This window comes from Lampetra fluviatilis, chromosome 5, assembly GCF_964198595.1.
Source record: "Lampetra fluviatilis chromosome 5, kcLamFluv1.1, whole genome shotgun sequence".
Taxonomy (NCBI): Eukaryota; Metazoa; Chordata; class Hyperoartia; order Petromyzontiformes; family Petromyzontidae; genus Lampetra; species Lampetra fluviatilis.
This window is the reverse complement of record NC_136279.1, coordinates 18,120,436-18,243,370: the sequence shown is the minus strand read 5'-3', so window position 1 is coordinate 18,243,370 and position 122,935 is coordinate 18,120,436. Positions and strand designations below refer to the sequence as shown.

At 51.8% G+C, this 122,935-nt stretch overlaps 4 protein-coding genes across 10 annotated transcripts; 1 reads left to right on the top strand and 3 right to left on the bottom strand.

The window, feature by feature from the left end:
• Window positions 1–17,608: 17,608 nt before the first annotated feature.
• PVALEF (parvalbumin like EF-hand containing) lies at window positions 17,609–50,403 on the top strand. Of its 2 annotated transcripts, none has more exons than XM_078857050.1 (5): window positions 17,609–17,763; window positions 39,657–39,778; window positions 43,242–43,374; window positions 47,297–47,409; window positions 48,281–50,403. In XM_078857050.1, exons 2-5 carry the CDS (start codon window positions 39,658–39,660, stop codon window positions 48,322–48,324), a joined length of 411 nt encoding a protein of 136 aa, XP_078713176.1. In that variant the 5' UTR covers window positions 17,609–17,763; window position 39,657; the 3' UTR covers window positions 48,325–50,403. The 2 variants fall into 2 exon arrangements, with proteins under 2 accessions (XP_078713176.1, XP_078713175.1); XM_078857049.1 differs by lacking the exon at window positions 17,609–17,763 and adding an exon at window positions 33,746–34,063 and having other exon boundaries at window positions 48,281–50,400.
• An 8,211-nt stretch (window positions 50,404–58,614) lies between these two features.
• On the bottom strand, window positions 58,615–85,083 carry CDIP1 (cell death inducing p53 target 1). 6 transcript variants are annotated; one of them, XM_078857044.1, is made up of 5 exons: window positions 84,708–85,083; window positions 76,386–76,555; window positions 71,694–71,819; window positions 67,953–68,214; window positions 58,615–59,744 (listed from the first exon to the last, which is right to left on the bottom strand). In XM_078857044.1, the coding sequence occupies exons 2-5, from the start codon at window positions 76,537–76,539 to the stop codon at window positions 59,636–59,638; spliced, it is 651 nt and encodes a 216-aa protein (XP_078713170.1). In that variant the 5' UTR covers window positions 76,540–76,555; window positions 84,708–85,083; the 3' UTR covers window positions 58,615–59,635. The 6 variants fall into 6 exon arrangements, with proteins under 6 accessions (XP_078713170.1, XP_078713173.1, XP_078713171.1 ...); XM_078857047.1 differs by having other exon boundaries at window positions 85,002–85,063; XM_078857045.1 differs by lacking the exon at window positions 84,708–85,083 and adding an exon at window positions 84,380–84,696.
• A 1,253-nt stretch (window positions 85,084–86,336) lies between these two features.
• Window positions 86,337–102,482, bottom strand: CFAP184 (cilia and flagella associated protein 184). Its single transcript, XM_078857040.1, is given in 11 exon segments — window positions 86,337–88,647; window positions 90,550–90,687; window positions 92,615–92,827; window positions 94,487–94,680; window positions 95,557–95,710; window positions 96,068–96,168; window positions 97,758–97,914; window positions 99,442–99,488; window positions 100,443–100,943; window positions 102,342–102,455; window positions 102,458–102,482. Coding segments are annotated over 11 exon segments (1,959 nt in total). The 3' UTR covers window positions 86,337–88,332.
• A 2,187-nt stretch (window positions 102,483–104,669) lies between these two features.
• Window positions 104,670–119,402, bottom strand: ADSL (adenylosuccinate lyase). Its single transcript, XM_078857041.1, has 13 exons — window positions 119,157–119,402; window positions 115,231–115,434; window positions 113,670–113,714; window positions 113,212–113,291; window positions 112,747–112,918; window positions 111,975–112,021; window positions 111,414–111,504; window positions 110,782–110,851; window positions 109,752–109,899; window positions 109,128–109,218; window positions 107,714–107,803; window positions 105,702–105,878; window positions 104,670–105,146 (listed from the first exon to the last, which is right to left on the bottom strand). Exons 1-13 carry the CDS (start codon window positions 119,292–119,294, stop codon window positions 105,060–105,062), a joined length of 1,440 nt encoding a protein of 479 aa, XP_078713167.1. The 5' UTR covers window positions 119,295–119,402; the 3' UTR covers window positions 104,670–105,059.
• Window positions 119,403–122,935: the final 3,533 nt, after the last annotated feature.

Genomic DNA, 122,935 nt, shown 5'->3' with positions numbered 1-122,935 from the left:
TCTCTCGTTCTGACATTCACTCGTGGGTTTCATTTTTGTAAATCACAGCATGGCAAATGCTCGACCGTTCTCTGTCGCTCGCACTCATTCACTCTCATTCGATAACTTCCTCACTCATCCTCACTTCTCGTCTCATTCATTCCCTTATTCGTTCCTCTCTCGTTCACTATCTCATTCTCTCTCCCGGTTTCGTTTGTTTACTGTTATTTTCTCATTCCCTCGCTCATGCTTTCATTCATTCATTTATTTTCATAGCATCGCCAATACTGTCTCGTATAATTGCCAATCTGTCTACGTATAATATTGTGATCTCATTCACATTATCCATCATTCCTTCTTCCTCTTTATTGTGTGATTCATTCATTCTTTCTCCATTCTCATTCATGCCATTACTCTCTCTCTCTCTTCATTCTGTGTGCATCATTTGTTCTTCCAGTCACTCTCATTCCTTCTCTTGCTCTGTACGCATGTTGAACTTCTTTCACACCTCACGTAACCAGCCGTGCTTTCATTCTGCCATTCTCTCATCATTGTCTTCCTCTCTTCGTTCTGCCTCATTCATTCTCTCTCCCAATCTCTCGTTCGTTCCCTCTCTGCCGGTCGTCCTCGCGCTCTCGTTCCCTCTCTGCCCCGAGGCACAAGATGGCGACCCGTAATGTGGCACAAAAAATTCACGGCTCAGCCTCTGGAGGGAGCGGGGAGACGAGGCCGGGTGCGGGGGGGAGGGGGAAATGAGGGGGGCAGTGGGGGGGGGCAGTAGGGGCGGGGAGGGTTACATAACCGTACTGGGTAGTCCTTCCACGCACCAGCATCAGCGGCTCACTCCCCCCACTCTCTCTTATCATCGTACATCTGTCCACCACTCTCTCCACCGCTCTCTCTCCAACGCTCTCTCTCCAACGCTCTCTCTCCACTGCTCTGTCCTCTCTCTGTCCACCACTCTCTCCACCGCTCTCTCTCCAACGCTCTCTCTCCAACGCTCTCTCTCCACCGCTCTGTCCTCTCTCTGTCCACCGCTCTCTCCAACGCTCTCTCCACCACTCTCTCTCCACCGCTCTGTCTCTGCTGCTCTCTCTCCACCGCTCTCTCCACCACTTTCTCCTCTCTCTCTCTCCACCGCTCTCTCTCCACCGCTCTCTCTCCACCGCTCTCTCTCCACCGCTCTCTCCACCACTTTCTCCTCTCTCTCTCTCCACCGCTCTCTCTCCACCGCTCTCTCTCCACCACTCTCTCTCCACCGCTCTCTCTCTACTGCTCTCTCTCCACCGCTCTCTCCACCACTTTCTCCTCTCTCTCTCTCCACCGCTCTCTCTCCACCGCTCTCTCTCCACCGCTCTCTCCTCTCTCTTTCATGCTCAGTGTCGCTTTTTGTTTGTTTGTTCTGCCGTCCCTTCATCCCTCTTTGCCTCTTTGCTGCCCCCGCCCCTCTCTCGCTCCCTCCCTCTCCATATATCTTTCATGTCTTCTCATTCACTCCCTCCCTCTCTCTCCTACTCCCTCCCTCTCTCTCCCACTCTCTCCCTCTCTCTCCCACTCTCTCCCTCTCTCTCCCACTCCCTCCCTCTCTCTCCCACTCTCTCCCTCTCTCTCCCACTCTCTCCCTCTCTCTCCCACTCTCTCCCTCTCTCTCCCACTCTCTCCGTGTCTCATTCGCTTCTTGTCCTCGCTCTGCCTCTGGGTTTCTCTCTCTCTCTCACGTTCTTTCACTTTCCCCATTTATCCTGCCCTCTCTATCTCTCTCTCGCTCTGCCTGCCTCTTGTTCACGGAACTTCACTCGACTACGTGTGTGCTGAAATACAGCTAGAGTCGGGTGGAATGGGGTGGAGAGTCTAGAAAACCTAGACTCGAATCTAGATTTGAAGTTGTCGTGACTGCAGGGATCCATACTCTTTGGTTCTTTCGGTAAAGTCACGTAGGTAGAAAATAAAATAAATGTATTTTATTTTAATACATTTATTTTATGTTAATACATTTATTTAATTTATACCTACGTGACTTTACCGAAAAAACCAAAGAGTTTGGTACCTAGACTGGAGTGGTTTGAGAGTTTTGTGCACGGTTGAACTGAGACCTAATTTCATTGTCTATTTCATCACCCTTTGCTCTCCACATCAGCACCACGGACAGCGCCCTCCACCCTTTGCTCTCCACATCAGCACCACGGACAGCGCCCTCCACCCTTTGCTCTCCACATCAGCACCACGGACAGCGCCCTCCACCCTTTGCTCTCCACATCAGCACCACGGACAGCACCCTCCACCCTTTGCTCTCCACATCAGCACCACGCAGAGCGCCCTCCACCCTTTGCTCTCCACATCAGCACCACGGACAGCGCCCTCCACCCTTTGCTCTCCACATCAGCACCACGGACAGCGCCCTCCACCCTTTGCTCTCCACATCAGCACCACGGACAGCGCCCTCCACCCTTTGCTCTCCACATCAGCACCACGGACAGCACCCTCCACCCTTTGCTCTCCACATCAGCACCACGGACAGCGCCCTCCACCCTTTGCTCTCCACATCAGCACCACGGACAGCGCCCCACACCCTTTGCTCTCCACATCAGCACCACGGACAGCACCCTCCACCCTTTGCTCTCCACATCAGCACCACGGACAGCGCCCCACACCCTTTGCTCTCCACATCAGCACCACGGACAGCGCCCTCCACCCTTTGCTCTCCACATCAGCACCACACAGAGCGCCCTCCACCCTTTGCTCTCCACATCAGCACCACGGACAGCGCCCTCCACCCTTTGCTCTCCACATCAGCACCACGGACAGCACCCTCCACCCTTTGCTCTCCACATCAGCACCACACAGAGCGCCCTGCCCTCCCCCACTCTCCCTCTAAACTGCACAGACGTCTGCACCGTCCATGCGGATAATCCGATATGACTGCCCCTATGGGGTCCAAGACAAGAATAAACGACCAGCAGCCGGAGATGTAATTGTCCACGTTTTTTTGGCGACGACCGATAATGATAATCATGAAGATGACGATGCTAGTTATGATGATACTAGTGATAATGAAGGTAATGACGATGGTGGTGATGATGACGATGGTGGTGGTGGTGGTGGTGATGAAGATGACGGTGCGCTCGGTGGCTTTGGAGCTCTGGAATTCTCTACAGCAGCTGTGTCCCGACAGTGGCACAAATCCACCGGTCCACTGAACCTAATGAAGTATAGTTTTTGGTTGTGATAAGGCAGAATTGGTCGCGATGGCTAGGGTTAGGGTCTAAAGTCAGGGTCAGAATAAAGGTCTAGGGTTAGGGTTTAGTGTCAGGGTTAGAGCTAGGAAAGCATCAGGATGAGTGTGAGCAATATCTGCTGCTGCTGTTGCTGCTGCTAGGAGGTGACACGCGGGCTGTGTGAGGTCACGGATCCGTCACCCCGCTCAATCCGGGAGGAGGGTTTGTAACCCTCCGCCCCCACCGCACGCGGATCAGTCTCTGAGTACCTCCCGAATAAATCGTGTGCCGACGCCACTGCTGATGATGCAATGCTGCTGCGTTGGCAGTGGCGTAGAGGCACTGACAACAGCAAATCTCAACACGTTCTTCAATCACACTGTGTATGGATGTTGCTGAACTTCTTTCGCACCGTACGTAGTCAGCCGCGCTAATCGGAGGTGCGGGGAAGACAACAATCTAAACGCAAGAAGAAGATCTACAGAAATGAGTTTACAATCTAGATTTAAAACTGCATAGCTGTAAGAGCGTTCCAGACGGTCGCAGAAGCGCATCACTGTGTGTGGGGGGCCTTAAAATGAAATAAATAATAGGCGACGTTTCGAATAATGGTCCTTTTTCATGGCGCATGCAATGGGGAATGACCCCTTTCTTGCTTTAGGATCTCGAATATAGATGTGCTTCCTTTGTTTGACGAAATTTCACTCCGGCCACGCGCCGCGAGGATCATCAAACGAGAAGCGGCACGGGAGGCTGCGTCAGCCAACCGCGACAGCGTCACGGTGTCCCAGCTCCAGGGCAATACAGTCAACGCCTCCACGTCACCCGTCCAGCCATTCCGAACGTGCAGAAGATGTTTATATTCTTAGGGTTTTTTTTCGGTAAAGTCACGTAGGTAAAAATTTTTATAAAAAGTAAAATAAAATAATAAATCACGACGTTTCGGAGGCAACACAAGCTTCCGTCTTCAGGTGGAACCGTCACAGCACGCTCGCTGTATCAAGTAAAGAGACATTCCAAGAGACCCGTCCTTGTATATATACTGGTTGAGGGTGGGAGGAGCCAAGGCAGGCAATATTTTGCTGTCTTTTCTTGGATTTTCTGTTTACACTTAGTCACATATTCACTTTAAGATGTTTTTTGTTCATGTTTTTTTTGTTTGTTGCGGTTGCACCCGATTCAAGAGCCGAATGACTCACAGGGCTATACCTAATAAATGAACTTGAACAAGGGTTTATTAAAGGTTAACAATAACACACACACAAGGGTACACAACTCCCAGGGGCTAGGGGTCCTACTCTGAGTCCTGGTCCCTGCCGGCTAGCTCCGGTCTCTCTCTCTCGTGTCGGATCGGGGACTCTGCCGACTCCACCGAGCGGAGAGAGAAGCACCTCTACGGCTACTACCACCGGCTTCTCCCCAGACTCACCACTCGATCCTCTCTCTCTACCCCCTGGTTCCCTCTTCACCCTTCCTACTCTACCCGTTCACACAGTGACCCCGCTTACGTCACGGGGTCTCCCTTAAGCACCCGAGGAGACGTGACGTCATCGCACTGAACGGCACACCTGACGTCACGTCCACATTTTACTCCTCTACATAGGTAAGGTAAGAAGGGGGAGGGGAAAGGGGGGAAAGAGAGGGGGGGGGGGGATGGGGGGGGCTACGTGAGCGCTATGGGGAGAGAGGAGTTGAGGCTGAGGGCGGGGGGGGGGGGGGGGCTGGAAGTGGGAGGTCTGGGAATGCGAGGGGGGAGGGGAAATTAACACGGAAAAATTGAGTAGTAGTACCCGGCAGATATGATAGACAACAACCGTGAAGCAGTTACGGTTTTACCTGGTTAATAACATCCTTCCAATGATTGCTTGTGTTGCAATCGAAACGTCGTGATTTGCTTTATTTTCATGTATTTCTACCTACGTGACTTTACCGAAAGAACCACAGAGTATGGCCTTAACCGACTGCAGGGGCAAGTGCTGTTAGCCGAGCACCAACAAAAAGCTCGGCACGACACACGCCAGGGTGGGTGGGTGGCCAGCACCTCGCTTGGCCGCTTTTGTCTCCCGAGTGCCGATGTTTACACACCGCCAACAGGCCCTCGTCTGAGGCTGTTTCGATCTGGGGGAGGCCCAGGACCGCTTCAGATGATCGTGACTGAGGTGAGTGGCCGTGAGCGGGAATCGAACTCGGGCCTGCGAGTTCGTAGCGCAGCACGCTGACCGCTGCACCACCGCTCCCCACACCTCTATACACTTGAGCTGCACCTCCGATGAGCATGGTTGGCTACATATGGTGCGAAAGAAGTTTAACGTGCATACACATACCTACCGACCTGACAGACACGCGCACACCTGTACACACCTGCATACGTGTGACACACACGTGCATACACATACCTACCGACCTGACAGACACGCGCACACCTGTACACACCTGCATACGTGTGACACACACGTGCATACACCTGCATACACCCCGACACACGCGGGCGCACGTGCAATGTCCAGGTGGAGCTGTTCGGGGCTCTGCTTCCGGAAACTATTCCGTGAGAAAGTGAAGCGCTGGCTGCAGCGAGCCACCGTCGCCGCATCAGGCGCATTTGGACACTCCCGATAGATACACTTGCCAGGCCTGTCGTGTCTATGCAGATGTGCCAAGTCTATCCAGGTGTGGCAGGTCTATCCAGGTGTGGCAGGTCTATCCAGGTGTGTGACCATCATCACCACCATCATGGCCGTCATCACCACCATCACCATCATAACCACCATAATCATAACCACCATCATAACCACTATCATCACTAACATCACCACCATCACCACCATCATCGTCATCACCACCACCACCATCATCATTACCATCACAACCACTATCATCATCATTACCACCATCATCATCACCCCCATCATGGCCATCATCACCACCATCACCATCATATCCACCATCATAACCACTATCATCACTAACATCACCACCATCATCGTCATCACCACCACCATCATCATTACCATCATAACCACTATCATCATCATCATCACCATCATGGCCATCATCACCATCATCACCAACATCACCAACATCACCACCATCATCATCGCCATCATCATAACCACTAGCATCACCAACATCACCACTACCACCATCATCATTGCCATCACCACCATCATCATTGCCATCACCACCACGTGGTTGAGGTCAGAGATGCGAGGAAACCAGGGTAGCAGAACGGGAGTGGAGGGAGGGGCGAGAGGTGGGGTGGGTGAGAGGGGAGAGGGATGAGAGGGGAGGGGTGAAGCACTTGGGGCGGGGGGGGGTGTTGACCTTTTAACGCTTCGTAGAAAATCACACACATCCACACACATACACACACATACACACACACACATCCACACACATACACACACATACACACACACATACACACTCAAAAAGACAAAGACCACCCGCATAGCCTTAACAGACTGTAGGGGCAAGTGCTGTTAGCGAGCACCTATAAAGGCCGGCACGGCACGCGATGGGGTGGCCAACACCACGCCCGGCCGCCTTTGTCTCCTCGGTGGCGATGTTTACACATCGCACCAGGTACTCATTTGAGGCTGAGTCGACCTAGGGGAGGAGGCCCAGGACCGCTAACCGCTACACCACCGCTCCCCACACACACACATTAACACACACATACACACCAACTCACACACACATGAACTCACACACATACACACTAACTCACACACACATGAACTCACACACATACATACACACTAACTCACACACAGACTAACTCACATACAAACGAGAGCACACTCACACATACACACTAGCTCACACACACTCACACAACAACCGCCGTTCACTACAAAGTGCCAGTGACGTCACCACGGCGCTTGTGCCAGGCTAGGTGCACTTTGAGGTCACGTGAAGCGTCGAAGGCTCCCTGTTGGCAGAAGGTCAAGGGACAGACCCAGGTGCCAGGGGTTGACCGACTGAGATGCCTGGCAGACTCAGCTATATATGTAAGGCCCACTAAGCTCCAAGTTATACATCTAATGGGCCTTACCTGGTATACAGATCTGGCCACATATGATAGCTCGACGAAGTGGCGTATCACGTGCAAATGGATATCAGCCCAATACTCTAAAACGCGTGACGTTGATTCTGAATAAGGAGGGAAAAGCCGGAGGCGTCGGAGACAAATCCACACGACCACAGAAATAAATAGCGTGCAAACTTCAAATATACAGCAGCAGGCGTCAGGGTCCGGGTCGAGCCCCCGACCTCGTGTACACCAGGCGAGGTAGTTAACATCTCGCCACTGCGGCACCGTGTCTGGTGGACCCAGTAGACTGAATGCCCCTCCCCCAACCACACCCCCCCACGCCCCCCACTCTGAGAGCCTGCGGAGAGAGAGGAAGCAGTCACCACGGCTGGCCACGTGCAAGGCATGAATGCTCACTGGGGAAGAGAGGCTGCAATTCATCGGTCGGGAGCTGGATCGGTACCGCCGGGGACTGTTGTGGAATACGGGAGATCTGCTAGACTGTTTAATGGAGCTTGTCACCGTGAGGGGGTGTGTGGGGGGTGGATTAGTCCTCTACTTGCGGAAGGGTTGTAAGATAGATCAGCCGACAAGGAGTGGCTCTTTGTCTTTAAAAAAAAAAACGACAATGAAGGGAGTAGCATGTGAGCGTGGCGGGGTGAGGTTTGGTTGGAGCCGGCGAATCGCAGGACGTCACCGACTCGCCCCTCCTGAGCCTCCTCCTCTTCCTCCTCCTCCTCCTCTTCCTCCTCCTCCTCCTCAGGCGCGTCTTGGGTAAAGTGCTAGCGTCGTAAATATCCCACGGAGGTCACGAGCAATGCCCGAGCAGTCGGTGCACGAGTGATGGGAAGGCGTGGGCCGGAGCAGCTCGATATTGGCGCGCGCGACTCCGATTAGCGCGCTTGGCTACGTATTGTGCGAAAGAAGTCTCAACGTAGAGCACGTACGTCATGGTGGGCGGGAGGGGGGAGGGCTGCTCTCTCGTCGCCGGGTGGCATCGACAAACGTCTTGGGTACGTGCCTGCTTTTAAACTAAGGCTGGGCTACAGTGAAGCAAAAGAGCGAACGTGAGCCCATCTCGCCCCACCCCACACGCAGACACACACGCGGGTCTGTCCGCTGACCGTCCGCTGCTCGTCTGTAAGGCGCGCCTGTTATCGCGTTCGGACGGAAAATGTCCTGGTCTCAGCCGAGGGAGGGAAATGGGTTACGTTTCAGCACTGTGCAGTGCCGGATGATGCTAGTAGCAAAAGTAGCTACAGATGTAGTGGCTACGGGCCCCGCACTTTCAAGGGCCCCGCGCTAAATGCTTTCAAGCTATGAATTCTGCTTCAGTGATTCTGCACTTGCTCTATTATTATAGTACTACACTGCCTTCAATTTTTATGAAGGACTGGGTGTTTAAGGTTAGCGCTTTGTCGTATTATCTGGCTGTATTGCAAAAAAAAAATACAATTACTTTACTATGCAAGTTAAAAAAATTTGTGTTTTAATATATTTTAGGGCCCCTTTATAACAACATATGCTACAGCCCCCCCCCCTCCCCGCACCAGCTGAATCCGGCACTGGGGCTGTGGCTCATGCAGCTGCTGTTGCTGCACTGAGCAGCAAGTCCAGACTTGAGAAAGAAAGAAAACAAAACCCCTTGGCTGACTCAGGAGGAGATGTCTCTCAGACAGAAGGCGTCAGGTCCATTCTCAACGCTCACAATATCTAGCAGCGGAGTTATTTTTTTTTTGCTGAGAGGATCGGGGAGCTGTTTGGTGCTGCGAGGATCAGAATCAGAATCGCTATTTATCGTGGATAAAATCCGATGAGCTGTGAAGCGCTTCTTCACACACGGGGGTCAGAACGTCACAACAACAATACAAAAAACAAACAATAGCAGTCCAGAGTATAGGAAAGGAAAGTCAATAAATGAAAACAGAAAATAAAGTCAAAACGTTCACGTCTCACGAGGACATTCATTGCATTGCTTGGGCCAGGCAGAAAAAAACAACAGCAAAAATAGCCCCACGTCACACCAAGCCAACAGACAGGAACCCGCAATAAAGTTGCCCGCTAAAATTTTACATAATGTTTATATTTTTATTATTTTAGAATTTCCCTTCTACGTGACTTTACCGAAAGAACCAGGAAAATGAATCCCTGCAGTCACGAAAGCTTTAAATCGAAATTTAAATAATATTTTATAATGTATCATTTTTATTATTTTATTGTTTTCCTTCTACGTGACTTTACCGAAAGAACCAAGAAGATGAATCCCTGCAGTCACGAAAGCTTTAAATCGAAATTTAAATACTATTTTATTATGTATCATTTTTATTATTTTATTATTTCCCTTCTACGTGACATTACCGAAAGAACCAGGAAAATGAATCCCTGCAGTCACGAAAGCTTTAAATCGAAATTTAAATAATATTTTATTATGTATCATTTTTATTATTTTATTATTTCCCTTCTACGTGACTTTACCGAAAGAACCAAGAAAATGAATCCCTGCAGTCACGAAAGCTTTAAATCGAAAATCAAAATTTAACTAACGGAATCGGTAATAGGATGAGTTTGCTGCGGAAACGCGACTGCTTTCGACACTTGCCGAACGAACGCGGACACCTGCGGAAAAAAAAGAGCTTGATAGCTCATCGGATTCCTCCAAGACGAATACATATTCTGATGACCATTGCGACGTCTTTGTCTCACGACTGCTGGTGTTAACACACTGCAACACGTGCTCATTTAAGGCTGACTCCACCTAAGCGAGGCTCGGGACCGGTTGAGTTATATTTGCTACTGATGTTTCGCCGTGACCAGGAATTGAACTCAGGCCCCGGGCTCACAGGCACAGATTTACACGCGCAAACATTCATACATACAAACACTTACGCGTTCCCATCTACACATACATACACAGCCAATACATACTTGCATACAAAGACAAGGGTCCTCCGTATACTTGAAGGCCAGCACGGCACACGAGGGGGTGGGTGGTCAACACCAACACCGGCCGCCTTTGTATCCCTAGTGCCAATGTTTACACATCGCGACCAGGTATTCATTTGAGGCTGAGTCGACTTAGGGGAGGCCCAGGACCGGTGCAGATAATCGTCACTGGTGTTGGCCGGGTTCATAGCGCAGCTCGCTAACCACTGCGCCACCGCTCCTCTCACACGCACCTCACCCCTCCTGTCCTCCCCCAACAAAGATGCCCCGTATAGCCTTAACAGACTGTAGGGGCAAGTGCTGTTAGCGAGCCCCCCCCCCCCCACACTCCCTGCACGCCACAGCCACAACGCCTCAAACCAATGCTCTGTCACACTCTTCTCTCAGACAAAGATCCCCCGTATAGCCTTGACAGACTGTCGGGGCAAGTGCTGTTCGCGATCAGCACCTATGAAGGCCGGCACGATACGCGAGGGAGTAGGTGGCCTGCACCACGCCCGACCGCCTTTGTCTCTCTGAGTGGCGATGTTTACACACCGCACCGTGTACTCATTTGAGGCTGAGTCGACCTAGGGGGAGGCCCAGGAGCGGTTCAATTAATCGCCACTGGTGTTGTTGGCAGTGAGTGGAAATCGAACTCGGGTCGCCAGGTTCGTCGCGCTAACGGCTCCAACAAAGATCCCCGTGTAGCCTTAACAGACTGTGGGGGCAAGTGCTGTTAGCGAGCACCTATGAAGGCTGGAACGGTACACGAGGGGGTGGGTGGGCCAGCACCATGCCCGACCGCCTTTGTCTCCCTAGCGGCGATGTTTACACACCGCACCAGGTACTCATTTCAGGCTGAGTCGACCTAGGGGAGGCCCAGGACCGGATCAGATAATCGTCACTGGGTGTTGGCCGTGAGCGGGAATCGAACCCGGGTCGCCGGGTTCATAGCGCAGCGCGCTAACCGCTACACCACCGCTCCCCACTCTCTCCAACACACACACACACGCACCCTGCCTCCTACACGCACAGAACACACACACATTCAGTTGCCCCCTTACACGTACACACACATTCAACAACGCACCTCTCACACAATGATCTCTGTCTCACACAAAGGCAAAGCTCCCCCGTGTAGCCTTAACGGGCTGTTGGGGCAAGTGCTGTTAGCCGTCGCCTATGAAGGCCGGCAAGGCACACGAGGGGGTGGGTGGCCAGCACCACGCCCGACCGCCCTTGTCTCTCTGAGTCGACCTCGGGGAGGCCCAGCACCGGTTCAGATAGTCGTCACCGGTGTTGGCCGTGATTGTGGATCGAACTCGGGTCGCCGGGTTCGTAGCGCAGCGCGCTAATCGCTACACCATCACTCCCACACACATCATACGCCACACACGTCTCTCTCTTTTTCAAACACACACACACAGACACCACAGAAACACACCTCTCTCTCAAACACATGTATGTCTCTCTTACACACGTCTCAATCTCACACACATCTCTCTCACGCACACACACACATCTCTCTTTCGCTCACACACACACTCCGTACACACACACACCCCACACACACACGCACACCCCCCCCCACACACACGCACACACACCCCACACACACACACCCACCCCCCACACGCGCACACCCCACGCACACACACCCCACACACCCCCACACACCCCACACACACACACCCCACGCACCCCCCCACACACACACCACACACCCCACACACACCACACCCCACACACACGCACACCCCCCACACACACACACCCCACGCACACAACACACACCCCACGCACACACCCCACACACACCCGACACACACCACACACACAAGCACACACCAGACACATCCCACGTACACACACCCCACGCACACACACCACACACACACCCCAGGCACACACACCCCCCACACACACACACCACACACACGCACACCGCACACATACCACACACACACCACACACTCACACACACGCACACCACACGCACACCACACACACGTACACTGCACACACACCACACACACATGCACACCATACACACGCACACCACATACACGCACTCCGCACACACACGCACACCACACACACACACCACACACCCACACACACGCACACCGCACACACCACACACACGCACACCGCACACACACCACACACACCACACACACCCACACCGCACACACCACACTCCCCACACACACACCCCACACACCCCACACACCCACACCCCACGCACACACACCACACACGCACACCCCGCACACACACACACCCCACACACACCCCCACACACGCACACCACACACGCACACCACACACACACACACACCACACACACCCCCCAAACACACCCCACGCACACCACACACACACACCCCCACACACCACATACACCCCCCACACACACACCGCACACACCACGCACACACACCCCCCACACACACACCCCACACACACTCCACACACCCCACACACACACCCCACACGCACACCACACACCCCACACACACCCCCCACACACACACACCGCACACACACGCACACCACACACACACACCACACACACACACCCCCCACACACACACACACCACACACACACACACACCACACACGCACACACGCGCACACCACACACACACCACACACACACCACACACACACCCCCCAAACACACCCCCCACACACACACCACACACACACACACCCCCACACACCACACACACCCCCCACACACACACCACACACACCACGCACACACCCCACACACACACCCCACACACACTCCACACACCCCACACACACACCCCACACGCACACCACACACCCCACACACACCCCACACACACCGCACACACGCACACCACACACACTCCACACACCCCACACACACCACACACACACACACCCCACACACACACACACACCACACACGCACACCACACACACACACACACCCCACACACCACACACACACCCCACACACACCACACACACCCCACACACACGCACACCACACACACACCCCACACACCACACACACACCACACACACACCCCACACACACCCCCCACACACGCACACCACACACACACCACACACACCCCACGCACACACACCCCACACGCACACGCACACCACACACACACCCCACACACACCCCACACGCACACCACACACGCACACCACACACGCACACCACACACGCACACCACACACACACCACACCCCACACACACAGCACACACACACCCCCCACACACACACCCCCCCACACACACCACACACACACACACCCCACACGCACACGCACACCCCACACGCACACCACACACACACCACACCCCACACACACAGCACACACACACCCCCCACACACACACCCCCCCACACACACCCCCCCACACGCACACGCACCCCACACGCACACCACACACACCACACACCCCACGCACACCACACACACACCACACACACACACCCCCCACACACACACACACACCCCACACACACCCCACACACCCACACACACCACACCACACCCACACGACGTCTCACCGGGGTTCAGGAACGGCAGCGGCGCCGCTGAGGCGAGGGCCGGGCCCGCCAGAGTCGCGACGAGGAGACGCAGCCGCATCTCGGTACCGAGCAGCAGCAGCAGCAGCAGCAGCTCCACCATCATCTCGCCCAGCACCACCACCACCACCACTAACCACCACCCACCGCTAACCACCGAACGACGCGAAATGAATAATCAGCCGGCAATTGCCCCGCTGATCCGCTCCGCGCCAGCGACTTGCGGGGAGCTGTCTGTGGTACCGCGACGACAACAATCGGCTACGAGGGCGGATGCGCTGTCCCAGAATTCATCGCAGACTCTGCCACCTCTGCTGCTGCTGCTGCTGCACCGTCTACGTAATCGTCTTCTTCATCATCATCATCATCTTCTGCCGCTGCTGCTTTATCATCAGTTAGCAGCGGCTGCTGATGTAGCCGCTGCAGCAGCAGCAGCAGCGACGGCGGTGGTGGTGGTGGTGGTGGTGGTTGTATCTTGCCAAGATGATTTCAAGCGGAGGACCGACTGCAGTTGTGCTGTGTGGCATCGTAAGGATGGAGGATTTTGTTGTCGTCGTCGATCGTGAGATTTGATTTATCTTCGGGTACACAATTATAATGAACAATGATGTCAGCAGCAGCAGTAGCCGTGTTAGCAATACATGGCAGAGACGGCAACGCTACAATGTTCAAATAATCACCAATAAATAAAGAAATCATCGAACGAAAATGAGATCACCGGTGAAATAATAACGTGACATTGATGACAATTTCATTCCAATATTTAACGATCTGACGTAACAAAAACAAAACGTGGAATTTGAGAATATTTATATATTTAGATTTTTCTCATATCACACCGAAACAATTCGTCGGCATTTTTCAGTGGAATACATTTTTAAAAACGCAAATCTATCGAGAGAAGCCGCCGCCGCCGCTACTGCTGCTGCTGCTCCTGTACGCGTTCCGTCTACGCTGCTCGGCTTGGATGAGGAGGACGAGACGCGGGGAGATGCGCTGAGGGAGATGCCGATCCCGACGCCATCTTAGCGGTGCATTAAGGGAGATGATGCTCTCCCTGTAGCTCTCTCTCTCTCGCTCTCTCTCTCGCTCTCTCCCTGTCGCTCTCTCCCTGTCGCTCTCTCTCTCGCTCTCTCTCTCGCTCTCTCTCTCGCTCTCCCCGCGTCATCCCTCCCCCCCCCCCACCGCTCTCTCCTCTCTCCCTCTCTGCTCTCTCGCCTCGCGAGCGTCTCACCCCCCTCCCCCTCTCTGTCGCTATTTCTCTGTTCCTTCCGTCTCTCTCTCTCCCCCCTCTCTCTCTTTCTCTCTCTCTGTGTGTTCCCTTCGTGTCTTCTGCTCCTCTCGCTTCGCTCTCCCTATCGCTTCGCGTCTCTCTGTCCCCCCCCCCCCATCTCTCTCTCCGCTGCCTATCTCTCATCCACTCTCTCTCCCTTAAATATCTTCCGTTTCTCTCTCTCTCTCTCTTACATATCTCATTTCCGCTCTATTGATCTCTGTCGTCTCTCCTGCTTATCTCTTGCTGATCTCCCTTGCCTTATCTCTCTCTTTTTTTACGATCAGTGGAAACAAGAAGATGCTCGGTGTAGTCGGCACTTTGCTTCGTTCATCATTTCGTTTTTTTTATTTTATTTTTTAAATAATTACTTTGCTTTATGTAAACCCCCACCTCTCGCTCACTCTCTCGCTCACTCTCTCGCTCACTCTCTCGCTCACTCTCGTTCTGCACGCAGCCCTTCTCGCAGTCCGACGGCCTCCGACGGGTAGCTCATGTCAGCATGCAGAGCTCCCCGTCATCTGCCACCGAGCACACGGCCTCCTCCATCGCCCACTGCTCCTTGAAGGCCGGCACTGCGTGGGTCAGCCGCGCCGCATGGCGGAACTCCAGCCCACACACCCTGGGGGCTCCGACCAGAGCGCGGAAGATGCCCAGGCTGCTGGCCGGACGTTTCCCCTTCCAGGGCCACCTTCCTCGCCCTGTGCATGGCGAGCTTGGCGTAGCCGACGAGCACGTTGACCAGCCCCTGAAGATGTTGGGGTCCTTCGCCCTTTTGGTATCCAAAGATGAGGACCGTCGGGGAGAAGTGGAGGATGAACCTTAGGAGGATGTTTTTGAGGACCTTGAACAACAAGTCCAGGCTCTTGCACTCCACGTATTGGTGCGCCACCGTCTCCAATTTACCGCAGAACCGGCACTCCGGGGACGTGTCGGTGAAGTGCGCCAGGGAGGCGTTGGTGGTGACGGTGCCGTGGGCGATGCTCCAGCTGAGGTCGCCGATGCGGTTGTACGTCGGGCTGGAGTAGAGTTGCCTCCAGCGAGGCCTCTCCGGAGAGATGCAGGGTAGCAGGGCTTTCCTCCAGGCATGGTCCTTGTACGCTCCTCAGGGTGTCCTGTTGGTGAAACCGCACCATGTAGGAGTAGAGCACCTTCCTCTTTACATTTGCGAAGGCCACCTCCGGTAGGTTTTCCAGCCGGCACAGGTTGTGATCCGCCTTCGCTTGTCGGCATTGGCGATGCAGTGGTACGACGGAGAGCTCCGGTGGAGGGGGACCGAGAGGGGCCTCGTCATCCCCAACGCCGATGGGGGGGGGGGGGGGTGGCGTTCTCCCCGCTGCCGCTGAGAAGGCCCCCTTGGCTTCGGCAGCCACCCGGAGCGACTGCAGCTCCCTGTCTTTGCGGCCATCACAGCTGGTCCGAGCCACCGGCCCCGTGTTCCAGGCACCACCAGATCTCCCGTCCTGGTGAGCCGCGCATTGGTGAGGCGCCTCTCCGTGCCGGGGGGTGGCGGTGGTGGACGGCAGCTTTGTCTGCGGGTTCCTGAGGATCGGTTCGAAGAGCAGATCTTCGGCCAATCGCGGCTGGTTCATCCTCCTGACGGCGAGGGAGCTCCATGTCTGCAGGACGCTCCTGTAGAAAGGTGGCAGCAGCTGTCCCAGTGGGAGGCCCTGCAGGTCCAAGTAGAATAGTTTGTTTGGAGCACTGCAGACCCCCCCCCCCCCCCAGCTGTTTGAGTAGGAAGGAGGCCGTGACGCTCCAGGCCGGTGCAGGGGTGGTGGCGTGCAGGAACTTGCGCGGCCTGCAGTCGGAAGGTGGCCAGCTGACTCCGCACGCACACCGGCCCGTGACCGCCCTAGTCCAGTTGGCAGGGACAGGATCCCAGCCGCGACCCGGTGTCCTCGAGCCCAACCAGAAGAAGTCGAGGACTCGCTTCTGAAGCGCGTTGACGAGGCTCATGGGGGGGGGGGGTGGGGGGGGGCGGTGCAGGGAGAAGAGTCGGTGCCACAGCATGGACGTCACCAGCTGGTTCACCACCACCTCTCTCCTCGTCTGTCTGCCACTCTTCCCTCTCCCAGTCGCTCCACATCTCCGTCTCTCTCTCTCTCGCTTCCTCTTCGTACAATGCGTCCATGTGCATCCACTGCTGGATAAGGACCTCCCCACGCCTTGCAGGGGCGTGGTTCATGGTGGTGGTGGCGGCTATTTGACCATACGCATTGATGGAGGTGGCGAGGACACACGTGAGGAGCATAGCAAGTACTGTACAACAAAACCATCGATTTGTGCTTCACTGCCCTGTGTTGCTCGTCACGTTGCGTAAACCTCCTCATCCCCCCCCGCCCCTCCCCCCCCTCCTCCGGAAGAGCCTATAGCAACCTGGCATGCACGCCAGTGGTGGTGTCCAGTCCATGCAAGCACCATCCAGGCTCACACCCGCTGAGCTTGCGAGACCTCGCGAGACCTGTGGATGCCTTCCCTGTCATTGCCCGCAGGCGCTTGAGCCCCCAGCCCCCACTCCCCCCCCCGTGTTCATTGGGGTTGTGAACGGGGACGTACGTGGAAGCGTGGTTGGGGTGGGAGTGGGGAGATATTATTAAAATGCGACGGCTGAAATAAAACAAGTAAAGGATGTGAACCTCGCGACGTGAGAAAAAATAAATGATTTCGCTCCCAGCACGAGCGCGACGTCGATGATATCGCAGCCGCCCTGAAAGGAAGCGCCGAGCGGAGAAGGGAAACCACATCGCAGGTTTGTGATCGGAATAAGTAGTCACCACCCCCCCCCCCTTCTCTCTGTTGACTCTCCCCCTTCATCTCTCCCTCCTCTGTCTCGTCCATCTCTCCTCCATCTCCTTCCCTCTCTCGCTCCCCACCCTCCTCTCTCTACCCCCCTCTCCCCCACCGATCCCTATCGCCCTCTCCCCCTCCCCTCTTTCCCACCATACCCCTCCCCTCAACCCCCTTCACGCTATCCCCCTATCTCCCTCCCCCCTTACCCACCTCTCCCCCCATACCCCTCCCCTCAACCCTCTCCCCCCCCCTCCCCCCTACCCCCCTCTCCCCCCATACCCCTCCCCTCAACCCCCCTCCCCCTATCCCCCCTCTCCCCCTCCCCCCCTCTCCCCCCATACCCCTCCCCTCAACCCCCCTTCACGCTATCCCCCTCTCCCTCCTCCCCCCTCCCCCCTCTCCCCCCATACCCCTCCCCTCAACCCCCCTCCCCCTATCCCCCCTCTCCCCCTCCCCCCCTCTCCCCCCATACCCCTCCCCTCAACCCCCCTTCACGCTATCCCCCTCTCCCTCCTCCCCCCTACCCCCCTCTCCCCCTCTCCCCCCATACCCCTCCCCCCAGCCCCCTCCCTCCCCCCCCATCCCCCCCCTCCCCCCGGCGGCGCGTGCCCGTCTCGAGGCGCGTGCACACCCGGAATATGGAGCAGCGCGCGCCGCGGGTGACGTCACCCGGCATCCGCGGCCCGGAGGAACACAAGGACAAAGGTCACCCGCGCGGCCCTTGACAGCGGGAGCAAAGTGCCGTCAGCGAGTCGCGGCACCGATGAAGGCCGCTGGCACCGTGGCACACGAGGGGGTCGGGGGGGGGGGGGGTGGCCAGCAACCACGCCCGGCCGCCTTTGTCTCCCGACACACCGCACCGCGGGTACTCATTTGAGGCTGAGTCGACCTAGGGGATGAGGCCCGGGACCGGCGCAGATAACGGCCGCGCTCACCGCTGCGCCACCGCTCCCCCCCACACACTGTACACATACAGTACACATACAGTACATGTAAATGCATAATCTGCCGGGCTCTATCCACGTGACCGCCACGATCCGTCTCGCTCCCTGGCACGCGAGCTCATCTCACCCGCTCCGTCTCCTCGTGGTCAACTGCTCAGAGAGAGAGAGGACGACTCGGAGAGAGAGAGAGGACGACTCAGAGAGAGAGGACGACTCAGAGAGAGAGGGGACGACTCAGAGAGAGAGGACGACTCAGAGAGAGGACGACTCAGAGAGAGAGGACGACTCAGAGAGAGAGAGGACGACTCAGAGAGAGAGGACGACTCAGAGAGAGAGGGGACGACTCAGAGAGAGGACGACTCAGAGAGAGAGAGGACGACTCAGAGAGAGAGAGGACGACTCAGAGAGAGAGGACGACTCAGAGAGAGGACGACTCAGAGAGAGAGGACGACTCAGAGAGAGGACGACTCAGAGAGAGGACGATTCAGAGAGAGAGAGGACGACTCAGAGATAGAGGACGACTCAGAGAGAGAGAGGACGACTCAGAGAGACAGAGGACGACTCAGAGAGAGAGGACGACTCAGAGAGAGAGAGGACGACTCAGAGAGAGGACGACTCAGAGAGAGGACGATTCAGAGAGAGAGAGGGCGACTCAGAGAGAGAGAGGACGACTCAGAGAGAGAGAGGACGACTCAGAGAGAGGACGACTCAGAGAGAGAGGACGACTCAGAGAGAGGACGACTCAGAGAGAGAGAGGACGACTCAGAGAGAGGACGACTCAGAGAGAGAGAGGACGACTCAGAGAGAGAGGACGACTCAGAGAGAGAGGACGACTCAGAGAGAGGACGACTCACAGAGAGAGAGAGGACGACTCAGAGAGAGAGAGAGGACGACTCAGAGAGAGAGAGGACGACTCAGCGAGAGAGAGAGAGGACGACTCAGAGAGAGAGGACGACTCAGAGAGAGGACGACTCACAGAGAGAGAGGGGACGACTCAGAGAGAGAGGACGACTCAGAGAGAGGACGACTCAGAGAGAGAGGACGACTCAGAGAGAGGACGACTCAGAGAGAGAGGACGATTCAGAGAGAGAGGACGACTCAGAGAGAGAGAGGACGACTCAGAGAGAGAGAGGACGACTCAGAGAGAGGACGACTCACAGAGAGAGAGGGGACGACTCAGAGAGAGAGGACGACTCAGAGAGAGGACGACTCAGAGAGAGAGAGGACGACTCAGAGAGAGGACGACTCAGAGAGAGAGGACGACTCAGAGAGAGAGAGGACGACTCAGAGAGAGAGGACGACTCAGAGAGAGGACGACTCAGAGAGAGAGGACGACTCAGAGAGAGAGGACGATTCAGAGAGAGAGAGGACGATTCAGAGAGAGAGGACCACTCAGAGAGAGAGGACGACTCAGAGAGAGAGGACGACTCAGAGAGAGAGGACGATTCAGAGAGAGAGAGGACGACTCAGAGAGAGAGGACGACTCAGAGAGAGAAGACGACTCAGAGAGAGAGAGGACGACTCAGAGAGAGGACGACTCAGAGAGAGAGGACGACTCAGAGAGAGAGAGGACGACTCAGAGAGAGGACGACTCAGAGAGAGAGGACGACTCAGAGAGAGGACGACTCAGAGAGAGAGGACGACTCAGAGAGAGAGAGGACGACTCAGAGAGAGAGAGGACGACTCAGAGAGAGAGAGGACGACTCAGAGAGAGAGAGGACGACTCAGAGAGAGAGAGGACGACTCAGAGAGAGAGAGGACGACTCAGAGAGAGAGGACGACTCAGAGAGAGGACGACTCACAGAGAGAGAGGGGACGACTCAGAGAGAGAGAGGACGACTCAGAGAGAGGACGACTCAGAGAGAGGACGACTCAGAGAGAGAGGACGATTCAGAGAGAGAGAGGACGACTCAGAGAGAGGACGACTCAGAGAGAGAGAGGACGACTCAGAGAGAGAGAGGACGACTCAGAGAGAGGACGACTCAGAGAGAGAGAGGACGACTCAGAGAGAGGACGACTCAGAGAGAGAGAGGACGACTCAGAGAGAGAGGACGACTCAGAGAGAGAGGACGACTCAGAGAGAGGACGACTCACAGAGAGAGAGAGGACGACTCAGAGAGAGAGAGGACGACTCACAGAGAGAGAGAGGACGACTCAGAGAGAGAGAGGACGACTCAGCGAGAGAGAGAGAGGACGACTCAGAGAGAGAGAGGACGACTCACAGAGAGAGAGAGGACGACTCAGAGAGAGAGGACGACTCAGAGAGAGGACGACTCACAGAGAGAGAGGGGACGACTCAGAGAGAGAGAGGACGACTCACAGAGAGAGAGAGGACGACTCAGAGAGAGAGGACGACTCAGAGAGAGGACGACTCACAGAGAGAGAGGGGACGACTCAGAGAGAGAGAGGACGACTCAGAGAGAGGACGACTCAGAGAGAGGACGACTCAGAGAGAGAGGACGATTCAGAGAGAGAGGACGACTCAGAGAGAGGACGACTCACAGAGAGAGAGGGGACGACTCAGAGAGAGTGTATCTCTATGAGTCTCTGTGTATCTCTGTGAGTCTCTGTGTGTCTCTATGCGTCTCTGTGTATCTCTATGAGTCTCTGTGTATCTCTATGAGTCTCTGTGTGTCTCTATGAGTCTCTGTGTATCTCTGTGAGTCTCAGTGTATCTCTATGGGTCTCTGTGTATCTCTATGAGTCTCAGTGTATCTCTATGGGTCTCTGTGTATCTCTATGAGTCTCTGTGTATCTCTATGAGTCTCTGTGTATCTATATGAGTATCTGTGTATCTCTATGGGTCTCTGTGTATCTATATGAGTCTCTGTGTATCTCTATGAGTCTCTGTGTATCTATATGAGTCTCTGTGTATCTCTATGAGTCTCTGTGTATCTATATGAGTCTCTGTGTATCTCTATGAGTCTCTGTGTATCTATATGAGTCTCTGTGTATCTCTATGAGTCTCTGTGTATCTATATGAGTCTCTGTGTATCTCTATGAGTCTCTGTGTATCTATATGAGTCTCTGTGTATCTCTATGAGTCTCTGTGTATCTATATGAGTCTCTGTGTATCTCTATGAGTCTCTGTGTATCTATAAGAGTCTCTGTGTATCTCTATGAGTCTCTGTGTATCTATATGGGTCTCTGTGTATCTCTATGAGTCTCTGTGTATCTATATGAGTCTCTGTGTATCTCTATGAGTCTCTGTGTATCTATATGAGTCTCTGTGTATCTCTATGGGTCTCTTTGTATCTCTCTGTATCTCTGTGTCTCTATGTGTCTCTGTGTGTCTCTATGAGTCTCTGTGTATCTCTATGAGTCTCTGTGTATCTCTATGAGTCTCTGTGTATCTCTATGAGTCTCTGTGTGTCGCTATGAGTCTCTGTGTATCTCTATGTGTCTCTGTGTATCTCTATGAGTCTCTGTGTGTCTCTATGTGTCTTTCTGTATCTCTATGAGTCTCTGTGTATCTCTGTGTCTCTATGAGTCTCTATGTTTCTCTGTATCTCTATGCGTCTCTGTGTGTCTCTATGTGTCTTTCTGTATCTCTATGCGTCTCTGTGTATCTCTGTGTCTCTATGGGTCTCTATGAGTCTCTGTGTATCTCTATGCGTCTCTGTGTATCTCTGTGTCTCTATGGGTCTCTATGTTTCTCTGTATCTCTATGCGTCTCTGTGTATCTCTATGCGTCTCTGTGTATCTCTATGTGTCTCTGTGTCTCTCTGTGTCTCTCTGTATCTCTATGTGTCTCTGTGTATCTCTATGTGTCTCTCTGTATCTTTGTGTCTCTATGGGTCTCTATGTGTCTCTGTGTATCTCTATGTGTCTCTATGTATCTCTGTGTCTCTATGTATCTCTATGTCTCTCTGTATCTCTATGTCCCTATGGGTCTCTATGTGTCTCTGTGTGTCTCTATGCGTCTCTGTGTATCTCTATGTGTCTCTGTGTATCTCTGTGTCTCTATGGGTCTCTATGTGTCTCTCTGTATCTCTATGCGTCTCTGTGTGCCACAATCGCATTTGCGATCGTCTCTCAACGGTTGTCCACCCTCGTCCCAGAGTATCCTCCATCGATATCACAACAACAACAACAACAAGAAGGGTGACAGTGAACAGGATTTGACGTGTCGGTGTGACGGTCATGAATCTCGCGTGTGACTCTCATTGGACACGGCGCCGAGTTGAGGCAGAGGGAGCTCACTTTGCCCGGCGGTGGTCTCGGGACGCACGGCACGCGAATCTCCAAAAGTGACCCTTCGAACTCGCTCAACAACAACGATAACAAAAGAGAGAGAGAGAGACCGGGAACGAAACATTTCTTTGGACCGGGCCATCAAACAAAGACGGTGGTGACCGCATCGCGCGGGGGCTTCTGCGGACGTCCGGAGCGTTTTTATCCTTCCGATACGAGGAAGCCACTGGAGCTAGAGCACTTTAGAATCATCCGGATTGAAAACTCATGTCTTTCAGAAGTGCTTTTCGTGTGTTTAGATCGCTGTCCTTCTCCCCGCACCAACGGTTGGCTACGCACGATGCGAGATAAGATCGAGGTGCGCTCGAAAGACGCCGTGCCAACCCGATCATGCACAGCCCTGCCAAGCCACGTGATCTCCGGGCAGAAGCTCCCGACTTCTTTTTTTTTTCATCAGAATCTTTATTTGTACTGCAGGAGAAATCCGAAAAGCTATGAAGCTCGTTTTTTCACAGCTGACCAGTAGGGGCACGGGGTCAGAACGTTATAACGATACAAAAACACCGATCGGAGTGCACTGTATAGGAAAGGTAAACATATCACTTAAATATACAACTATATATATTTAAATTTCGATTTAAAGCTTTCGTGACTGCAGGGATTCATCTTCTTGGTTCTTTCGGTAAAGTCACGTAGAAGGGAAGTAATAAAATAATAAAAATAAAACATAATAAAATAATTCTCACGACGCTTCGGCCACAACGCAAGCAGCCGTCCTCAGGTGGAGAACAGGTCCGTGACCTTACCGAAACAACCAAGAAGATATATATATTTTATTTTCTTACCAAGTAAAGCCCACTGAGCTATTAGTTTATTTTTCAGAAGCAATCTGGCCACAAATGATAGTTCAACGAAGTGGCTTATCATGCGGAAATTTATAGCAGCCAAATAATAAAAAAAAAATACTGTATCGTTGGTTAAATTTCGATTTAAAGCTTTCGTGACTGCAGGGATTCATCTTCTTGGTTCTTTCGGTAAAGTCACGTAGAAGGGAAATAATAAAATAATAAAAATAAAACATAATTCAATAATTCTCACGACGTAATGTTTTATTTTTATTATTTTATTATTTCCCTTCTACGTGACTTTACCGAAAGAACCAAGAAGATGTACCCTTGGTTCTTTCGGTAAAGTCGCGTAGGCAGAAAACAAAATCAAAATTCAAACTTTTTCGCTCTGCTGCCCAGATATGGGAGCTCCTGCCTGAACACATCGTCGGCGAAATCACCGAGTCTGGTCTTCAGGTCCTTCGAATGCCGGGCACGCACACGGGACCACCCTCCTAACTCCACCACGCTCCTTGCAGGGACAACTGAGTCTTTGAGCCTTAGCGAACCGATGACTCATATTCCGATGGGATGTGCCGATGTCTGATATGGCTGTTCTAGATTTGAAGCTTTCGTGACTGCAAGGATTCCTATTCTTAGGTTTTTTCGGTAAAGTCACGTAGTTAATAAAATAAAAATAAAAAAATAAAAAAATCACGACGTTTCGGAGGCAACACAAGCTTCCGTCTTCAGGTGGAACCGTCACAGTACGATAGCTGTATCTACGTGACTTTACCGAAAAACCTACGAATATGATATGGCTGTTGTTCACAATTGCACTCAGTAAATACCAAAAATAATGACATTGCATTCTTACGCTTAGGTTTTTTCGGTAAAGTCACGTAGGTAAAAAAAATAACTAAAGTAAAATAATAATAAATGAAAATAAATCAATAAAATCACAACGTTAACGGAGGAAGCTTGTGTTGCCTCCGAAACGTCGTGATTTTATTGATTTATTTTCATTTATTATTATTTTACTTTTGTTATTTTTTACCTGCGTGACTTTACCGAAAAAACAAAGAGTATGAATCCTTGCAGTCACGAAAGCTTCAAATCTAGAATTAAATTGCATTCTATTTGAAAATATAACACCCACATGACCAACGGTCATCGCAGCGAGCAGCGGCGCCGCCTGGCGGACAAATTGCGGTACTGCACTCAACGCAAACTGGGCGTGCGGGGGGCATTGCCAGAGGGAAGGGGCATTACAGCAGATATCGAGTATCGACAGAGAGATGGGCATTGCCGCAGAGACGAGAAGAGGGTTTTGCAGGAGAGGTAGAAGATTCTCGAAGAGATGGACATGGCCAGCAAGATATATGGTATCAACAGAGGCAAGGGCATTATCAGAGGGATGGGCATTCCCGCAGATATAGGGAAGGGCATTATCAGAGGGAAGCGAATCAATAGAGAGAAGGGCATTATTGGGCTAGGGTTGTGTAAATGGGCTATGGTTAGGGCACAGGTTAGCACGATGGGCTATGGTTAGTAGAGTTGGGTTTTAAGGGTTGAGTTCCATGAGCTTTGTGGTCAGGGGCTGTTGGGTTACGATGAGTTGACACGGTGAGGGCTCGAGGCATGCCTGGTTAGTCGAGAGGGAGATGTGGAGGGGGGAGGGGGGGTGTTAGGTCTGGGGGTTGTGCTTGGGTCACGGATCTTCAGTGGGGTTTAATGATGAGGCCGCGTGACAATTCCTCACCTTTAATGGCCAATTAGAGCGAGGCGGATTTGAAGCTCGCCCCGATGTCACTTGCCGACGTTGATAATTACGCGACGAGATCGAGGGGCAAATATCTCCCCACGCCCGTATGACTGTGGGGCGGGGGGGGAAGTGCCGTTAGCGAGGCCAATAACAACAACAACACCAACAACAACACCAACAACAACAACCACACCAACCACACCAACACCAAAACCAACAAAACTAACACCACCAACACCACCAACAACACCATCACCACCACCAACAACAACACCACCAACACCACCACCACCAACACCACCACCATCAACACCAGCTACATCAACAACACCACCAACCACACCAACAACACCACCACCAACACCACCACCAGCAACACCAGCAACACCAACAACACCACCAACCACACCAACAACAACAGCACCACCAACACCACCACCAACAACAACACCACCAACACCACCACCAACAACACCAACATCAACACCACCAACAACACCACCACCACCACCAACAACAACAACACCACCAACACCAACAACACCAACATCAACACCACCAACACCACCACCATCAACACCAACATCAACACCAACATCAACACCAACATCAACACCACCAACAACACCACCACCAACAACACCACCAACACCAACAACACCAACATCAACACCACCAACACCACCACCATCAACACCAACATCAACACCAACATCAACACCAACATCAACACCACCAACAACACCACCACCATCAACACCAACATCAACACCACCAACAACACCACCACCAACAACACCAACAACAACACCACCACCATCAACACCAACATCAACACCACCAACAACACCACCACCAACAACACCAACAACAACACCACCAACACCAACAACACCAACAACAACGCCCAAGGTACGCGACTTTGAGGCCGGGTTCGCTCAGGGGAGAGCCCCACAACGTCGCTCAGACGTTCGCTTCGTGGCTGGTGGCCGCGAACCGATTTCACGCCGGGTCCGTCGAGCAGTGCGCTGACCCCCGCGTCACCGCCCCCCCCCACACACACAAAGACAAGATAAAGATCCCCCCTCCCCCGTATAGCATTAACAGGCTGTTGGGGCAAGTGCTGTTAGCGAGCACCTATGAAGGGTGGAACGGTACACGAGGGGGTGGGTGGCCAGCAGCACGCCCGGCCGCCTTTGTCTCTCCAGTGGAGATGTTTACACACCGCACCAAGTACTCATTTCAGGCTGAGTCAACCTAGGGGAGGTCCAGGACCGATTCAGATAATCGTCACTGGGTGTTGGCCGTGACCGGCATTCGAACCCGGGTCGCCAGGTTCGTAGCGTAGCGCGCTAACCACGACACTAACGCTTTTTCCCCATACGCACACACATACATCACTTACAAACACAGAATCAGAATCTTTATTTACGCTCGAGGAATCCGATGGAGGAATCCGATGAGCTATCAAGCTCTTTGTCACAGATGGCCAGTCGGGGCAAGGGGTCAGAACATTCCAAAAATCACACTACAAAAAAAACACACTAGACACACACACTCCGCACATACAAAAGACAAAGATCCCCCGTATAGCCTTAACAGACTGTAGGGGCAAGTGCTGTTAGCGAGCACCTATGAAGGCCGGAACGGTACACGAGGGGGTGGGTGGCCACAGAGGCCGATCTTGACACCGTTGGTACCAATCATCGGCAAGTCCACTTAGCTCCATATCCTCTCTTACCAATTCATTCCATCTCTTCTCGAACCCGTGTCGTGCCCGTTAATCCCCCTCTATCCGGCCGAACAATAGCTGTTTGGGCATGCAATGGCTGAGCATGCGGGCTACATGGCCCAGCCAACGCAGCCTTTCCTGCCGGAGAAGTTTACTGATAGGAATGTGTCCAGATCTTTAAAGGATTTGTGAGCATAGATAAGGGAAGGCATGACCGTGGCCGAGAAGACCCGAAGCTTCGTGTGGTGCGACAGACCAGATAGCTTCCACACAGCGTTACACTGCCGATGAAAAGATAATGCCGCTCGACTGATTCGGAGAGAGACCTCTGCTGTCAACCCGAAGCTGGTCATGAGCACACTGCTCAGGTACTGAAACATCTGCACTCTGCCCACAACTGCCTCGCCAATGGGGAGTTGAGGGGGTGGAGTGTTTGATGGCACAAACCACCCAGGCAGGTGCTTAGTTTTGTAGTGGCGGATGATAGTAGCACGCTCCAGGTCAAGCAGCAGTGCCTCCAACTCCTTCTCTGGGTGAGCAGCAATCACCAGATCATCAGCATACATAACATGGTTGACCAATAGGGAGCCATCCCTCGACCGCACCCGGGCATCGATCAGCCTCCCATTGTATCTGTACCTGATGGAGACTCCTTCGGTACAGCCATGAAAAGCTTCTCAAACTACGTGGTCGATAAAGATGTTAAATAATGTGGGAGCCAGAGGACATCCCTGTCGCGCGCCAAGGTGAACAGGAAATGCCTCTGACTCCCAGCCACGTACCTTTATCCGGGCCTGTCCACCATTATGAAGGACCTTAATGATTGTGAGCAGAGAGTCAGGGATTCCGAAAGCATGAATAACAACCCATAGACCTTGACCAGGTCAATAAAGCAGAGATGTGGGTCCTGTTGGAATTCCACACATCTCTGTTGTAGCAGACGGGGAGAAAATAGAACCTCCTAGGCCTGAGACCACATTTGTGGCTCTGCAAGCCTCTCATCAGCGTGCCTAGCAAGGCGATGTTGAATCATCTTTGCCAGAACCTTTCCCGGGACACTGAGGAGAGAGATGCCCCTGTACTTAAATTTTGACTTAAAACTTTCGTGACTGCAGGAATTCATATTTTTTTGGTTCTTTCGGTAAAGTCACGGAGAAAAAAAATAACAATTAAATAAAGTGAATAAAAATATCACGACGTTTCGATCTCCCCTGTAGTTGTTACAGTATGTGCGGTTCCCCTTCTTAAAGAGCAGGGCATCCTTCCAATCCTGCGGAACCCATCCGGTGGTCCAGACTGTTGTTATGATGTCATGTAGGGCAGTCTGTGCACAAACGCCACCCTCCCTCAACATTTCGCTTGCTAGATCATCTCTGCCCGGTGCCTTTCCTGGTCTCAGACTCCGGATCGCCTTTAGTACTTCCTCAACAGATGGCGCTTCAGCCAGCCTCACAGGGGGTGACTAATTCTTCCAATATTTGAGGCACCGCAGCCTCAGCAGGGTCATCCCCACTTTGCTCCATGATGTGTTCTGGGCTGACACACACACACACACGTACATTTTTTAAAATTATAAATATAGTAACAACAACAACAGCCGTTATTCGTCACGAAGCGATGGTTCACTTTGGTGCACTTTGAGGCCAACTGAAGCGTCGCATGCTTGCTGGCAGCAGATGATCACGGAGAGAGCCAGGTGTTATAGGTTAACTCGGTTCATCTATAAACTGACTGAGGTGATTTGAAGCTTTCGTGACTGCAAGGAATCATATTCTTAGGGTTTTTCGGTAAAGTCACGTAGGTAAAACATCAAAATTAATGAAAATAAAATAAAACAAAAATCACGACGTTTCGGAGGCAACACAAGTCTCCGTCATCAGGTGGGACCGTCACAGCCGAATTAGCTGCATCAAGTGAGGCAATGATTCAAGAAGTAATCCCTTATAAGCAAGTTGTAATCCCTTATAAGCAAGTTGCTTATAAGGGATTACTTCTTGAATCATTGCCTCACTTGATGCAGCTAATTCGGCTGTGACGGTCCCACCTGATGACGGAGACTTGTGTTGCCTCCGAAACGTCGTGATTTTTGTTTTATTTTATTTCCATTAATTTTGATGTTTTACCTACGTGACTTTACCGAAAAACCCTAACAATATGACTGAGGTGACTAAGACAAAAGTCCCCCGTGTAGTCTTCACGGACTTCTTGGGGCAAGTGCTGTTAGCGAGCCGCTATGAAGGCCGGCACGCGAAGGGGTGGGTGGCCAACGCGATGTTCATACATCGTACGAGGTACTCATTTGAGGCTGAGTCAAGCTAGGGGAGGCCCAGGACCGCTTCAGATAGTCGACACTTGGTGCTGGTTTGTAGCGCACCGCGCGAACCGCCGAAAACGCGTACACACGGACACACGTACACACGGACACACGTACACACGGACACACGTACACACGGACACACGTACACACGGACACACGTACACACGGACACACGGACACACAGACACACGTACACACGGACACACGTACACACGTACACACGGACACACGTACACACGGACACACGGACACACAGACACACGTACACACGGACACACGGACACACAGACACACGTACACACGGACACACGTACACACGTACACACGGACACACGTACACACGGACACACGTACACACAGACACACGTACACACGTACACACGTACACACGTACACACGTACACACGGACACACGTACACACGGACACACGGACACACAGACACACGTACACACGGACACACGGACACACAGACACACGTACACACGGACACACGTACACACGTACACACGGACACACGTACACACGGACACACGTACACACGGACACACGGACACACATAAACACAGACACACGTACACACGGACACACGTACACACGTACACACGGACACACGGACACACGGACACACATAAACACAGACACACGTACACACAGACACACGTACACACGTACACACGTACACACGGACACACGGACACACGTACACACAGACACACGTACACACGTACACACGGACACACGTACACACGTACACACGTACACACGTAAACACGGACACACGGACACACGTACACACGGACACACGTACACACAGACACACGTACACACGTACACACGGACACACGTACACACGTACACACGTACACACAGACACACGTACACACGTACACACGTACACACGTAAACACGGACACACGTACACACAGACACACGGACACACATAAACACAGACACACGTACACACAGACACACGTACACACGTACACACGGACACACGTACACACAGACACACGTACACACGTACACACGTACACACGTAAACACGGACACACGTACACACGTACACACGGACACACGTACACACATAAACACGTACACACAGACACACGTACACACGTACACACAGACACACGGACACACGGACACACGGACACACGGACACACGTAAACACGGACACACGTACACACGTACACACGGACACACGTACACACGTACACACGTACACACATAAACACGGACACACGTACACACGTACACACGGACACACGTACACACGTACACACGTACACACATAAACACGGACACACGTACACACAGACACACGTACACACGTACACACGGACACACGTACACACGTACACACATAAACACGGACATACGTACACTCGTACACACGGACACACGTACACACGTACACACGTACACACATAAACACGGACACACGTACACACGTACACACGGACACACGGACACACGTACACACGGACACACGGACACACGTACACACGTACACACAGACACACGTACACACGTACACACGTACACACGGACACACGGACACACATAAACACGTACACACGTACACACGTACACACGGACACACGTACACACGTACACACGGACACACGTACACACGTACACACGTACACACATAAACACGGACATACGTACACACGTACACACGGACACACGTACACACGGACACACGGACACACGTACACACGTACACACGTACACACGTACACACGGACACACGGACACACATAAACACGTACACACGTACACACGGACACACGTACACACGTACACACGTACACACGTACACACGGACACACGTAAACACGTACACACGGACACACATAAACACGTACACACGTACACACGTACACACGTACACACGGACACACGGACACACATAAACACGTACACACGTACACACGTACACACGGACACACGTACACACGTACACACGGACACACGTACACACGTACACACATAAACACGGACACACGTACACACGTACACACGGACACACGGACACACGTACACACGGACACACGGACACACGTACACACGTACACACAGACACACGTACACACGTACACACGTACACACGGACACACGGACACACGTACACACGTACACACGTACACACGGACACACGTACACACGTACACACGGACACACGTACACACGGACACACGTAAACACGTACACACGGACACACATAAACACGTACACACATAAACACGTACACACGTACACACGTACACACGGACACACGTACACACGGACACACAGACACACGTACACACGTACACACGTACACACGGACACACGTACACACGGACACACGTACACACGGACACACGGACACACGTACACACGGACACACGTAAACACGTACACACGGACACACATAAACACGTACACACATAAACACGTACACACGTACACACGTACACACGGACACACGTACACACGTGCACACGGACACACGTACACACGTACACACGTACACACGTAAACACGGACACACGTACACACGTACACCGCGCACGCACACCAACACAGGATTGACGCAATTATAAATACACACACACACACGCAACCAACACCCCAACACTCCAACACACACGCGCGCACATACATTCACTCGCATGAGAGTTGGCAAAACAACACACACGCACGCATTTACACGTTCACTCAAATACACACACACACTCGAAGGCAAAGACCCCCCGTATAGCCTTAACGGACTGTTGGGGCAAGTGCTGTTAGCGAGCACCTATTAAGACCGCCTCGGCGAACTATGAAGTGCTATGACCAGAATAACGCCCGGCCGCCTTTGTCTCCCCAAACAAAGACCCCCCGTATATCTTGTTGTTAGCGAGCACCTATGAAGGGCCGCACGGCACACGAGGGGGTGGGTGACCAACACCACGCCCGGCCGCCTTTGTCTCCCCAGTGGCGATGTTTACACACCGCACCAGGTACTCATTTTAGGCTGAGTCGACCTAGGGCAGGCCCAGGACCGGTTCTGTTAATCGTCACTGGGAAGTTGGTGGCCGTGATCGGGAATCCAACTCACAAAGCCCCACCAACCCACAAACACATCCTAGCCCTGCACACACGCACATCCTACCCCCTCCAGCCGCACACATGCACATACCCCCACCACTTCCCATCCACCCACGAACACCCGTACAGACAAAGGTCACCCGTATAGCCTTTTAAATACTGTTGGGGGCAAGTGCGCTTAGCGAGTAGAACCTAGGAAGGCCGGAATGAAGGCCGGAACGACACACTGCTGACGGTTGGCACACCGCACCAGGTACCAATTTGAGGCTGAGCCGACGTAGGGGAGGACCAGAACCGGTTTAGATACTCACCACTGTTATTGGTAGTGAGCGGGACATCGAACTCGGGTTCGCAGCGAGGCGCGTTAACCGCTGCACCACCGCTCGTCAACACGCACAAACATAGACAAAGATCCCCCATATAGCCTTACCATACTATAGGGGCAAGTGCTGTTAGCAAGTAACACCTATGAAGGCTGGAACGGTACACGAGGGGGTGGTTGGCCAGCACCCCGCCCGACCGCCTTTGTCTCCCCAGCCGCAATGTTTACACACCGCACCAGGTACTCATTTGAGGCCGAGTCGACCTAGGGGAGGAGGCCCAGGACTGGTTCAGATAATCGTCACTGGCGGTGTAGTCCGCGAGCGGGAATCGAACCCGGATCGCCGGGTTCGTTACGCAGCGCGCTCACCACTGCACCACCGCTCCCCAACAGACGACACACGCACAGACGCGCATCCTTCCCATCCTTCCACCCCACACGTCCAAGCGCCCCCCCCCCCGCACCCCTCCCCAAGGCCACCCCCCGCTCCCCCGCCTTCACATTGCCCCCCCCCCCCCAACCCCTCCTCCCCCCCCACCAGCAGACCATCTGAGCCTCCCACTGCGCGCGGGGGGGGGGCGAGGTGGGGGGGGGGTCAGGAGGCGATGAGAGACGCGAGATGCGACGGAGCCTAGATTAATTAGGGGGCCTCTCCGTTGGGGTAGAGTAGAGAGGGGGGGGGGTCAGAGGGAGGAAGGGGCTGAACCCCTATAATCCTCAAGAGCCCCCCCCCCTCCTCCCCTATTAATAGGGATCTCCAATGCACAGGGACCACGTCTCCTCTCTTTATATAAAGGGGATGAGCAGGGGCCCTGGGATGAGACGGGGATAAGACGCGATCTGTGTGTGAGTGTGTTCGTGCGTGGTGTGTGCGGCCTGCGACCGGGAGACCTGGGGGAGACATCTCCACTGCTGCACTGCGACAGACGCGGACACGTAGACAGACGTAGACGCAGACGGACGGTCTATCAGAGAGAGAGAGAGCGCGCGAGAGAGAGAGAGATACAGGAGAGAAAGCAGAGGAAGATTTTGATCTTTTGAATCTGAGAGGAGAGCGTGCCTCAAGTGGTCGAGGTGAGAGAGGCGGGCTGGTTGTTGTTGTTGATGTTGTTGTGGTGGTGGTGGTGAGATTCGTGGAAACATTGAGACCACTTTTATGGAAGTCTGCATCGATTATTATTTTTCGCGATTATTGTATTTTTTTTTTCTCTTCACGATGGGCGGCGTCGATTAATCGATTCTTGCTGGGATCGAGCACTTGGCCGTAAATCGAACCCGTGTTTGTATCCCTTAAAGTTGGTCCTCAATCCTTAGCAGACTACAACATCCCTTAATCCCATCGGGTTTTTTTGGTGAGGGGTCAACGATCGGGTCGTGATGTGGGTCTTGGGTTAGGATGAAGGTCGGGGTTAGGGTCGTGGGTGGGATAGGGTTGTGGTTGTGTTAGGGTTGTGGTGGGTTAGGGTTGTGGTTGTGTTGGGGTTGTGGTTGTGTTGGGGTTGTGGTTGGTTTAGGGTTGTGGTGGGTTAGGGTTGTGGTTGTGTTAGGGTTGTGGTGGGTTAGGGTTGTGGTTGTGTTGGGGTTGTGGTTGTGTTGGGGTTGTGGTTGGTTTAGGGTTGTGGTTGGGTTAGGGTTGTGGTGGGCTAGGGTTGTGGTTGGGTTAGGGTTGTGGTTGGGTTAGGGTTGTGGTTGGGTTAGAGTTGTGGTTGGGTTGTGGTTGTGGGTGGGTTAGGGTTGTGGTTGGGTTAGGGTTGTGGTTGGGTTAAAGTTGTGGTTGAGTTAGGGTTGTGGTTGGGTTGGGGTTGTGGTTGGGTTGGGGTTGTGGTTGGTTAGGACTGTGGTTGGGTTAGGGTTGTGGTTGGGTTAGGGTTGTGGTTGGGTTAGGACTGTGGTTGGGTTAGGGTTGTGGTTGGGTTAGGACTGTGGTTGGGTTAGGGTTGTGGTTGGGTTTGGGTTGTGGTTGGGTTAAGGTTGTGGTTGGGTTAGGGTTGTGGTTGGGTTGGGGTTGTGGTTGGGTTTGGGTTGTGGTTGGGTTAGGGTTGTGGTTGGGTTGGGGTTGTGGTTGGGTTATGGTTGTGGTTGGGTTAGGTTGTAGTTGGGTTAAGGTTGTGGTTGGGTTAAGGTTGTGGTGGGTTAGGGTTGTGGTTGGGTTGTGGTTGGGTGAGGGTTGTGGTTGGGTTAGGGTTGTGGTTGGGTTGTGGTTGGGTTTGGGTTGTGGTTGGGTTGTGGTTGTGGTTGGGTTTGGGTTGTGATTGGGTTGTGGTTGTGGTTGGGTTAGGGTTGTGGGTGGGTTAAGGTTGTGGTTGGGTTGTGGTTGTGGTTGTGTTAGGGTTGTGGTTGGGTGAGGGTTGTGGTTGGGTTAGGGTTGTGGTTGGGTTGTGGTTGTGGTTGGGTTTGGGTTGTGGTTGGGTTGTGGTTGTGGTTGGGTTAGGGTTGTGGGTGGGTTAAGGTTGTGGTTGGGTTGTGGTTGTGTTAGGGTTGTGGTTGGGTGAGGGTTGTGGTTGGGTTGTGGGTGGGTTAGGGTTGTGGTTGGGTTAGGGTTGTGGTTGGGTTAGGGTTGTGGTTGGGATGTGGTTGGGTGAGGGTTGTGGTTGAGTTAGGGTTGTGGTTGGGTTAGGGTTGTGGTTGGGTTGTGGGTGGGTTAGGGTTGTGGTTGGGTTAGGGTTGTGGTTGGGTTAGGGTTGTGGTTGGGTTGTGGTTGGGTGAGGGTTGTGGTTGAGTTAGGGTTGTGGTTGGGTTAGGGTTGTGGTTGGGTTGTGGTTGGGTGAGGGTTGTGGTTGGGTTAGGGTTGTGGTTGGGTTAGGGTTGTGGGTGGGTTAGGGTTGTGGTTGGGTTGTGGTTGGGTGAGGGTTGTGGTTGGGTTAGGGTTGTGGGTGGGTTAAGGTTGTGGTTGAGTTAGGGTTGTGGGTGGGTTAGGGTTGTGGGTGGGTTAAGGTTGTGGTAGGGTGAGGGTTGTGGTTGGGTTAGGGTTGTGGTTGGGTTGTGGTTGTGGTTGGGTTGTGGTTGGGTTGTGGTTGTGGTTGTGGTTGGGTTGTGGTTGTGGTTGGGTTAGGGTTGTGGGTGGGTTAAGGTTGTGGTTGGGTTGTGGTTGTGTTAGGGTTGTGGTTGGGTGAGGGTTGTGGTTGGGTTGTGGGTGGGTTAGGGTTGTGGTTGGGTTAGGGTTGTGGTTGGGTTAGGGTTGTGGTTGGGATGTGGTTGGGTGAGGGTTGTGGTTGAGTTAGGGTTGTGGTTGGGTTAGGGTTGTGGTTGGGTTGTGGGTGGGTTAGGGTTGTGGTTGGGTTAGGGTTGTGGTTGGGTTAGGGTTGTGGTTGGGTTGTGGTTGGGTGAGGGTTGTGGTTGAGTTAGGGTTGTGGTTGGGTTAGGGTTGTGGTTGGGTTGTGGTTGGGTGAGGGTTGTGGTTGGGTTAGGGTTGTGGTTGGGTTAGGGTTGTGGGTGGGTTAGGGTTGTGGTTGGGTTGTGGTTGGGTGAGGGTTGTGGTTGGGTTAGGGTTGTGGGTGGGTTAAGGTTGTGGTTGAGTTAGGGTTGTGGGTGGGTTAGGGTTGTGGGTGGGTTAAGGTTGTGGTAGGGTGAGGGTTGTGGTTGGGTTAGGGTTGTGGTTGGGTTGTGGTTGTGGTTGGGTTGTGGTTGGGTTGTGGTTGTGGTTGGGTGAGGGTTGTGGTTGGGTTGTGGTTGGGTTGTGGTTGTGGTTGGGTGAGGGTTGTGGTTGGGTTGTGGTTGGGTTGTGGTTGTGGTTGGGTGAGGGTTGTGGTTGCGTTAGAGTTGTGGTTGGGTTGGGGTTGTGGTTGTGGTTGGGTTGTGGGTGGGATAGGGTTGTGGTGGATTATGGTTGTGGTTAGGTGAGGGTTGTGGTTGGGTTCGGGTTGTGGTTGGGCTAGCGCTGTGGTTGGGTTTAGTATTGTAAGTTGTCGTTGGGTTTAGGGTTAGGGATTGGCACAGTGTCGTGGGCTTGGATTGATGCCATGGTTCGGGTTCAGGGTTCGGGCCACGTACACGGGTTCGTGTTGGAACCAAGCTCTAGGTGAAGGGTTCGAGTCGAGAGTTCGGGCTATGAAACGCATGAGGGTGCCTACCCATCCGCGGTGCACGAAACGAGTTGCCACTTTGCGGACGCGTCAACCGAGGTCGTCCAACGAGTAGTCTCGCATCCGTCATGGTAACGTCGAATTTCCACCACCGAATTCTTAAGCCGCTCGGTGCTCGTTTGAGTTGGAAGCTCGCTTTGAACCTACCGCTGCCCTTGTGAGAGGGAGCGGGTTTTGCCTGTGAGCGCTTGTGACCACGGAGGGTCGAGTCGGGGGGCCTGGGGTTCATGGTTTACGAGTCAGGGCTTGGCGTCTGATCGCCGGCGCCGGAATGCGACCTTATCTCGCCAAGATCTCGCAAGCTGAAGCTGGGGTCGAGCCCGACTAATGTTTCATGCCGTTCACCAGGCTCGACCGGCAGAGCGTCGAATTAACATTCGACGATTTTAAATTCAACTCGTTGCGCGCCACCGCATCGGTCAGTATCCGATCGCTGTTGGTGAGAAAGAGCGAGGGGTGTGGAGAGAGGGAGGGGACGACTCAGATACACGAGGAGGAACCGCAGACGGAAGCGGGAAGGAAGCAGCAGCAGCAGCAGCGATCCTTTTGCCAAATCCTCCCCGTCTCCCTCCCCGCAAGCTCTGCGGTCCTCTGTATATTAAGGTGTCGTCGGCCAACGAGCGAGTGGTGGACACTCTCGTTGCAGCACGACCCATGGTTGTACTGCACTCCCTAGGCCTCCCACCGACCCGCGGCTAAGCAGCAGCGTGGGGTCAAGCATGGTCATGTGGCACCACTGTGAGTGTGTGTGTGGGGGCGAATCGCCTAGCAGTGGACTGACAAGTTGCTGCACTTGCGTGTGCGCGTCGAGACGGAGGCTGAGTTAGTGAGGGTAGCGGCTAAGCCTTCTGGGTGAGTGCCGGGGCTGAACGCGAAGCGTCAGAGCGACGGCGATGGGTTAGAGCCGCGCTCGGCTGCGGCGGCCCACGCTGCATCGCTAAGGGCTGCTGCCTCGCTAAGGCGTGATTCATGAAGGACCATCGCCGTCTCGTATTGGCCGCATTGCATTGGCGGCTCTTGAAATTATTGAGGGTTTGTTCTTGTTGTTGTTGTTGTTTTACCGAATTCGAAAACAAAAAAATCCCTTCTTGTGATTTGGATTTTGCCGACCCCTCGGGTAGAGTCGGGGCGAGGAGGGAGCGGGCTGTGAGTGCGTTTGGTGTTCGGGTCCGGGCTGTTGTTGACCTCACGATTGTCCACCACCTTGAGCCAGGACTACGATTGTCTGCTGTGTGCCCGGCTGTCTGGCCTGTGTGCTGTGTGTCTGGCTGTCTGCTCTGTGTGCTGTGTGTCTGGCCTGTCTGGTTTGTGTGCTGAGTGTCTGGCTGTCTGGTCTGTGTGCTGTGTGTCCGGCTGTCTGGTTTGTGTGCTGAGTGTCTGGCTGTCTGCTCTGTGTGCTGTGTGCCCGGCTGTCTGGCCTGTGTGCTGTGTGTCTGGCTGTCTGCTCTGTGTGCTGTGTGTCTGGCCTGTCTGGTTTGTGTGCTGAGTGTCTGGCTGTCTGGTCTGTGTGCTGTGTGTCCGGCTGTCTGGTTTGTGTGCTGAGTGTCTGGCTGTCTGGCCTGTGTGCTGTGTGTCTGGCCTGTCTGGTTTGTGTGCTGAGTGTCTGGCTGTCTGGTTTGTGTGCTGTGTGTCCGGCTGTCTGGTTTGTGTGCTGAGTGTCTGGCCTGTCTGGTTTGTGTGCTGAGTGTCTGGCCTGTCTGGTTTGTGTGCTGAGTGTCTGGCTGTCTGGTCTGTGTGCCGTGTGTCTGGCTGTCTGGTCTGTGTGCCGTGTGTCTGGCTGTCTGGTCTGTGTGCCGTGTGTCTGGCTGTCGGGTCTGTGTGATGAGTGTCTGGCTGTCTGGTCTGTGTGCTGTGTGTCTGGCCTGTCTGGTTTGTGTGCTGTGTGTCTGGCCTGTCTGGTCTGTGTGCTGAGTGTCTGGCCTGTCTGGTTTGTGTGCTGTGTGTCTGGTCTGTGTGCTGAGTGTCTGGCCTGTCTGGTTTGTGTGCTGTGTGTCTGATCTGTGTGCTGTGTGTCTGGCCTGTCTGGTCTGTGTGCTGAGTGTCTGGCCTGTCTGGTTTGTGTGCTGTGTGTCTGGCCTGTCTGGTCTGTGTGCCGTGTGTCTGGCTGTCTGGTCTGTGTGCTGAGTGTCCGGCTGTCTGGTCTGTGTGCTGAGTGTCTGGCTGTCTGGTCTGTGTGCTGAGTGTCCGGCTGTCTGCTCTGTGTGCTGTGTGTGTGGTTGTCTGCTCTGTGCGCTGTGTGTGCGGCTGTCTGGTCTGTGTGCTGTGTGTCCGGCTGTCTGGTCTGTGTGCTGTGTGTCCGGCTGTCTGGTCTGTGTGCTGTGTGTCCGGCTGTCTGGTCTGTGTGCTGAGTGTCTGGCTGTCTGGTCTGTGTGCTGAGTGTCTGGCTGTCTGGTTTGTGTGCTGAGTGTCTGGCTGTCTGGTCTGTGTGCTGTGTGTCCGGCTGTCTGGTCTACCCCTGCAGCGGACAACCACTCGCTCGGGTCAGGGCTGTTGTTGACCTCCCGATTGTCCACCTCGCCCCCCCTTCCCCCACCATCTCCCCCCTCCCCCTCCTCCATCTCACCCCCCGTCCCCCGCCCCCCCAGCATGGCGAGCCAGACGTTTATAGACCGGGAGAAGCAGCTGCTGGAGATGGTTTCTGCGCTCGGGGCGAAGATGTCCGACAGTGATCTGCGCAGCGTCTCCAGCTCCACCGATGGGAAACACGGTTCGACTCCGGGTTAGGGCGCGTGGAATCCGCGTGTCGGGAGCGTGTAGCGGGTCTGATGTTTTATTTTTTAAAATAATAAATTCAGACACTAAACTAAACTTTCTTTTTTGCATTTTACCAGGTAAGGCCCGCTGAGCTCTGTAGCTATTTTTCAGAAGCAACCTGCCCACAAACGATAGCTCAAAGAAGTGTGTGTGTGTGTGTCCGGGATGTGTCGGGGTGGTAACTACCTCGCCTGGTATGTAGGAGGTCGTGGGCTCGATCGCAACCCTGACGCATATTGGCAGATTCATGCGCGATCATTCACCGATGACGCTCGTGTACGGTATAATGTCACACGTGTAAAGATCACCGCACTTAACCCCTGGGACACTGCCACGTACCCCCAGCGGTCTGCGTACCCCGGTTAGAATTGATATCCGCCGGCGGGCACCATTTAATTAACTAAGTGTGCGTGTGTTTTACTGCAGTGTTATGTTCATTGTATCAATGTGTACGGTATATGTTACATTGTTAATATGTTTGCGTTGGTTATTGTGTGTGCTGCAGTGGCGAGATGTTAACTGCCTGGCCCGGTATGTAGGAGGTCGTGGATTCGATCCCGACCCTGACGCCTGCTGTGTATTTGGAGTTTGCGTGTCTCTCTCCCCGTGGTCGCGTGGATTTTTCTCCGGGACCTCCGGTTTTCCCTCCACATTCACAACCAACTTGCGTTTAGAGTATTTGGCTGCTAGAAATTCCCACGTGGTAATAAGCCACTTCGCTGAGCTGTATATTTGTGAGTCTTGCCTGGTAGAACACAAAGTATTTGTTTTTTGTTTAGTTGAGGGTGGCAAAGCGGTGAAACTTTCCTACGCGTCCCATTCAATATCCTTCATGCCCCCCACCGCCCACCCACCCCCTGGTTACTCGACCTGCCCCCCCCCCCCGCCGCCTCCCTCCTTCAACCCCCATCACAAGCGGCCCCCCACAAAACGTCTCAAGCGCCTCAATAATTCGCTCGGCTCCACGGGGGGAGGAGAGGGGGAGGTGTGATTCTAAATCAGCACCACGGACAGCGCCGACTCAGGGTTCGCAGCGAGCGCGGCCAAACCGCGTGGTGTCAGAAAATAAAATAATATTACGAAAACCCTTTATTTCACCAATTATACATGTCCCCCTTCTTTTTTTTTTTAACCAGTAGTACTAATAACGACAATAACAGTGCCCCTTTTTTAAACCAATAATAACAACAACAACAACGATATCCTTTATTCAACCAATACGAACAACAATAATGGCCTTAATCGAACAAAAATTGCGATGCCCTTTATTTAACAAGGACAGCAGGAAATAAGTCCCGTTGCTTGAAGCCAAAACCCGAGCTGCTTTCACTGAGCCCTCAAGATGACTTTCCCGCACCGGGTCGTGCGTCGATTGGTTGTTGTTGTTGTTGTTGTCGCTGTTGCTGCTGCTGTTGTTGACTCACGAACGATCCGTGGTGCGTCTCGAACTCGGCTCGAGTCTCCCCCGACCAAGGGGGGGGGGCTGGGCTGCCCCCCACCCCCCCCCCCCCCACACACACAGACCCCCTCTCTCTATTCACGGAGGCAACCTTCACGCTCCCAGGGACGAACGTCCCAGATCGCCCGTGGCCGAGTCTGCGTTGCAGGCAGCCGAGATGTCTGTACTGTATCATTACTGGGCGTTAAGACGTATTTCGCAACACCGGACGAAGGCAACCGTGCGAATCGAAGGTGCGGGGTGCGGCGGGGGGGGAAGGACAAGAAAATTAAACAAATCTCAATAAACACGGAACGTCATGGACTCGACTCGGTTCGCCACCGACACTGTGGGTGCCGACGTTTCTGAGCATGGCCCTTATTCATATCCGATACCAACACAAGTCTCTCTCTCTCTCCTCTCTCTCTCACGGAGATCTGTTCAGTGGAGTGACCCACATCGCGTTCATTTCATTCAGGGTTGTTTTTTTTACGATGGAGATTTTGACTATTCTGCTGGTGATTTTGACGACGATGATGTTGCTGCTGACGATGAAAATTGAGCGTCTGTGACTAACGCTGCCGATGCTCGCGATGAAGCTACTGGCTGCTGCTGATGATGCTTCTGCTTATGACTAATGATGCTGCTGATGAAGCTACTGGCTGCTGCTGCTGATGCTTCTGCTTATGACTAATGATGCTGCTGATGAAGCTACTGGCTGCTGCTGATGATGCTTCTGCTTATGACTAATGATGCTGCTGATGAAGCTACTGGCTGCTGATGATGATGATGCTTCTGCTTATGACTAATGATGCTGCTGATGAAGCTACTGGCTGCTGCTGATGATGATGATTCTGCCTATTACTAATGATGCTGCTGATGAAGCTACTGGCTGCTGCTGATGATGATGATTCTGCCTATGACTAATGATGCTGGCGATGAAGCTACTGGCTGCTGATGATGATGATGATTCTGCCTATGACTAATGATGCTGACGATGAAGCTCCTGGCTGCTGATGATGATGATGATTCTGCCTATGACTAATGATGCTGGCGATGAAGCTCCTGGCTGCTGATGATGATGATGATTCTGCCTATGACTAATGATGCTGGCGATGAAGCTCCTGGCTGATGATGATGCTTCTGCTTATTACTAATGATGCTGGTGAGGCATGTCATGATTATGCTTCTGATGGCGATGATACTGCTGATGATTGTTCTAATGCTCCTGATGCTGCTGTTGACCGTGAGCCTGTCGACACCGCGGCTGATGCTTCTGCTGCTGCTGCTTTTGACGTTAATGATGACGATGCCCCCGACGTTGCTGCTGCTACCGATGATGATCACCTGGCTTCTGCTGCTGATGAGAATAATGCTGCTTCTGATGCTGATGCTGTGTGCATGTTGAACTTCTTCCGCACCGTACACACAGGCAACGGTGCTCATCGGAGGTGCGACAATAATGGTGATGCTGACGATACACTTCGTTTTGCTGCTGCTGCTGCTGCTGATGTTGATAATGCAGCTTTTACTGTCCATGACGATGAATCCTTCCAGAGTTGACGCTGCTGATAAACGACTGATGATCCTGTTGCTGTTTCTCTCTCTCTGCTGCTGATGCTGCTGATGCTGCTGCTGCTGATGCTGATGGTGCTGATGGTGCTGATGGTGCTGCTGCTGCTGATGATGCTGCTGATGCTGCTGATGATGCTGCTGCTGATGATGATGCTGATGATGCTGATGATGCTGATGATGCTGATGATGCTGATGGTGCTGATGATGCTGATGATGCTGATGATGCTGATGATGCTGATGGTGCTGATGCTGCTGATGCTGCTGATGATGCTGCTGATGCTGCTGATGATGCTGATGCTGCTGATGCTGCTGATGATGCTGCTGCTGATGATGCTGCTGATGATGGTGACCCCCCCCTGTGACTCTCTCTCCGCCCCCTCCCCCACCAACCCCCTCCCCCAAGCCGCCACGAGTCTCAACTACCGCAAACTGCTCGAGTGTCTGAGCCGCATCGGCGAGAAGGAGGAGGACATCCGCAAAGTCTTCCTGCAGCTCGACAAGGACAACAGCGGATACATCGAGTGGAACGAGCTCAGGCGAGCGCCGTCACACGCACAAAGACAAAGACCCCCCCCCCCCCACGTATAGCCTTAAGAGAATGTCGAGGCAAGTGCTGTTAGCGAGTAGCAGCAGCTATGAAGGCCGGCAAAGCGCACGAGGGGGGGGGGGGGGGGTGGGGCAGCAATCACGCCCGGCCGCCTATGTATCCCTCAGTGGCGATGTTTACTACACACCGCTACACCGGGTACTCATTTGAGGCCGAGTCGACCTAGGGGAGGCCCAGGACCGGTTCTGATATTCGTCACCGGTGTTGTCCGTGAGCGGGAATCGAACTCGGGTCGCCGGGTTCGTAGCGCGGCGCGCTGACTGCTACACCACCGTTCCCCACGCACACACAAAGACAAAGATCCCCCATATAGCCTTAACAGACTGTAGGGGCAAGTGCTGTTAGCGAGCACCTATAAAAGCACACAGACCAGACAGCCAGACACACAGCACACAGACCAGACAGCCAGACACACAGCACACAGACCAGACAGACGCACACATAGCACACAGACCAGACAGACGCACACACAGCACACAGAGCAGACAGCCACACACACAGCACACAGAGCAGACAGCCAGACACACAGCACACAGACCAGACAGCCAGACACACAGCACACAGACCAGACAGCCAGACACACAGCACACAGACCAGACAGCCAGACACAGCACACAGACCAGACAGACGCACACAGCACACAGACCAGACAGCCAGACACACAGCACACAGACCAGACAGCCAGACACAGCACACAGACCAGACAGCCGCACACACAGCACACAGACCAGACAGCCAGACACAGCACACAGACCAGACACACAGCACACAGAGCAGACAGCCAGACACACAGCACACAGAGCAGACAGCCAGACACACAGCACACAGAGCAGACAGCCGGACACACAGCACACAGACCAGACAGCCGGACACACAGCACACAGACCAGACAGCCAGACACAGCACACAGACCAGACAGCCGCACACACAGCACACAGACCAGACAGCCAGACACAGCACACAGACCAGACACACAGCACACAGAGCAGACAGCCAGACACACAGCACACAGACCAGACAGCCGGACACACAGCACACAGACCAGACAGCCGGACACACAGCACACAGAGCAGACAGCCGGACACACAGCACACAGAGCAGACAGCCGGACACACAGCACACAGACCAGACAGCCGGACACACAGCACACAGAGCAGACAGCCAGACACACAGCACACAGACAAGACAGCCAGACACACAGCACACAGAGCAGACAGTCACACACAGCACACAGACCAGACAGCCACACACACAGCACACAGACAAGACAGCCAGACACACAGCAGACAGACCAGACAGCCGCACACACAGCACACAGAGCAGACAGCCAGACACACAGCACACAGACCAGACAGCCAGACACACAGCACACAGACAAGACAGCCAGACACACAGCACACAGACAAGACAGCCAGACACACAGCACACAGACCAGACAGCCAGACACACAGCACACAGACAAGACAGCCAGACACACAGCACACAGACAAGACAGCCAGACACACAGCACACAGACCAGACAGCCAGACACACAGCACACAGACAAGACAGCCAGACACACAGCACACAGACAAGACAGCCAGACACACAGCACACAGACCAGACAACCAGACACACAGCACACAGACAAGACAGCCAGACACACAGCACACAGACCAGACAGCCAGACACACAGCACACAGACCAGACAGCCAGACACACAGCACACAGAGCAGACAGCCAGACACACAGCACACAGACCAGACATCCAGACACACAGCACACAGACAAGACAGCCAGACACACAGCACACAGACAAGACAGCCAGACACACAGCACACAGACCAGACAGCCATACACACAGCACACAGACAAGACAGCCAGACACACAGCACACAGACCAGACAGCCAGACACACAGCACACAGACCAGACAGCCAGACACACAGCACACAGAGCAGACAGCCACACACAGAGCACACAGACCACGCAGTCCGACAAGGGGTTGAACTTAACTCTGCCTCCCTGGGTCCCAGACCTTTCGCCTTATTAAATCAAACTATTTTCCACTCAAGATCCGGGTTCGGTTTCAGGCCTGGCTGGGTAGGGGGTGGGGGGTGTTGTGGTTTGGAGTGAGAGGTGGAGAAAGGGGTGGGAGGGGGCAATCACGAGGGTGGGGGGGGGGGGGTCACGAAGGTGGGGGGGGGGCAATCACGAGGGACCCCCAAAGTCTTCTGCTCCTCCCAACCACGCGTGGGGAGGAATTGGGGGGAGCGGGGTGGGGGGGTCTGGTTGATGATGCTGGGATTAAATGACGGCAGCTGTTGTTGTTGGCCACGCAACCCACACTCATCCACTCACCAACTCAGTCTCTCACTCATTCAATCACTTACTCACTCACCCAGTCACCAACTCAGTCTCTCGCTCATTCAATCATTTACTCACTCACCAACTCAGCATCTCATTCAATCACTTACTCACTCACTCACTCACCCAGTCACCAACTCAGCTTCTCACTCATTCAATCACTTACTCACCTACTCAGCCTCTCACTCATTCAATCACTTACTCACTCACCAACTCAGCCTCTCACTCATTCAATCACTTACTCACTCACCAACTCAGCATCTCACTCATTCAATCACTTACTCACTCACCCAGTCACCAACTCAGCTTCTCACTCATGTAATCACTTACTCACGCAATCACCAACTCGGCCTCTCACTCACTCAATCACTTACTCACTCACCCAGTCACCAACTCAGCTTCTCACTCATTAGATCACTTACTCACCTACTCAGCCTCTCACTCATTCAATCACTTACTCACTCACCCACTCAGCATCTCACTCATTCAATCACTTACGCACTCACCAACTCGGCCTCTCACTCATTCAATCACTTACTCACCCACTTATTTACGCACTCACTAATCCACGTCCTCACTGACCCACTAACTCGTCCATTCACCCACCGACTCAATCCCTTACACACTCGCTCACTGATGGACTTTTCTCGCTCATCCACTCACTCACCCACTCAATTGTCCACTCACTCAACTCACTCGTTGATCGAATAACTCACTCATTCACCTACCAAATCAATCTCTTACTCATTCGATCACTTGCTCACTCACTCGTCCACTAACCCACTCACTCAGTGATCGACTCACTCTTCCACGAGCTCACTCATACACACACTCGCCTACTCAATCCCGTACCAGCTAACTTACCAACTTACTGACCCATCCATTCGTTCACCCTCTCGTCCACTCACTCATCCACTCACTCAGTGATCGATTCACTCGCTCACCCACTCACTCGTCCACTCACCCACTCACTCATCCACTCGCTCACCTACTCATTCCCTTATCCACTAGCTCACGCATACACACACTCGCCTACTCAATCCCTTACCAGCTAACTTACCAACTTACTGACCCATCCATTCGTTCACCCTCTCGTCCACTCACTCATCCACTCAGTGATCGATTCACTCGCTCACCCACTCACTCGTCCACTCACCCACTCACTCATCCACTCGCTCACCTACTCATTCCCTTATCCACTAGCTCACGCATACACACACTCGCCTACTCAATCCCTTACCAGCTAACTGATCAACTTACTGGCCCATCCATTCGTTCACCCTCTCGTCCACTCACTCATCCACTCAGTGATCGATTCACTCGCTCATCCACTCACCCACTCACTCGTCCACTCACCCACTCACTCGTCCACTCACCCACTCACTCATCCACTCGCTCACCTACTCATTCCCTTACCCACACACTCACCTACCTCGTCACTCGGTCATGATGATCGTGATGCTTATGGCGATGATTTAATATTGACGAGGATGATGATGTTGCTAGGTATGTGACAGCGGTCATCACTGGGGAGTTGAACAAGAAGCTGAGTGACCAGGAGACGGACCAAATCCTCCAGGCGATCGACAGCAACCAGGACGGGCGAATCGACTTTGACGGTACCATTCAACATCACCATCAACGACATCATCATCATCAGCATCGCCATTCACATTATGATGTGAGCTGTATCAGCAGCAGCAGCATCAGTAGCATGTTCTTTAGTAATCATCATCATCATCATCATCCTGACTGAGCTTATTAACCGTGATGGTCCGAGCATCTGACATCAACATCATCATTACCACCACCACCATTACAATCACCACGACCACCGTTATCACCTTAATCAACACTGTTGTTAATCAGCACCACTACCAACCACTACCATCACAACATCAGTCAACATCACCGCTAAAACCTTCACCACCATCACCACCACCTTCACCACCACCATCACCACCACCTTCACCATCACCACCACCTTCACCACCATCACCACCACCATCACCACCACCTTCACCACCACCTTCACCACCATCACTACCACCATCACCACCACCTTCACCACCACCACCATCACCACCACCTTCACCACCATCACCACCACCTTCACCACCTTCACCACCACCACCACCTTCACCACCATCACCACCACCACCATCACCACCACCTTCACCACCACCACCTTCACCACCAACACCTTCAACACCACCACCTTCACCACCATCACCACCACCACCATCACCACCACCTTCACCACCACCTTCACCACCATCACCACCACCATCACCACCACCATCACAACCACCTTCACCACCATCACCACCACCATCACCACCACCATCACCACCACCTTCACCACCACCACCTTCACCACCTTCATCCACCACCCTCCAACTTCTCATCTCCCTCTCACCTCCCTTTTATTCCCCCCCCCCCTGCCTCTCCCCCTCGTATCTCTCCCCCCCCCCGCCTCTCTCCGCGCAGAGTTCAGCGCCCTCGTCAAGGAAGGCGCCGCCATGAAGAAGTGATTCCACGCGTCGCCGGCCATGATGAACCACAACCACCACCCCTCTCCCCCCCCCCCCCCCCCCCGTGCGCCCAGCAGCGACAATCGCGTTGTGACGGTGGTGACGTTTGCTGTCGCGATGAAACATCTTACTCCTCCCCCTATTCTTCTTCTATTATTCTTACTACTACTCTTTCTCCTCCTTCTCATCCTCCTCTTCCTCCTCCTCCTCCTGGTCCCATGTCCACGTCCCCACGTGTCAACAAAAACACATCTGGCAGCAGCGAGCGCTCGCGAGGCCGCCAGCAGCAGCAGCAGCAGCACCCGCCTCCATCGGGGGGCACCTACGGGCGCAGCGGGTGGCGGGGAAGCCACGACGCGACGCAGTTGCGTTTCAGATCTTCCGGCCAAAGAAGCAGTGGTTGTCAGTGGTGGTGGCGGTGGCGGTAGTGGTGGTGGTCAATGCTTCAGTTGTTGTCACGTTCTGACCCCGTGTCCCTACTGGGCTAGCGGTGAAAAAGAGCTTTATGGCTCATGGGATTCCTCCAGTGTCAATATTTCTGAGTTAAACCGGAAAACTGCCGGAACGCTGTACCAGCCGGGGTGGCGGGTTTCTTTTGGCACCCGCCACATCCGTGTCGCGTTCGTTTGTCCTCGTGAAAGTGGTTGTGTGTGTGGGGCGGTGGTGGCGGTGGTGGTGGTGGCGTTGGTGGGAGTTGATGGCAGTGGTGGTGGTGGTGGTGTGCATAGCACGTGCCTTAACGAGTGCCTGGGGGTCACCAGATGGTGACCCCGAGTGACGGTAGCTACATTTAACCTTCGCTCGCGCTTAAAAGATTTACCGCGTTTAATGAGTGCGCCGTCAATGCCTGCGACGTCGATTTCACCCGTTCTGGAAAATATTGGCCGAGGAATTAAACCCTGGCGGCGGCGGCGGCGGTGGTGGTAGTTGTATAGCAGCTAGGAATAGTGGTTGCCGTTGTTGGGTTTATTTAACCGCGTGGGAGAACCAGGGTAGGAGACGGTGGGTGAAGAGATTGGTCAAGTTTGGAGAAAAAAAAGTATTTATTTATTTTAGCGGATTATTTTTTGGTTTAACACTTAGTAGTAGTAGGCTTTCGCGACAAATATTATCCATAACAGGGACTTTTTGTGTTCGATCGCGTAAAATATGAATGCGTCGTTAAACCCGCCACCACCCGGCACGGCCAATTAGTAAGCTTGTGCCACGTCAACAAAACGTGCGCCGATTCGTTACCAGTCTTGATTTGAGGCTTTTGTGACTGCAGGAATCCATACTCTTTGGTTCTTTCGGTAAAGTCACGTGGGTAGAAATAAAATAAATGTAAAATAAAGTAAATAAATAATGTGCCATAAATGTTTTTCTAACTACGTGACTTTACCGAAAGAACCAACGAGTATGGATCCGTTACCAGTTCAGCACACCCGCTGCAATGCTCACAATTTGAGTAACCACGACGCTTCGCCGGTAAGATGACAACAACCGGCATCGTCAAGCGAAAGCCGCAGAGTTGTGAAGAAATCCTCCTCCTGTGTCGGTCTTCAATAGAGGGATCGAGGAGGAGGATGGTGGTGGGAAACAGGAGATGGATTTAGCAGGATACTGGTGGAAACGTGAATCGCCGCTCGTACGTGGTGCTTCCTACTCACCGCTCGTACGCGTGCTCGATTGCAGTCACGGCTCATGCCCCCGTCAGGGGCCTTCATTCAAGCAGGCGAGTGCTTCACTGGGCCAGGATTACGGCGAGACCGCGGTTAGCGTGGCTAGAGAACAGAGGGGGGGCCACCTTAGACGAGAGCTTTTTGCCGTCGTTTTCGCCCCACCCGAAAGTCACGGGCGAACTCAAAAAGAAGCCTCCGGTTTTACAAAAGGAACCTGGGATGGATGGATGGGGGGGGGGGGGTGGATGGGTAGGTAGGAATTCAGTGCGAAATAAATTAGCTTAACAATTACGATGATACATCCGCTCGCAACAAACCCCCGCACAATATTCTTGGTTCTTTCGGTAAAGTCACGTAGAAGGGAAATAATAAAATAATAAAAGTAAAACATAATAAGATAAAATAATATAATAAAATAAATACTTTTTTATGTTTCATTTTTTATTATTTTATTACTTCCCTTCTACGTGACTTTACCGAAAGAACCAAGATGAATCCCTGCAGTCACGAAAGCAGCTTTAAATCGAAACCCCGCACAATCGTCAATAACATTGCGTGTGTTTGTGGCCTTACAAAATAAATAGGCGACGTTTCAGGCAATGGCCCTTCTTCATAGTACATCACAACACAATCATTGTTTCATTCTTCTTCTATGCAATCATTGGTGACCGAGTTGATATCATCCAAACTCGCCGCACTGACCTGAGCCCCATTGTTTTTTGACAATCCACTACTGGATGACCCCCCCCCCTCCCCCATTGCGTGCAGGTAGAGGAGTAGTGTGGGGGGGGGGGGGGTTAGTGACCACACCGAAACCCACACCGTGGCCGCCGCCGTGGGGTGGTGAAGGCGCTGCCCACAGCGCCAAGCCCCGACCCCCCGTGTCTGCGCAAGGCGGTCACCCAGATCCGAGCAGCATCACCCGGATCCGAGCGTGCACCACCCAATCGTACGTTGGCCGACGACACCTTAATAGATAGAGGACCGCAGAGCTTGCGGGGAGGGAGACGGGGAGGATTTGGCAAAAGGATCGCTGCTGCTGCTTCCTTCCCGCTTCCGTCTGCGGTTCCTCCTCGTGTATCTGAGTCGTCCCCTCCCTCTCTCCACACCCCTCACTCTTTCTCACCAACAGCGATCGGATACTGACCGATGCGGTGGCGCGCAACGAGTTGAATTTAACATCGTCGAATGTTAATTCGACGCTCTGCCGGTCGAGCCTGGTGAACGGCATGAAACATTAGCCGGGCTCAATCCCAGCTTCAGCTTGCGAGATCTTGGCGAGATCGCTGCTGCTGCTGCTGCTGCTGCCACCCTTGCTGCTTTGTCTGCGTTCCTCCTCATCCCTCCCGAGGCGTCTCCTCCCTCCCTCTCTCTTCAACAAAGAGCGACGGAGCGCTACGGGTCGGAGTAACTGCTACGATATAAAAAAAAAAGTTTCAACAAAGCTCAACCCCGCTTTAGCTTCCCAGATCTTGACGGGAGCGGTCGCATGCCGAGCGACTTGGTCAGAGGCGCTTGCCCCACGTGATGGCACCGAGACATTGACAACTTTATTTTCTTCTGAACTGAAAACGTAATTTCTTTTTTGTGTGTTTAATTTGTTAATTCCACCCCCCCCCCCCCACCTCTGCACCTCCGATGAGCATGGTTGGCTACGTACGGTGCGAAAGAGGATCATGAGTACACATACGATCAGAGTACACGCATGTAGATATATAGTTTGTGTGTTTACTAGGTTACTTGAGCCAGGTGGTAAGGATTGGGCAAACAAACAGAAAAGCTGGCTCCCACTTTTCACCCAGGACAATCACAAGTTCAAACGAACGAAGCCACATTTAAGATTGACAGTCAAGGGACAAACAACATTTTTACATATTATAAAAACGTAACTTTGTTGGTGACACGTGCATGGAGACGATTGATTGTATTTGCCGTAGAGGAATCGATTCGTTGCAGACGAAGGGCTGTATATGTGTGCACGTGTTACGAACTCGCTCTTATTAATATTATTTGTTCGCTGTAGATTAATCATTGTATATGATCGATTAATTTTATAAGAGGATAACGAGGTGTGTGTTTGCGCTTACACAAGAATGTTGTTGCTGTTCCAAAGGCGAATGCGTCAAGGCCGGAGATGCCCCCCCCCCCGCACGCGTTGATTAAACGACATTTGTTGACTGAAGCTTGTGTACTCGTGTGTGTGTACTCTGTGTGTACTGTGTGTGTGTGTACTCCTGTGTGTGTACTCGTGTATGTACTCGTGTGTGTGTACGCTGCGTGTGTACTCGTGTGTGTGTGTGCTCTGCGTGTATGTACTCGTGTGTGTGTGTGTGCTGCGTGTGTACTGTGTGTGTGTACTCGTGTGTGTGTGTGTGCAATGTGAGGAGCGGTGGCGCAGCGGTTAAGCGCGCGATGCTACGAACCCGGTGACCCGAGTTCCAATTCCCGGTCACGGCCAACTCCAGTGACGGATATCTCAACAGGTCCTGGGCCTCCCCGAGGTCGACTCAGCCTCAAATGAGTACCTGAGTGCGGTGTGTGTAAACGTGGCCACTGGGGAGACAAAGGCGGCCGGGCGTGGTGTTGGCCACCTACCTCCTCGTGTGCAGTGCCGGCCTTTATAGGTGCTACTCGCTAACAGCACTTGCCCCCACAGTCTGTTAAGGCTACACGGGGGATCTTTGCCTTAACTGCGTGCATACGTAATGACATATACAGTCAGGCCCCGGTTTATGTCGGGGGATGCGTTCCTGAAAGCTGGCGACGACTAACACCGAAACGACGTACATCAAAGCGATTTACAGGTTGCATGTATACGTAGAACTTCTTTCGCACCGCACGTAGCCAACTGTGCTAATCGGAGGGTAAGGCGGTGGCGAAGGCCGAGAGGCGACGGATAACGAGAAAGGACGGATGACGACGTTGTCAGCGACGTGAGTGTGGGGGGGGGGGGGTTGAGGCGACGCAAATCAGGTGGCGGTGTTAATAAAGTTACGACGGAGTTGCGAAACGTTAAAGGGGGGGGGGGGGGGGTAGGGAAGACGTATTCCTGTACATGCAGTGTGCCGACCACTGCGCCGCCACTCCCCGTATAGCCTCAACAGACTGTTGGGGCAAGTGCTGTTTGCGAGCACCTAATGAAGGCCGGCACGGCACACGAGGGGGTGGACGTCCAGCAAACACGCCCCGTCGCCTTCGTCTCCGCAGTGGCCATGTTTTGTTGACTCCACACCGCACCGGGTACTCCTTTGAGGCTGAGTCGACCATGGGGAGAAGGCCCAAGACCGGTTCAGACATTCGTCGCTGGTGTTGGCCGTGAGGGGGTTCGAACTCGGGTCACCGGGTTCCTAGCGCAGCGCACTAACCGCGACACGAACAGCTCCCGACCCCACAAACAACAAAGACACAGATCCCCCGTACAGCCTTAACAGCCTGTTGGGCCAAGTGCTATTAAGCGAGCACCCACAGATACATTATATACACACACACACGTGACGAACGCGCCGTTTTAAATTTAATCTTTCACGTTCCGACAATACAATATATATAACTTGGCGGGCGATAATTGTACAGGCAACGACTCAAACACACTCCATTCGAGGTGAAGTGGTTTGGAAATTCCAGTTCTCCCGGGGTTCCCTTCACCCACGCCGACACCGCCACCACCGCCGCCGCCGCCGCCGCCGCTGCTGCTGCGGCAACTCCAGCACAACACAGGCTGAATGTCACGGGTTCACGCCCCGTCTGGGAGGATAAAGCCGCTCACGCAAACTCGGGGTCATCCTTCGCAGCGGCGGATTTTTAGGCTGGTCCATCGAACGAAGATGATCACAGCGTCGAGCAGGCGGCCGTCTGGAACGTTCCTTCCTCGCGAGATTCGGAAGTCACCGGAGATATGCACTTTTAAAATCATCATCTAGATTGAAAACTAATTTCCTTAGAACTGCTGTTTGTGTTTAGTTTGTTGTCCTTCCACCGCACCTCCGATCAGCACGTTTGAGTACGTACGGCGCGAAAGGTGATCAACATACATGCATACAAGAGGAAAATCAGAGAAGCCGAACCCAATGCGACAAAGTTACTTTTTTGGCTGAGAATGAGCTTAGCAAGTCCATGCGTCTCTATGTTAGTCCATCGTCTACAGATCATGTGTGTGTATGCAACTCTATGGATCTATATTGCAAGGCTTTGTTAGTGTATGGGCCTATATGCAGGTAGATGAATCATCTGAGTGAATGCGAATCTGCTGTCTCGATGCAAGTCTATGGATCATGTAAGTGTACGCCAGTCTACGGGTCTCTGTGTACATAGATGATCCTATATACGTAAGCCTATCGTGTAAGTGTACGCGAGTCTATGGGTCCATATTTAAGTCCATGGGGCTCTATGGCTATGCGAATCTACGGGTCTGGGTGTACATCTCCGTTGAGCGGTGTGCGTCTATACATTACGTAAGTGCACGCGAGTCGATGGGTCTCTGTGCAAGTCCACGGATCACGTAAAGTGCATGTCAGTGCACGGGTCTCTGTTTGCACGTAAATGTTCCTCTATCGATGTGTCACAGAGACCCGTGGTGGCGAGGCGTAGACGTTAAACCCAACGTGGTCGAAATCGAAAAATGTCTGCACAGTTTCGATTTAAAGCTTTCGTGACTGCAGGGATTCATCTTCTTGGTTCTTTCGGTAAAACAAGTCTACGTGACTTTACCGAAAGAACCAAGAAGATGTCTGCACAGCTTCGCTCGGGGTCATTTCTGCCCCCGAACTCAAGACGGCGCCTCTCGATTGGACCGACCGCAGCAGCTGCACCCCAGCGACGGACGGGCACGGTGGGATTCTCGACGAAGCTGAACCCCCGAAACAACAAGTGAGCCCGCGGAGACACTTACAGCGAAGAGGGGGGTGGGGGGGGGGGGCATGCGACCGGAACGAAGACGCGTAGCGACTGGAACTAGGCGTGCGGCTCTTCTCCGCTTGTAAGCTTCACCTGCCGGTTCCGTCCGCGGGTGGTTTCCTGAACCCTCCCGCACAGGCTCCATCCACTGCTAGGATGGAGGCATCCCCACATTGTCAGTCACACACACACACGGGGGGAGGGGGGGGGGGCGACCATACTTCACCGCGCAGGCCTAGTCGTGGGGTTGCTTAGCGGTGCTTCCCAGAGGAGGACGCGGTCGCTCTTTCACATCGTCTGCAATCGCTGTCCCACCCTGACCTCGTCTTCCATCCCATCGTCAACATCACCACCATCGTCGTCAACATCATCATCACAAGGCACTCCGCACTCAGGGGGGGAATCCATCACGGCGGACGTGACGACGGTGGTGACATTGTCCTCAAGAGGGGAATTGGAAGTCCGGGGTGGCAGGGGGTGGCAGGGGGTGGGGGATCGAGGGGGGTGGGGGCGAGGGCTGGGAGAGCACGTGTCGGGATAGAACGTGCTGTGGTGAACTCGCGTGAACCCAGCAGCCAACAATCACGCAGACTCCAGCCATCCACGCAAGCGGCTCTTGGGCTTGGCCATCGGACAAAGGCGGTCACCGCATCGCCTGGCGCTTCCAGGCGCGCTCCGGTAACCGTCTGGAACGCCGCTCTTACTTCCGATACGAAGAGGCCACTGGAGCAATGGCACTTTTAAATCGACATGGAAAACGCGTTTCCTTAGAGCTGCGTTTTGTGTGTAGTTTGTTGTGCTTCCCCAGCACCTCCGATAGGCACGGTTGGCTACGTACGGTGGTACGGAAGAAGTTCAACATCCATACACACAATCACCCACACGCTTGCAGGATCTCAATAGCATGGGCCGAGCGTTATTTCCATTATGGCCCGCACTCCCCAATAAAACCAGCTGGTCACTTCCGTACGTGTTCCAAGGCGGGGATGACACGGTCGTCGGCTATCACGACGATGGCTTCTGGCGAAAGCTCAAGCTCAGGGTCGCTCGGCTGACCAACGGCCCTGGCCCTGGCTCCCTTCCCTTCCTCGTGACGCTTCAGGTTGAGGAGGCTACAAAACTCCACTGCGGGTTTTTTTTTCTCTCTTCCCAATCTCAGGTGGTAACGCGTGCGAGGTACATTAAACCGACGAGCGGAACGCGAAGGCACCGAGCGAATCAAGACAGACGTTGGTGTGACTAAGATGATGATGGTGACGGTGACGAAGGAACGGTGGAGGCTCTACCGGCCCGGTTCTCCTCGGTATATTCATGCCGAGACCGTCAACTGGCTACACCGAAGAACCTGGTTTATCTGGGGCATCTTTGCCTGTGTGTATATATGTATATGGGTCTGTCTGGTGGAGAAACCGCCGATGATGAATCCACTGGCAGCGCATTCCAGCGACCGAACGAATCCAGGCGTGCGCGCGTTAATTCGAGATTGATCGGCTTTCTTCTTGTCGAATGGTAAATGCCTCGGTGTGTAGTAGAACCTGAAATTGAGCTCAAATTGGGAGTGCCTTGAGCTACTTGGGAATACTGCGTTTGCTTACCCCGAGAGCGCCGCCACTGCAGGCGAGAGAGCTTCGTGAATAAAAAAAAGTCTCTTTTGCAGTGGAGACCTGGCAGAGCGTGCCGGCTTCTCATGGGAACTGGTCAGATGCACGTTGCACCACCACAGGTCCAACATCAACATCATCATCATCGCCATCGCCACAAAATCATCAACCTTCATTCGCTCGCTGCCTCCGCGTTCCGCTCGCGTCAACGATTCCACCTTCGCGCGACTGCCTCCGGCAGACAGGAGCTTCGGGAAAAAAAAAAACACGCGACCCACGACGCACCACTCTCAACTTCAGACTGTGACCTCTCGCTAATCCTCCCGACCCCCCCCAACAACCACCACCGAGGCGTTTACTCTCCGCCTTAAATCACAGTGTTTACCACATTTTTTTTTAACACGTAGCAGGCCGTGTCAACCAATATTATTCATAATAAAGGTATTTAGTTTTGGGTTAGATCGCGTGAATTTAAATGTGCGCTTTAAACCCGCCACCAACCGACGCAGCCAATGAGTAAAGGTTTTGTCACTTAACAAAAAAAACGTCGATTAGTTGCTACGCCAGCACACCACCTGTGTTTCGGAGAGTAAACCCACAACAAGGTAGGTGATGCCGGCTACTCGAATTGTAAATGTTGTGTGTTTACTCTCCAACACACCGGTGGTGTGCCGACTTACTAACTAATTGTCACGTTTTGTTTACGTGACCAGTCCTTTACTAACTGGCCATGTCGGGTGGTTGGTGGGTGAACGACACATTTACATTTACCCGATCTAATAACAAAAAGAGTTATTATGGGTGTTTACACTCGCCGCGCCCGCCAGTCGGCGAGCAAGGACCGCGACATTACGACGTTACGACGTACAGCGGCGTACCACAACATACGACGGCGTCAAGCGGGCCGACGAACCAATGGTTCGTCCATCACCCACCACCACCCCCCCCAATGGCTGCGCTAAATCGCAGGTAAACAGTTCGCGAGGCGTGCGCGAGCGTCGTGCCGTATTTCTTTTCTTTAGATTAATTCAGGCAAACAGGCAAGACAATAATAAGCAAATGGCCACGACAAAGACGATTTGGCAACGCATCCCAAGCTGGGCCGCAGAGCCTGGGGCCCACCCCGCTGGGCTCTCTCCGCGCGCCCTTTCACCGAAACAATGAAAAGAAGGGACAACAAAGAGCGGGCACATTGCAATCACAGTTTGGTTCCCGGTGACAGCGACGTTGTGTTTGGTCCCCACGGGCAAAGGGATCCGACCCAACGGGGGCCGTACTCCTCTGTTAGGGCCGTCCGAGCGGGGCTAAGATGACCGCGTGAAGGTGGTGGAATCAGCAAACGCTCATTGAACCTAAACTAAGGCACCGTAAATAACGCGAGGGCCCTGCATTGGATCGAGACTTGCGGTTCTGGGTTGGTATCTGATTAGACGGAGGTTCTGTAAGGTAGAGGGCCAAAGGGTTTATATTAAGTAAATAAATAAACGAGGGTTTTTGTATCGGACGAGATGAGGGTTCCGTATCGGATGAGATGAGGGTTCTGTATCGGATGAGATGACGGTTCCGTTTTGAATAAGAGCTCTGTATTGGACAAAACGGCGGGTTCTCAATCGGACGACACGAAGGTTCCTCTATTGGATGAGAAAAAGGTTCTGTATTTGACAAGATGAGGGTTCCGTGTTGGATTAGACAAAGGGTCAGTGCTGGATGACGCAAGGGTTCTCTATCGGACGGCTCGAAGGTTTCTCTATTGGACAGGACGGCGGGTTCTGTATCGGTCGGGAGGGGAGGCTCCATATCGGACGCAACAATCCATCTCCGCGTCAACGTCGTTGTCAGAGCGTCGTTTGAGAGCCGACCAGCTCGGTCACAACGACCGCTCGCGCGCGGCAAGGAGACGAGGGTGTTGTAGCAACCTCCAAATCGCACGCGGCACGGGGGTGTGGTCAGCAACGAATCGGCAAGGCTTCCGTCGACTTCCAACCGAGAGAACACCGGTCAACTAAGACTCGCGGCCCTGAGCCTCCATCGCTGCCTCGACAACGACGGTCACCGAGAGCGCTCGATCCAACAAAACAAAACGTGTCCACGACGGTAGAGCGATCGTAACACAACCCCCCCCCCCCCCCCCCCCCCCACTTCAATCTACCCCCTCCTCCCTCTCAACATCAGAATTCGGCCGGGGGGTTAGGCGATGGGATCAGGCATCGGTGTGACGCCGGTCCCCATCCCTGCTTGTGTTTTCCCGCCAGCAAGGACAAGACACGGACCGGCGCTGGACTGGGGCGGAGGCGCGATCCCGAACACCCCAAAGCGGATTCGCCCCCCGCCCCGTCGAGGGGAAAGGAGCGGGCGACGCAAGACGCGTTCCCCCCGGCTCGCCGCAGCCGAGAGCGAGCCGGCCGGTTTCTCGCCGTCGCGTTCAGCTCCAGAGGCGGTTGCGTTTAACGAGCTTAAATCCCCGACACTCACCCCACCCCATCCCACCCCACCCCATAAACGGCCACGGCACGCCTCCGTGAACCCTATCGCGCGCGGATAATTGGTTAAACCTTCCCCAAGTGCTGTCCCCGCCATTCCTATTTATATATGTATAGCGCGCCGATGCGAGTGTTTCGCCGCGACGCGCGTGTTCACGTCGCCCGTCCACGGTCGGCGAGGAGCAGCAGCGCCGTCGTCACGCGCGGGCGGGCGGGCGCAGTGGGACGGCGGTTTTGTACGCGTGCGGGCCGAGTGCGTGAGTACGCGTGGGTTGTGTGTGCGCACGCGTGTAGCCTGGCACAAGCGCCGTGGTGACGTCACGGTCACTTAGTGGCGAATGGCAGTTGGTGATGTTGTGTGTGTGCGTATGTGTATATGTGTGCATGTACACGTGTGTGTCTGTGTGTGTACACGTGTGTGTCTGTATGTGTCTGTGTGTGTACGCGTGTGTACACGTGTGTGTCTGTGTGTGTCTGTGTGTGTCTGTGTGTGTACGCGTGTGTACGCGTGTGTCTGTGTGTGTGTGTCTGTGTGTGTCTGTGTGTGTACGCGTGTGTACGCGTACGTGCGTGGGCCTTCTGGGAGCCCTGCGGGCGCCCTACAGCCGCTTGTACATGAAGAGGTGCGCCTTGCAGTTGGTGATGTTGTGTGTGTGTACGCGTGCGTGCGTGGACCCTACAGCCGCTTGTACATGAAGAGGTGCGCCTTGCAGTTGGGGCAGGTGTGCTCCACGTCCTTGAGGTCGTCGACGAGGAACGGGATGAGGCAGCAGCCCAGGTCGCACCTGCGGCAGCGCAAACAAAGACAAAGGTCGCCCATGTAGCCTTGACGGAATTTGGAGGCAAGGTGCCGTGAGCGAGTAGCAGCGCCGATGAAGGCCGGAACGGCACGCGAGGGGGTGGGTGGCCAGCACCAAGCCGGGCCGCCTTTGTCTCCCTAGCGGCGATGTTTACACATTGCACCGGGTACTCATTTGAGGCTGAGTTGACCTAGGTGAGGCCCAGGACCGATTTCAAAAATCGTTACTGGTGTTGGCCAGGAGCGGGAATTGAACCGGTGTATTGCGCTAAACACTACACGACCACTCCTCATTTCTTTTATTTTACCAGGAAAGGCCCAATGGGCTACATGGCTCGTTTTCAAAAGCAACCTATCACAAAGGATAGCTCAACGAAGTCGCTGTTTACCAGCACAAACGCACACAAACACCCACACGCACGCACGCCGATCCCCCGTCATAGACTGTCGTTTTGGCAAGTGCTGTTAGGTGCTCATACACACACGTGTGTGCGCGTTAACACACACACACACACACACGAGTGCAGGGTTAATGCAACATTCTCACGGGCCGTCATGTGTGCATGACCGCGTGGGCACGCACGCACGCACGCGAATACTACGATCACGGCACGCCTGGCATGAAGTCGTGCACAAGCACGCGTGCCGACGAATGAGCAGGTTTTTTTTTTTGCGCGCAAATAGGCTGACGGAGCAGCGCGCAAACACACTGCGCAGGACGAGGAACGACACACACCGGGCCGGTTCAAAAAGAACCGATCCGCGATTGGCGACGCGGCCACCCCCACAATCGTGGCGATTCGCGGAGTCGGCGAAAGGCTCAACCGCTACAATTCCTAACGAATGGCACAACCACGCAGCCACACAGCCACGCGCACACAAACCACGCACACCGGCTCCTGCGCACGCTCCAGGCCGCAACGACAACAACCAAGCAGCTCGAAGGGGGGCAGGCAGTTATTTTAAGCGGGGCATGCAACTTTTCCCTCTCTCTTCAGGGGGCATCGACCAGGGGCTAAAGAAAACTACGGCCCCCGCACCATTAATCAAAACGGCCGGCTAATTGCAAACACACAGCAACAGTTGCGGCCGTGCTCAGGGAAAAAAAAACTGTGCTGTTGGCGCCGCCCGCTGTGGTTGGCCACGACGCAGGGGGGGGGGGGGGGGGGGTGGGGGGGGGGGGGGGGCCGCCCGGAGGCCACCGCGCCGTCGGTCTCCATCGTCGCGGTGCGACAGCTGCGAGATTTCGGGGGGGTTTGGGGGGGGGGGGCAGGCCGCCGAGCTCGTCGGGGCCCGCCCGGCCAAAACGCTCCTCGCCCTCTTGCCCGCTCGCCCGCCCGCCCAGAATCGGCATGTCGATCGGACGCTCCCGACCCCGCAGCGTGTGATCTCGAGGCGACGCCTTTGGGCTCCGGGCGGACTGTCACCGTCGCTGTCGCCACGTCATTAATTGCGAGCGGCGGCGGCAGCATCACGATAACAGCGGCGGCGGTAGAAGCAGCATCAAATAATACGTATATCATCACCACCATTAGCAGCAGCAGCATCGTCATCAGCAGTATCAACTTAAAAATAATCATCACAGGGGCGCAACGGTAGAATTGATGCGGCTCCAGCACGCGAGCGGATTGCACCGCTGCGTCTCCACCGCCGGCCATTGCCCCCCCTTCTAGTGACGATGCACCCCGCCAGAGCCCCACTTAACTTCTCTCAAAGTCATAGGCGAGTCTCTGCCCCGCGCACGCACGTGTGCGCTCTCCGATCCGCGTGGCTCTTCTTGTCCTCCCGCAACGCGATTCCGAACGTGCGCCTCTTCACACGCCTCTCCGCACACCTCTTTCGTTCCGCGTTCTTAGTCAGCATCCGTGCCCATGATCCATGTGTTATGTACGGACGGACGGACGGGTGATGTATGTGCAAGTACTGTCTGCTGAACTTATTTCGCACCGGTGTACGTAGCCAACTGTGCTACGTACACAGGTGCGAAAACATGTGATGAGCACCGATTAGAAACTTTCTACAGGGCCGATGAAAGTTAGACTGCTCCCCACCATGAGAATGTAGAATTTACACCACCAGAACTGAGCGCCACACTTGGTTCTGATGGGGGGGGGGGTGCGGCGTGGGAAGGGGGAGACTTCTGGCTTTTCCACCCCGGCTATTTTAATAACATCTGGGAGATGACCTTGACATATCGGTTGTGAGTTAAGTGTGCGGGCGTGTGAATGTATGCACGCACGCACGCACGCATAAGCTCATCAAACTAGCCGGTAGCTCCTTCTCTCTCTCTCTCTCTCGGTGTGTAATCGAGACGACGTCCCGGGCCCCGTGCTGCATTTTGATGTGGCCGGCGCTGGGCGGCGATCGAAGTGCAAGTCCGGGGGTGGGGGGGGGGGGCAGGGGGTGGAAACGGCACGGAAATAACCGCACGGCCGTGCCACCGCCATAGGATCAGCGTCTGCACCGAACCGCCCGGGCTGCTGGGTCGGCGGTGGCGGCCGTCCAGATTCCGAGTCGAGGCAATTGCGCAAGGCGGTACATGTCCGTAGCCATAAGAATGTGGAATTCCCACCCACCGCCAGGCTCAGGGAAGCTCGCGGAGACGAGCGACGCTCCGCGGTTGCTTTCAGCGGCGCGGGCTCGCTCAACGCCGAGCGGTGGAGTGATTGAACACTACCCTGGTGATGCCGTGAATTGTCGCGATTCCACTTACGGGGTCGGTAACTTTTTTTTACTCGTACGTCTCGGCGGTGAATAGCGGCGCCTCGAGTGACTGCAGGGATGGGATAAGAGATGGACGACGCTGCCAACGCTCGCCTCGGGCCGAAACTGCTCCCGAAGCGTTTCATTGCTTCACGCTACCCGGCTGTGAGCTGCTACGCGGCGCACGTGGTGGCTGGCAACCTTCAGGATTTGATTCGGGTGTTGAAATAGGCTCCCAGATTTTCTGCCAACGTCAAGCAAAACGTAAATAATGCTGGCACGGGGGGAGGGGGGGAAGTCACCGTTTGCGATGGGACAGTCACACGAGGTCACATGACAGGTTCTTCACAGGCGGCGCAGCCAATCACGGAAGCAAGCGGCCTGCGTGGCGACGTGAAATCCAACGTGGACTTTTCACGAAAACACCGCGACGCTTACAGCAGCAAAAAAACAAACAACGCTTCCACCGGTAAGAAACTGGGTTCGAATCCAGACAGCTGCCCATGATTACACCGGGTTCTCAAGTCCAGTGAGTCGATGGTCTCAGCTCGCTCACCAACGACTGCGCAAACAAAAGCAATGACCACGTCAAATTCGGTTCTGCACTTCATTTGGCTAAATTCCAGCTCTGAGAATGCAATATTGGTTTGGCCGGCGTGCAATGACAATAACTCTCATATGCAGAATGAGTGAGAAATTGCCTTGCCCTACTGTGTGGACGGGATGTCGCTTGTATGTATGTATGTTGAACTTCTTTTGCACCGTACGTAGCCAACCGTGCTAATCGGAGGTGCGGGGGAAGGACAATAAACGAAAGTTTGAAGGTATCTCAAAGGTAGCCCTGTGAAATAAACTTCTGTGGGCTGTCCTCTAGCACGCTAAGGTTGCACATCTGTGAGAGTTACCGAATGGCTCTTCTTCGTCTCACGATGATGCCGACAGCACTATCGGGATAATATTGGGGGAATTATAACAAAAATAAACAGATGATGGGCTCGTTAGCTGCTCAAACAGAAAGGCGTCTCCCTGTTGTGCCGAGGGTGGAGTGGCGCTAATCCTCATTGGTGACACACCCCGAGCCCGCAGTGGAAATTCCACATTGCCGTGACGGCACCTAGTCCTTCTGTGGCATGGCCAGTAGACCTCCCACAAAAGTCACTAATTTTAGCAGGTGGTGGTGATGATGTTGGGCTGAGTCGGCCCCCAACCGGAATCTGAACACGTGACCTCCCTATTGTGAGTCGGTCGCGCCAGCCACAGGGCCACACAAAACCAATACAACATGAAGGGCAGCAGAGATGAAGGTATTCCTGTCAATCCACTGCTGGATGAAGGCCTCCCCACACCTTGCTGCTCATGGGGGTTATTTACCATACTTCACCACAATGGTCGAGAGGGGGGGGGGAAGCAGAGGACATCTTCGCCACCTAGGCCGGGAATCGAACTCGAGTTACCGGGTGCAAAGCGCAGTGCGCTAACAGCTGCGCCACCGCTACGCACCCAAAAGAGGAAGGAATCGACCGCGTTGGTAACGGTGTGGCAGGAACAACCGAAAACGTTACAGGGACAACACCTCACAGCGAAGCTGGCCGCACGAGTTCCATTCCCGTCGGCGAGCATTAGCGGAATGAGTCCTGGGCACCCGATCCCAGAGGTCGCAAACGGGATTTGATTCCTTACCCGTACCCGGCCGCACCAGGGTCGCAAACGGGTACCCGTACCGACCGGGTACGGGTACCCGTATGCTACCCGTACCCTCCCCCGAAATGAGTGACAAACGGTTACTCACCGGTGACTCACGGCCTACCCGTACCCGTACCCGGCCGCACCAGGGTCGCAAATGGGTACCCGTACCTGGCTGGGTACAGGTAGCCAGGTATCGGGTAGGGTACGGGTATCAGGTACCCCGTTGCGACCTCTGCCCGATCCCCATCGCCAACACGCACTGGCCAGCGTGGTAAAAGTATCGTCATAGACGCGTCAATTTAACCAAAAAAATTTGGGGAAAAAACGCTAACGGGCAAATACGCAAAAACATCACGTGGGTGTGCGCGCTCACGAGACGTGGCGGAACAAAACCATCTCAGGTTGTTGCCGTCTCTTTCCGAGCCACGGCGAGAGAGGGAGGGCGAGACCCAAGGCGAGCGAGAGAGAGAGAGAGAAATGGAGAAGACAGCGAGCGACATGGAGCGAGCGAGCGAACGAGCGAGCGAGCGAGAGAGCGGTGCGCAAGAGAGAGAATGAGAGGGCTGCGAGTGGTAGAGCCACTCCTGGGCCCCTTGCGGGTGAGCTCATGCGTTTGGAAGCCCTGGCCCGACTCCTGGTCCTCGACAGCTCATGCTCATCCTCCTCCTCGGGGAGACGTGCCTCCAAAATAACCGGAACGAGATCTTGGCGCGCGAAGCGAGCGAGAGAGGGAGGGAGAGGGAGGGAGAGAGACGGGGGGGGGGGGGATCATCGCTAGCCTTGCCGGCAAGATTAACGAGCAAGGCGGTGGTGGCGATGGAACTACGGTCGCCGAGGCTTTACCCAGAGCCATGGCTGCGTCCCCACGCACACGCGCTTGAGTGCGAGCACGGCGAAACCTTTTATGGAAAACCGCCCCACGTGTTTAATGAATTCCAGGTAAGGCCCACTTAGATATATAGCTCTTTTTTTCCCAGAAGCGACCTGGCCACAAATCATCAACAGCTCAACGAAGCGGCTTATCATCACGTGGAAATTTATACCAGCCAAATACTCGAAACGCACATGGAGGTGAAAAGCGGAGGACCCGGAGGAAAAGTCCACACGACCACGGGGAGAGACACGCACACTCCAAATACACAGCAGGCGTCAGGGTCGGGATCGAACCCACGACGTGCTGCATACCAGGAGAGGGAGTTAACATCTCGCCAGCGCGCTGAGTGGCCCCACTGGCTCAGGGCGATCGTAATGGCTGCGTCGGAGTCACCGAGTCGTCGGCACCGATGAGTTTATGGGTTCACGTTCTGAGGCTGCGTGTCCCTCTTGTCTTTATCTGGGGACTCATAATGGACGTGTCGGAGATGCTCAGACAGCACCGATGAGGTTCTGGCTCCAGGTTTTGGGTGCGGGTGTCACTCTCCCTCTCTGGGGACTCTTAAAGGCTGTCACGGACGCAGGAGCCAGCACTGGCAGGTCGACAAGTTCAAGTGCTGCACCTTAAGTGTCTGACTCTCTTATTCAGGAGGGAGGCGGGGGGGGGGTGTAATGAGCCAGTAACATTAGAATCCTGGGTTGGAGTTGTGGATCTGGTCTCAGCTGGTTCATGATTACCGCATCGGCAAAGCGCTGAACCACCACAAATGGGCTTTTGGCTTCAGGTCATTGGGACTGGGTTCGTCTTTGCTCTCTCTCTTTCTCCTTGAATGAAGTTACAATGTCCGCGTCAGAGGCACACTCAGTTGTACCACCAGATGTTTCTTTCCCGTCTTTATTTCAAACGTGGACTCATCATGGCCGTTCCATGGGGACCAGAGCCCGCGGGTTTGGCGCGCTGGATTCAAACATCGGCGTTGGTTATTTACGCGGACGCGCACGCACTCGACTAAACCATCCTCGTGTGTAGTGAGTTTTAACGTCTCGGCCGGGTCAGTCACTGGCGTCAATCGATACCAGAATTTTGAGCGATGGTTTTGCGTCGAACTAGGACCAATTTCTAACGGAGAGGCTCTTCCTTGCCCTTTAGACATCGGCAGTTCCCCAGCACTGCTTGAAGCAAGCCTGACTCTGCAGTCGAGACACTGAATGTGCTGCTGGAGAGGTTCACTCCACAAAAGGCCGTGGGGCTGATGAGATGTGTAAAAACAAACGTTTCATATTTTGTACGCGGCGATACTGACAGATGAATGAGGCGGGACTTCTAGACGAGACCAAAACCTCCGCTTAGACGTTTGTACCGGGGAACACTTCCCAAGTCTGTCCGCGGGAAGAGTCCTGCATGTGCCAAACCAAAGTTGGAGGGAGCGCACTAGAAAGACGATAGGCTCACCACCTCCACGGGACCACCGCTGGCATCCAACCCATGGTGGCGAGATGTTAACTACCTTGCCTGGTATACAGGAGGTAGTGGATTCGATCCCGACGCTGACGCCTGCTGTATAATTGGAGTTTGCATCTCTCTCTCCCTGTGGTCGCGTGGATCTTTGCATGTTCTGCCCGTGGTCACGGGAAGAACATGCAAATAGGTTTTTCCCTCCACATTTGGAATCTTACGTGCGTTTAAACAATTTGGCTGCAATACATTTCCACGTGATAAGCCACGTGAAAAGCTGAAAAAGAGCTACATAGCTTAGTGGGCGTTACCTGAAAAAAAAAAAATTGTTTAAATAGTTTAGTAGTTTAGTTTCACCCCGACCGTCAAATAAAGCCCATTCAATCCGCGCGTCTCTTCCGGCTCCCTTCCGCCCCCCACCTCTGGCTCCGCTGCACGGGCCGCACGGGGACACGGAAGAGATTACGATCGCGCCCTTGTGATCCCCCCGCTGTCAGCGCGCCGGCGATCACTAATCATAGCCCTCTTGTGTTTGCTTTGGAAAAGGAAAAAAAACGCGCCGCTTTTAAAATAGGCCCAAAGATTATGTCGTTGTGACCTATTCCTGAATCCTTGTTTTCCCCAAACCGCCGCTCGTCCGTTTCCGGACCCTTTTTTTTTGGTGCGTTCGTTTCCCCCGGACGCCCTCTTCGTACAGCTGCCCGGATTAATCTCGACAAGTAGCGGCGGCGGTAAAGAGAATCGGGGCGTGTGCGAGCGCTGCCGTTTGAAGTGGGTCGGCGACGCGCCGTCGTTTTTTGGGAAGGGGAAAAAAAAAGTTTTCGGATCATTGGGAAGCGTCTCCCGGGTTCAAAACGAAAGGGGGCGTTGGGGCGGCGCTCAACTCTGTTTCCACAGTGGGAAATTCCACATTCCCATGGGCGGCGGGGGGGGGGGGAGCGGTGGGGGAAATTCTCTCCGTAGGATGAACGCTGTTGAATTTCATCCGAGCGAGCGTGCGAGCGTTCGAGCGGGCGAGAGAAAAAAAAAACTTGACGTGAAATATACCTACGGAATATGAGAATAAGCTTTCTACCCACGGTGGACACTGCCCATGGTGGACACTGTCTGTGGTGGACACTGTTCATGGTGGACACTGTTCATGGTGGACACTGTTCATGGTGGACACTGCCCGTGGTGGACACTACCCAAGGTGGACACTGCTCATGGTGGACACTCCCCACGGTGGACACTTATCATGGTAGACACTGCCCCTAGTGGACACTTACCATGGTAGACACTGCCCATGGTGGACACTGTTCATGGTGGACACTGCCCCATGGCAGACACTCTATTGAATCTTCCACCCCAGGTGGTACTGCCCACTATCCCCCCCCCCCTACCCAACTCGCCCCCCCACCAGCTACCCCCCCTCCCCCCTCACGGACTGAGAAGCGGTAGGGAGGGGGGAGCCCCCCCCCCCCGCCCCGCACTCACCCGACGATGCAGCAGAGGACGCACATGAGCACGCTCATTGTGCCCGAGACGTGAGAGGTCTGCGTCGTGACCAGCAGCTGGCAGTGCGGGCACACCATGCGCATCGGGTACGGCTGGGGCACCTCGCTGTGCAGCAGCGTCACCGCCTGGCCCGCCGCCGACGGCACGACCATCGTGGGGCCCGCGGGACCGCCGGGCCCCCCTGCCGCCAAGGGCTGGCCGTACGCAGGGTAGGGGCACACGGGCTGCGGCGGGTAGAAGGCTGGTCGGAGAACGGAGGGGGAGGCGGGGCGGAGAGGGGGACGATGTTGATTTACCATTGTTGTGGTGGTGGTGGTGGTGGTTGTTGTTGGTGATTGATGTACATAAGATGACAATTGCGTTCGCCTGCACCATCCCTTTCAGATGGAACATCTCGTTTTGGCAAGGGTGTCCAGGGTGTTAGGTGACGAGACGCCAAACACGTCCACACACAACATAGACACAAAGATAAAGACCCCTCCCCCCATAGCTTGTAACAGACTGTTGGGCCAAGTGCAGTAAGCGAGCGCCTATGAAGGCCGGCACGGCACACGAGGCGGTGGGTAGCCAGCACCACGCCCGGCCGCGTTTGTCTCCCTAGTGGCGATGTTTACACACCGCACTAGGTACTCATTTGAGGCCGAGTCGACCTAGGAGAAGCCCAGGACCGGTTTAGATAATCGTCACCGGTGTTAGCCGTGAGCGGGAATCGAACTCGGTCGCTGGGTTCATAGTGGAACGCGATAACCGCTACATTACCACTCCCGACACAAAACACTATAACACACACAAAGCAAACACATAATGACACTTACGCAAACTAATTAATAATGTAACATGTACTGTACAGAACACATTGATACAATGAACATCAGCATGTAGTCAAACACAAAGACAAAGATCCCCCTATTAGCCTCAACATACTTTTGGGGCAAGTGCTGTTAGCGAGCACCTATGAAGGCCAGCACGGCACACGAGGGGGTGGGTGGCCATCACCACGCCCGGCCGCCTTTGTCTCCCCAGTGGCGATGTTTGCACACCGCACCAGGTACTCATTTGAGGTCGAGTTGACCTAGGGGAGGCCCAAAGCCGATTCAAATCATCGTTATTGGAATTGGCCATGAGCAGGAAGTCGAACCAGCGCACCGCTCTCCATTTTTTTTTCAACCAGATAAAGCCCACGGAGCTCTAAAGGAGCCGTCGTCCATAAATGACGTCACGCGATTTTGGACGATTTTTGAACCCCCCCCCCACCTCGTCACACGGCGTCACAAAAAGTCAGACCCCCCCCCCCTCAAATATGACGTCACAAAGCTCTGCCCCCCCCCCCCCAAAAAAATAGAAAACATGCTTCAAATCGCTTTAAACTATTGTCATTGTAGTGCGTATTTAATGTGCCGCTGCACTCTGATGTTGTAGGAGAAAACATTTATTAAAAAGTCTATTTAATTAAGTAGAACGTGTCGTCTATATTTATTTAAAGTTGCGCATTCTTACGTGACGTCACATTTCTCACCCACCCCCTCGTCACACATCGTCACAAATGTCTGACCCCCCCCCCCCCTGGATGCGTGACGTCATTTATGGACGGCCCCATAGCTCTTATTATGAGAAGCGACCTGGCCACACATTTTTGCTCAACGTAGTGGCTTATCCATGTGCAAAATTACAGCAGCCGATTACTCTAAGCGCACGTTTCTAAATGTGGAGGTAAAAACCAGAGGAACAGGCGAAAAATCTACGCGACCACGGGGAGAGAGACACGCAAACTACACATATACAGCAGCAGGCGTCAGGGTCGGGACCAAATCCACGACCTTCTGCATACCAGGCGAGGCAGTTAACGTCTCGCCACTGCAGCACACACATATAGCAAACACAGTAATGACATACTCTTTGGTTCACTCGGTAAAGTCACGTAGGTAGAAAAAATAAATTAAATAAAGTACGTAGAAAAATAAAATACATTTATTTTTATTTTATTTTTCTACCCACGTGACTTTACCGAAAGAACCAAAGAGTATGGATTCCTGCAGTCACGAAAGCTTCAAATCAAGACAGTAATGACACGCATACATTAATGTAAAATATACCGTAAACATTGACCATAACACTGCAGTCAAACTCACACGCACACATATCTAATTAAATGGTGCCTGCTGGCGTATATCAATTCTAATCGGGGATACGCAGACCCCTGGGGGTACGTGGCAACGTCCCAGGGGGTACATGAGGTGATCTATCAATGTGTGAAGTGATATCATACATGAGAGTCACTGGTGAATGATCACGCATGCATCTGCCAATGCAAAATAATTACGAAAATATTTGAATCCATACGGTAACTGAGAACGATATCGAATACCCTTCTAAACTCATTGATCGCAAACGAGCACGAACAAACAACGCCACACGTATGCAGTGTCCCGTTCAATTGATGTTATTTGCTTGCAGTATACTAGCGAATCGGGATGCCTCACAAAATGGACAATTGGTTAAACTATCGATGGTCATTATGCACACATTTATTTCTCAGAACCGTGCTGGGTAAGGCAACGTGGTACTCGGTTGAAACAAAATTCAACAAGGAGGGTACAGTAGCCAAACAAAGGTTGCCTTATTGAGTCGGCTTTGTTCGTAGAGGCACCAGGGGATGTGCACCCGCGTCCGATTGTTGTACTCCTATACTTTATTTACATTCACTTATTTACGTATCATCCACTTGCTTACCTGTCCCCTATCGTAGGCTCACAGCGTCCGTTGTATTCGTTTGTTTGGTGCAACTTGACGACCTGCCCGCCCGCCCGCCCGCCCGCCTGCCCCTGATCGGACGTCTGTGAAATAGCGCTTCGTAGCTCATCAGATTCCTCCGCCTCCAGCCTCAATAAGGATGCTGATTTTGGTCAAGGTTCTGATGCCAAGGCCTGGGGTTGAGCGCTTGCACGGTCGTTGAGCCGCACCACGCACAAACGGGGCGTCACGATTCGACGAAATCGCATCGGCGGGCTGCCTCCGGTTTTACGACGGTGGTCCGATTTTCACAAACGATCCGCACTTCTGCGACGCCTACACAACACGCCACCAACGGGTCGATCTCAACGGCGCCAAAACTCGACGTGCGACGCGTCTCCCGACACGTGCTCTGAACGGCGCGTGAGCGGGAGGGGGGGGTCTGCCTTCCAACGTGACTTGGCGTGTGGCGGTTTCGTCATTCTCGAGCGGTTTGTTTTGGTGGATGTTTTCCCGTTGAGCCCTGTCACGTACGGCCGATGAAAGGAAAAACACATCGGCGAGCGTTGTTTCTCCCCTCTCCACCGTCTACAGGGAAAATAGGGGTACCGCTTTAGGACGACGGGGGGGGGAGGTTTCCAGGATCACATTGTGTCGTAAAAGCGGGGGGCCGCCACCTGTATACAATTACAATCGCATTGTACGGTTACAATCACATTATACATGATCACAATTACAATATACAATTACAATCCCATTATACAATGACAATATACAATTGCAATATACAATTACACCCGCATTATGCGATTTCAATCGCATTCTACGATTACAATCACAATAGCTACACAACATGCACAGGATTACACAGAGAATAACAGCGTTCGCCGCGAAGTAAGGCACCTCCACGCCCTGAACGAACGCGCGACGCGCGGCTCTCATCTCCACCGGCGGTGCCCATTCCACATTACCGTGGCCCGGAAGGCATACCTGGTCCATACTCGCCGGGGGACGTTGGGTACCCCTGCTGGGGGGGGCCCATGGTGGGTGGGGTGGCGGAGTACGGGGGGAGGGCTGGGAACCAGCTGGGCTGAGTCTGCACGGGGAATTGTCCATCTGCAGCGACACACGTGAACACGCGCACACACACGCATGTGAAGACAAAGATCGCCCCGTGTAGCCTGTAACAGACTGTTAGGGCGAGTGCCGTTCGCGCGCAGCACCTATGAAGGCCGGCATGGCACACGAGAGGATGGGTGACCAACACCGCGCCCCGGCCGTCTTTGTCTCCACGGTGCCGATGTTTACACGCTGCACCAGGTACAAATTTTTAAGGCCGAGTCGAGCTAGGGGAGGCCCAGGACCGGTTCAGATATTCGCCGGCGAAGTTTGCCGTCAGCGGCAGATCGAGTTTCCGAGGGCAGTGTGCCGATCGCTGCGCAACCGCTCGCGCTCGTGCCCGCACTTACCCACGCACGCACGGACACGCGCCCAGATCCACGTCCCCTTCACTATCGCGCGTCACGCACGCTCGTAATTGGTCACGGCTCGTGTTCGCGCGCCTGACCACAACTAAACCGCAGATCCCAGCCCCCTCTGCCACGACCACGCCTGGGCGCCACGAACGTGCGCCCCGCTGTGACCAGCGACCCGCGACAGCAGTAATAACAGCGGCCGTTATCTGCTCTGCACATCGCGCAGCTGAGACCAGAACATATCCCCGCTTTTAGATCATCTACTTCCCCAATATCTTTGTAAACATTTGCTAAACAATAATGATATTTATCATCGTGGCTATTGCGCTTGATGCAGACTGTGCCATTCAAGGAGGCCCTGCTCGGGGCAATAACGGCTTATCCACGACAACTATTTGTTGGTAAAAAATTGCATGATCATAATACCGAATAGCACGGTTGGCTACGTACGGTGCGAAAGAAGTTCAACATACATATCCATCATCATCCACCATCATCATCATAAGCAGCCATGGTCAATCTACTGCTGGATCAAGGCCTCCCTACCAAGACGCCACCGCCGCCACCACCCCTCACAAAACTGTGCGATGTAACAATGCTGAAAATTCCCCGTACGAGGTTACACGGACGATAGCTTGGGGCACCAACCGGTTTCATCGCTCCATCTCCCCGTTGGACATCCTCTATGATGCGGTAAAATGCTTGCATAATTATAATAATAATAAAAATTCTTATAATTAGTATATTGATGTCAACTTGCTCATTCAGAAAAGCTTCATCGAGAAGATGTTTATTTATTTATTCAGGTGGGCGCTGATTGGTATGTTTAGCCGATTCCTTTTCATTGAACGAGCATCTTGTGATTCGCGATTAGTTGACTCCCAGCGAGAACGCAGCTGTTGCCAGCGCCCAGTGATGCTGGACGCGACCTCCACCGAAATCTTCTTGGTTCTTTCGGTAAAGTCACGTAGAATGGAAACAATAAAAATAATAAAATAAAACATAATAAAATAACTCTCACGACGTTTCGGCCACAACGCAAGCAGCCGTCATCAGGTGAAGACCAGGTCTGTCGGGGAGACAGACCCTGGTCTTCACCTGATGACGTGACTTTACCGAAAGAACCAAGAAGATGAATCCCTGCAGTCACGAAAGCTTTAAATCGAAACTCCACCGAAATGTTCGACAAAACCAACAAACCAAACCAGGTGGCACATGAAGTGCGTCAGGGTGTGTCAGAGCGCGCCGGGCGGATCGGTTGCCCTGCACGTGCTCGAGGAGGAGAAGGCTGTTGCATTGCTCTGTGGTTACGTGGGCTGACGTCCACTAACTCTCTGGTGTATATCTGGTGCTCTAACTGTGTAAAAGCATTCGTTAAATGATAGGTGGCACATTTGCCTCCCACGTGACAGAGGTCGCAACCGGGTACCCGATACCCGTACCCTACCCGATACCCGGGTACCCGTTTGCGACCCTGGTGCGGCCGGGTACGGGTACGGGTAGGCCGTGAGTCACTGGTGAGTCACCGTTTGTCACTCATTTCCTAACGTCTTGTCTCTTCTCACAATTCAAGTTCCTAGAATCAATCCACCCGCGCCTGCAACATGGCTTCATCCCAGAGGTCGCAATCAGGTACCCGATATCTGTACCCTATCCGTACCCGGCCGGGTACGAGTAGGGTACGGGTACGGGTACCCGTTTGCGACCCTGGTGCTGCCGGGTACGGGTAAGGAATCAAAACCCGTTTGGCGACCTCTGCCACGTGACCACGTTGTTTGATTGTCTCTGTCGGGTGTGTGCTGGAGGGTTATAGTTTTAAGAAAAAAAAGTAACTGATACTTGCACCCACGAGATCAAACGAAAGAAACAAATAATGAATCAGGCGCAGTTGCATTTTGACGACCTTTTTGTGGTTGTTGTCGTTATTGTCGCCGTTGTTGTCAAGAAGTGTAGATGAAGGGGGCGATACTCATCCTTTTGCTCCCGCGTCCAAATGCGTCACCCAATAAGCGATGGGGGCTCGCCCGTACGTGCTCTCCCACGTGCGCGTTCGGGTTTAGGCCGCGACGTGCCATTCGTACGTACGTACTATGTTGAACTTCTTTCGCACCGTATGTAGGCAACCAGGCTAATTGGAGGTGCGGGGAAAGGGCAATGAACTAAACACAAAAAGCAGTGCTAAAGAAATTAGCTTTCAATCTAGATTTAAAAGTGCATCGCTCCAGTGGCTTCCTGATATCGGAAGGCAGGGTATAGCCGCGGCCAGAGAAGAGCCTCTGAAAGCGTTCGATGTGGTGACCGTCTTTGTTCGATGGTTAGCTAAAAGCTGTTGCGAGGATAACTGGAGTTAGCGTGATGGTTTATACTCTTTGACGAGATCAGCAAGCTCTTGTGGTTCATTTGTGGCAAGCACTTTATGTGTAATGAGTGCGACCTTATAACGTATTCGTTCGGCAACCAATGCAGCTGGGCGAGCACTGCACGAACACGGTCGGCACTTTGCAGTACCCGTCACGACACGTGCCAAAGAGTTTTGTGCAAGCCGCAGCTTGGTAATGTTTTTGCCAAACTTCCCGTAGAGTAGCGAGTTGTAATAATCGAGCCTTGTCGATACGACACTACATGCCACCGCGCCGTGTGTGCCGGCGATCCGCTGCGCGTGCTGCGACCTCCTTCGAGGAAACCGAACCCAGCGGGTGCTCGGGTGACCGAAACTAAGCTCCTGAAGAGAATGAAGCAGAGGGGGAATTTGGTTCCTGGAAAAAAAGCTCCCACGGCAGGCAGAGCGAAACGTCGTCCGTCGGATGCAAAAGATACTGGGTGGAATCGGGCGAGACCGGAAAAACACCGCCGTAGAGCCGTACAGCGCCACCTCGGCAATGGATCTAACCCAAAAAAACCATTTATTTTGGATAATACTGTTCGCAACAGCCTACGTGTTAGACTGAGGAAGAGGAGGCGCTGCAAATGGCCCCAAAGTAGCTCTCCAATTCTGGACCACTTCTTCAAAAAATGTTTTTTTCAAGATGAATGATTAACCCGAGAGGGCCAGGAAGCCAGACAACTGCATGGATGCACTCGCCCTCCCTTCGGGACAGAGTCCACTGTTGAAGAGACGGGGGGGGGGTGCTCGCGGATTTACTGAGGCCAATCTCCCACCATTGAGCCGAGTCCTCCTCCTCGCCTCTCTATTCATCACGGTGGTCGCTACTACAGCTGCTCTCCCACCACCTTGCTGATCTCGTCAAGGAGCAGAAACCATCACGCGAACTTGGAGTCATCCTCACAGCGGCTTTTGGCTGGCCATCGAACAAAGAGGGTTACCGCATCGCGCACTTTTGTGGCGCTTCTGCGGCCGTCTGGAAAGCTCTTCCTTCGGATATTAGGAAGCCACTGGAGCGATGCACTTTTAAATCATCTCGATTGACAAACTCATTTCTTGAGAACTGCTTGTGTGTAGTTTGCAGTCCTTATCCCGCACCTCCGATTAGGGGAGAGCGGCGGTGCGGTGGATCCGCACATCACGCTACGAACCCGGCGACCTCAGTTCGATTCGCGGCCACGGCCAATGTCAGTGGCGGGTGATATCGGAACTGGTCCTGGAGGTCTCGCCGAGGGCAACTCACTCAGCCACACATGAGTGTTTGGTGGGTGCCGTGTGTAACCATCAGGACTAGGGAACCAACACGGCCAACTAGGGTGCTGGCCACACCACCGAACCATGCGAGGCGCCGGCCTTTACAGAAGAGCTCGTTAACAGCAATTGGCTTGTAGGCCACTGTGGATTATAAGGCTAAACAAATGGCTCTGTCTTTCGCTCTCCATATGCTATTGGTGTAGTTTGTTGTCCTTCCCCTGTACCTCCGATTTGCACAGTTGACTCCGTACGATGTGAAAGAAGTTCAACATACATACGTATAAACATACCTGCCCCACTCGATCACACCTTTAAACGTTCATCTTGACTATCGCCGTAATAATTTAAGACTTCCGTTGTCATTTCCTGTCGGGAAGTCCAACCGAAACATTGCAATCACCCTTACGTACAATGCACAGAGACACACAAAAGATGCAAGGACGCCGCGAGGCAGACACGGAGACACAGGGGACAAGCTGGAGACACAAAGACACACTGGGGCAGACAAACGTGAGACGCAGGCACAGATGGGAGAAATCTGGAGACACTGGAGACCCTGGCGATGCCGACCTTGTCCGGGCTGTGGCATCGACTTGGTGTCACCGAGCAATGGCCCAGTCATTCCTGGAGGCCCCTTGGGGGCGGGGGTTGCCGACGGGGCGGTGGGCACCGAGGGGCCCACGGGGTAGGGCTCCTGGTACGGTGGGGGCGGCTCCGACGCCATGGTCTCCTCTTGGGGTCTGCTCGCTCACAGCGCAGCAACACGCAGCGGAAGCAGCAGCGGCGTCAACTCCCTACAGCTGGGTCCACACCTCAACGATTTGGCTACGCGACTTGATTGCACGCAACTGAATCGATTCACACATGGACGTCTCTGCAACGAGTCGCGAGCAGTTGTTCGCAACCGGTTTCTGCTTACGGTAGGGTTGCGAATCCTCGACTCTCAAGCGGCGATCCGCTCAGGGATTCGTAGCGGCACGGTCCATCGCCGCTGCATGCTGCATACGCGCAGCTGCGATTGGACATATTACAATCCCGCCTGGATTACACGCCGTGCCATGTCCTCATCCCGCACCTGCTCGCTTAAATGTTGACAAAGTAGTCGCGGCGATATTGAGTCACGCGACCAAGGCCCGGCTTGCCTAACGCGCTCGCTCTTGCCTAGCCATCTCTCAGCTACAGACCAGTTTCCATCCAGAATCTCCATATTATAATCTAACTCAGATCCGGAAGAATGCTGGTGAACAGTGGAATAACGTGGATGTGCAGAATAAATACCTCAATCGATCCCCAAAACATCGCACATCCAGGCTTTGGACATTCCTCGAAGACACTGGTGAAGCCATCAACTAAATGTAGCCCTATATGTGCCATATAGTAAACCCATACAGATACACAGAGATACGCAGAGACTCATAGAGATACATTATACACCCACGACAATGCATAGGATACCCATAGAGACAGATGTTCATAAAGATACATTTAAGACACGCCACAGTGTGATCGTGGCGATGCAACACAAACTATGGACCATATAGTGAACACATACAGACACACAGATGTAGGTAGAGGCTCAGAGATAATTAGAGACCCATGAAAATATATAGAGACCCACAGAGACACAGGTATCGATCGAGACTCATAAAGACAAGCCACAGTATGATCATAATCATGCCACCCAAACTATGGACCATATAGTAAACACATACAGACACACAGATATAGGTAGAGGCTCAGAGATAATTAGAGACCCATGAAAATATATAGAGACCCACAGAGACACAGGTATCGATCGAGACTCATAAAGACAAGCCACAGTATGATCATAATCATGCCACCCAAACTATGGACCATATAGTGAACCAATGTGGTCTGCAATCCATCAACAGAGGAGTAATAGTAAAAACTACACAAACTCTCTCCTGAAGTCTTCTTGTCGTTGCTAGCAGACCTCGACATTGACATTTAGATCCTGAACATTATATTTTTTTATCAGATAAGGCCCACTGAGCTATATCGCTATTTTTAAGAAGCTACATGGCCATCACAAATGACAGCTCGACGCTCAGTGCCACGTCATCGCCCCCATCAACGTTCAGCTTTGCGCCTGCCCCCCCCCCGCCCCCCCCCCCAGACTGCACGGCTTGTTTCGTAAAGGGGAATTTTCCAAACGAACTCGTTTCACTCATCGGTTGAATGAAGGCAGCTCCTGAGTGAACGGTGCAAATGCTGTGAGTTTGCGTGCGATGTGGACAGTGATTACTGCACACGACTAAAACTCACCGCAACTAAATTGGGGACCGTGCTTCGTTTGGCCAAAATCCAGCTTCTGAGAATGAAAATATCGGTTTGACTGCCACGCCATGAACATTAACAGTGGGTGGGGAAGTGCTGCCATCTACTGTGTGTGTACACCTCAGGGTTCACTTGAAGGGATCATGAGAGGTAGTAGCTCTGTTGTATCCGCTCCCGCAGGCCATTGCACCTGAGCATATCACTAGCAACTGGGAAACTTGGGCATGGAGCATTCTGGTCCACATACCCGGAGTCACATGATGGCTCCAGGGGTGTGTCTTATCGGTTGGCACAGCCCAATCTTCCAAATCCCTCCGTAAACACGATCATATTTTTTCCCGACACTGTGTTTGGCACAGATTCATAACCGACGCCACGGTGGCGATATATTTGTCCCGACATTGTGTGACCACCCTTCAATTCCGTGACTGAATAACAATAAATATTTCACCGATGACCGATGCCGATGGGCGGTAATGGTGATTGAAAGGGGGGGGGGGGGAGGGCTGGGTAATGATGCAGCCTGAAACGTCGAACGACAAGCCGTTTTCCAACGAGCGGCTGCGCAATGAGGGCAGCCCAAATTTCCTCGCCTGCAAAACCGTTGTTCGAGTACATTAGGGGTCCCCATCGGCAGCGTTGGCCCGTCATCGGCAAGACCGGTGCAGCACACAGTGACGGCAGGGAAGAGAGGGGTGGTTGGTGGGGGATGTGCAAGGGTCAGGCTTGCCGACACTGGCAAATCTGGGTGGCGCACCCGAGCACGTGAACATCCGCAAGGTGCGGAATCAAAGAGACGTCGCGCCCCGCGAAAAACGCGAACGAACGTAATTTTTTTTTGAAAGTACCACGAGGGTGGTGATTTGTTCAACGGCGATCCCGGAAACGTCCCTTTTCGACAGATTAATATTTTTTTTTCCGCGAGAACGTGACCACGTCTCCAATCGCCATCGTCAAGCGGGGCGACTACTGCCGAGACGATGCGGGGGGTGCGATGTTAAATGTGTTTTGGCCGTTCCGCCAAAGAGATGTCAATGGAGCCCCGGAAAAAGGTTCCGTGCTCCAGCTAGGAGCGTTGCCGATCCTCGTTCGTGGCATCAAGCCAGCTTCCAGAAAGTTCCACATTCTCTTGTGTGCCAATTATTTACCTTCTGATAAGTATGCCAATTACTTACCCAGGAATGCCTCACCGAGTCACAAGATGAGCATTTTAATACTTCTGGCATTTGGATTTTTCAAGTTCGAAGTATGGACTGATTTCCAGTCATTCTACAGCAGAATGCACAAGTCTCTTTTTTAAGCTGGTGGTGTGGGGGGGGGTCTTGCTACATTGGGATGGTCTGGCCAATTCGCCTGATGAGCGTTTAAGCTTCGCGTGGGAGCTAACAACACAAGAGGAGGTGACACTCGACATCTCCTGGCCACACCAAAGACAAATATCCCCCGTTTAGCCTGTAACAGACTGTTGGGGCAAGTGCTGAAAGCGAGCACCTATGAAGGCCTGAATGACACACGAGGGGGTGGGTGGCCAACACCATGCCTGACCACCTTTGTCTCGCTAGTGGCGATGTTTACACACTGCACCATACTCTTTGGGTCTTTCGGTAAAGTCACGTAGGTATCAAATAAAATAAATCACGTTTCGGGCGCAACACAAGCATCCGTCATCAGTTACTCATTTGAGGCTGAGTCGACCTAGGGGAGACCTAGGACCCATTCAGATAATTGTCACTGGCGTTGACCATGAGCGGGAATCGAACTCGGGTCGCCGGGTTTGTAGCGCAGCGCGCTAACCGCTACACTACCGCTCCCCACTGGCCACAACTTGTAGCCACACACCTATGATGCCCGGCAAGCCCTGGTGGTCCATGTAAGAAACCAGTCTCCAATTCCACATTCATGTGGCAGGTGTTACCTTCATAGCGTTAACTTCCCACAGAATAGGTGCTCATTTTTTGGATCGTGGAGAGACGATATACCGAGTTGACATAAGAAAAGGTTAATGTGAATGCCACTTACACACACGGCCGATAGCTCATCGAAGAGTCACTATGATCGTTACAAATTTTTGGTGAGACGGGACAAAACTGGTTACCATTATATATTTTTTCATTAAAATTCGATTATGGATACATTTCATTACCAAATTTTTCAAATGTCCTTCTTGGGCTGTTACAAAAACAATCCGCTGTCAGGAAGGGACCGTATGGCTCACGGCTCTGAGACCGGCGACGCTCAGAGAGACCCTGGCTTCGAATCCAGTTGTCTCAGCCCGGTCGGTGGTAATCCAATGACTGCACCACAAATACGCCACCACATTCAATTTAGTTCTGCATCTCCTAAATGTCACCTCTAAGAATTATATATATACTGCACATCAGTTGAGACGTCGCGTGGTGAACGTTAACTCCCATACGCATAGCGCCGCCCTCTGTCCCACTGGGATTTTTGCACACAGCGTTGGTGTACGGTGTTTTTTTCTGCAATATTTTGCTGTCTTTTCTTGGATTTTCTGTTTGCACTTAGTCACATATTCACTTTAAGATGTTTTCTTGTTCATGTTTTTGTTTTTTGTTTGTTGCGGTTGCACCTGATTCAAGAGCCGAATGGCTCACCGGGCTATACCTAATAAATAAACTTGAACTGTTGCGTGCCTCAGAGGTAGCTCTGCGACATCCACTTCGGCGAGGCGTTCTCCAACGCGAAGAAGTCTTTGTTACTGCACGGCGGCGGCGGCGGCGGCGGCGAGAGTTCAGACGAGGATTCTTCATCCCGTGGCGTGACAAGAACGCTGGCTGCCCCGTGCTCTCGCACTGGCAGTCTCTAACTGGGGCATATCTCACTGATGAGCCCAAATGCACACGAGCCCCGTTCAGTGGGGGTGGGGGGGGGGCGCATGTCCGTATCAACACGGTAGATAAAGGCAGTAAAGCACGAGGGTGATGCTATGAAGGGAAGGTCTACACAGTGAAAGGGGCAGGCATATTCAGTGAAGGGCATGGTAGTGAAGTAAGAGGCATGGAGGTGCGTGCAGTCGAGGGTAAGTCCATGCAGTAAATATCACTTCCATGCAGTCAAGGGCAAGGCTGTATTAATGCAGTATTGGGTAATGCAACAGTAGAGGGCAATGCTTTGTCTATGCAGAACAGGGCAAGGCTGCATTACAGACAAGACCGTCTATGCAGTAAAGGGCATTGCAGTGTATATACAGTGAATGACTTTACTGTGTCTATGCATTGGAGGGCATTACTACGTCTATGCCGTACATAGAAAGGCTGTGTCCATGCAGTGAAGGGCATTGTTGTGTTTTAATGCAGTACAGGACAGGGTAAGGCTGTATCTATGCCGTACATAGAAAGGCTGTGCTTGGAAGGGCAATTCAGTGTCCATACAATGAAGGGCATTACTGTGTTAACGCAGTACAGCACAAGGAGGTGTCTATGCCGTACAGGGCAATGCTGTGCAGGGAAGGGCAAGTCTGTGTATATGCAGTGGAGGGCATTACTGTGTCAATGCTGTACAGGGCAAGGCTGTGTATATGCAGTGAAACGCATTATTGTGTCAATGTAGTACAGGGCAAGGCTGTGTATATGCAGTGAAGGGCATTACTGTGTCAATGTTGTACAGGGCAAGGCTGTGTATATGCAGTGAAGGGCATTACTGTGTCAATGTAGTACAGGGCAAGGCTGTGTATATGCAGTGGAGGGCATTACTGTGTCAATGCTGTACAGGACAAGGCTGTGTCTATGCAGTGAAGGGCATTACTGTGTCAATGTTGTACAGGGCAAGGCCGTGTATATGCAGTGAAGGGCATTACTGTGTCAATGCTGTACAGGGCAAGGTTGTGTATATGCAGTGAATGGCATTATTGTGTTTAACGCAGTACAGGGCAAGGCTGTGTATATGCAGTGGAGGGCATTACTGTGTTTTAACGCAGTACAGGGCAAGGCTGTGTATATGCAGTGGAGGGCATTACTGTGTTTTAACGCAGTACAGGGCAAGGCTGTGTCTATGCAGTGGAGGGCATTACTGTGTTTTAACGCAGTACAGGGCAAGGCTGTGTATATGCAGTGGAGGGCATTACTGTGTCAATGTTGTACAGGACAAGGCTGTGTACTGTATATGCAGTGAAGGGCATTATTGTGTTTTAACGCAGTACAGGGCAAGGCTGTGTATATGCAGTGAAGGGCATTACTGTGTTTAACGCAGTACAGGGCAAGGCTGTGTATATGTAGAAGGGCATTACTGTGTTTAACGCAGTACAGGGCAAGGCTGTGTCTATGCAGTGAAGGGCATTACTGTGTTTAAAGCAGTACAGGGCAAGGCTGTGTATATGCAGTGAAGGGCATTACTGTGTTTTAACGCAGTACAGGGCAAGGCTGTGTATATGCAGTGAAGGGCATTACTGTGTTTAACGCAGTACAGGGCAAGGCTGTGTATATGTAGTGAAGGGCATTACTGTGTTTAACGCAGTACAGGGCAAGGCTGTGTCTATGCAGTGAAGGGCATTACTGTGTTTAACGCAGTACAGGGCAAGGCTGTGTATATGCAGTGAAGGGCATTACTGTGTTTTAACGCAGTACAGGGCAAGGCTGTGCTGTGAAGGGGCAAGGCCGCCGAACCGGAGCGAGCGAGGCCTGGCGGCTCCGTTACCTCGACCCGTGACGACGGCGATGACGGCGGTGGTGATGCTGGTGATGATGGTGGTGATGCTGGTGACGATGGTGGTGATGCTGGTGATGATGGTGGTGATGCTGGTGATGCTGGTGATGCTGGTGGTGGTGATGATGATGGTGATGATGCTGGTGGTGATGCTGGTGATGACGGCGGTGGTGATGCTGGTGACGATGGTGGTGATGATGATGATGCTGGTGGTGGTGATGATGCTGGTGACGATGGTGGTGGTGGTGATGATGATGATGATGCTGGTGGTGGTGATGATGCTGGTGACGATGGTGGTGGTGGTGATGATGATGCTGGTGGTGATGCTGGTGGTGATGATGATGATGATGCTGGTGGTGGTGATGATGCTGGTGACGATGGTGGTGGTGGTGATGATGATGCTGGTGGTGATGCTGGTGGTGATGATGATGCTGGTGGTGGTGATGATGATGCTGGTGGTGGTGATGATGCTGGTGACGATGGTGGTGGTGGTGATGATGATGATGCTGGTGGTGATGCTGGTGGTGATGATGATGCTGGTGGTGGTGATGATGATGCTGGTGGTGGTGATGATGATGGTGACGATCATGGTGGTGATGATGATGATGCTGGTGGTGATGATGATGACGATGGTGGTGGTGATGATGATGATGCTGGTGGTGATGATGATGATGCTGGTGGTGATGATGATGGTGACGATCATGGTGGTGATGATGATGATGATGACGATGGTGGTGGTGATGATGATGATGATGATGCTGGTGGTGATGATGATGATGCTGGTGGTGATGATGGTGACGATGGTGGTGGTGATGATGATGATGCTGGTGGTGATGATGATGATGCTGGTGGTGGTGATGATGATGATGATGGTGACGATCATGGTGGTGATGATGATGATGATGCTGGTGGTGATGATGATGATGATGCTGGTGGTGGTGATGATGATGCTGGTGATGATGATGATGGTGACGATCATGGTGGTGATGATGATGATGATGCTGGTGGTGGTGATGATGATGATGCTGGTGGTGGTGATGATGATGACGATCATGGTGGTGATGATGATGCTGGTGGTGATGATGATGATGCTGGTGGTGGTGATGATGATGATGACGATCATGGTGGTGATGATGATGATGCTGGTGGTGATGATGGTGACGATGGTGGTGGTGATGATGATGATGATGCTGGTGGTGATGCTGGTAACAATGATGGTGATGGTGGTGATGATGATGCTGGTGGTGGTGATGATGATGATGCTGGTGGTGATGCTGGTAACAATGATGGTGATGGTGGTGTTGGTGGTGATGATGATGCTGGTGGTGATGCTGGTGACGATGATGATGACGATGATGGTGATTGTGGTGGTGTGGATGGTGGCGATGGTGGTGGTGTTGGTGGTGATGATGATGATGATGGTGGTGATGATGATGGTGACGATGATGGTGTTGGTGGTGATGACGATGGTGATGGTGTGGGTGACGGTGACGATGATGTGGGTGACGATAATGATGGTGACGGTGATGTGGGTGACGATGGTGATGATGACATCACCACCGTGCCGCGTAACACACGAAACCCACACTCGCGGTGAGCATCACCTTCGCGTGTAACTGAACTCCACTCGCCTCTCTCCCCCTCACCACATCATCTTCTCCCCTCAGCACCAAATGGCTCTCACCCCTCACCTCCTCCTCTTACCGCGTCCACTCCTCGGCGATCAAATCCTCCCCCTCCTCCTTCTCGTCGTCGTCACCCCCACAGCGCAATGTTCACGCAGCCACACGTCCCGGATACGGATGATGATGGTGTTGTTGATGATGGTGGTGGTGTTGTTGATGATGGTGGTGGTGTTGATGTTGTGTTTGGTGACGATTGTCGTCTTTAAACGGTTCGCTGACACCGGCCACTGTTATTAATATTACTCACGTGTCGCGATGATAGTCGATGTTAGCGAGTAGCCGTTGTCGGCAAGCTGATGTAATGTCAATGTTATCCAAGGCGCTGCTGATACCCGTTGCTACTGTATTTTACAACGGAATTGACGATATCGGCGATGCTTTCTGTATCGATGGTAACCACCGACAATACTGATGGCGTTATCGGTGACGATGCAAATTGTGTTCGTGACGTTACTGCCGATGCTGCTGGTTGTATGCGTGAGGGTAATATCGGTGGATTATTCGGTGATAATTGTTATATTTTCGCTCGCGGTCGCCTTGCCGATGATGAGGCGTTGATGTCTCCGGCCTCCGCACGCCACTCCTCCCGAGGGCCACGCGCCGAGGTGACGTCACCGAGGGGCGGGGCTGGGGAGCTGGTGCAGGGGTGGGGGTCAACTCCCCCACCCCTCCACCACCCACCCCTCCACCACCCACCCCTCCACCACCCACCCCTCCACCACCCACCCCTCCACCACCCACCCCTCCACCACCCACCCCTCCACCACCCACCCCTCCACCACCCACCCCTCCACCACCCACCCCTCCACCACCCACCCCTCCACCACCCACCCCTCCACCACCCACCCTCCACCACCCACTGCCATGTCTCCCAACACAAAGTGGGGAGATCTTGAGAGACACGATGAGATACACGGACAAACAGGCACGCTGCTGGGAGACATGAATAGAGTAGCGCAGACATCCACAGAGACATGGAGAGATCCACACACACACATCAACACGGAGCTAGAGACATTGATACAAAGACAGAGAGACACACACACACAGAGACACAATAGTGCACGGAGAGATGCAAATATACAGAGACACGAAGGGACAGTCAAATATATATGTAAGGAGATACACTCAGACGCAGACACATGAACACACAGAAATGCAGCCATAAAGAATGCAAATATAGACATGCATATGGGTAAAGACACTGGGAGACAGACAGTGAGATATACCTACAATCATTTAGAAATATGATCAGTGGCGGTCCTGGTTCCCTGAAGGGGGAGGCTAAGCAAAGTTATTTTTGAGGGGCCAGCCTTCTTCTCTATAAATTCCTTGTGAGGTGACAGGAGACAGAGTTATTAGTTTACTGAGGGGTGTACACAAGAGACAAACATGGCACGAGGCGAGAGAAGATACTGACACGATAGGGATGCAATATTAATTGGCGGTTTAATTTAAATTAGATTTTATTAGGATCTAAATTCCAGCTGATATGTGGTTCACCACTATTTTTTTTCTAATCCAGGGCCCCTTTAACTGCTAGAGGCCCCGAGCGTTTGCTTAGTTTGCTTGTGCTTTGCGGGTTATGATGGTGCACTAAGTGACTCTCTTACCAGGAATTGAACTTGCGACCATTCACTTGTGAGCTCAATGCTCTGACCACAGCAGCAGCACCACCACCACCCGAGTTGACACTATAATACAGTGCCAGTTCTTTATTTAGCAAGGACTTGCTGAGTCTCAACACTATTTTTAGGAGGGCCCTGCTCGGGGTATTTATTCAATTCCCTTATTGGTATATATATTTGTTCTTGCACAGAGATAAACCATGGCGCATGGAAAAAACCCTTCACACGTGGGGAGACAACGTTGAAAATCCGATACGTGATGGACAGACGGGTAACCTACTTTGCTGAAAACTTGTTCTCGTGCCCTGACACGGCGACTGGAAATACGATGAGAGGGCACTCAAGAAATAAGGGCCACTCACCAAGACATGGCCAACACAGTCAATCAGCAGGGGTTACTTAACGTCAAGAGCTCAGATTCCTTCATTGCAAAATATTTACTCGAGGTTGACAACAGACTTGAGACCTTGGGAGAATACTGGGCTCAGATTTTCATCCAGGGCCATGTTTACCTCCTACAAGTCGCAGATATTTTTGTTTCTACAAAGCTACACTTTGCACCCTATGACCTTTTAATTGAGGTCATTATATGGAGAGCCTGACACCTACTAAAGGAACGTGGAATATCCACCAAGCTCATAGGGGAGCTATTAAGTAATGAAGGAGACACAGGATTTCGGTTGCCTAAGCCACTCAAGTTAACTCAAAATGAGACGTCACCACCACCAGCAAATGCCACTACAGCTAGCTGTCAATTCCTTCCCTCTGCTAGATCTCGCAGTTTGTGAAAAGTTAAACATTTTCTTTCACGTGGTATTTTAAAAGCATAGGACGGATTTCATGACTGCAGGTAGAGTTTGGAAAAGCCCTTCGATGGCATTTGTGGTCACCATATTAATGATTCCATTTGTACCTCCTGCAAAATCATTTAATTGGGCATGCAAGTAATTGCCTGTACTTCGCCACATCCAAAGTTAGGCGACTACTTAATTCCCCAATAATTGAGGAAAGTCGCACCTCCCAGGTGTAGTTCTAACACAGTTAAGTGCGGCCCAGTGTCTTCGAGATGAAATTCAGTTGACGGTTGACCTCCAAGGTCAGCTCTTACAGGGGTATCTTCCCCCTTATTCACTAGACCTTATACTAACCCACCCGTAAATTCAAACACTAGCCCTAAAACTAACCACGACCATGTGCATTTATTTATTTATTTATTTGGTATTACTTCAGAGAGCAACACTCATAAATGCTTCACTCAAGGCGAATCGACATTGTCAGGTGATGTTGAAACGCCACTGCGTCGTGGGCGTTAATTGCGCAGGAGGAGGCAAAAGTCCGCAAGCATTGCAATAAAACAATAAAAATAAGTGCGTATATAAAACAAGACAGGATGTTATACATACACTAAGCTTTCTGCAAATGGTAGATACATGTAACCTTTGCAATCCCAGGTGATGATAACCAACCCCTTTGGCTCATGGGCTCGAAGGCAGTGTACTTCATTGCAGGGCCTGCGGGTCACTGGCAGCCCCTGGTGCCTTTAGTACAGTCCCTGACGTACGGCCCCCATGACAACACACAACATGTGAAAACACCCCTTGCAGGCAGTGTGACGGCCCTCACAACTGATGTCAAAACAACAAAAGCGACCCCCCAAACCTGGAAATTAGTGAAGAACACTGCTCTCAGGGAACGTCACTGGGTTGCGATTATGGAGGAGAGAATAGCTGATTGAACTCAAAATAGCCCTGTTTGTATTCACGTTGCATAACTTCCCATTTGAGAAACTGAATTTTCTCTTCGCAAACCCACTGTACACACTGTGTTTTTTTCCCCAGTAGCTTTGTGAATAAATCTGCGATTGGACAAACTTCGTCACCTGCAGCTGCTTTCTCCTGTTTATTCTTTCACACACCTTCTGAGGTCTTCTTCCCGAAAGGTATATAAAAGTAGTGTTGTTGTTACTGCAAATGTGTTTGTTCAAAATATATATCACGGACATTAATACATAACCCTCCTCGTGAGTAGGTTATATTTTTCGGAAATAATTTTGTATCCATCCAATCAATCGTAATCAAAGAAACCGCACTAACTTGGTCAAACTCACACAACTATATCAAACGTGGAAATCCCTATCACTGTCTCTGTATCGCAATCCGTCCGATGGAGTGAACTACCATCTCAACGAACGCAGGCAGCACCTTCGCTGAACCCCTGCTGGCTGCCACCGAGCTCCAGTGGGCTTCACGCGAGAGCTCCAGCGCCGTACGCGCTCAATAGCGCTCCTCCTCCTCCTCTACGGGCGCCGTCACCGGTGGCCGCTACGGCCCGGGCCTGCTCGACCTTGGCGCGCACGCCCCGCGCGGCCAGCGCCAGCCCGGCGTGTCGCGCGCGCAGCTCCTGCAGGCGCCCGCGCAGCCGCTCGGCGCCGTCCACTGCCACCTCGAGATCCCGCAGCAGCTGGGGGCTCCCCAGCAGCCCCGCACGGCGGCGCAGGCGGGTGTTGTCGGTGCGCAGGGCATCCCGGGCCTGCTTGGTTCTCGTGAGGGCGTCTCGTCTCTGGTGGCCAAGGTAGGGGGGGAGGGGGGCGGTGGGGTAGAGGAAGTGAGAGGAGAGTTGGGAGAGATGGGAGAGATGGGATTGATGGGATTGATGGGTGACAGAGATGAGGGAGGGAAAATGGGTGAGGGGAAAGAGATGATTGTTGTGGGATGAGATGTAGGGTTCTAGAGCTCGTGTTGTGGATGGACGGACGGAGATGTTTAATGCAAACAAATGGATCATGGGCACATGGACTTAAAGAAATGAAGATAGAGAGCCAAACACACAGAGATGTCGGCAGACACACGGGGGCTTGATGAACACACAGGACAAAAAAATACAAATAAAAACATACATTGATGTACAATGACAGTCGTGAATAAAGACATGCAAACAGACAAAAAATTAAAGAACATCTGTAAAGAAAGAAAGACAGCTGGAGAGGCAAAAGAAAAGGTGAATATAGACAATCAGACAGCCAGAGAACAGAGAAACAGACTCGTAGAAAGGCAGTGGACAAGTAGACCAAGAAACACAAATAGAGGCACACAACTAAACAGATGGACAGACAACTAATAGTGGAGATGGTGCCAGGCTGCAGACATTTCTGGGAAACAGCACCACCACCTGGACCATGCAAGTGAAGCAGATTCACAATTCAACTGCAACTACTTCCATGTACAACCCTTCCGCCAATCCACTGCTGGATGACAGCCTCTCCAATTCGTCGTGGTCATTTGACCATACTTCACCACGCTGGTCAGTGCGGGTTTTCTGAAGGCGGTGAGTATATGCGTGGAAGCATAGAAGTACAATACAGCAATGGATTTTGTTTTGCTTCACTGGTTTTGTGTTACCAACTTAAACCATACCTAAAATAGAATAAGAAGTGATGGAAAGTCTCAGTGGGCTCATAATTATAATTTTGGTGACACTGAGCTAGCAACATTCAGATTAAAATATTAAGCCATAAAGCTTGGTGTGCGTTTCTCTCTCATGAGGTTGATAACCACTGTTTTGGAGACATTCAGCTAGAATGATTCAGTTTCTGGGTTCAAGCAACATGTACGTTGAACTTCTTTCGCACCGTACGTAGCCAACCGTGCTCTCTCTCTCGCTTAGAGGGTTCACAATGGCCACGTCAGAGCTAATGAGCAGGCACCACTGAGACCTTGGGTTTGATTCGTATGCTCCCACCCACACTTATCAAGTTTGCGTTTCATTGCAAGCGGTTGGGGAAACAGAGGGGTAGGTGTAAGCCTAGCCTGGGTATGAGAGGCTATTGAAGAACCTTCTGAAGTAGTCACACAATGTCATCTTCCGGGGTCGTTCCCCGACTCAAGGTGACGGTCACATGGCTCAAGGTGAGAGTTTGCAACAAACGGAGATTCCTGCACTTCATGACACCAAGATGCCGACGGCACAATTGGAATAGAGTCTGTTCTCCTATAACGCGCGTTTTCATTAAGCGAATTGGATACAACGCGATGAATGTATTAGGGAACACATTTTTTATAATGCATGTGCGAATTGGATATAACGCAATTGAGTGACCAGAACTACGTCGCGCGAGTAGGAATAAGCGGTTGTACGGCTGCCTCGGCATAGCATCACACAATTCGGGATGCTGCTGGATGCTTCTAGAAGCTACCCACGTGCCTCAGTCTTTGCTCATCCTGCATACGCATCTCACGTGTTATTGCGGACTGTGCTTCACCCTATATTGTATATTATTTATTATAACGCGATTTTTCCATAATGCGGTGTTCTTCCAGAATGCAACTACTGCGTTACAGGAGAAAGCAGCAAAACATAAAAAGTAAAGGGAGAGAGACCCCATCAAATCGCAATGGCTGGTCGCTGCGATACAGGCCCGGTTGACAATGGCCGGCACAGCGCCGTTTCTTCACCCCCGCGCACCTGCGCCACGTGGACCTCGACAGAGGCGAGAGCTGCCCTCTGCTCCTCGTTCTCGACCTGCACGAACTGCAGCTTCTCCTTGACATGCGTGAGCATGTGCACGGTGCACGTGATCTTCCTCCTGAGCTTCAGCAGCTCCTGTGGACAACAATTAGCACGTGTGTGTGTATGTTGAACTTCTTTCGCAACGTACGTAGACAACCATGCTAATCGGAGGTATGGGGTAAGGACAACAAACTAAACACAACAAGCAGTTCTAAAAAAATGAGCTTTCAATGTGGAGGATTTAAAAGTCCATAGCTCCAGTGGCTTCCTAATGTTGGAAGGAAGAGCGTTCCAGATAGCCGCAAAAGCGCATCTGAAAGTGCGCGATGCAGTGACTGTCTTTGATCGATGGTTAGCCAAAATCTTCTGCGAGGATGACCGGAGTTTGTGTGATGGTCTATGCTCTTTGACGAGCACGGTTGGCTACGTACGGTGAGAAATAAGTTCAACATACATACAATGCAGTTCTACAGTTCATCAGGAACTGCTGATGTTTTTTTTTGTGGAACGTGTGCCGAGCCACCAAAATTCACGTGGTCGCCTGAATGTGCGTGTGAACAAAACTTATATTATTTACGATTTTATGAGATGCAGCAGACCCACCTAAGTAAGGGCTTCAGAGCACCATACGGTAAAATTAATGAACATTAAATTATAGTTCATCTACCATATCCTCGGAAATAAGTAGATTTAATTTTCTTTCTAAATGAGAGAATCTCAGCGGTCAGGCACAGTTCTTCAGGCAGTGTTCCAAATCTGAGGCCCAAGGACTGAAAAAGTCCGAGCTCCGAAAGGTTTTTTTTTCCAAAAACGTAGCTGACAAGAGGAACCTGGTACATGGTGTGTGCATGATCGTCCTTGACTCAAGAGTTGCTTGAGTTTATTTGATTTGTCACATGGATGACCCCTTTTAGCCGGTTGCAAAGATATTTTACAAGGGAGATCCGTGGTGTGTGAGCACAGCAGCAACGACAAAAACGAAATACAAAAACGTCAATATTGCAGAGAATGAATTACACGATCCTTAAGGAATATTGCACCACTCACAAAAAACGTATCTATCGGTTGCAAATGAAAACACAAGCGAATTGAAAAGAAACAGTGAAACATAATGCGTGAGGAAGAGGCACCAGAAAAAAAGTGAAATGCATTACCAACAACTAGAGTTGTGTCATCTAATGATTTAAGTAACGGATTATCAGTGCGATCACTCGAGTAATCTGATAAAAACGTTAACAGTTGTCAGATTATCAGCATTACCAACAACTAGAGTTGTGTCATCTAATGATTTAAGTAACTGATTATCAGTGCGATCACTCGAGTAATCTGATAAAAACGTTAACAGTTGGCAGATTCTCAGCCGTTCCGCGTGTGCCACTGGAAGGGAGGTGATGGCTGGGGCTTGGTGACACGCCGGGCGTCTTCTTTAGAGGGTTTCCCAACTTCGGGAGGTCGGATGTCCAGTTAGCCGGCATGATTAACAGGGCCCGAGTAATCGACCGCAAAGAAAGTCGATTACACGACCGTAAGGTCCTCGCTTAATGCGGTAGATGCGTTCCTGAAAAGTGCCGCGTGAAGCGAAGAACGAGTTAAGCGGAAACAATTTCCACCACAAATAATGTAACGATAAAGTTTGGCGAGATGCAATATAGTGCGAGTACAGAGTGAGATAGCGGGAAAAATAACTGGGAGTATGCCGCCGCGTTACTGTATCATACCGCGTACCGTATCGTACCACTCAACCACGCAGATCAAGAAAGTAGTTTGTTGTTGACTACTCAGAAACCGCATTATAACGGTGCGCAATCCACGCTATAACAGTGCACGTGTTACGCGCTGTGCGAAAAGTGTTCCCTCATGGAAGAACCGCGTTGTAGCGAACATGCGTTTGTGTGAACACGATGTGTTAACCGAGGCCTCGCTGTGTTTACTGATTTACCTGTCCGAGCTCCACTGACGATTAACCGACCGCGGGCATTTTCTGTCACGGCTGGCCCCCACCTCCCCCCCTGCCCCTCACCTCGTTGCGCTCCTCCACCTTCTCATTGTAGGTCTGGTTCTCGATCTTGAGCTGCTCAAAGTCGATGAGGTGCAGCCCCTCGCCCAGCTCCTCACGGGACCGCAGCAGCTGCTCCTGCTTCCTCAGCCGGTTCTTCAGCTTGATGTTCTGCAGGCGCACGCGCGCCACCTCCTCCTCCTTGCGCTCCTCGCTCTGCTCCATTTGCTTCAGCTCCTGGAAGAGAGAGCGCTCTCTCCGTCCCATCGTTTTTCGTTTTTTTGCAACACAAGCGTTGCCCGGTCGGTACAAGACATAAACTGCATCGAAAGGGAGGGGGTACAAAAAAGTCCGCAGACTACAGCCCGAACTCAGCACACCTGGGTACAACTTGGTGACATAAATCATTATTATCTGCACCTCCGACTAGCACGGTTGGCTACATACGGTGCAAAAGAAGTTCAACATACATACATAGTTAGCCACTGGGCTAACACCACAGTGTGATAATCACTGCGCCATTGCACCACGATGTTAAAGCCGATGAATATGCTCATTGTTACTTCCTCCAGGTTAGACATTTAATAAATTCATCCCTACCTCCGCCCTCTTCACACTTGGTCCTTCATGTGGACCATCATGTGCTATGAAGAAGAGCCATCACCCAAAACATTGTCTATTATATATTAATAGCATACACATCTGATGATGAAGATCATGATCTAGACGGCTATGCTGTGAATCGTACCTTATCATGAATACCAAAAGGTCCCAAGCAGTCCTGATAAGGGGCCGGTTTTTAAAACAGAATCATCACTGTTTGCTCCTCGAAAGTTGTGCTCAAAATAACTTACAGCTGTACTGCATATTGTGTAGAATGAATAAAATAAAACAAAAAGATTCCCAGAGAAAGACAGGAGTGTGCATTCGACGACCATAACTTCGTTACACCGATGATACAAGGTGCGGAGTGTCTAATGTATCACGCTTGCTGGGCAAATACGACATTTAAACTGTCGGTTTAGTAACAAAACAATATGTAACAGGCTGATGTTCTGAGCAACGGCCCTTCTAGCTTATCAAGGTGGTAAGTTTTTTCATCAGATGTGCTTGTTTAAGTGCTTTAGGAGGCAATTGCTGCTTTCTTCGTTAGCTGCTGCTTAAAAAAATTATTGTATTAAGAAAGGCCTTTGAGCTGATTGATCTACATTTTTGTAAGGCAGCTGACCGCTTCCTCATCGTCATTTAGCACCACTACAGACTTATGTACATGCACCACAGGGACAAGACACTAATCAATTTGTGAATCGAGTTGTGATCCAAGAGATGGGGGGGATCACTACGTCCACATCTGATCATGCTCAACGAACCCTTAAGCTGGGCGAGTGGCTGGGACAGTGGTAGCGCTCGGCATAAGCAGACTAAGAAATAGTGTAATAACCCATGTAGCTAAAGGACCCCCAGATTCATGAAGTAGTGATACACCAAATATCAGCTCGAAATCAGATCCTAATAAACATAAACAGCCAATTCATTTAAATATGAACAAACAAGCCAATCTCACTCTAACTGTATTTCTCTATCATTTTACTACATTTCCGTCTCATTGGTATCTGTCTCCTCTCAGACCATTACATCTCTATCGTCTGTCCACCTTCCTCTCATCTTGCTACATGCCTATCCGTTTTTGTCCATATAATCTCTTTGCTCATCTCACTAGGAGTTTATACATTCAAAGATGGTGGGAAAGGGGTGAGGGAGGCTTCCAAAAATAATTTCCACTTCAGGCCCACAATCGGTCAACAACAGCTCTGGACAGGAATCCCCGTGTTGCTTTATGCCCGCGTCCCCACGTCCCCCGTGTCCCTGTGTGAGCCTGTGCCTGCCGGCCGCTACCTCTTTGGACACGTGCCTCCCAACGCGAGTCCTGATTGCTGCCAGCACCGCTTGCCGCTTGCAGGCTGCCAACGCCCGCCACTCGGCCTCCACGCACTCCTGCTGCTGCTGCTGCCGTGCGGACAGGTCCGCCACCTGCCGCTCCAGCGCCAGCCGCTGCTGCTGTTCCTGGCGACGCACATCCTCAATGGCCACTGGAAACAAGATGGTGGAGAGTGGAGTAGGGTGGTGGGGGGGGCGGGCAGCATGAATGAGCGCAGCAGGGAAAGGCGGCCAGCGTGGCATGGTTCGGCGCGGTTTGATGGTGTACATTCTAACGCCTAACGTTGCTCTACACCCCGCAGCTTGTGGCAGGATCAGTAGCCAGAAGATGGGCAGAACCAAAAGTAGGTTTAGAAATAGGATATGGACATGAATGTGGAATTTTTTTTAGTGTTATCTCCTCAATTAATAATGATGACAATGACCATTGCGATGGTTGTGGTGATGAAGATGACAATGATGATGATTATTATTGCAATGATGATGATAGTGGCTGGGTTGACCCTGGCCAGGATGTGAACTCATAATATCACAGCCTCTTCACCAGGATTCCTGCTGTGTCCAACTACTAGGGCCACTCTCGGGCCACCATTCCACCAGGCCAAGAAACGACCAAGCCACTCGGTCACTGTGTTACTAACCCATGAGTCACCATGCCACCGTTCCTTGTTGCCAACCCTCCACCAAACTACTTTGTCATTGGGCCTCTATCCCACTCTGCCAGGGGTCGGAAACCAAAATAACTCGGTATTAAAAGAGCCGCAATGCATGTGAATACGAGACGGTCCTTAATAAATAACGTCACAAAGCAGTCTATAAAGAACCGCATACAGCTGTGGAGCCAGTTTGCCGACCCCTGCACTAGACCATCACTTGACCAGCCCATTAAACCATGTGGCCAATGAGCCCACCAGGCCCGCTTGCCACTTGACCACCAGAGCACCACTCTTCTAGGAGGCCACAACACCACAACTCCACGGGGAGGTACTATCCCACCAGTTGAATGAGTCCACTGGGCCGACCCTCACCCATGTACTTGAGGTACTTCTGCTCCTGGTCGAGGCCTCCGCGCTCCACTTCCACTCGTCCGTCCTCGCCCTTTTTGCGGCGAAAGTAATCGGCGAGCTTGTGCTGCAGCTGCCCATTCCGACTAAGTAGCTTCTCGTGGGTCTCAAGCTGAGCCTGCGCCGCGAGGGGTCGGCAGAAGGGAGGAGAGGAAAGGAGAGGAGGCAGTGTGAGGTAAGGGGGGGGACATGAGTCGGACGAAGAGGTGTGGGGGTGAGAGGTGGGTGGGGGGAGACATGGGCAGGAGTGTGTGAGTGAAAGAGGATAGGTGAAAGAAAAAAAAGGGTGTGAGAGAGGGAGAGGAGATGGACGGGTGAGGTGGAGGGAGTAGTGTGTTCATGACTGATGCAGGAGAGTGTGAGAGAGAGGGGAAAAATAATGGAGTGAGTAAATGAGTGAGTAGGTGAGTGGGCAGAGGTAGTGTTGAAGGAACGGCGCATATAGTGTGAGGCCACTCTTCACCCTCCACCTTACCTGGTATTTTTCCAGAAGCTCCTCATGACTCATCTGTGGCTCCATCTCACCCTCCACGATGTCCTCCATGTCCTGCTCCTCTACTGCATCTGAATTACCTACTGTCAAGCACACATTAGGTTCCTGCGGCTAGTGCACTGGGCAGGAACCCAACAAACCGCCGACAAGGGCTGTCGTGACTGCGCGAGCCACTGCGTGACAGTAAAAACAAGTTGGGGGGAAAAAAATAACTATAATGTCTGAGAGCAGCTCCTTCTTTTTCAGCTTCTTAATCAGGATATCCATGTGCATTTATAGGGAGTATATTTACACGCACCTTTACATCATCCGCACCTAGTTGACACAACAAAGGCTCATTCCTAACAGCGTGCTTCAGCCGCACCGAACCTCACAAAAATAATATTCAGGGCCTACCTTGGCTCCTCCCACCCTCAACCAGTATATATACAAGGACTGTTTTCTTAGAATTTCTCTCACTTGATACAGCTATCGTGCTGTGACGGTTCCACCTGAAGACGGAAGCTTGTGTTGCCGCCGAAACGTCGTGATTTTTATTTTACTTTTATTTTACTTTTATCAATTTAAATTTTTTACCTACGTGACTTCACCAAAAAAAAACCTAAGAATATGAATCCTTGCAGTCACGAAAGCTTCAAATCTAGAAGTATATAATGCCTCAGCAACTCAAAGTGCCTTCACATCACGTCTCATTTCAAGCAATACATTGCCATTGCAGCAGTCTAGCCGAGGAGACCTCCCCCCAACCAGTGGTAGCTGTCCTTGTTTGAACGAGGAGTACGCAGCACCGGCCTGCAAATTGGAATTAAAGTATAAACTATAAATACTTTTTATTTTACCACGCAAGACCCACTTGAGCTATATAGCTCTTTTTCTGCAGCGAACTGGCCAAAAATGATCGCCCAATGAAGTGGCTTATCGTGTGGAAATGTATTGAGGCCAAACAAACACTGATTCTAAATGTGGAGGGAAAAACCGGAGGAACCGGATAACAAGTAAACCCGTAAAAACAACATTTTTCACTTTAAATCCTTTATATGCGGGGCGGCTAGAGTCCTCTCGTCCTCTGGCTTGAGATGGCTGCCACCTATGGGTCAGATGATTGTCTGCCAGTATTAAGCAATTGGTAATTAAATATTTAATTTGTTTTCCCTAAACAGTGTCAAATTTTGGAATTTTTTTTTCACGAACATTAATTGTTACGCACAACGAGTCTGTGTGGAAAATGTCAGCTCGATTGGATCACGGGAAGTGGGTTAAAAAACGAGCGAAAGATTTGCACGGTCCTAAGCAAGCAAGCACGCAAGCAAGCAAGCACGCAAGCAAGCAAGCAAGCGAACTTAATATAAAGGATTTAAAAATCCACGCGAGCATGGAGAGAACATGCAAGCGGCAAATATGCAGGCGAGGTAGTTAACATCTCGCCACCGTAGCGCAGAAAATGGTGCTATGTAGCTTTCCTATTAATGATTTATTGATTTGCAAGTAATTAATCAATTTTGGACGATGACGCCTGCACACCATGGTTAAATATTGTTTGAACATTGTCACGAGATGTTATGGTTATACCCGCAGCATTAACCAGAATACTTCACTCGATGCAAGCTCAGCTCAAGTGGCTGAGCGATTAGGATGAGCAAATTCCTCAATGAGTCCTCAAGAGTCTACCCACCCATGGCTCCGTCGCCCCCGGCCTTGACGTAGTCCCGTCCATCGTGAGCGCTTGGCTCCCGTGACACGGCCTCCTCCGTCGACCGCTCAGACTCCTCGTCGGGCGCGATGATGGTTGGTGTTGCGGGGGTCCTATCTCCCTGTGCCACCTCCGCTGCCTGCTCAATTGAATGTAGAGAAACGGCAGGGACCACAGGCGAAAGTCCGACAGGAATTAACCAAATCTGATAGGTACCAATGATGCCAATGCTGGCAAGTAGTCAACGATTGATTGATTAAAATCAATTCCAATGCTCACAACAATGTATCATCATCATTCGCCATGGGCGATCCACTGCTGGATTAAGGCCTCCCACATTCCGCCTTTCATGATCCCGAGATGAAATAATCCACCTAGCACCTGCACATGATCTTTTTTTATCACTCCATCTCTTTGATGGACGTGACTCGCACCCCCCTCCCCCCATGACTGATGCAATGAATCATACGTGTAAGAATGTATTACTCTCAATTCATGGATATTTTATGAACAATTTCCGTTGAAGATAATGGTCTTAATGCACAAGAGTATAAAGACAGAGAAACAGTAGAGACAAAAACAAACCCACGTGACTATAGAACAGAGGTGGTATGAGTAAGACAGACAGGGCATAGGACGTACTACAATACAGATTTAAAAAATAATGTATTTATTGAATCGATTTGTGACCATGTATTGTAACAATTCATCAACTCAAAGTCGGGGAGTGAATCAATACAAGCCTAGTGGAAATTACCTTACATATTCTACTTACAATGAACTATGCTCGAGTGATTCCAACATTCAATGAGCATTGGCTACAGTAAATTTTTCATGACAAGTCAAAGTCCACTCGTCTTCTTGTTTAAACGAGCATTAGGTGATGCTAACCTCTGTTGGTGGCAGTAAGCCAGCGGTCGAAATTCCATATTTCTAAAGTTGAGGGCCAGTCTATCCATAAGAGATTGGCTCTTCAGTTCCAATTAAGTGGCATTCATTTTATCCACCTTGGAGGGATGCTGCTAACATAACTGGGCTTAACTCATGACCACCTGATTGTGAGACAGCCACCTGACCGCACAGATTCTCGCTGTAGTTGCTGATAACTATACAGGGTATTCCCAAACAACACAATATGCTGCCGCCTTCATTAACCCACACTGACCAGCATGATGGAGAAGTATAATAAAATCACCTCCATGACCCACAGGTTGTGGGGAGGCTCTCATCCTGCAGTGGATTGACTACAAACCGTACATGGACATGATATGTGTAAGAGAAGCTCATTTTGTGCCGCCAGTGTCAAGGTCCAAATTCCACATTTAACCACCCACGGGCAAAAGGAAAACTGCAAACTATCCTTCTATAAATGTGGCTTTCCCACATTTGCTTGAATTGGCTCTCGCTCAAGTAGATAAATTAGTCCCTGAGCATGGCACCGCTTCACCAAGCCGTGCTGCTCGTCTGCTATATTTTCAGCATTTCTAAATTAGTTGGCTAAAAGCGTTTTGCAAAAATCATCCCCCGCACTTTAATTCCAGCGGTTACTCCGTGCCAACGCCACACGCAAACAGACGTCCTCGTTTTCCACCGCACGGCATGGAAATGTCCACCGGACAGTGGGGGGAAATAAATCTCTGCGGCCCACGAGTTTTTATGGGCTTACCTCTGCCGCAGCCAAGTCTCCCTCCGCTCTCTCTGTGCTGTCTTGACCTTTAAGGGGAGACATTTATAGAACGTTAGAGACCTTTCAAAGCAGTTGTCATCCCCCCCCCCTCTTCTCTCACCAAACCAGCTGGTACTGCCAGACTCACCGCCAGTTCTAACACAAAAGGGATACTTGGCACCAACATCAATTGCGGTACCAACATTGGAAACACATCAATGCACGATCCCAGTATCCCAGTTTTCCATTGTTATGCCATTTAACTTTTTGGGATTTTCAACAGTTGTCCTAGTTATTTATTTTTGTAGTGGGAAGGCAACATTAAACTATGTGGTGTTGAAAGGTAATGTCCCATATTTAGACTGCGTACATTTTAATGGTGGACCTACTTTTAGCTGCAGTGAATGGCAGCGGTGTTGCAGACAAGGTGCCATATTTGAGTGATTGTTAAAGTAAGTGTAAAGGGAGATATTCCAGTGGCAGCTTAATATAGAGCATTTTTTTTCCAGGAAATGAGGTGATGTGTGTAGGAGGAAGGACAGAAAGTGGGTTTGAGACAGGGCATCACCGTAGGAGAGTTGTTTTCTCCTCAATGATATAAAACCCCAAACAGGACCCTCAATGAATGTACAAATGTATGTTGAACCTCTTTTGCACCGTACGTGTGAGGGAAGGAAAACAAACGAAACACAAAAAGCAGTTCAAGAAAATGAGCCTTGAGCCTCAGCGATGCTTTCTTGAATAAAAATAAATTAATTCAAGTGTCTTCCTCCACAGACAAGAGTTAGGGAGAACGTATTACCATTGGTGGCCCAAAGCAAATGATGGAAATTCCATATTCCCACGGCAGCAGCCAGTCTATCCATAAGACGAGCACTATTGATGCCCAGAAAGTGGTACTCATTTTATTGACCCAGCAGGGACTGCGATGAGTTAGGTCGACATTCTGGTCCTTCAGCGATCCAATGCCCAAGGTTTAGCATGACTGCATTTGAACAAACCGTCAGGCTGTTCCGTGCGCAGCTCCACTGGTGACCCATCACCCTCAGCACCAGGTGCAGCTTCCTGTTCCGGACCTGGGGAGAGTCGTTCCCCCTCCATCACCATCATTTCTGGGTCCGCTCCATCCGGATTCCGAGCTTCCCCCTCGTCTACCTCGTCAGGTGCCGACGCCTCTGCGGGGGCCGTCTCTCCCACTGCCAGCGTTTCCTCGCGCCCACTGTTTAACAGCGCAACCTCTTCGCCTTTGCTGCCACCGTCTGCGGAAGCCTTTGTGTCAGCTGCCGCTTCTGCCCCGCCAGTGTCCGTCTCTGCTGGTGTCTCAGCTGCATCGCCATCCGCGTCTCCAGCTGCCGCTGCCTCAGGCCCTTCGATGTCTTCGGCTGTCGCTGTCTCGGCTCCATCGGTGTCCCCCTCTGCCGGCGTCTCAATTGCCCCATCGGTGTCTTCCATGCCCCGCGTCTCACCAATTGTGTTGTCTGCTGTGTCTGAGGGCACGGGGTCTAAACGTGGACGGGCAAGGAGGAATCAAAATGGGATTGCGTGCACGTGTAAAGAATTATCATCACGTAAATATAGTTAACAACGACCTTCCTGAAATATATTGAGACTTTTCTGGGTAAATTAATATTATTATCATCGCTACTTTTATGTAAACGTGTGGGAAGTTGCACATGCAAGGACTTCTGACAGCTACATTAATATTTTAAGCTCTTTGATGTGCGTCTAAAATTTCTACGCACATCAACGCACACCTTATTACAGCTTTGGGTGAGCAGTGCTGGGCCTGACACTCAGGTTTCAAAGTCACGCAGGTCGACTGCCCCCTTTCCCAGGTCTTCGTCTCTAAGAATGAGCGTGACAACTAGTGGGTGAAAGAAAGCAAGACACCCACTGGAACGTACACGCGCGGTGAGCGACATGCCGTGCAGTGGCTTTGTGAGAGAGACCTTTAAATGAGGGAAGTTGACAGTGGCTCTCATGCAACATCACGTCTGGGTAGTCTCGTGAAGAGGGTTGCCACCTCCGCCGGGATATAGCGACGTAAGAATGTATCACGATACCGGAAGAGTTGAAAACTGCTTACGTGTAAATACATCGGATCTGAGTGGTGCAGTGCTGTATTACACAACTGACAAAAACCGAAACTTTGTCATGGGCAGAGTTAAGGAGGGGGGGGGGGGGGTCAACCCCTTTATTCATTAATATTCAGTAGTTTACAATTAATATAAAAACAAAGCAACTATTAATTTAATTGTATGCACCCTCTATTCCTAATGTGAGGGACAAAGCGAACCCCTGCTCACCCCCCCAAACATAGAAGTCAAACTCCGCCTATGCTTTTAGTGTTCCAATAAGGCTTATAGCTTTTGCAGGAGAGCTACCTAAAAAAAAAACCCGGGACAGGTGGCAACCTTAACCCCCAAACAGTGACACCAGTTTTCGTGACTGCAAGGAACCATACTCTTTGTTTTTTTTCGGTAAAGTCACGTAGGTATAAAATAAGAAAAATGAAAACAACTAAATTAAATCACAAATTTAAAATAAAAAAATTAAGTTATTGTTTTACTTTTTTATTTAATTTGTGATTTTATTAGCTGTTTTCATTTTATTATTTTTTACCTACGTGACTTTACCGAAAAAAACAAAGAGCAGTGACACCAGTGCTATCTACTGCAGCCATGATGACACCTATTCCTCCAGTATAATGATTCTGATTATGATGTTACACCCCTCACAGATATATCTCAGAATAGCTACCTCTAAAAGACGACGTCCTGGGAAACACCAGGACAGATGGCAACCCGATTCGGTAGGGACCATCACGGCAGGGACCCAGAGTGATTCGTGAAACAAAATCTATAAAATGTAAAAAACAAATGTTGGAACTTCAGTCCGACCTGCTTCGTGTTCGGTGGAGTCCGTTTCACCTCGGTCTGGCCGAGGCTCCACCACCGCTCCCTCCTCCTCCCTCTGACCCTCGGCCGCGTCTTGGTCACTCTCCTGCGGTGCGAGTCGAAGATTGGGGTTAATTTGACCATACTTCACCAGGCTGGTCATCGCGGTGCTCACGTTTGCGGGAGCTTTGAAGCACGGTGCGCTGTACAACTAAGGTTTGTGCATCGCCAAGCTGCAGTTCCACAGCAAAATCTAAGAGTATGAATCCTTGCAGTCACGAAAGCCTCAAATCTAGAATTAATACCCTCTACAGGGAGGAATTCCACCTATCTGTTATTATTTATTTTTTACCTACGTGACTTTACCACAGCAGTCAGTGCCTACCAGGCCGTACACCATTGGCGACTCCGTTCGAGACATATCCAGGCTCAAAAACACAATTGCTTCGCTCCCGAGATGTGACGAGATCATTGCGCATTGCGTGGTATTTGACGCCACGTGCCGTAACTCCGCCGTCATTAAATGCAATGTCTAACACGACGGACATCGTGCGCAAGTCACGGCGAATGTGTCAACAAGGCGGCCAACGGGAAGCCGCCGCTTGCAAGCAAGCAAGCAAGCACGGACACCCAAGTTCGGTTGTCGTGGAACTTTGACAAGGACAAAAAACTAAACTTTCCAACGGGGTCGCGAAACTTTTTGACCGATCACTGTCGTTAAATTCAAACCGCATCGGAACGATGAAAACTAAATAACCCCGCACATAATGGCTTTACCATACACGTGTCAAACCCTTATCAGTGCCCTACCCCAATTAAACCAATTCAGACATTGTTGGTCACCCCGTGCCCCTTATACATCTCAACGTTCATCCTACAAAGTCCCATCACAAGGGAGAAACACAAACAAATAGACAACACAAATTAAATGTTTTGAAATCATTTAAACGGCTGTACGTCGCGTGGACCTGAAAACTCAATTTCCCTGTACAAGAATACGGGGTAAACCGTATGGGTTGAGACAGGTAAGTAACTTTACAGTTTAACACATTGTTACGCTTCCATCGGGAGTAATATCGTTAATGTTGTTGTCATAGTAGTTGTTATTTTTTATTGCGATTGTAACCGAATTTTTTGCGAAGTTTTTGGTCGCTCACCATGGTAACCGCTGGAGGCCCGGCGTCCGCCATGTTGGCTTTACGTTACCAAGGAGACGCCCCGCCCACGCGGCAACGTCACTTCCGGCAACGTGAGAGCCACCGCCCACTAGACTGTCTCTGTTCATAACGTGGTGGGAGTGGCATTGGTTCTCTACAACGGTGCCTTTTCCGAAGTTTCAGGCAACGGTCCTTCTTCAGAGCACTTCGAGAGACCAAATAGGTAGTCAAGAGGCCTGCAGAGCGATAGAGTAAATTGACTGCCTCTCTATGTGCTGTGCAGAAGGGTAATCGCCCGAAACGGCGCCTATTATACTTTTTTTTTGAAGGAGTGTTAGATTTACTTTTGCACTTCATATATTATTGCACATTTGTTTCCCTGTGCAGTTAGTTCAGAATTTCACGTCTCATAAAAGTGTGGGTCTTCTCAAACGAGTTGGGGCATCGAAATCATTATTCGCCGGTGGTCCTGTACCAGAGGTGAAAATCCTACATTTCAGTGGCAGGAGCCTGTCTATCCGTAGGTCAGCCGGCCACAGCAGACTTCCCACTGTGATAACTCCGATTTGAACTTGGCAAGAGGAGTTTGTCTGCGAGTCGAGCACCGACGTGAGTTGAGCCTGTGTTGAGGAGAAGGGTGAGTGGACGTGATCTAAGCGTCACGTGGGCAGGTTACAAACACGAACATTTTCAGTGGCAGCCGGAGGTCGGTGACCAAGGGGAAGACCTAAAGAGTTGTTCGTTGTCCTTCCCCCGAAATTACGATCGGCACGGTTGGCCACGTACAGTGCGAAAGAAGTTCAATATACATACACACGTGGTGGCTGTGGTGAGATTATAAGAGCAGACCTTGGAAAAAGTCTGGTATCAACTGCAACAGCAGCACCTAGCAAAAGTGATGGTGTGTGGTGTCATCAACAGCCTTGGCCGTGATGACCTCTCGGACTTTGCTCCCCAACCATTATGCTCAGCGACGTAGCACGATTGGCAGGGGCCCTGGTTCGTAGGAACGATATTGGGCCACCCCCTGTCCAATATCCCCTCTCTTCGTAGGCCCGGCGCCTGGTTCTTTTTGGACCATGGGCCTCGGGTGCTGTTGCACTGCCCGCAGGCTCAACAGCTGAGCCACCGATTACACCTTCCCATCTCTCACCATTCCCAAACCCATCCAAGATAATGTCATTTGTCCGTTTTATTCTTTCAAACAGAGCTCGTTTAATAATTCATGCGAGAAAAAATCAACACACCAAAAACAGCGTCCGCATGCAATGCTGTGGCATCGGGCCACTTTAGCATCACCTCATCAGTAGCTTCGCTAACATGTCACAGCGTCATCAACATCATCGACATCATTAATGTCAGCAAAAGTCCTAAACAGGAGCACTGGACACCTGGCAAGCAGGCAGATGCAAAAGGCAACTTTGTGAAATGAACAAACCAAGCTAAATAACCACTGAGCAGAGTCCGGTTATTTGTTAAGAGATTAAATGCTTTGGGATTTCAAGTCCTCAAATTGGTTAGCGTCAGGGAATGCAGGTTTGCGGAGGACAGCAAATCCCCCTCATCACACGCTGAGCTGCACGGAGCCCTGCAGATGACTGCTGTACTTTTGCAACAGGGGGCGCACCTCCACCTGCAGAAACTTGGTGACCTGCACACACAGACGGCAGGAAATAGGGTCACAGAAAGTGTGCTTGAAGTTTGTGACGATGATGCCCTGTGTGCGCCAGGTGGCGCTGTGGTCAGTTGTTTAAAGTTTAGTCGGAAGGTGGCGAATTCAAAGTACAAAGACTTCTGGCAGGATGATGCTGAGCGCAACTGCTGCACGTTGAATAAGTTTTAAGAAATGTACATTGGTAAATGAAGTACATCACAGCATAAGATCACAATGTATAAAATACTAATTACAAAGGGGAACTTGGACCAGGATAAATCGTCATTGTGAAATGTAACATCGAATCAACAAAACTATATTATTGCGACCATACGCTCAACATAAGATGTACTCCACTGTTGGATGAGGGCTACAATGCTCAGTGAAAGAGTGATGGGTAGGATGAGGTGAGTGGGTGTGATGTATGGGGTGGGCATAGAGGGGGGGGGGGAGGGAGGATCCACCTGGATATCGGATTCGTCATCGAATTCCTCCAGTATAAACAAATTTACCGATTCCGATTCTGAGGGTGCGGGGAGGAGGGGGCCATGCCTGCTGGGGGGCCCGGCCGACGAAGGTGGCGGGGTCGAGCAGCGATGGCAGCTGCTCGTGCACGGGGGAGAAGTACGCGTCGGCGCGCACGCGCTCCACCAGATCGTTGTCGCCGCCCTCCTGCTTCACGACGGCGGCCGCCTCCTGGGACAGCACGCGGATCCGCTCGTGGCACTCCTGCGGGGGTCGGTGGGGGCGGGGATGTAGAGGGGCGGCACTGTTATAGTCGGGGTGGAGTTGCATTGCATTACAGTGAAGGTTACAAGGGGCGGCATTGTATGCGGGTGGCAGTGGTATCATGGCTGGGAAGGGTGGAGGGGGGCATAGGCGTTGTAGCTTGGGGGGAGGCATTGACTGAGCGGGGGGGGGGGACAAGATGGAGGTGCCACACGGCTGTCACTGATTGGCTGAGAGGTAGCATCGCTGCCGTGGCTGGGGAAGTGACTCATCCTTCAAGGGTTCATCTTACTGCTCCCCTAGAGCCATATTGTGAGTGGGGAGCGGTGGCGCAGCGGTTAACACGCTGCGATACGGACCCAGCGACCCGAGTTCAATTCCTGGTCACGGCCACCAACACCAGTGACGATTATCTGAACTCGTCCTGGGCCTCTCCTAGATCGACTCAGTCTCAAATGAGTACCTCGTGAAGTGTATAAGCTTTGCCACTGGGGAGACAAAGCTAGATGGGCGTGGTGTTAGCCACCCATCCCGTCGTGTGCCGTGTCTGCCTTCATTAGGTGCTTGATAACAGCACTTGCCACAACAGTCTGTTAAGGCTATAAGGGGGATTTTTGTCTTTGTATTCTCGATTCTTACACTGCCTATAAATCTTTCATTCAGCCGAAACACTAAAACTACCCTCCCAATCTCCAAAATTACTCAAAACAGTGCATGGCTATTATTAAATGGCAGTTTGTTTTTGTCAGTGGGGTAGTTGTATCTATTGGTAAATGCACGACTGCCAAGCAAGGTAGCTACAAATCACAAGGACCCACCAGCTCTTATCTTGTAGCTCCACACCAAAGCCAGTGCGTCACAGGCTGTACCACACCAATTTTGAGTAACATTCGACAAAAAACCCTCTACTCCGCTGTAAAGAAATAGGACTTAAAACACGTGTCAGTCATATCACAGCGACATCACTAGGGCGCTTCACAGAACTGTTCAGACACTTCTGAAAGTTACTTTAAAGTATGTGCAATGTCATTTAACAAATATTATGTGGCAGCACAGGGCACACAGCCCAAGGGAGAGGTTTGCTCACTCTCCTCGACTGCCCCCCACTATGGTCTAGAACTCTCTTCCCCCAGCAGTTAGTCCCGTCAACTACCTACCCCTGTTCAAGTACAGATTCAACACCTTCCTTTTTTTATTCTGCCTATGACCAACTGAGTGTGTGTCTCTCTCTCTCCCATATTCACAAAGAGATCCATAGACTTGTGCCGTTTCCGTACAGCGCTTTGAGATGCGGCCACGTTTAGATGCTAGATAAATCCTCACTGTAATTACATTTGTGTAGTTACAACAACCGTGTGTTTTGGGCCATGCTGTCATTAAGGAGGCGGGTTTGTGCAGAGGTCAGCGAATGGCCAGCACAGTGGGAGACGAACCCAGGTCGGTTTCGCGTTGGAGTTCGGATGGGGTTAGGTTTCAGCGATTTCCTCTTCGTGAGCTGCATCACTGCATCACTGATCTGGGCGCCCAACTCCTACCCCCCTACTCTCTCTCACCCTCCCCTCTCATACCCCCTCACCCGCCACGACCCACACTCTCCCTCCCCCTCCTCTCACCCTGCCCCTCACCTCTCAACCTGCACCCTTCGCCTGCCGCCACCCACCTTCAACCTCCCCTCACAACCCTCACCTCTCACCCTCGCCATCCCCTCTCACCCCACACCTCCTCGCTCTCTTCTGAACTCGCAACCCCTCGCCCTTCCCTCTCACCATGCAACCCTCACTCTCGCGCTCCCCGCTCATCCGTCAGCCATCCTGCACCCTGCTCTCCCCACTCACCTGCCGGTCGCCCCCCGCCTTCACCATGGCCATGATGATATTTTCCGTCGCCATGAAAGGCAACTCCTGCTTGATGTGGCGCTCGATTACCTGTTCAGGCGATCGAAGTCACAAGGTCACAAGGTCATGTGGTCGCGAAGTCACGCACGCACGGGCACACACACGTGGGCGTATGTGAATACACCAAAAACACCACTCCCACGCATACACACATTTTCACAAAATGACACGCAACACAAAGATCCCCCGTATACCCTTAACGGGCTGTTGGAGCAAGTGCTGTTAAGTGAGCAGCTGTAAAGGCCGGAACGGCGCAAGAGGGGATGCTGCGGCCATCACCAAGCCTGCCAGCCTGTCTCCCCAGCGCTGATGTTTATACACCACACCAGGTACTAATTTTTAAGGCTGAATCAACCTAGGGGAGGCCCAGGATCGGTTCAAATATTAGCCATTAATGTTAGCCATGAGCAGGAACCGAACACAGCTTGCTGGTTTCGTGACATTGTGCGCGAAACACGACACTTACGCTCCCGAGTACACACGTACTCACAAAGTCACAACAACAATAACAACCACCATTCGCCACTAAGTGGCGGTGACAGTCACCACAGTGCTTGTGTCAGGCTAGGTGCACTTTGAAGCCACATGAAGTGTCGAAGGCTCGCTGGCGGGAGGTCACGGGACAGACCTAGGTGCCATGTGTTGACTGACTGAGATGACTGATAAATGCACCAGCTATGCCCCCGACTGTGCCAACTTGCTGTGTTTCAGCCGCCCAATGCTCCACTGTATGCTGAACTTCTTTCGCACCGTACATAGACAACTGTGCTAATGGGAGGGAAACGAAACTAAACACAAAAAGCAGATCTAAAGAAATTAGTTTTCAATCTAGATTTAAAAGTGCATAGCACCAGTGGCTTCCTAATATCGGAAGGACGAGCATTCCAGACGACCACAGAAGCGCATCAGTGACCGTCTTTGTTAAGAAGGTTAGTCAAAAGCAGAGGTCGCAATCGGGTACCCGATACCCGTACCCTACCCGATACCCGGCTACCCGTACCCGGCCGGGTACAGGTACCCGTTTGCGACCCTGGTGCGGCCGGGTACGGGTAGGCCGTGAGTCACTGGTGAGTCACCGTTTGTCACTCATTTCCCAACGTCTTGTCTCTTCTCACAATTCAAGTTCCTAGAATCAACCCACCCACGCCTGCAACATGGCTTCATCCCAGAGGTCGCAATCGGGTACCCGTACCCTACCCGATGCCCGACCGGGTACGGGTAGCCGGGTATCGGGTAGGGTACGGGTACCTGTTTGCGACCCTGGTGCGGTCGGGTACGGGTACGGGTAAGGAATCAAAACCCGTTTGCGACCTCTGGTCAAAAGCCACTACGAAAGTCACGCTCACACACACACCTTGGGGTAGACCACCAGCCCCTCGCCCACGTTCTGCAGTGTGCTGAGGATGATGTCGGCGGTGAGAAACGCTTCCGGGATGCAGATCCGCCTGCGGAGACGCGGCCACGCAGCTTATCAGCAGGGGCCATGGCTCCGCACCTCGTCATCGCCGGCATCATCGTCGTCGTTACAACCACTGCCAGCATCATCATTTACGCTGCCAGAATCATCGTCGTAATAATCATCATCACAATCAGCACATCATAAGTATAAAAAAAAATAAGAGGAATTGTTATCACAACCGCTGCCAGTAACATCATCACTTTGAGAAGAATCAATACTTCCTGTATCATCACTGCCAATATCATCACTTCCAGAATCAAGACTTCCTGTATCATCATCATCAATGTCCGTATCATCAATTATAGAATCAACACTTGCTGTATCATCATCATCATCAATGCCAGTATCAACATCACTTCCAGAATCAATTCTACCTGTATCATCATCATCACTGCTGGTATCAAGATCATTACAATCGATACAAGTATCATCACCATCAACACCAACACTCTGAGTAGTATCAACATCATTTACATGACCCCAGCCAACCCGACCCGACCAGGCCGCAGCCGCCCCGACCTGTTGGCACTATCGTCGAGCGTGCGCTCGAACCACTGCGTGGACGCCGTCTGCAGGGGGTCCATGACGAGCGTCATGAGGTGGCGCGCCAGGCTGCAGCAGCGCTCACTCCGCATCGGGTTCCGCTTGTACGCCATCGCGCTCGAGCCTGCAGAGGGGGAGAGCCACGGGAGCAGAGAGGGAGCCGTGCGGGGAGCAGAGGGGGGGGATAGAGGGGAGCAGAAGGTGAGCAACAGGACAGCAGCGGGGGGCAGCAGAGGGGGAGCAGGGTGGGAGCAGAAAGGGAGGAGTGGGGGAGCAGCAGAGGAACAGAGGGGGTGGGATAGAGGGGAGCAGTGGGAGAGCAACAGGACAGCAGAGGGAGAGCAAGGTGGAGGCAGAGGGGGGGAGTGGGGGAGCAGCAGAGGAGCAGAGGGGGTGGGATAGAGGGGAGCAGTGGGAGAGCAACAGGACAGCAGAGGGGGAGCAAGGTGGAGGCAAAGGGAGGAGTGGGGGAGCAGCAGAGGAACAGAGGGGGTGGGATAGAGGGGAGCAGTGGGGGAGCAGAGAGGGAGCCGAGAAGCAGCAGGGGAGCAGAGGGAGAGAGTGGGAGGAGCAGAGGGGGAGTTGAGAAGCAGAAGGGGAGCAGAGGGTATGCATAGGGAGGAAGCGACGATGGAGCAGAGAGGGGAGCAGGGTGGAAGCAGCGGGGGAGGAGCAGGGGGGGAAGCAGAGGTGAGAAAGGGGAAGATAGAAAAGTGTGGGCACACAGGTAGGACAAGGGGAGTATGGAATGCGGAGGAGAAGCGGAAAAGATTGGATAGATGGGACCATGGGACAGGTGGGCGGGGTAAGACAGGGGGATGCATGAACCTGGTTTAATGGGCGGCCGAAACCCGGCATAGTACCCAGCATAACGGCGTCTCCAACGCGGCCATTATAAATATTCTGTGTCAGCCAGTCACTGCTGGTGAACTCGTGTACCGCGTAAATGTCCATGTGCGTGCGTGATGTGTGCGTGACGCGGGCGACATGAAGCCACGAGACTCACCGATCTGATCCTTCTCAAATGGCTCCTCCACCTCCTTGAGGTGAGCCAACAGGCGGATGTCTGTGCAGATCTGGCTCCAGGAACAAAGGGTGCGCGAGCGAGTGCGTGCGCAAGAGGGAGAAGAAGAGAAGCAGCGTGGAGATAAGTGATCGCAGTGACAGGTGGGGGTTGATGGATCAGACATCATCATGTGCTGCGCTAGAGGCTGCTAATGAGATGGACTAGCATTGGAAGATACAGTGCGTGAGATGTTAACTCCCTCGCCTGGTATAAAGCAGGTGTGGGTTCAATCTCGACCCTGACGCCTGTATATTTGGAGTTTGCACGTTCTCCCTCCACATTTAAAAACGTGCGTTTAGAGTATTTGGCTGCTATAAATTTCCACGTGAAACGCCACCTCGTTGAGCTATCATTTGTGGCCAGGTCGCTTCTGAAAAAGAGCTACACAGCTCAGTGGGTGTTACCTGGTAAAATAAAAATAGTTGATAGTTTTTTTTACACCACACTACTTTGGAAGTCACTTCAACGTGGCATTTACCCACACTGGGGGCCCAGAGCTAAGTGAGGTCGCCCAACGTTGACCCCGCGGAGGTCACCGTAGAGGTCACCACAAAGGTCACCACAAAGGTCACCTTATGCACAGAGGCGCCCAGGCTCGCCAGCGTGGCCACGATGTCCACGTCCACCTTGCGGCTGTACGTCTGCCCCGTGATGAGCAGTGCCCTATCGTCGCACGACCATCATCAGCATCGTCGTCTTCTTCAGCAGCAGCAGCAGCATTAACAGCATCATTACCAGAGGCAGTAATGGAAGCAGTATTATCACCGTTGTTATAAGCAGCACACTCAACGTCTTCATCATTATAATCATCAGCACTAAGTGGAAGCAGAAGTAGCAGCATTACTATTATTAGCAGCAGCGACGGCATTGTCAAAATCAGCATCATCATTGGCAGCAGCATTTGTAGCATCGTCAGCAGCAATTGCATTGTCATCACATGCAGCAACAGAAGACATCATTATCATCAGCATCAGCAGCAGCTTCATCCATCACCCATCAGTAGGGTTCTTCATTATCACCATTAGTCGTGTTGACAGCATTGTTAAGAGCGGCAGCAACAGAAGCCAAAACAAGAATAGCAATAGCAACGTCATCATCATCATCATCATCGACATCAATCAGCAGGAACTCACTTGTCAAATCCGGCCAACTTGGTGACCAACTCATCCAACTTCTCCACCTGAAGCGACGGCCGATGTCAAGCAAATGTGGACCAAGTGATCGGACCACAGCACCACCCGATCAGATAATAGACATTAGACAAGCAATGATTCACAACCTCAAAATCCATTCTCATGCTCACAATACATCCAACCGGATCGCGCACTTAATAGTTATTTACTACGTACGGAATAATCAATCTTATGGGTCCAGACACCATTGAGCAGCTCTGCAAACTAAACTTATAGGGTGGCGAAATATTAACTACCTCGCCTGGTATACAGAAAGTCGTGGGTTCGATCCCAACCCTGACGCCTGCATACTTGGAGTTTGCATGTCTCTCTTCCTGTGGTCGTGTGGATTTTTTCTCCGGATCCCCCGTTTTTTTCCCTCCACATTTAGAAACATGCGCGAAGAGTATTTGGCCGTGATCCATTTCCACGTGATAAGCCACTTCTTTGAGCTATCATTTGTGGGCAGGTCGCTTCTGAAAAAGAGCTAACTCAGTAGGATTTACCCAGTAAAATAAATAATTGCTTCGAAGTTTTATACGGTTATAAACTCGTCCGCCGCTTTTCAAACACGACACGGACGATGAATACAACGCGATCACGATGAAAGGCGATCACAAAAGTGTGGGCTACCGGGAAGACAACGACTGAACGGACAGGCGAGCGAACGGTCAAGCTGAACGAACGAGCAAATGTGCGATTGTGGCCGAGCTGGGCCGGTGCGGGGCGCCACCTTGTCGTGGTCCCCGTTGAAGAGCTGCAGGAAGCTGGCCTGCGTCCCCGTCGTGCCCTTGACCCCGCGGAAGCGCAGCTCCCCCCGCAGGCGCTCCACACTGCGCAGGTCGCTCACCAGGTCCTGCAGCCACAGGCAGCAGCGCTTGCCCACGGTCGTCAGCTGGGCAGGCCTGCGCACGTACGCACGCAGGGGCGAGCGAGGGGGCGAGCGAGGGGGCGAGCGAGGGGGCGAGCGAGGGGGCGAGCGAGGGGGCGAGCGAGGGGGCGAGCGAGGGGGCGAGCGGGCGAGGGGGCGAGCGAGGGGGCGAGCGAGGGGGCGAGCGAGGGGGCGAGCGAGGGGGCGAGCGAGGGATGAGAGTGGGGTGAGCGAGGAGTGAGAGTGGGGTGAGCGAGGCCATGGGCTTGCGAGGCGGTGGGTAAGCGGGGCGGTGGGTGCGCGAGGCTGTGGGTGTTCTATGCTCACTGGAAATGCGTGAACCCCAGCGTGGGCAACGCGGCATGTGTCTCCGCGAAGCGACTGAGACGATCGATGACGCGTGCCAACTGAAGGAAGCAGACAGGTCACACACGCACACACACACCGATGAACACACATACATAAACAATCCCACAAGTATGTACAAAGAGCCCCCGTAAAGCCTACACTAATTGTTTGACAAGTACTGTTTAGCGAGCATCCATTCAGGCCAACACGGCACATAACGAGGTGGTACGGATAGGATCACACCCGGGCCGCCTTGGTCTCCCCAGGGGCTGATGTTTACACAATGCACCAGGCAGTCAAAACTGGGACAATGGAGGGAAATGGATCATCACACGCCCAACACAAGTGCAAAAAACACACAACCCGTCAGCGCATCACGCGGCAGCGATGCAAAACACGGAGGTAGTGCGAGGGGTGTGAAAACAGAAAAGACTCACTTTGGGCAGGAGGATGTCAAAGGCATCGCGTATCACGATCAGGTCCTGAAGGTTAACAATAACACAAGAAAAGTCAGTATAGAGAGTAGGGAGATCTAAACTAGCCAGATATACATGCTCACACACACGTGCAGAGACACATTGCTGGGTTTTGTGGTGCGCACCCGTGATCCGCAGCTTTATAGGCAAAAGTTGCTGGATCAGACACGAGATTTGTGAAACTCCTAAACCTTCTAGGCTGCGAGGTAGCCAGTTGATGGCAATACAAAAAATGTATTATTGAAATGGTAATTATCATGGCGCGCGGTGCAAAGATGATAACTCCCTTGCCCGGTATGCAGAAGGTCGTGGGTTTTATTCCGACCCTAAAACCTGTATATTTGGAGTTTGCGTGTCACTTTCCCCGTGGTCGCGTGGATTTTTCTCCGAGACCTCTGGTTTTTCACTCCGCATTTAAAAACTTGCGTTTAGGGTATTTGGCTGCTATAAATTTCCACATGATAAGCCACTTCGTTGTGCTATCATATGTGGCTAGGTCGCTTTTGAAAAAAAGAGCTAAATAGCTCAGTGAGCCTTACCTGGTAAAGTAAAAAAATATCTGTGTGGCACTTTGTGAGTGTTATCCCCCCCCCCACCCCCATCCATGTTGCGCCGGCATTCAATAAAGCAACAGACGAAATTACTATGAGCAGCCTTATTGCAGGAACAGAGATGACAAACCTGTCGAGATACAAATGAGTGAGATGAAAACGAGATGAACAGGAGATAGATGAGAGAGCTGGAGGCAGACATTATGGCACCGCGATGCAATGTGATATCGTAACAGAACGCCACGTGGCTTGCCGGCACACGCCAATTTTGCTATGTGGGCCGCTGGCGAATATATTTCAAGAAGCCCGCGTAGTACTCATGCCCCATAGCAATAAGGACCTTGGTTTGATTCCCAACTCCAGATGCCTTTCTGTGTAGAGTCGGCATGTTTTTCCCCCGCTATTCTGCATGAGTTTCCTCTGGGTTCGAGCTAAAGGAAACATACAATGCAACTGATATTGGTCAAACATGCCAATGATAAAAAATGTACCTGCAAAAATTACTCTAATTGCCATTTACACATCTCGCAAAATCACCCCCGTTGAGTAAACGTGGCAGGATCCTCTTGAAAATAATTTGGTGATGCTTCTCTGGAAAAACAAACATAACAATAACATCAATAATTTTTTAGTTAAAACTAAACTATTTTTATTTTACCAGGTAGCACCCACTGAGCTGTATAGCTCTTTTACAGAAGCGACCTGGCCACAAATGATAGCTCAACGAGGTGGCTTATCGTGCGGCAATTTATAGCACGCAAACACTCTAAACGCACGTTCGTTTCTAAATGTGTTGAGGAATAAACCGGAAAATCCATGCAACCACGGGGAGATACACGCAAACTCACACATACAGGCGCCAGGGTCGGGATTGAACCTATGACCTCCTGTATACCAGGCGAGGTGGATAACATCTCGCCACCCACAATGATTTAACGACGATTTCACAATAAACGACGATTTAACGGTACCGTGTTGTCGCCCACGTAGCAGGACGTGGCGCCCAGGTGGATGATGGGGGCCGCGGTGGGGCAGGTGTGCGCGAAGGTGTGCACGTGCGCCATCACGTCGTGTCGACACCGCCGCTCCTCCTCAGCCGCCATCGCCCAGTCGATGTTGTGGAGGTTCGCCTCCATCTCTGCGAGCTGGACGTTGGTGACGGGCAGGCCTAGCATCTGTGTGATGTTGGTGATGGTGGTGGTGATGGGGTCGGGAGAGGCAATGTGGAAGAGGGGGTAGGGGAAGGCGATGTGAAAGAGGATTTGATGCGGGAGGAGAGAGAATAAGACGAGCACACTTGGCACGCATATACAAGCACACTCACACGTACCGGTATAGACACGCATTCCGACATACACTGTGCTCATCATCAATAGCCATTATCTATCTACTGCTGGATTATGTATACATAATTTAGAAAAATCTGCCCTGTACCTCAGTCTACAGTACAGTACGTACAATATGTTTTGTCAGTTGATAGGCTGTACCGGCCTTTTGGATTTAAAACTCGTAGCATTTGTTAAAGCTTAGAAATTCTACATCTGTTTCGACCTTCCTCGGCTTGGATAATTCAGTGTATAGACAAAGATCCCCTCTATAGCCTGCACAGACTGTTGGGGGCAAGTGCTGTTCGCGACCACCTATGATGGCTGGCACGGCACACGAGGGGGTAGGTGGCCAGCACCATGCCCCCTAGAAGCGGTGGTTACACACCGCACCAGGTAATCATCGACCTAGGGGAGGCCCAGGAATGGTCCAGATAATCGCCACTGGTATTGGTGGTGGCCATGAGCGGGAATCAAACTCGGGTCCCCGGGTTCGCTAACCGCTACACTACCACATGCGCACTCACACATGGACATAAGCATTTATGCACCAATACGTTTACCCAGGTAAAAACATGTTCTCTATAGCCGTACATGCTTGTTGGGGTAAGGGATGTTTGCGAACACCTATTCTGGATGCATTTATAGGAAAAAATATAATCACAGATATTTTAATATTTTGTTTATTAAGTTATTCTATCTAATTCGTGTAGTGTATTCCCACTGTTTACTGTAATGACCATATCATCAGCAAATCAGCCATGGTTAATATTTATCCCCATTTTTTATCAGAATAAATGTAAGCATAACCAAGGTCACGTGCGATATGTCCTAATAAACAAGTGAAAATATCTGTTCAAGGGAAAAAACTGGGAAAACACAACAGAATATATGTATTAACATATAATTACCCTTGGCAGTTATTGAAGGCTGACCGGGACCAAATTAATTCAATAAAGAGGCAAAGGAGAGTCGGGTTTGGAGTGCTTCTGAAAAACTTAACTTGATAATGAAAATGTATAAGTACCAATTTGCCTGACGGAAATGTGTCACTCGTGTACTTATTACCTGCTATCACATATGGATCACAAACATGGACATTGACAAAGACGATAGGAATCAAAAGCTGAAAAGTGTGAAAAGAAGCATGGAGACATGAATGCTTGGGATGACACTGAGAGACGGGAAGAGCAACGCACGGATTAGAGAACAAACACAAGTTGTAGACATCGCACTGATTGTTAATCAAGGGACTTGGACAGGACACGTCCCCAGAAGGGATGATGTATGTTGAACTTCTTTCTCACTGTACGTAGCCAACCGTGCTAATCGGAGGTGCGGGGGTAAAGGACAACAAATTAAATAAAAGTTTTCAATAAATTCGTTTTCCATCCAGATTTAAAAGTACGTAGCTCCCAGTGATGCAGTCATTTTAGCTGTGACGGTCCCACCTGATGACGGAGACTTGTGTTGCCTCCGAAACGTCGTGATTCATTATTTCATTTCTATTATTACTTCTACGAATTTTATTTTTTACCTACGTGACTTTACCGAAAAAACCTAAGAGTATGAATCCTTGCAGTCACGAAAACTTCAAATCTAGAATCGGAAGAGTGTTCCAGACAGCCGCAGAATCGCATCTGAAAGCGCGCGATGCGGTGACCGTCTCTGTTCGACGGTTAGCCAAAAGCCACTGCTGCGAGAATAACCGGAGTTTGCGTGACTGTTTTACACGCTTCTTGACCGGTGGTCGAGTCCCAACGATGGGGTGGCAGCCAAGGGAGGGGACGCGCTCAAGTAGACGTCCACCACGGAGATACTGTAGATGAAATCAGTTCATGTGGAGGAGCTTGATGGGTTGTTGCATCGCAAGTCTGCTAGGGAAAGGCCTTGATCGCATGAAGTTAATCTTGAACAATGTTTACACTATGAGACCTCCTTTACCAGTGGCAAAATATAGTAGTAGGTTTTTACCCTTTAAACTGGTACAAAACTGACACCTTTATACAAGGCATCATGTTTGCCAAAAGGCGTCATCTGGTCCAACACCAATGGAGACTAGGCTCTAAGGAAAGCTGTCTCGGGTGTGGACCAATCAACTTCAAGGACATTGCATATCATTATCATTATCAGAGTTGTTTATTTTTGTTTGCATTTTGACTGCTTGTGTTGCGGTTATTGCAAATATGATGCCTCGTATAAAGGTGGCAGTTTTGTACCAGTTTAAACGGTAAAAACATACTACTGAACAATGTTTTTTGGAAGAAAATATAAACTGGCATCCATACGAACGTTTTTTTTTATAGTTTTAAATCAAAGAGTGTTTAAATACATGAATAAAAAAGTGGAAAAAAGCCAGTGACAGACAAGAGATAGACACAGAATGCTGCCCCAGGGTCTCGGGCGCATGACCTCAAACCACGCGGAGCTAAATCTGGCAGACTGACTGCCAATTTCAGCAGCCACATTTCACTGTGGTCATAGGACTTGCATTAAGCGTTAGAAAGTTTTGAGTTAAAAACCTCTAGTGTGCAATCGACTTAGGCCAGCCATAGCTAAGCTACTGCAGGATTGCTGGCTCAAATTAGTTCATTATGAATAAGTTAGAATTGTAGTTGAACCCTGGTCTGAAACAACGCCACCACTATTCTCACCATCACACTATCACAATACATTAATTAGCATCACTATGTGGTGCATCATCAAACAGTGGTTGTTTCTTACTGTGGTTGTCCCACCTGATGACGGGAGCTTGTGTTGCTTCCGAAACGTCGTGATATAATTGAGTTATTTCCATATTTTTTATTCTTTTTTTATTTTTATTTTTCACCTACGTGACTTTACCGAAATAACCAAAGCGTATGGATCCTTGCAGTCACGAAAACTTCAAACCTAGAGTGGTTGTCCTATTTTGAGAGACCGCCTGCCATGGGAATGTCGACTTTCTATCGCCAACTCTGGGCAAGCGCCACCGGTCACCCCTCTCGACCTCACGGTGGCGCTGCGCTAACAAGTGGCGCTTGCGAGCAGCCACTAAAAGCCATGCCCATTGCCATTCCCGCTGCCCTGCAAACTGCACTGCCCCATGCCCATGCCCACCGCCTACGCCGATGTCATCCAGGCCACGTCTCATGCACTGCCATCGACGCCTAAGCCTTGCTCCCTGCCTTGTCCAGGTTGATTCTAGATTTGAAGCTTTCGTGACTGCAAGGATGCATACGCTTTGGTTCTTTCGGTAAAGTCACCATGTAGGTAAAAAATGAAATTAATAAAAATAAAACAATTAAAAAAATCACGACGTTTCGGAGGCAACACAAGTCTCCGTCATCAGGTGGGACGCGTCACAGCCAGATTAGCTGCATCAAGTGAGGCAAGGATTCAAGATGCAAGCCCAGGTTGCCCAAACCATAACGATGCCCGACTGCCAGTCACGTCCACCGCCGTTAGGTTCGTCAGTCGCACGCAGTGCCACCCCACGCTCTCTCTCTGTGCGCCACTCCTCGTGCATTGCCGTGCCCACCACCACCACCACCCCCCGGCCCGCACCCGACTGCCTTGCCCCAGTCACCCACCTGCTGGGCCCGCGCGAGCAGCAGCCAGAGCCGGCGCCACGTGGAGAACTTCTTCTCGTCGCCGAAGTTCCGCGCCATCTCCGGGGACGCGTAGCGGCTCACGAGGGGCGAGCGATACTCGGCGTGAGTCTCGCTCATGCCTGCCTGAGGCACGGGCCACGTGGACGAAGTTGGAGGATCTTGGAGGTGAGATCTGCGTGTCTAACCGCACGCCGGGACTATTTTTGTAGCAGTGGTCACCTCTGACCCCCCCCACTCCCCCGGTAAGTAAGAAGGGGCGTGGTTAGGGAAGAGGAAGTGACGTGAAACGGGGTGGGGGGGGGAGCGGGAAGTGGTTGCCATGGGAATGGACAAAAATAAACGCGCTTCGCCAAGGTAGCGCGATATCACAGTTCACGATACGATGGCAAATATCGCGATATTACGATTATCGCGATATCACAGTTCGCGATACGATGTCAAATATCGCGATATTACGATTACCGCGATATCACAGTTCACGATAATGTGTTAAATATCGCGATATGACGATTACCGCGATATCATTGTTCACGATAATGTGTTAAATATCGCAATATGACGATTACCGCGATATCATTGTTCACGATACTGTGTTAAATATCGCGATATGACGATTACCGCGATATCATAGTTCACGATACTGTGTTAAATATCGCGATATGACGATTACCGCGATATCATAGTTTACGATATGATGTCAAATATTGCGATATGACGATTATCGCGGAGTCGGTAACGTGTATTTCTCGCTATGGAAACCACGAAAAAAATTAACCCGTAAAAACAAAGTTTTTCACTATAAATCCTTTATATGCGTGTTCAATGGGCCACAACCCAGCCCACATTGGTCTTTGAAACGGGCGGCTAGAGTCCTCTCGTCCTCTGGCTTGAGATGGCTGCTACCTATGGGTCAGATGATTGCCTGCCACCATTAAGCAATTGGTAATTAAATATTTTAAAAAAAAATCCTAAAATGTTGAAAATTTTGGAAAAAAAATTTCACGACAATAAATTGTCACGCACAACGAGTCTGTGTGCAAAATGTCAGCTCGATTGGATCACGGGAAGTGGGTTAAAAAACGACCGAAAGATTTGCACGGTCGTAAGCACGCAAGCAAGCAAGTGAACTTAATATAAAGGATTTTAAAACATTTTACTTCGTGCAAGTGGTTGTTTAACTTTAACTTTCTCATCCGTTCACTCTTTTCCGTTCACTCTTGCAAGTTAAGAAATGTTAAATTTCGATTTAAAGCTTTTGTGACTGCAGGGATTCATATTCTTGGTTCTGTCACGTAGAAGGGAAATAATAAAATAAAACAAATATAACAATAAAATTCTCACGACGTTTCGATTGCAACACAAGCAATCATCATCAGGTGTGAAAACCATAACAAGAAAATGTCTCTCCCGCTCTCCAAATAGTCTACCAATGTACTCGTCTCTCTAAAGAGTCTCCCAATGTACTCTCTCTCTGTCTCTTTAAAGAGTCTCTATCCAGAGACTCGCTCTGCTCATCCCTAGGGAGGGATTTCTTCCCATTCTCGAGTCGTAAATTCCTCCATGAAGTCCGTCTCTATCTCTCCCCTTCCACATGTTTTCTGAAGGGTCATCATCTCTCCATCCTTCCTTGTTGTGTCCTGAGAGCATTTGTCGACTCTCCATCTCCCCCACTCCCCATCTCTCTCACTCCCCATCTCTCCCACTCCACATCTCTTCCACTCCCCATCTCTCCCACTTTCCATTTCTCTCACTCTCCATCTCCCCCACTCCCCATCTCTCTCACTCCCCATCTCTTCCACTCCACATCTCTCCCACTTTCCATTTCTCTCACTCTCCATCTCCCCCACTCCCCATCTCTCTCACTCCCCATCTCTTCCACTCCCCATCTCTTCCACTCCACATCTCTTCCACTCCACATCTCTCCCACTTTCCATTTCTCTCACTCTCCATCTGTTCCACTCCACATCTCTCCCACTTTCCATTTCTCTCACTCCCCATCTGTTCCACTCCCCATCTGTTCCACTCCCCATCTCTTCCACTCCACATCTCTTCCACTCCACATCTCTCCCACTTTCCATTTCTCTCACTCTCCATCTGTTCCACTCCACATCTCTTCCACTCCCCATCTCTTCCACTCCACATCTCTCTCACTCTCCATCTCTCCCACTCTCCATCTCTCTCACTCCCCATCTCTTCCACTCCACATCTCTCCCACTTTCCATTTCTCTCACTCCCCATCTGTTCCACTCCCCATCTCTTCCACTCCCCATCTCTTCCACTCCACATCTCTCCCACTTTCCATTTCTCTCACTCCCCATCTGTTCCACTCCCCATCTGTTCCACTCCCCATCTTTTCCACTCCACATCTCTTCCACTCCACATCTCTCTCACTCTCCATCTCTCCCACTCTCCATCTCTCTCACTCCCCATCTCTTCCACTCCACATCTCTCCCACTTTCCATTTCTCTCACTCCCCATCTGTTCCACTCCCCATCTCTTCCACTCCCCATCTCTTCCACTCCACATCTCTCCCACTTTCCATTTCTCTCACTCTCCATCTGTTCCACTCCACATCTCTTCCACTCCCCATCTCTTCCACTCCACATCTCTTCCACTCCACATCTCTCCCACTTTCCATTTCTCTCACTCTCCATCTGTTCCACTCCACATCTCTTCCACTCCCCATCTCTTCCACTCCCCATCTCTTCCACTCCACATCTCTTCCACTCCACATCTCTCCCACTTTCCATTTCTCTCACTTTCCATCTGTTCCACTCCCCATCTCTTCCACTCCCCATCTCTTCCACTCCACATCTCTCCCACTCTCCATCTCTTCCACTCCCCATCTCTTCCACTCCCCATCTCTTCCACTCCCCATCTCTTCCACTCCACATCTCTCCCACTCTCCATCTCTTCCACTCCACATCTCTTCAACTCCACATCTCTCCCACTCTCCATCTCTTCCACTCCACATCTCTTCCACTCCACATCTCTCCCACTTTCCATCTCTCCCACTCTTCATCTCAACTCTCACCATTTGTGAGTATTTTGATGATATTGATGTAGTTTATATTTTAGTTGTTTACGTGGTGGTTTGGCTGCTGCAGCTCCTTACTATTAAAATTCCTTCCCTTTATTACTGCTAATCCTACTTCCTCCCTTTATTACTGCTAATCCTACATAATACACGAGCATAATATGACTTTGAGACCCCCCCTACCATCCTACACATTCCACAAGTAGGGACTAATCCCATATCTGCATTTTCCATAAATATGCTAAATTCATCTCTTGATATGCAAATTCCTTTGTCAAGGCGCCCTCCTCCTCTAATCCAGCTTAAATATACGCTGCCAAGCTTGGTGGTGCTCATTCGGACGCTGTCTTTCTGACAGCCCTGTTCTTCACCTGAGGACGGCTGCTTGCGTTGTGGCCGAAACGTCGTGAGAATTGTATTTTATTATGTTTTATTTTTATTATTTTATTATTTCCCTTTTACGTGAACTCTCACCATCCCACTTTTTTTAAGTGTTTTTTTTTTCCCGATCCTTCCATCTCTTCCCAACTTGCAATGATTGTAAATCATAGCAAGTTTACGATCTGTAACGGCCATATGACACGTGCTGTCTATTAACAACTTACTTCACTATCTTTTATTTTTTCCAGGCAAGGCTCACTGAGCTATGGGGATTTATTTTCACAAATGGTAGCTCAACGAAGTGGCTTATCTTGTGGAAATCTACAGCAGGAGCCAAATA

Excerpts from the sequence above, each read along its gene's own strand:
- PVALEF (XM_078857050.1), top strand. The coding sequence starts at position 39,658 with ATGGCGAGCCAGACGTTTATAGACCGGGAGAAGCAGCTGCTGGAGATG. Across the intron at positions 43,375-47,296 it reads ATCGAGTGGAACGAGCTCAG|GTATGTGACAGCGGTCATCA; the intron begins GCGAGCGCCGTC and ends TGATGTTGCTAG. Across the intron at positions 47,410-48,280 it reads CGGGCGAATCGACTTTGACG|AGTTCAGCGCCCTCGTCAAG; the intron begins GTACCATTCAAC and ends CTCTCCGCGCAG.
- CDIP1 (XM_078857044.1), bottom strand. The coding sequence starts at position 76,539 with ATGGCGTCGGAGCCGCCCCCACCGTACCAGGAGCCCTACCCCGTGGGC. Across the intron at positions 68,215-71,693 it reads CCCCGGCGAGTATGGACCAG|CCTTCTACCCGCCGCAGCCC; the intron begins GTATGCCTTCCG and ends TTCTCCGACCAG. Across the intron at positions 59,745-67,952 it reads GTCCTCTGCTGCATCGTCGG|GTGCGACCTGGGCTGCTGCC; the intron begins GTGAGTGCGGGG and ends GCGCTGCCGCAG.
- ADSL (XM_078857041.1), bottom strand. The coding sequence starts at position 119,294 with ATGAGCGAGACTCACGCCGAGTATCGCTCGCCCCTCGTGAGCCGCTAC. Across the intron at positions 112,919-113,211 it reads CTGGGGTTCACGCATTTCCA|GCCTGCCCAGCTGACGACCG; the intron begins GTGAGCATAGAA and ends GTACGTGCGCAG. Across the intron at positions 105,147-105,701 it reads TCGGCCGGGCCCCCCAGCAG|GTCACCAAGTTTCTGCAGGT; the intron begins GCATGGCCCCCT and ends CTGTGTGTGCAG.